The sequence below is a fragment of the Canis lupus genome, chromosome X, assembly GCF_003254725.2.
Source record: "Canis lupus dingo isolate Sandy chromosome X, ASM325472v2, whole genome shotgun sequence".
Classification (NCBI taxonomy): domain Eukaryota; kingdom Metazoa; phylum Chordata; class Mammalia; order Carnivora; family Canidae; genus Canis; species Canis lupus.
The window spans coordinates 110,031,311-110,166,048 of NC_064281.1; the positions used below are offsets into that span (position 1 = coordinate 110,031,311).

The 134,738-nt window shown below is 40.8% G+C and overlaps 1 protein-coding gene and 1 non-coding gene across 7 annotated transcripts; one reads left to right on the forward strand and one right to left on the reverse strand.

Annotated features, from left to right (window-relative positions):
- Window positions 1–16,122: 16,122 nt before the first annotated feature.
- MCF2 (MCF.2 cell line derived transforming sequence) lies at window positions 16,123–99,569 on the reverse strand. 6 transcript variants are annotated; one of them, XM_025460876.3, is made up of 31 exons: window positions 99,502–99,569; window positions 91,856–91,970; window positions 90,427–90,517; window positions 72,748–72,867; window positions 71,491–71,607; window positions 69,805–69,954; window positions 67,700–67,833; window positions 67,254–67,368; window positions 65,925–66,044; window positions 63,063–63,254; window positions 61,902–62,093; window positions 60,407–60,578; window positions 58,939–58,986; window positions 55,138–55,175; window positions 52,220–52,308; window positions 50,335–50,401; window positions 49,500–49,615; window positions 49,321–49,390; window positions 47,367–47,459; window positions 42,404–42,496; window positions 41,562–41,687; window positions 40,681–40,902; window positions 33,735–33,827; window positions 32,313–32,391; window positions 31,687–31,753; window positions 28,950–29,059; window positions 26,063–26,175; window positions 23,070–23,182; window positions 22,065–22,165; window positions 18,426–18,494; window positions 16,123–17,297 (listed from the first exon to the last, which is right to left on the reverse strand). In XM_025460876.3, the coding sequence occupies exons 1-30, from the start codon at window positions 99,524–99,526 to the stop codon at window positions 18,451–18,453; spliced, it is 3,225 nt and encodes a 1,074-aa protein (XP_025316661.1). In that variant the 5' UTR covers window positions 99,527–99,569; the 3' UTR covers window positions 16,123–17,297; window positions 18,426–18,450. The 6 variants fall into 6 exon arrangements, with proteins under 6 accessions (XP_025316661.1, XP_048963485.1, XP_048963486.1 ...); XM_049107528.1 differs by having other exon boundaries at window positions 16,123–18,494; XM_049107529.1 differs by lacking the exon at window positions 58,939–58,986 and having other exon boundaries at window positions 16,123–18,494.
- LOC112668614 (U4 spliceosomal RNA) lies at window positions 46,533–46,671 on the forward strand. Its single transcript, XR_003141744.1, has one exon. It is a non-coding gene; the product is annotated as a U4 spliceosomal RNA (small nuclear RNA).
- Window positions 99,570–134,738: the final 35,169 nt, after the last annotated feature.

The window sequence follows — 134,738 nt, forward strand, 5'->3', positions numbered from 1 at the left end:
GCCATGGATACGGCCTCGGATAAATCACTCCACATTTGGGGCTCTAATTTCTCTGTTTGTACAATGAAGGAGTTTGACAGGATGCTCTCCAAAGGGCCTGGTTGACCTGAACAGTCTGTGATTTCATGATCTTTCATTCCTTCACCCAGCAAATATTCAAGGACTGATAACTGTGTGCCAACTGCCAATGTGCTCGTGAAATTTGAATCCACACTTATGTATTTTGTGAGTTAACTAAGATAATGTATATAAATTGCATTGTCTGTGCGTGCTACATTACTACCCAGAAGAGGCTCAACAGACGTTAGCTGAATCTGAACCTGTGTTTATTCCGGAGTAGGAATTAGTCTTGTATTATCATGAAGAGAGGCCATAATAAATAACAATAATGAGTGGGATTGAGGTTTCCCGAACAAACAAAAGAAATCAGTTCTGCTATTGTGAGCTAAAGGAGAGAAAGAGGAGACAGGACAATTGTCAGCCTTAGGTTTGAGGAGGATACTGATTCATGCATGAAAACCCGTTACTTCAAATATGAATGACTAAAGGTCTCCAGCCCCAGCACTCCCATAGTTGGTAAAAGTGAGCCATTGTGGCCTGGTTGCCATGGAGATCACCCCTTACAAAGGCAACAATGGGGAGTGGCTGTACACCTCCTGTGATTGGTCTTCCCTGTGGCAGAGAAAAAAGATCCTGGCCCCATAGAGATCCGAGCCACACTTCTCCTTTCTCCCATGAGCTCAGAAATAACAATTCACCACGAGCCACCACTACACGTGTGAGACCCTCCAGCCCACCTGAGAGCCAGGGACTTCAGAGCCAGGGCCTTGCTAGACTCTACCTAGGGCATTTGCAGGCGCCATGGAAGAATCATTAGTGCTTTCAAAATCACTGTAGCTACTTAACCTAAATGGGCAGAAACACGCTGCTGCAATATTGGAAGTGACAGTTGAAAATAGAGCTCTTGCTGAGGGAAGAAAAGCGTGTTAATGCAGTGCAGTCATTGTAACTTGCTGCTTAAGTAGCACTGGTTTTGGTTCTTCTGAAGATCAGTTGTTTTGTGATGGTAGGAACAGAGTCCCATCCAATTTGCTCTGTCAAGAGAAAAAGAAAGGGTTTTCTCCCCTACTCTTCTAAACCCTGAAAGACCAGCTCACAAAGTCATTTTATTATCACCTCTAAACTTCTGAAGGCTTGCAGTCCAACTGAAGGACGTCAGAGCTGCAAGGGCCCTCAGTCACCGTCAAAATCACTCTGCCCATTTAACACATGGGGAGATGGAGGCCAAGAGAAGGCCTGGCCCGGAGTGACATAATGGCAGAATCAGGACTAGAACTCGAGTCTCCCACCCTGAACCATGAGGGAATACAGCGCTTCCAGTTGGAGCACTGCCCATTTTCAGGGCAACTGGGGTCTTCCGCACTGGTGGCCATCCTTTCAGCAAACCCGAGACTGCAAATCGCCTAGAATTCCTACTAGTGATGCTCTAACTGACCAGCAGGTGGACCAACTCAAGACCAACAGGTAGTCTGGGAGGCACAGTGGCAGGCAAATAAGACCGTGGAGCGGCAGCCACCGGCGCCTAGCAGGCACATGTGGAACAAACATGCAGAGCCGGGGTCTGGCTTTGAGCCCAGCTGTGAGCACTGGGCCTGCCAGATGTGACACTTGACTTCCAGGGCAAGTCTGTCAGTGTCATGTGGCGCCCAGGCGTGCCGGCAACATTTCAAGGCGGTTCACTGCAGCTGGGCCGGCTAAGACATGTGGCACCCGGGGACAGCAGGCCACTCCAGAAGCTAAGCATGCGGCGCAGCCGTGGCAGGGTCAGGAAGCCGAGCTCAGCTGCTGGCAGGCCTGTCTGGGCAAAGCACTCAGGAACCACGGCTCTTCCTGAATCGGAAGCTAACGCCATCCCGAGATCTCATGGTTAAAAGCCACAAAAATCAATATGTTCTGCAAACTCTGGAGGCTGTGGGAGGAGTCGTGGGAGGCAAAAGACTGTGGAATCCCTGCCCTTTCAACCTGTCCAGGGACACAGACCACTCTACTCATTTTCTCCAACAGTACTTTCAAGGCAGACCTTTTTTTACCCTATGCTGGAAGTTAAGGCTTGTCTGGAGATTCCCAGAGTTATCCTAACCTCTAGCAGAAAGGAAGAACAGCAGATTTTCTTATATATGGATGAAGAAGCAATGGCTCCTGGAACTGGGCCAAAGCATTTTCTCCACAACCTCACAGAATGACACTAGTAAGTTATAACAATTTAAAAACTCTGCCCTACAAAATTTGTTTGGCTTAAACGTCAAAGCCGTGACAATTTGTTCTTTGATGTGATTGTATTTCCAATTTCTTGTTCATGTAAGATTTCAATAAAACTAAAAAATCTATTCAAAAAAAAAAAAAAGAAAGAATGACACTAGTATTTCGAACTCCCGGCCAGATCACTTTGCTCTGGTAGGACTTTCCCTCTTGATCAAGGGAAGGATGGAAATGGGAGCAGAGATATTCCTGAATCCAAAGACGTCTTTTCCAAAGGCTGCTTTAGGGGCGCCTGGGTGGTTCAGTCGTGGGTTAAGCATCTGCCTTAGGCTCAGGTCATTATCCTGGAATCCTGGGATCGACTCCTGGGATGGAGTCCTGGGATCAATCCCTGCATCGAGCTCCCTGCTCAGAGGGGAGTCTGCTTCTCCCTCTGCTCCTCACCCCAACTCATGCTCTCTCTTGAACTCTCTCTCTTAAGTAAGTAAAATCTTTAAAAAAAAAAAGTTGCTTCAGCACAGCATTAAATATGAGATCTTAATCTATAAAAATTTGCTGATACAGTAAATCTCCTGAATGCTGCCATTCGTGAACTTTTAGAAATGCTGTGAAGTGGCTTAAGCACCGACCTCATAAAGATAAAGGGATCCCATGATTTACACGTTACATGCTTTGGTGAACATTTATATGTAAAAATCTATTTTCCTCTTGGGATATATGACAAAAATAAGCGTGCGTTTTCATGATATTAAAATCAGCTCTAAAAGAAGCCAAATTAAGATTGCAACAAGTCTCTGAGAAACAGCACATGCTTGTTAAATGAATGAACCAATATATGAATGAAATGGGAGGAAAAAAAGCTACTACTGACCACATCAATGCAAAACTCAGGCATCCAAGGAAAGAATGAGATCATCATCCTGACCGCATAAGGGATTATGCTGTAGCAAGGAAGCCAGACCCACACAGACCTTCTACAACCATTTCCTTCCAAGGATATAGAATTAACACTAACTTCTAGAAAATGTAAAAAAGATTAACCTAGAAGACTATGCTTATAGCCCTGGCCTGTTCTCCTGTTAACATTTCTTGCTGTTCTCCAGAAGCTGGCCTTACCCTTCATCTGTGCTTTGTATCCTCATTTAGGTAGGTATTTTGTCGTTGTATCTTGTTTCTATAGAGCCAGCTCTGGGCTTTAATTTGGATTTTAAAGTATTATATCCGAATCAAACTTTTGCTCTTGGCCATAAGGGTTTCATTTCTCCCAATTAAAATACGCCTCCTATATTGCTCATTGTCCAAACACGCTTCCATATACTGTTTCTAGTCCTAGATGATCTTGCTTCAGATCAGAATCTCTGTTTCCTTAGTTTAGAAAATGTAAATTTGCGTCGTAGATATCCTAAAAGAACAGCTACACATTACATAAGGAAATCTTATGAAATCTTAGCATGTTCTCGTAAGAAATTTTACTGAGCACTTGCTGTGAGCCTAGCACTGTGTTTCATCAAAATATCAGTGGTATGCTGGAACTTGCATACTCACAAATGCCAATTTTGCATATCTCTTTCCAACTCCCAGTACAGTGACCTCATGTCAGGGGCTTGATATCTGCCAGGGTAGGGATATTCACACCAGAGATATTAACAAATAATACAAATACATTTGTTTTTGTTTTTTTCCGTGAGAGAAAGAGAGCACACACATCAGTAGGGAAGGACAGGAGAGGGAGAGAGAATCCCAAGCAGGCTCCATGCCCAGCACAGAGCCTGATGTGGGGCTGGATCTCCTGACCCTGAGATCATGACCTGAGCTGAGATCAAGAGTCACATGCTCGGACAGCCCGGAGGTCTCAGGGGTTTAGCGCCGCCTTCAGCCCAGGGTGTGATCCTGTAGACCCGGGATCGAGTCCCACGTCAGGCTCCCTGCATGGAGCCTGCTTCTCCCTCTGCCTGTGTCTCTGCATCTCTCTCTCTCTCTCTCTCTCTCTGTCTCATGAATAAATAAATAAAACCTTAAAAAAAAAGTCACATGCTCTTCCAACTGAGCCAGCCAGGCACCCCATTTTGTTTTTTAAAGAGACTCAGTTGTTTAACATTTACTAACATACCAAGGGGCACATTCTAATTATTTGACTAAAAAGTCTTCAGTTTTACAGTCCTGCTACTCATTTATTGCCATGAGTGAGCACTGAATAACACTGTGAATTAAAATATAAAAGTTATTTAAGGAAGGATAGTGTTCACAAGTCAGAAATATTTTTAAAAAATCAGGTGATTAAAGTTGTTCTCAGATAGTAACAGGCAGTTATTTTATGTTGTAGAATAAAACATTTCTGTTTTTAAGATTGTATTTATTCATTTGACATAAAGGAATTCAGAGGGAGAGAGAGCATGAGCGGAGGGAGAGAAAGAGGGAGGGGAAGCAGTGTCCCCACCGAGCCAGGAGCCCGATGTCAGGCTTGATCCCCGGATCCAGAGACCATGACCTGAGCCTAACCATCTGAGCCTTCCATGTGCCCCCAAAATAAAACACTTCTTAAATGCAAATATTTCTCCTATAGAACACATTCACACATTAGGTCGACCAAGTTTTATTCTATGGTAGCTTCCGGCTGGCATGTTAGTTCATAGTAATTTGTTAAGATATTTACAAAGACTGTGGAAAAGGGTTCTTGACTGTTATTTTCAGCCAGTATGTAATATGAAAAAATATTCCCAGAGATGTATGGATTTCTATAACTTTGGTGCAGGGCTTCACTACATTTCAATCACCAGGGGATAAGACATTATATTGTACTTTTTCAGTACTGAATTAAAGTCAGCATAGTTTTCTACAGTATAAAATGTTTAGGAAAAAAAATGTTTAGGACACATAAAAATGTATAGAGATTAATATCATGAACTCCCAAGTATGAACACCCATCCACTCCTCTCTCTCTCTCCCCCTACTTTCAGAGATACTACCATCCTTAATTCGATGTTCATCATAATCTAGCATATACTTTTAAATTATCCATTAAAAGTATGCATTTTGCATATTTTAAAACTTTATATGAATGCTGTATCTATCCCACAGTCAGTTTCCTGTGAGAGTCATTGATGTTGATAGCAGAGCTCTAGATCTTCACCCCCTCCCCAGGTCTTTCATCTTAACTTCTACAGTATTTTGTTGTAGAATATTCCATAATATTCCATTCTTCTGTTCGTGGTCATTCCTGTCGTCTCCAAATTTTTTACAATGCTGCTATGAACATCCCAGCACACGTGTCCTTGAGCATGTATGTGTAGGTTTCTTCAGGGTAGATGTTTAGCAATGGGACTGCTAAGCTATGCAGTATTCATTTCAACTTCACTTAGTATTAGGAAATTGTTCGCCACTGGTGCAGCCACTCTGGAAAACTGTGTGGAGGTTCCTCAAAGAGCTAAAAATAGATCTGCCCTATGACCCAGCAATTGCACTGCTGGGGATTTACCCCCAAGATACAAATGCAGTGAAATGGCAGGACACCTGCACCCCAATGTTTATAGCACCAATGTCCACAAAAGCCAAACTGTGGAAGGAGCCTCGGTGTCCATCGAAAGATGAATGGATAAAGAAGATGTGGTCTATGTATACAATGGAATATTACTCAGCCATTAGAAGCGACAAATACCCACCATTTGCTTCGACGTGGATGGAACTGGAGGGTATTATGCTGAGTGAAATAAGTCAATCGGAGAAGGACAAACATTATATGGTCTCATTCATTTGGGGAATATAAAAAATAGTGAAAGGGAATAAAGGGGAAAGGAGAAAAAAATGAGTGGGAAATATCAGAAAGGGAGACAGAACATGGAAGACTCCTAACTCTGGGAAACGAACTAGGGGTGGTGGAAGGGGAGGTGGGCGGGGGGTGGGGGTGACTGGGTGACGGGCACTGAGGGGGGCACTTGATGGGATGAGCACTGGGTGTTATTCTATATGTTGGCAAGTTGAACACCAATAAAAAATAAATTTATAAAAAAAAGAAACCCAATAAAATGTATTGGATTAAAAAAAAATTGTTCGCCAAAGCACTGCACCAATGTATGCTCCCAGGAACAAGAATTTTTCTTGCTTCATCTCCTCCCCAACACTTGGTATTTTCAGAAATATTGGCAGATTTTTAAGTTACTAATATTTGTATGTAAAATGGCTGCTTTGCACTGAATTCGGGTATTCTGAAACTAATTGTAAATATATAGATAGGTATAGTACTGTATCCTCCCCTGTGGTCAGTAAAGAGATCATTTTAGCTTCTTTTCTTTTTTAAAGATTGTATTTATTTATTCATGAGAGACACATAGAGAGAGGCAGAGACACAAGCAGGCTCCATGCAAGGAGCCCAATATGGGACTTGATCCAGGGACTCCAGGATCACGCCTTGGGCCCAAGGCAGATCTGTTCAACCGCTGAGCCACCCAGGCACCCTCATTTTAGCTTTAATGACAGACTCCAAAATGTCCACTCTGGTCAAAGAGTTGCAGTTTACTTAGTTAAAAAGATTTTTGTGGTTCTCATTTGATTTCTCATAGTCATGTGAAAGAGCGTATTCACTATCAAAGTGAGATTAAAACTTAACTGGAGTAATACTGGGCACATCAAGGTTTTTTTCAAGCTTCAAATCTTTAAAAGATTTTATTTATTTATTCATGAGAGACGCAGAGAGAGAGAGAAGCAGAGAGACGGGCAGAGGGAGAAGCAGGCCCCATGCAGGGAGCCCAATGTGGGACTCGACCCGGGGTCTCCAGGATCAGGCCCTGGGCTGAAGGCAGCACCAAACCGCTGAGCTACCCTTGCTGCCCGCCCCCCCCCCATTTTTTAGAAGAAACAGACATATTTTATTGCATTATTACATTCAAAGCTTCAAATATTTGACTTTCTCTTCAGCTCCACTGTGGTATTTTAAGATTCCATTTATTTTTTTTTTTTTTTTGAGAAAGAGAAATAGAAAGAGAGAGCTAGAGAGAGAGAGCATGAGTGGGATGAGGGGGGAGGGAGAAGCAGGATCCTCGCTGAGCAGGGAGCCTGACATGGGGCTCGATCCTGGAACCCCAGGATCATGACCTGAGCCAAAGCAGACGCTTCACCAACTGGGCCACACAGCTTCCCCCCTCCCTCCATTGTGGTATTTTAATTTGTTCCCCAGCCTATTGTTCTTGTTTGCTTATTTTGGTAGTAATCACATTAGTGAGTCTCACAAATATGTAGATGAAATATATCTTTGAGACGGTGTATATTTGATTTTGTTGGGTTTGAGGAACGTTTCATTTAGCTTAAGGAGTATATCTTCCTGAAGTTCAACTTCCTTGGCTGCTCTCAATATACATAATAGTCGGGACACCCGGGTGGCTCAGTGGTTTGGCATCTGCCTTCAGCCCAGGGCGTGATCCTGGAGTCCTGGGATCGAATCCCATGTCAGGCTCCCTGCATGGAGCCTGCTTGTGTCTCTGCCCCTCTCTGTGTGTCTCTCATGAATAAATAAATTAAAAATCTTGGGATCCTTGGGTGGCGCAGCGGTTTAGCGCCTGCCTTTGGCCCAGGGCGTGATCCTGGAGACCCGGGATTGAATCCCACGTCGGGCTCCCGGTGCATGGAGCCTGCTTCTCCCTCTGCCTATGTCTCTGCCTCTCTCTCTCTCTCTCTCTCTCTGTGTGACTATCATAAATTTAAAAAAATAAATAAATTAAAAATCTTTCAAAAAATTTTTTAAAGTAAAAATAAAAATAAAAAATCTTTTTTAAAAAGTTATGTAATAGTCTTATTTGGTGGACATATGCTGAAACTATCTCCTCAGAATGTAATGTGCTAATTCGTACATATGAAATGAGGTGATCAACAAATATCAGGTAGGCCCTCACTAAATGTCAAGGAGAACTTAAGACTTGAATACGTCATGAGCTTTAATATGTAAGATACATTTTGAACTAAAAAGAAAAGCATGTTTTCTTTTGAACAATATAAAGGATTTAGGTTTTCTCTTTAACGCTGGTTTGTTCCTAAGTATTTTGCTGTCCTTGGGCAAGCTGCATGAAACCAACTGCAAACTGACCATTCCAAATCAATGTACAGAAGTGTACTAAAATGTAATGAAAATAACTTGCTTTCACAATTACTTGCTTGCGACTTGATTCATTAAGTACTCTCGAGTCCACAGCCCCCATGGGAAGCAGGTTCCTGTGTTCTAATACCTATTAATAATAAGCATTTTTATTCAGAGAATGTCTATTGAGTGAAACTGGATTGATTTCTGACTAAGCCCCAAACAAAGTCACTAATTTCTCTTCAAGTGGAGCATTTCTTATACTCCCTTACACTAACAAAAAATATACTCAGAGAAGTTCTTTCTGCTTAAGAGAACACTGTAGCCCAGATGTCAGGGTAGCTTTCCTAACAACTCTCTAGCATGATTTGGACACAGTTTTGGAAATGTCAACATTAACATTTCACTGGAATACATATTTTAATTTTCAAGAAGCTCTTTGGAGATAGATTAACTTATTAACTAGTTCACTGATGACACTTCCTCAAAAGAACTCAGAATAAATGTAAGACAAAAGAAATATTTAATTCTGCTATGGGATGCTCATTGACACATCTGAAACATTCTGTTTTTAAAAAAATGGAAGATTGAGTCAAACCGACTTGATAGATTTTTGTTCCTTTTCTATATTAAGCCCCAAATTCTAGCTCCCTCACAGGCTGTGTAAGAGATGAAGTCTGGCAACCAAACAACGAGTCCTTTGCAAAAGTAAGCAATGGTTCAGAATACAACCGCAGATACAGAGGTGCTTTCCAGGTTTCCTTGGGCTCCATCATATGGAAGCAGACTGTTTTTCAATGTGTAGAAATATCCACTCATAAATATAGCTATCCATTCAACCCCTGAAACCTCATTTACTGTTATCCTACAAATTTGGGTGAAGAAAATTTTGAGCAAAACATTTTACCTTAGTTCTAGTTAGATCTCCGTCTGTCTCTCAAGAGAATCCTGAAGGATGGCTGAAGGTAAATATCTAATTTTTTCCAATTTTGCTAGCATCATTTATTAAACAGTCCCCAGTTCCCCAACACATAATGCTACATTCAATATCGCAGCAGATTCCATATATGTAAGATTCTGTTTCCGGTTTCTCCTCTGTTCCACTGTATTTGACTATCATTGAGCTCATTCTCATTGTTTTATTTATGATGGCATTATGACGAACCTGAAGGTAAACATTTAACTCAAAATACTTATGTGCCTTTAGGGTGTCACTAATGAATGAGAGAAAAGGAGGTTTCAATGTATAATTGATACTAAGCTGAAAAAAAACACGAATAAATTTAAGGTTGAATATTTTTAATGTGGAATTAACACAAGTACATTTACATTGTAAGTACATTTACAACGTAATTAAATTTTGAAGACATAAAAGGAAATTGCTGCTATGTTTTATAGTAACACACATTTATAGCCCAATAAAATTAATACAGTGCGGTTCCATATACAAATACATATACAAATGTAGCATTCATTGTACAGTGATTAAGACATTAAAAGACTATAACTGTATGTTTGAATCCATAGAACTCAGTATTGGCTTAAAGGATTAAAATCTCTAGTTTGATATCATAAAATTGAAACATTTTGTGCAGAGGGGCATCATCAATCAAACATTTTATCTCCTAATTCTGTCTTCTAACCACAGGATCAGCACGCAAAAGAAAATGTTCTTTAATGCCATTTTGTTGTTGTTGTTGTCATAGAAGCATTAAGTGAACTATCAAATATATGGACATTTTCATGAGTGAGTTATAAATCAACCATCATAAATTCAGCAAATTGGACATAAGAAGAGTTATAATTTGCAGGTACCATTGGATAAAATACAATTAGTTTGCCATACAAACTGTTACATCAGAAGGGCTGCAGCGCGCACGGCGGGACCCGGCGGGACCCGGAGCAGCTGAAGGGGCTCGGGCGGCGGCTCCGCGGAGGGGGCTGCGGGGCCCCGGGAGCAGCTCGGAGGGGCTCGGGCAGAAGAAGAGGCTCCGTGCGGAGGGGGCTGCGCGGTTCCAGGAGCAGCTCGGAGGGGCTCGGGCGGCGGCTCCGCGGAGGGGGCTGCGCGGCCCGGGAGCGCGAATCCAACAGCACAGGCTCCGGAGCACAGGGCGCCGGGACACAGCCCAGGATCCGGCCTCCCCCGGGACAGGCAGAGGCCGGGAGGGCCCAGGACAGCAAGGACGCTCCTGCCCCAGCTGAGCACATCAGCGGCCCCGCCCCGGAGCCTCCAGGCCCTGCAGACGGAGTTCCTGCCGGAGCTGAATCCAGGTTTCCAGAGCTGCCCCGCCACTGGGGCTGTTCCTCCTGCGGCCTCACGGGGTAAACAACCCCCACCGAGCCCTGCACCAGGCAGGGGCACAGCAGCTCCCCCAACTGCTAACACCTGAAAATCGGCACAACAGGCCCCTCCCCCAGAACACCAGCTAGACGGACAACTTCCAGGAGAAGCCAAGGGACTTAAAGAACACAGAATCAGAAGATACTCCCCTGTGGTTCTTTTTTTGTTTGTTTTTGTTTTCGTTTTTGTTTTGTTTTGCTTTTTGATTTGTTTCCTTCCCCCATCCCCTTTTTTTTCTCCTTTCTTTTTCTTTCTCTTTTTCTTCTTTTTTTTTGTTTTTGTTTTTTTCTTTTTCTTCCCTTTTTTTTTCTCTTTCTCTTTTCTTTCCTTCTTTCTCTCCTCTATTTGTCTCTTTTTCCCAATACAACTTGCTTTTGGCCACTCTGCACTGAGCAAAATGACTAGAAGGAAAACCTCACCTCAAAAGAAAGAATCAGAAACAGTCCTCTCTCCCACAAAGTTACAAAATCTGGATTACAATTCAATGTCAGAAAGCCAATTCAGAAGCACTATTATACAGCTACTGGTGGCTCTAGAAAAAAGTATAAAGGACTCAAGAGACTTCATGACTGCAGAATTTAGAGCTAATCAGGCAGAAATTAAAAACCAATTGAATGAGATGCAATCCAAACTAGAAGTCCTAACGACGAGGGTTAACGAGGTGGAAGAACGAGTGAGTGACATAGAAGACAAGTTGACAGCAAAGAGGGAAACTGAGGAAAAAAGAGACAAACAATTAAAAGACCATGAAGATAGATTAAGGGAAATAAACGACAGCCTGAGGAAGAAAAACCTACGTTTAATTGGGGTTCCCGAGGGCGCTGAAAGGGACAGAGGGCCAGAATATGTATTTGAACAAATTCTAGCTGAAAACTTTCCTAATCTGGGAAGGGAAACAGGCATTCAGATCCAGGAAATAGAGAGATCCCCCCCTAAAATCAATAAAAACCGTTCAACACCTCGACATTTAATTGTGAAGCTTGCAAATTCCAAAGATAAGGAGAAGATCCTTAAAGCAGCAAGAGACAAGAAATCCCTGACTTTTATGGGGAGGAGTATTAGGGTAACAGCAGACCTCTCCACAGAGACCTGGCAGGCCAGAAAGGGCTGGCAGGATATATTCAGGGTCCTAAATGAAAAGAACATGCAACCAAGAATACTTTATCCAGCAAGGCTCTCATTCAAAATGGAAGGAGAGATAAAGAGCTTCCAAGACAGGCAGCAACTAAAAGAATATGTGACCTCCAAACCAGCTCTGCAAGAAATTTTAAGGGGGCCTCTTAAAATTCCCCTTTAAGAAGAAGTTCAGTGGAACAGTCCACAAAAACAAAGACTGAATAGATATCATGATGACACTAAACTCCTATCTCTCAATAGTAACTCTGAATGTGAACGGGCTTAATGACCCCATCAAAAGGCGCAGGGTTTCAGACTGGATAAAAAAGCAGGACCCATCTATTTGCTGTCTACAAGAGACTCATTTTAGACAGAAGGACACCTACAGCCTGAAAATAAAAGGTTGGAGAACCATTTACCATTCGAATGGTCCTCAAAAGAAAGCAGGGGTAGCCATCCTTATATCAGATAAACTAAAATTTACCCCAAAGACTGTAGTGAGAGATGAAGAGGGACACTATATCATACTTAAAGGATCTATTCAACAAGAGGACTTAACAATCCTCAATATATATGCTCCGAATGTGGGAGCTGCCAAATATATAAATCAATTATTAACCAAAGTGAAGAAATACTTAGATAATAATACACTTATACTTGGTGACTTCAATCTAGCTCTTTCTATACTTGATAGGTCTTCTAAGCAAAACATCTCCAAAGAAACGAGAGCTTTAAATGATACACTGGACCAGATGGATTTCACAGATATCTACAGAACTTTACATCCAAACTCAACTGAATACACATTCTTCTCAAGCGCACATGGAACTTTCTCCAGAATAGACCACATATTGGGTCACAAATCGGGTCTGAACCGATACCAAAAGATTGGGATCGTCCCCTGCATATTCTCGGACCATAATGCCTTGAAATTAGAACTAAATCACAACAAGAAGTTTGGAAGGACCTCAAACACATGGAGGTTAAGGACCATCCTGCTAAAAGATAAAAGGGTCAACCAGGAAATTAAGGAAGAATTAAAAAGATTCATGGAAACTAATGAGAATGAAGATACAACCGTTCAAAATCTTTGGGATGCAGCAAAAGCAGTCCTAAGGGGGAAATACATCGCAATACAAGCATCCATTCAAAAACTGGAAAGAACTCAAATACAAAAGCTAACCTTACACATAAAGGAGCTAGAGAAAAAACAGCAAATAGATCCTACACCCAAGAGAAGAAGGGAGCTAATAAAGATTCGAGCAGAACTCAACGAAATCGAGACCAGAAGAACTGTGGAACAGATCAACAGAACCAGGAGTTGGTTCTTTGAAAGAATTAATAAGATAGATAAACCATTAGCCAGCCTTATTAAAAAGAAGAGAGAGAAGACTCAAATTAATAAAATCATGAATGAGAAAGGAGAGATCACTACCAACACCAAGGAAATACAAACGATTTTAAAAACATATTATGAACAGCTATACGCCAATAAATTAGGCAATCTAGAAGAAATGGACGCATTCCTGGAAAGCCACAAACTACCAAAACTGGAACAGGAAGAAATAGAAAACCTGAACAGGCCAATAACCAGGGAGGAAATTGAAGCAGTCATCAAAAACCTCCCAAGACACAAGAGTCCAGGGCCAGATGGCTTCCCAGGGGAATTTTATCAAACGTTTAAAGAAGAAACCATACCTATTCTCCTAAAGCTGTTTGGAAAGATAGAAAGAGATGGAGTACTTCCAAATTCGTTCTATGAAGCCAGCATCACCTTAATTCCAAAGCCAGACAAAGACCCCGCCAAAAAGGAGAATTACAGACCAATATCCCTGATGAACATGGATGCAAAAATTCTCAACAAGATACTGGCCAATAGGATCCAACAGTACATTAAGAAAATTATTCACCATGACCAAGTAGGATTTATCCCTGGGACACAAGGCTGGTTCAACACCCGTAAAACAATCAATGTGATTCATCATATCAGCAAGAGAAAAACCAAGAACCATATGATCCTCTCATTGGATGCAGAGAAAGCATTTGACAAAATACAGCATCCATTCCTGATCAAAACTCTTCAGAGTGTAGGGATAGAGGGAACATTCCTCGACATCTTAAAAGCCATCTATGAAAAGCCCACAGCAAATATCATTCTCAATGGGGAAGCACTGGGAGCCTTTCCCCTAAGATCAGGAACAAGACAGGGATGTCCACTCTCACCACTGCTATTCAACATAGTACTGGAAGTCCTAGCCTCAGCAATCAGACAACAAAAAGACATTAAAGGCATTCAAATTGGCAAAGAAGAAGTCAAACTCTCCCTCTTCGCCGATGACATGATACTCTACATAGAAAACCCAAAAGTCTCCACCCCAAGATTGCTAGAACTCATACAGCAATTCGGTAGCGTGGCAGGATACAAAATCAATGCCCAGAAGTCAGTGGCATTTCTATACACTAACAATGAGACTGAAGAAAGAGAAATTAAGGAGTCAATCCCATTTACAATTGCACCCAAAAGCATAAGATACCTAGGAATAAACCTCACCAAAGATGTAAAGGATCTATACCCTCAAAACTATAGAACACTTCTGAAAGAAATTGAGGAAGACACAAAGAGATGGAAAAATATTCCATGCTCATGGATTGGCAGAATTAATATTGTGAAAATGTCAATGTTACCCAGGGCAATATACACGTTTAATGCAATCCCTATCAAAATACCATGGACTTTCTTCAGAGAGTTAGAACAAATTATTTTAAGATTTGTGTGGAATCAGAAAAGACCCCGAATAGCCAGGGGAATTTTAAAAAAGAAAACCATATCTGGGGGCATCACAATGCCAGATTTCAGGTTGTACTACAAAGCTGTGGTCATCAAGACAGTGTGGTACTGGCACAAAAACAGACGCATAGATCAGTGGAACAGAATAGAGAATCCAGAAGTGGACCCTGAACTTTATGGGCAACTAATATTCGATAAAGGAGGAAAGACTATCCATTGGAAGAAAGACAGTCTCTTCAATAAATGGTGCTGGGAAAATTGGACATCCACATGCAGAAGAATGAAACTAGACCACTCTCTTTCACCATACACAAAGATAAACTCAAAATGGATGAAAGATCTAAATGTGAGACAAGATTCCATCAAAATCCTAGAGAAGAACACAGGCAACACCCTTTTTGAACTCGGCCATAGTAACTTCTTGCAAGATACATCCACGAAGGCAAAAGAAAAAAAAGCAAAAATGAACTATTGGGACTTCATCAAGATAAGAAGCTTTTGCACAGCAAAGGATACAGTCAACAAAACTCAAAGACAACCTACAGAATGGGAGAAGATATTTGCAAATGACATATCAGATAAAGGGCTAGTTTCCAAGATCTATAAAGAACTTATTAAACTCAACACCAAAGAAACAAACAATCCAATCATGAAATGGGCAAAAGACATGAACAGAAATCTCACAGAAGAAGACATAGACATGGCCAACATGCACATGAGAAAATGCTCTGCATCACTTGCCATCAGGGAAATACAAATCAAAACCACAATGAGATACCACCTCACACCAGTGAGAATGGGAAAAATTAACAAGGCAGGAAACAACAAATGTTGGAGAGGATGTGGAGAAAAGGGAACCCTCTTACACTGTTGGTGGGAATGTGAACTGGTGCAGCCCCTGTGGAAAACTGTGTGGAGGTTCCTCAAACAGTTAAAAATATACCTGCCCTACGACCCAGCAATTGCACTGTTGGGGATTTACCCCAAAGATACAAATGCAATGAAACGCTGGGACACCTGCACCCCGATGTTTCTAGCAGCAATGGCCACGATAGCCAAACTGTGGAAGGAGCCTCGGTGTCCAACGAAAGATGAATGGATAAAGAAGATGTGGTTTATGTATACAATGGAATATTACTCAGCTATCAGAAATGACAAATACCCACCATTTGCTTCAACGTGGATGGAACTGGAGGGTATTATGCTGAGTGAAGTAAGTCAGTCGGAGAAGGACAAACATTATATGTTCTCATTCATTTGGGGAATATAAATAATAGTGAAAGGGAAAATAAGGGAAGGGAGAAGAAATGTGTGGGAAATATCAGAAAGGGAGAACATAAAGACTGCTAACTCTGGGAAACGAACTAGGGGTGGTAGAAGGGGAGGAGGGCGGGGGGTGGGAGTGAATGGGTGACGGGCACTGGGTGTTATTCTGTATGTTAGTAAATTGAACACCAATAAAAAAAAAAAAAAAAAAAAAAAAAAAAAAAAAAGAGATTAATCATAGAGACTACATAAAAAAAAAAAAAAAAAAAAAAAAAAAAAAAAAAACAAACTGTTACATCAAATGATACCACTGGCATAAACTATGATCTTGACATGAGACACAAACCCATTTAAAAGATAAATTTATGTATAATATAGTGTTGTTTATTTTAAAACCAATAATCAAAAGACATGCGCCTAATATGCCAACTTGACAGTAAAACTCACAATCCATGATTCAAAAGGCAGCAATTTCAAACCATTGTCTTCAGTGGTCCATAATATAAAATACTCCAAGCATAAATTCAACGCTGCATGCAACAACTTGTCCTGTGCTTTAAAACAAGTGATCACACTTTTTACATACTTAAAGGAAAGACATCTATACACGTATTATCAAAGAAAAACCCTAGGAAGAGACACAATATAACTTAAAAACACCTCTGCCAGAATAGGTTTTTCTAGAAAAGGCAAAAGCAACTCAAGACACCGGAAAGTAGAGCTTTGTTACAGGAACACCTCTTGTGTAAATATGAATATTTAACTTAAAGCTGTGATAGGTGTATCTAAATTTCGATGCATAAAATGTAAACTTCAACACATCCTAACTACAGGATTTTTGGCTTTGGATCTTTCCAGAACCATAAACAGATCTGAAAACCCTAAATACCAGTCAAAGTGCAAAAGAGGTCCTTCAGAACATATATCCCTTTGGTACATTATAGTCCCGTAGATAACAGAAGTATATAATAGAAGAAACTATCAACCAACAAAGGGTTTAAAAATCTCTGATTATCTCTTTTCTCTCTTTGGATTTTTCTTTTGTTTTGTTAGTGAAAAGTCATGCAAAAATATCACAGGTAAAGCTTTTTACCTGTAAATGTTCAAAATAATTGATTTCTGGTTTTGAGTTGGAATCTGAATGCATGCCATGAAAAACCCTACTGGGAAACGGGAAACAAAGTTAACACTGCACTTTTCACCTGAGGGGAACAGAAGGTGTGAAGGTGGATCTTGAAAGAATGAGACAAACTGTGAATGACGAAGTCCTCCTCAGTCCTGAGGAAATTCTGTGAGTGTCATGGGCAGCATAGATCATCCTGACTCTTGTGCTGTTTATCTGTAACACTTTTAAGAAATATAATCTAGTTCACACCTCCAAAGGAAATTTTATTTTTAAAAGTCTATTCATTCTCCTTTAATTCAAGGGGAACTTAGTTTCCTTGTGTTACTCAGAGCAGCATCTACAAAATAATGAAGAATGATGTTAATACTCAGGTGACTTTTAAGGCCCAAACTGTTGGTGCTAGGATTTCTAACACTAACACTAATGGGGGGATTCAAAAGGTTCATCCTAAATTCAAAGGTGACGTCTTTTGGTTATTTGACTATGAAAGTCATCATTCTGTTACAAAATTATTTCTTAAAGACATCTATTTCATGGAAGCAAAATAAACAATTCACATCTACAATTGGATTTCATAAATGTTATATGACTTATGTTGCGTGTGTATAGAGAACAGGAAACTTGGTAAGCACGTAAGTATCAGAGAGACTTTTACACCGTATTTGCCAGTTTTCAAATAAGATAGTCTGATATCTATTTTTAAACCTAAATGCTACTGACAGTTGCATATGGGGTCAACTGTAATTTCCTAATCCACTAATTGGCACCATTCTAGTTTTGTGGGAACCACAATATCCTATTTTGCTCTATGCAGTGTATGAGAGTAGATCTCAATCAAGACCACTTGATATTATAGCATCCAACAAAAATCTAACAATAAGATTAATTTGTCAAATGACTTGAGTCATAAATGCAATAAAGGGATTGTATACTTTTAAAAGATCTTAAGTCAGAACGTTCTAGAGAACAGGAACCAAGGGGACCTAGCCCTTGATCTAGTAGCATTGCCACGCTGAGAGTAATAAATGCTTTTGATGCTGATGATCTATTAATACATTATATTTCTACCCTCCCAATAGCACTGAAAAAAAAGGATCTTGAAACACAGTACTGGTGGGAGAAAATAAAAATGACTACAGAAGAATAATGTGGGTTTTTTTCCCAACAAAAGTGGATATGTTAACAAATATATAGTAAGTTCTTCTCCGCCTGAAACATAAGCATGGGCCCAAAGCAGAGTTAAGTTGTTGTTTTGACATGCGCTTTTCAAGGGGTAGTGATACACAATCTACTGTGACTGGTTGCAGTAATGGAATCGCTTCCAATTAAAACTAATCAAATATGTAATTCTACATGCCCCACATTACAGTTAGCTAAAATATAATGTAATTAACTTTGTCCTGAATTAAGCAGGAAGACATCTGGCTCTACGTTTACATGACAGTACAAGTTATGGAAAACCTACCGAGTCTTCCTATATTATCTAGAAGTTAGATGAATACACTTGGTGTTTTCAGTTTTGAATCTTGGAGACCTGGGCACAAGAAAGGCCATTATTTTCTAGTACACACATGGCTCTGTTGGTTTTTTTAATTGCTTCATAAAAAACCATTTATATACGTTAATTTAAACAGCTTCTTGAACACATACTTTAAGTGACTCACACATTTCTTCTCTGTCATTAATCATTTAACTAAGCATAAAGCAGTTAGCAGAAAGCTGGCCATGTTTACTTTCAAACTTCACTTTTCAATGTAGAAAATGAAATCTGTGAAATCTGAGGGAAAATGTGATTCGTTACAACTATTTAACTTCTGAAAGCATTCATAGTGTTACTATCTTAGATTTTATCTTATTCTAGCAGATATAATTTTTTTTTAGAGAGGGAAGCGGGGAGGGGAAGAGGGAGAGAGAGAGAGAATCTCAAGCAGGCTCCACGCCCAGTGTGGAGCCTGACATGAGGCTCAATCTCACCACCCTGAGATCATGACCTGAGCCAAAATCAAGAGTCGGACGCTTAACCCACTACACCACCTAGGCGCCCCCAAAAAGTTATAAATTTTTAAAGCTGTAAATTGCTCAATTCAGCATGTGCAAAATTTCTATTTGCCTGACACTCTCCATTTAGAGTTAGTGCTTTTTCAACCTTATATAATACAAGAAAGAAATTGTTAGCTGCTCAAAGTAATGAAGGGATTGTCCTGCGCTTTTAGAAGTTTTGACTCTAGGTTTTATGTTTAGGTCTATGATCCAACTCAAATCACTTTTTGTTTATGGAATGAGATGTAGGGATGAAGGTTCATTTCTTTTTCCATCTGGATACCCAATTGCTGGAGCACCATTTGTTAAAACCACCTTCCTTTCCCCATCCAACCGACTTGGTACCTTGATTGAACATTCATCGATTATGTATATGTGGATCTATTTTAGAAATCCCTAGAGTTTTCCATATTTACTCCCATAGCACATTGCATTCATTGCTGTAGCCTTATAGTAAGTCTTGAAATCCGGTATGTAAGTACTCCAGATTTTTGAGATTCCTCTGTTCTGGATTTTTTGCCTTTCCATATACATTTTAGAATAAACCTGTATTCCTTTTTCCAGAAGGGGCTGCTCAGATTGCATGTACTCTAGAGGTCGATTTGGGGACAATGGATTTCTTAACAACACTGAGATTTCCAATACTTAAACATAGTCTCTCTCTCCCTTTTTTAGGTCCTGTTAAATGTATCTCAGCAGTGATTTGTGATTGTTAGTACAGAAGCCTTAGACATCTACTGTTAGATTTATTCCTATTTATTTTACAGTTTGTAATACTAATGTAAATGGTATTAATTTTTGAAATTACAGGGTTTTTTTCAGTTCTTTGTGGCCAGGATATAGAATTACACTTTATTTTGTATAATTATTTTATATACTATGGCCTTATACAGTTTACTTATTACTTCTAGTAGGGTTTTTTTGTGTACAGATTTCTTATGGTTTTGTACATATATGTGATTTGCTAAGCATGACAGTGTTGCCTCTTCTTTTCATTTTGTTTTCTCTCTTTATCTTGAGCTAATGGCACTGGCTATAATAGAAATGGTGACAGTGAGTATCCCTGGCTTGTTCCCAATTTCAGGGCAAGAGCCTCCAATATTTCACAATTAAGTATCATATTAGTTGTGAGTTTTCATGAGTATACATCATCAGATTGAGGAAATTCCCTTCGTTCCTCATTTGGTGAGAATTTTTATCATGGAGGGGTATGGAGTTTCATCAAGCGTTTTCATGCATCTATTGAAATGATGACATCATTTCCCCCTCTGCTATGTTAATATGGTAAACCACACTGATTTTTAAGCATGTAATACAAGTATTTAAACATCCAAAGTGAAATAATTCAAATTTATCTTGTGCTTTTTTTGTCCCACGTGTTCTTTGGAGGTATGTCATTTAACAGCCTGATATCTACAGATAACAATTTCTTTTTTTTTTAAGTAGGTTCTGCACCCAATGTGAGGCTTGAACTCATGACCCTGAGATCAAGAGTCACATGCTCTACTGAGTGAATCAGATACCCCCAAATATCAATTTCTACTATAATACTTATTTTTAAGACTTTATACAATTGCAATCTTCTGAAATGTATTGAGACTTATTTTAACGACACAGCATATGATCTACCTTGGTGAATGTTCTGGGCTTTTTTTAATTGCTTCATAAAAAACTATTAAAAGTAATAGTTTATTCTGCAGTTGTCGGGTGTAGGTTTTAAGTAAATGTCAAGTAGTTCAGACATGTCAGACTCTTCTGATTACTAATTATCTAAATAATTCAGCAGTTCAATAATTAAGTAATTCAAAACTGGGGCTCCTGGGTGGGCTCAGTCAGTAAAGCATCTGACTTCTGATCGTGGCTCAAGTCTTGATCTCAGGGTTGTGAGTTCAAGCCCCACATTAGGCTCCACACTGAGCAGATGCTTACTTTAAAAAATAATAATTCGGGACACCTGGGTGGCTCAGCGGTTGGGCGTCTGCCTTTGGCTCGGGGCGTGATTCCGGATTCCCGGGTTCGAGTCCTGCATCGGGCTCCTTGCACGAAGCCTGCTTTTCCCTCTGCCCGTGTCTCTGCCTCTCTCTCTCTCTGTGTCTCATGGATGAATAAATAAAATCTTTTAAAAAATAAATAATAATAATAATTCAACAACTAGTGTAGAAAAACTTTGAAAGGTAGTCCAGATTTAGGGTTGACCCTATTTGTGGGGTTCCATGTGTCCGGATATTTATATTGAGCCCTGTCACCTGTGGATTTCATTTCATGTCATAAATGAAATTCAAAACCAAAAAGGTTACTTTTGGTATATTAGATTCATTTCAACACAGTGTACCATTACCCAGACTTTTAATACAAGTAATACAAGTCTAAAACTAGGAATTCAAAGGAAATATGTGCACATGATAATAATCTTGTTCACAAGTCTATTTTGGTTTTGTTTTTTTTTTGTGATACCTTTTTATAGATAGCTCAATATTACTTATGGGGAAAATGTCCAAGAATACTGCTTTATTTCAAAATACAGAAATTTTATGTATTAAGGGCTGGGTTAATAGAAAAGAATATTAGGTTAGCACTCATTGCTTCATACTACCTTCATACATTAAGCCTTGGACATAGACAAGGGTGTGTGTGTGTGTGTGTGTGTGTGTGTGTGGTGTGTGTGTGCACACGCATGCATAGCTGAAAGCTACCCTAAGGAAATAACGTGCTCTTAGAACTGGCTGAAAACACACTGGTAAAGCATTCTGAGACATTAAGGCTGGTACCTTAAAAGCCTATCATCAGTATTCAGTTCTGAAGGATCTCTTACAAGACACCACCATATCTGACACTCTCTTCCATAACTATCAGCCTTGTAGGGAAAAGTTTAACATGTTTTAAAAATCTTTCTTCATTAATTTAAAACTATTAAAGGAAAATATTCAATCCTAGCAAACATAATAGGCTTGCAGTTCTATTTCTAAGCGCTGAGAAGTTCTTACCCCATGCCAATTGCATCCTTGGTGGAGCTTTAAAATTTTTAGCCTTTAAACAAAGAGTATACAGTCTGTTCATATTATACCTGTAACTTTAGCATTCCGAAACCTATAGTCACCAATTAAAATCTGCGAAGTGTTCCCTGGAATCAGACCTTCTTTTCTTCTGTTTAGATTTTTCACCAACCTAAATAATAAATGAATTAGTAGCCAACAATGGTAATATAAGATTATAAAAACAAATACACTGCATTGCAGTTCAAATTTTCACAAAGCTATCGCATGTATTCAATGACCTTCATGACATTGTTCTTGAGTCCTTTGAGTAACCTACAAAGGACTTAGGTTACTAGCAAAAATGGTTATTACTTTAATGATCCGTCATTACTTTTCACCCTATGTGTACTCTTTCACCCTTTGGGTCAAAGTACACGGTCACTGTAGCACTTCACTTAAAGTTATTGACACAATGAAGCCAGAATTATTTCATATAAAAATTCCAAAAGATTTATGGAAGCTTTATTCAGTCCTCTTCCCAACAATATTTCCTTCCTGCTTTGGGTCCTCTATAATTACGTAGTATATTTGGCAGAACCATCTTTGCAATTGGTGCTGCATGAAGTCAAATGCACAAGAATAGAATGGTAAGACTAAAATGTCAATATTTGAATTGATAAAGAGAAGGGTGGCTATGTTATAAAGTAGCAAAGCATGGTTCCTGGCACATAGTAGGCATTCGTTAAAAATGTGATGAATTAATGAATGACTTAAATGATCAAATGTAGTATGATCTGTAGCCATTACAAAGCCAGATCTATTCGCTGAAATGTCTGAGCCAAAGGTAAACCACAAGAGCATGCAGACCCATAGCATTTCATTCTTTCAAAGCATTTTTCACTCACCAAAGGTTAACATCCCTTTCAGTGAGCTATATAGGCATAGCTGAAGCAATGAAAATGAAACATTGATAAGAAATGTGATATTTCTGCTTCTTGAGACTGTATAACAAAGATACAAGTAAAGCAGAACATTTGATTAGATATCCACGTGCCCCCGGCGGAGGTCAGCATAAGCACTGAGAACACACCTACCATTGACCTTCAGCATCTTCATGGAGAAATTGAATGACATCTCCATTTCTAATCAGGAGGTCTTCTGGGCCTCTCTTCCTACAATCTGCTAGGGCTTTGTATTTGCCTGGAGACTGTAAGGTTGTTTTGAAAAATGACATTACAAATTTGATCGTAAAACAACTTGCATAACTGCATGCTCTGTGACATGAAGAATTTACTCTTGACTTCAACGGTAATAGTGGTGGCTATAGCAGCTTAGGGGAGAACAAGCAAACACGGAGCAGTTTGTGACCGGGGAAAAAAACAGAACATGTGTTTATTTAACCTGAAGAATTCATTTTTATTTGTTAAAAGAGAATTACACAAAAAATGACAGAGCACGACTAATCTAACTTATATGAATTATACGCATAAACCCAGAAAAAATCCAGTATGAAAATAATTTTTAAATACTGTTATTTGTAAACTGCTCTCATGGAAAATTTATCTAGGCACATATCAAAGGCAGGGCCCTAAAACAAAGACCGAGTAATGCCCTCAAAAGGATTTCTGGGATTTGTATCAAATTTTGCACAGGTAAAAATAATAAACACAAAAGCTTTGCAATGAAATGCAATCAGAGAAGAAATAATAATGTTCAAATCCAAAAATATATTTTCAAAGATTTTATGTTTTTTTGATCTTTTTAAAAGTAAATTTAAATTAAAAAAATGTTCTTCAAATCCTTGTGTCGAGGGCTGACTTTGAATAGACTGCAGCGAGGGAGATGCTCTGCTAGCTACGAAACCCCTGACCCAGAAGCAGGTCCTCTACCCATGGTTAGCACCAGGTTCCCCACCAACATGTGTTGCCCGACCTGCGAGGGGGCTGCCCCCTTGCCACTTCCCCCTTTACCGGGATGAGGGGCTCTCCACAGGGGACTGGACCGGTCCTCATGCGACTTGGGGCACTTCATGCCATGCAGGTCGCACCTGCAGCCAGACCACCAGCTAGACTGCAAGACCAGTCACGTGAGGCCAGCCCAGGCCAGCCCAGGCACTGCAGCACTTCTGTATCCTTCCTCTTGGGCGGGATTCTTAACATTTTATTTTTAAGTGATCTCTACACCCAACATGGGGCTAGAACTTACAACCCTGAGATCAAGAGCCGCATGCTCCACCAGCTGTGCCAGCCAGGTGCCCCAAGTCCAAAAGTATTCTGAGATGAGTTTTTTTTGTTTGTTTGTTTTTTAGCACAGTATCTTACGCATTAAATACATGAGCTTAAAAAGAGTACCATAGCTGGGCACTGAGGAGAGCACGTGATGGGATGAGCACTGGGTGTTATATTGTATGTTGGCAAATTGAATTTAAATTTAAAAATGTAATAAAAAATAAAGAGTACCATAACTAAAAATATTTTAAAAGAAAGAATTACGTAACGTCGATTCCGTGCACATGCAAAGGAATTAGTCTGAAAACAATATGCACATCACTTGGGCTTAAAGGACTTTTGAGCAGTACTTGTATGAAATGGGCTGAGGAGCAGGCTGGGAAGAGCTACTTGCCATTTAACTTCGCAGCTTCATCAAATTAGGAGAGCCATCTCTGACACAGGACTCTCCAAGGAAGGCAGCACCCACTCTTTCTTAGTTTTTGACTTGATAAAAATGAGGCTAAAAGAGCAGCTCATTCCAACCTGTTTTGCTTTTTTGTTTTGGGGGTACCCTGGGGGGTGGTAGGGGTGGTAGTATATAGAACGCACTGTGTTGCTTTTTTTTAAGACTTTATTTATTTATTCATGAGAGACAGAGAGAGAGAGAGAGAGGCAGAGATACAGGCAGGGGGAGAAGCAGGCTCCATGCAGGGAGCCTGATGTGGGCCTCGATCCCAGGTCTCCAGGATCACACCCTGGGCCAAAGGCAGATGCTCACCCGGGTGTTGCTCCTCTGTATGTTTTCTTTAGCAGCACAAGTCAGGGAATGATTGTGAGAGGAGAGAGTTTATGGGGTTTTCTACATTCCCATCCCCTATGATTAAAGCCATCAGTTCTGCATATTTGCATTATTTTCTGACACCATAGCTGGGAAAATGCTTACTTAAGACCTTGCCGAAAACATTTAAACCCAAACTGGCTTCCTCTGATTTTTTTTGGCTCACATCCGAACAACTACCTCTCCCATCCTCAGATAATATTCATTAAAGACACTGCCAAATACATATCACGGTCACTGTATTATTAAGAGAAAGAATATTCTGTTACTTTTTAAAAAGAAGCATTCCAGAATGGATACTACATGCCATCACTTCCTAACGCCAACATCAGAGCTGCCAAACTGAATTTGTTCCGCTGAAGGGCACCAAAGAGCATTCCCTTGCAAAGCAACATTCCCTTGCAAAGCAGCATTCCCACCCTCCAAGCTGCTGACTTCAAAAAATTGTAGATACTCCCTAAGAACCTACTGGGCTCCTAACCACACTGCGCACGATTTCTTCTGTAAGTTACTTTTACTCTAAAGCAAACCCCTTTAGTCGTATGGGGTGCTCCCTTGCTCTGTTCTGCTGATTTGGTGTCATTAACACATGTTCTGGAAGCCCACGAAAATACATTCTCAAGACGTGATCCAATAGTTTCATACCTGTAAAGTTTATTCCCTAGCTTTTCCCATCTGGAATCTAAACTGATTCTTAAAGTATATCTGACTCTCCTTTGTTCTCTGACTTTAACTCCTATGCTTAGATTGGAAACACAGTGGTGAAGTTGAACTAAAGATCAAACTGGTCGATGTGTGGAGAGACTTGGCGTGATGGACCATTTGTCTCCACTTCGGGAGAAGCACCATGTATAGACAGCTCAAACCAGTTCTACCTACAGAGAGAAGCGGTAAGACTGGTTTCAAATCTTTTGACTATGAAATCTACCTAATGATCTCAAGGGTATGGACAGAAGATTGCCCCCGCGTGCCTCCCTACTGTGTCCATAATATGGCCCCAAGAGTTCTTATTTACTTATTTGAACTCGCCATTACTAACCATTAGGGGCCTTTCTTCTTCTTCATTGTCATCATAAGAAGCATAGAAATAGCTGCTGGGCCATTCCTCGGGGTCTTCAGAGATCTCTGCAGGTGATGACATCTGCGCCCAGACTATAAGAAAAACATGGAGCAGGGCAGTTACTTAATGGTGCTGGTCCATCTCAGGGAGAGAAGTAAAACTAACTGTTAACAATCAAGGCTGAAACCATCAATGGTCCAAGAACAGTATCTTTATACAATAAAACCTCTGACTAGCCTGTACTAGTTTAGAATTTCTGATATTTCAGAAAGGGCCCAGAATGTCATATACCCTTTTTACTTTTTAGGATGGTTTCAGGTTGGAGTTGATGGGACAATTATTAAAAATAATAAGTTAAATAATGTTCCAGGGAATATTTACCCTTTCTTTTTTTAAATGATTTTATTTATTTATTTATTTATTTATTTATTTATTTATTTATTTATGAGAGACAGATTGAGAGAGAGGCAGAGCCACAGGCAGAGGGAGAAGCAGGCTCCTCTCAGGGAGCCCCATGCGGGACTCGATCCTGGGACCCCGGGATCATGCCCCGAGCTGAAGGCGGCGCTAAACCACTGAGCTACCCAGGTGCCCCTATTTACCCTTTCTTAAAGAAAATAATTCCTTCCCCAAAATTTTTTCAAGGGCATTTTTATTACTCAAATAGCACTTAGCACACTCTACCAGATATTATTTTTGACTTGTCTTAACTCTCTTATTAGGCAGAGACCATGTGTTATGCTTTGTATGTCCTCTAAGAGCCTAATGCATAACAGGTGCTTAATTCATAAAATATATTGAATTGATAGAGATTAAGCAGTCTAACCTAAGCAGAAAATTAACAGACTCTCATCTTGGCCACACTAAACTATTCGGGTTATCTTCAAAAGTCATGTCAACTTTCCCTGACTTGGTTTCCTAATCTGTCAAATGAAGACATTGGTACTAGGCTCTCTCCTGACTGCTCAGGAGGCCACAGCATAGGTGACCCGAGGGAAGTGGATTTCAGCTGAACAAGATTGTCATTACTTGTTTCTCTTCCACTAGTAGAGAAGTATGGACCGTCCTATCTAAGTATCGAGTATCAGGCATCTGTTGAGCATTTCTGGTACACATTTCTCTAGGAAAGTCTGTGCTGTTTATCCAGAGCTGTTTAGGTGCTTCTACAGCACCTCGCACTTCTCTGTTATAACACTTACCATATTTAATTTTAATCGCTTGTTGAATTATCCTTCTACCCTCCTGGTTTCATATGGATGGCAGCTGAGTGTATCTTAATTACACTGTATGCCCAAAGCTTTGCACAATTCCAGGCACACAGGCCATGATATATTTGCTGACTTAAAAAACTTGTTTGAAATCAGCTTAAATGAGATAATTTGCAAAAGAAAACTAAATATTCCAGCTGTAAATGACTCTTCTCTATGCATTACAGCTATGGCATATGTGTTTTATTCATCTCTGTACTATGTAGAAGGAGTTCCCACACTTGAGCATGCATCAGAAAGAATCACTTGGAAAACATGTGAAATCACAAATGGCTGGGTCTCACTCCCAGAGGTTTTTGTTTTTGTTTTAAGATTTTTCATTTGTTCGTTTGAGAGAAAGAGCACATGAGCAGGGGGTAGGGGCAGAGGGAGAAGCAGACTCCCCACTGAGTGGTGAGCCCACTGCAGGGCTCCATCCCAGAATCCTGGCATCATGACCTGAGCCAAAGGCAGATGCTTAACTGACTGAGCCACCCAGGTGTCCTCCTCCCCGAGTTTCTGACTCAGAAGGTCTGGGGCAGACACAGAGAATCTGCCTTCCTTAAAAGTTCCCATGTGATGCTGATGCTACTCGCCCAGGTACTGCTTTGACAACCAGCCACCTGCAGTACCCACCAGAATATCTTGCATATGCATCAGGGAAATACAAATCAAAACCACAAGGAGATACCACCTCACACCAGTGAGAATGGGGAAAATTAACAAGGCAGGAAACCACAAATGTTGGAGAGGATGTGGAGAAAGGGGAACCCTCTTGCACTGTTGGTGGGAATGTGAACTGGTGCAGCCACTCTGGAAAACTGTGTGGAGATTCCTCAGAGTTAAAAATAGATCTGCCCTACGACCCAGCAATTGCACTGCTGGGGATTTACCCCAAAGATACAGATGCAGTGAAACGCCGGGACACCTGCACCCCGATGCTATAGCAGCAATGTCCACAATAGCCAAACTGTGGAAGGAGCCTCGGTGTCCATCGAAAGATGAATGGATAAAGAAGCTGTGGTATATGTATACAATGGAATATTCCTCAGCCATTAGAAACGACAAATACCCACCATTTGCTTCGATGTGGATGGAACTGGAGGGTATTATGCTGAGTGAAGTAAGTCAATCGGAGAAGGACAAACATTATATGGTCTCATTCATTTGGGGAATATAAAAAATAGTGAAAGGGAATAAAGGGGAAAGGAGAAAAATGAGTGGGAAATATCAGAAAGGGAGACAGAACATGAGAGACTCCTAACTCTGGGAAACAAACTAGGGGTGGTGGAAGGGGAGGTGGGTGGGGGGATGGGGGGATGGGGTGACTGGGTGTCGGGCACTGAGGGGGGCACTTGACGGGATGAGCACTGGGTGTTATTCTGTATGTTGGCAAATTGAACACCAATAAAAAATAAATTTATTAAAAAAATAAAAATAAAATAAAAAATAAAATTAAAAAAATAATATCTTGCATATGGAAAACAAAAGAGCCTTATAAAAATGGATTAACTCTGTTTTCTTTATACGAAGGTAATAGGTAGATTTTCCAAGTTAACAGTGGGAGAAAACAATGTGCACAGCCACGAGTCTCACGTCCCTAGGACCGTTACACATACCTGTATTGGCTTCAGCCTGAACCGATGCAATTGCCTCCCGGACCTCCACCATAGTGCCACTGTGTTCCGATTCAGTTTCTTCTGCACCCATAAAAGATCCATGCTGCCTCCTGAAACAGTAAATGTGTAAAAATAAGTGAGCTTTTATCCAGTTTAAGAATAACAAAAAATTAAAAATGGCATTTTTCCACTGATTACCGGGGTTAAGAACATGCTCTGAGAATCATTCAAACAGAGCTGATTTCCCCCTTAAGTCTGTAGAATGATAGTTCATGATATAACAAAAGCTTAAATTCTAGGATCCAAGCCAGCAAGGTCTCTTTTTAATATGCAAGGAGAAAATTACTGCCTTCTGGACCCACAGCAGGTATATTGTTTAAAATTCCTATTGTGTGCTGTATTATATACTTGAAATTTGCTAAGAGGTAGATCTTAAGTGTTCTCACCACACACAACACACACAAAAGGATGGTTGGGATTAATAACTCACAATGCATACATGGATCATATCAAGTTTTACTCTTTAAATATCTACAAATTTGGGGATGCGTGGGTAGCTCAGTGGTTGAGCGTCTGCCTTCAGCTCAAGACATGATCCCGGGATCCGGGATCGAGTCCCATATCAGGCTGCTTGCAGAAAGCCTGCTTCTTCCTCTGCCTGTGTCTCTGCCTCTCTCTCTCTGTGTATCTCTCATGAATAAATAAATAAAATCTTTAAAAACAAATATCTATGAATTTTAAGTGTCAACTGTAATTCCATACAGTTGGAAAAATGTAAACAAAAAAATCCCATAAAAAGAGGAATTTATTGGTTCATGCAACAGAGTCTAAGGACTAATGCTGAATACATACAGATCCAGGTGCTTAAGCAACGTCATCAGGAATCTATTTCAGCATTGCTTTTCCACTGTGTTCGTTCCCGTTCCCTGCTGCCCTGTTTCCCCCAGTCACGTGTGTAAGGAGAAGTGGCCCTAGTAAACCTAAGCTCATAGGCTTAATAGAACTTTTCATTTCAAAGGAAAAAAATATTAGGAAAAAAAATATTGGAAAAAAAAACTATTCCTTCCCAATAGCTCCCATAAAAGTTCTGGCGATGGCCATCACGGCCTCTGTTGGTCTCCCATCTCCATCCCTGAACTAGGAGAATATCCATACCTCCTCTCTGATTGTCATATGGGCTGAACAGAACAGAGGAGGTTCTTTAAGGGAAAGTCAGAAAAATATTTAAAAAATCCCTGCTGCTTGCCAGATGATCTTTTAACCTCAGTGTATTAGGTAAGGTATATATAAATGATACTGAAATTTTAATTTGATTAATACTGTTGGGTTGTTTCATCTACTATAAAGTCAATTACTATAGGAAATCTAAAGACTTTCTTTCCATAATCTATCACAAAAGATTGAGTATTGTGACTCTGGAAGATAAAGACTTCCACTGGGACTTTTAAATGATTTTCCTAAAGCCCCAGATGAACCAGCACTTTGATCTTGGTTTTTAGCTACCTTTAAAAGATAATATGCAACAAAGAGAAAAAGAGTATTTTTATTATATTTTAAATTTTATAAAAGATTATATTTATCTATTTCAGAGAGAAAGCGAGCATGAGCTGAGGGGACAAGCAGAGGAAGAGGGAGAGAGAGAGGGAGAAGCAGACTCTCCACTAAGCAGGGGGCCCTACTCAGGGCTCGATCCCAGGACCCTGGGACCATGACCTGAGCCAAAGGCAGACATTTAACTGACTGAACCAGCCAGACATCCCTTTATTTAAAAAAATTTTTTAAAGAATATTTTCGGGTCACCTGGGTGACTCAGTTGGTTAAGTATCCAACTCTTGATTCTGGCTCAGGTCACGACCTTAGTGTCATGAGATTGAGCCCCATGCCGCTCACCACAGAGTTAGCTTAAGACTTTCTCCCTCTTTCACCCTATCCCTCCCCTTTCCCTCTCTCCCTCCATCCCTCTCAGAAAAAAAATATGTAATTATTTTTAATAAACCATTCAATGATCCTTGTATCATGCAGATGACACTGTATGGTGAATTTCTGTGCAAAGGCTTTGGAATCAGTGTGGGGATTCTTTCTGCATATATGCACGTGTTCTATGGGCAGCTCTGCCTTTTAGGATTCCTAGAGGCAAATATGAAGACATCTCCAAACCAGCAGCAGTGCTACCATTTAGGACTGCTACCTTCCTCAAAGACTTCATGGTTGTATGCAGGCACAGTTCCCTCCCCAGACCCATACCTCCTCTCTGATCCATACATAGAAAGAGAAGCCAAGTTGCCAGCCAGCTGTCTCCATCTAGGGACTATGGAGCTGTGGGCCAGCAGTGCCTGCCAGTCCTTCATCATTCTTACAACTCTCTTTCTCCAATCAGATTGAAGGTGACCAAAAATATTTTGAAGAGAAAACCAGGAGTGCAGCCACTTTTCACCTACACATCACTCCCCCTCAGAATATACCGAGAACAAAGCATTTGTAATCATGCTTAAAAATTAGCCCAAACTCTCATATTATTTTTAACATCAAGGAGAACAATGGGATAACTGTTGAGGACTGTCAGGCTCCAAGTGTAAGGATAGAGCTGAGAAGATGATGTGTTTAAGGAATTTGATGAGTAATTGCTAAAAGGGAGGGTAGTTTCTGTCTCTGAAATACTTGATCATGACACTGTCTCCTGTACATACAAAACCCAGAAGATTGCAGGAGTGATATTTCTTCAAGAATAATCACTTACTCATCATTCTGCTGAGAAGAAAGCTGATCCTGTTCCATTAAGGGATTATGCTGCTTTCGTTTTTTAACTGTGGATTAAAACAAAGCTTATGGAAGCATCATTGAGAAGCCACACTTCTTCCTTGGAAACCAATGTCCTTCACACATGCAAGTGCCCCCCCACACACACACACATAAACAACATTCCCATGAGAATTAACCTTCAAACGTGTGAGGTAACCAGAGGAAAGGCTGGTCTGGATTTAAAATATGGAAAAGGACTGAAGTATGTAATATTTTATCCAGAAATTCAAGTTTATAACTATAAACATCATCATTCCAACACCACCAAGCAGTGACGCCTTAAGGTCTTTGGTAGAGTTGACTCCTGAGAAGGGTTCAGAATTAATTTAACGCAGTTCGTTTGCTATAGTACTTTGCAACTGCTTCTCAAGCACCAGAGTTCACTTTCTAGTGTAAAGTTCATTCTCCAAAAGAGTTTAAACAACCCCTTGAATATTGACTTTCTACTAATTAGTTTAACAAACCCTTTCGTTATAGTCTAAAGTAAATATCGGCCCCATTCCCTGTACCAACTATCACAAAACCTAAGTCAATGATCTGTCACTGTACTTATTCTGAAATTACCTGTCATAAGTTCCTGTTGCTTCAACAAAATACTTCTTATTTCTTTTAACCATGTCATCTTCACATCTACGTTCGGAGCCTAAGGATGTTTGAAAGGGGGGAGGGGGAGACATGTTTCCTTTGAAAAAGAACCCTTTCTAATGAAACAAATGCAACTATATATATCAAGCATGATCCACATCCTAAACCAGTATATTCAAACTGTACCATTTTGCTTCTGAAAACTTCTAAGAAGCAAGTTAAGTAGCTATCAGTGAGATGACGTAAGAGTCAAAACCAAAAAAAAAAAAAACAAAAAACAAAAAACAAAAAAAAAGTCAAAACCATTTTGAACCCTTAAAAAACAATGCTCAGAGAAAAACTGGAACATAACCTAACTTCATTTTCCTTTGTAGGAGGGTCCTTTTATTTATTTATGTATTTATTTAATTTGGTGGGTCCTTTTTAAAACTATAAATGCTTTTATGTTTAATTTCAGTAAAATAAAACAAGTTCTGTTTCAGAAAAGACAATCTGCTATAATCTTGATAACTTACAAGTTTGTAGAAGGATAGCAAGAAGTCCTACATCTAAATCAAGCCAAGAAAATATATTTTTATGGATTCTAATCACCTAATGCAGAATTACAACAAAGAAAAAACACAGAGTACTCTGGACGTTCACATTGTCACAAGTCATGATACAAATACAAATTTTCTCATTCCTCTCCTCTTCTCTGAAACAGGTTGGGCCCTTATAGCACATTAAGCCAGAGCTTTAAGCATATTCTTATTTTGATCTTTTTCATAAGATTAAGTGTACTGTTGAGCCTATTTTTCAGAGACAATGATCAAATGTGACCTGTTATATCCCTGTGTCTCACAATCAGAATGCCAAGCGCAAGAGGCACTCAGAACCATTATAAACCTGTAACTCCAGAAACTTGATGGGGACAGAGATGCACCTGGCATGTTCTTGGCTACTAGCTAGAGTTGGTAAGTATCCTGGTGTGGTTGTAAAAATTCAAAGCCCTAGAAAACCTCAGCGGCACATCTCAAGTTAGAGAAACCACGTGCAACTGAAAACTGAATACCTGTGTCACAAAGAATATTAAATAGTATTTAAGTGACCTGCAGGAAAGGAGTGAGAACTTTTATAATAATGTAACCAAAATTATGCATGTTTGCAAAACTTAGACTTTCATGTCTTAATGCACATTACGGTTTCTAAAATAACATTTCAATGGCAGGGACACCTAGGTGGCTCAGTGGTTGAGCGTCTGCCTTTGGCTCAGGGCGTGATCCTGGAGACCCGGGATCGAGTCCTGCATCGGGCTCCCTGCATGGAGCCTGCTTCTCCCTCTGCCTATGTCTCTGCCTCTCTCTGTGTGTTTCTCATGGATAAATAAATAAAATCTTTTAAAAAAATATTTCAATGACCAACCTGGACAATATAAACTTCTTCCTTGCCAGCATACCAGATTTCAAATTTGCGATTATCTCCTTTTACATATTCGGTGATGCCAACTTCATCCATCTGTAATAGGTCAAAATTTTCATGAGCATTTTATTTGGAATATGCAATTACATTAAATCCACCCCTGTCATATTCTAAGTGAGCCAGAATTTCTCACTTGGCAAAATGCACATTTTAGATTCAAAGAATATGAAATTATAAATATAATCACAGACCTATTTAACTGTTTTCACTGAACCATGCACTTACAGTATAAGTTACATGCTCCATTCCAGTGATTGAAACATATGTTACGAATCTGAACATCCAGCTACTCCCCCTAAGATTGAATCCTGTTATAAATTAACTGCACACTATTAAAATAAATTATCATGTCAGACACAGGACTAAAAGTAATTAGACACCAATAAAAAAGCGCATACAAAATTGAGTTAAATCACTGCTTTTAAAAATCATTTGTCAGATAAGTTTATCTTAGAGATCATTACTTATCTCTATAGAAGTTTTATAAGTGAGAAACATCCAATTTATGTGGTGGAGGGGAAACCAGCGGGGTACACAAGGCTCCCCTCTATTTCCACCAACCTCTCAGCTTCCCTAGAAAACAAATGATCTGACATAGGAGAGTGAGATGTTCTTGAAGCCAGTGAAATTTTTATATGCGATATCTCTTCCTTACCACGATTTTTCTTTTCCATATGATTATGCAGAACACAAACTCTTCCATTTGTGCTGTGCTGCTCATAGCTTGGTTAATTCCATTTTGAGCAATTTCCCTCCCTCAAACACACATTCTCTTTCAGTCTTCTCCTGCCTTGTCTTTTTGTTCAATTCCAGTCTAATTATCTAAAGGAATATCTCACTCTCTGTTCCATTTACAAGTCCCCCAAACGGCCCTAACTAGAGCAGATAAGCACTACAAGTACTGCTAGTGAGATCACATATCAAGAGAAAGAAAAGGGATTGTGCTCAGAAATGAAATGAGATCTATACTCACAAGAATCTCTGACACCTACCCTGCATGTAGTCAGCAGTGACTTCCAGAATCTCCAAAAATATCTTCATATTCCTACTCAACCGCTCTAGCTAAACCTACTTTTGCTCAAGCATCAGGATTTAAGATAAATAATAATCTCATGTTCAATCTCTATTTCAACTGCATTTCAACACACACTTTTCCTTCAATATCGTAAGCTGGATGGCGTGTGGAGCTCGAGTCTGAGAGGCCTGGGAACTCCATCTCTGCCTATTAGGAGCTCTGTGTTCTGGTGCAAAGTGTTTAACCTTTTTGAACTGCATTTTTTTTCAACTATAAAATGGGAAGAATACCTACTTCACAGAGTTGATTAAAGGACTAAATAGCTTGCATTAAATGCCTAGATCATATAATGAGTTTTTTCTAAGTATATGACTTTGTTTTCTAAACTTTCCCTTATTTGAACCACAAAACAGTTTTGTGATTTTTTTTCATTGCATACATATAGCACATCATTATGGATTAAATGAACTTTTATGAGTTACCCTGGAAACCTAACCATGATGTCTATCAGACAATATTGTCCTGAGTTCCAAGCAACTCACACTTAGTTCTACTGGAATACAATCCATTTGTGTTTTGTGGATGTATATATTTTCTCAAATAACAAATGATAAGGGTTTTATTGAAAGGCTTTTAAACAAAAAAAAAAAAAGAAAGGCTTTTAAACATTATTAAATGTTACTATTCAATGAAATGTTTACTATATCATGAAATTCAGTTTTTTAAAAATATATATTTTATTTATTTATTCATGAGAGACACAGAGAGAGAGGCAGAGACACAGGCAGAGGGAGAAGCAGGCTCCATGCAGGGACCCCGATGCGGGACTCGATCCCGGGACCCCAGGATCACACCCTGGGCCGAAGGCAGGTGCTAAACTGCTGAGCCACCCAGGGATCCCCCTGAAATTCAGTTTTAGACTCTAGAGGTAGTTGAAGGTCTAACTATATGAGTATAGTTATGTAATATAGTATATAATACATATTATATATAAGAAAATAACAAGGCTGATTCTATAGTCATATCCTAATGGTAGCCTCTGCCACATTTCACATTTTCATTCATATTTGTGGTAGCTATGAGTCTCAATGTGTCAAGGGTTGAGGACTCCAACTTTCAGTCTAATTTTTTGTCATCAAGGCAGTGTAAAGATGTCAAATGCCTTGTTAAAAGTCACCTGGTGACTCAACAACTCTGGGATTGTGACCAACAACTACCAATCTGAAGACTTTTATTTATATCTCTGGAATAGAGTCTACTTCCTTCTTGGGTCAGTATCATTTTAAAAATTGATCTTGAATCACACTAACAAAAAATATAGCTAAAGAAACTAAAGTGCTATGAAGCAGTTAGAAGCAAGATACTGGGTATAAACCAGTAATGTGGCTATATCTTAAAAACAGTTTCAGAGACAAGAATAGAAAGAAAAAAGAGGATTATATCAGCATATGATTTATGAAAATTGAACTAGATGTGCACACAGAACATGAATATACATTTAACAAAAACATACAAACTGAAGGATATACATCAAGTAAATTAGAATGGTTGTTACAGGGGTAGAGAGGAAATTAAGTGTGGAGAATAATGAAGGAAGGAAGGAATAAAAGAAGGAACAAATGAAACACAAGGCCTTCCAGCATGGCACAGTCATTAAGGGCATGGACTCTGGAACCATCTGCCTTGGTTTGAATCTGTGCTGCACAGCATGTCTACATGCTCTTAGACAAATTACGCACTTCTCTGGAACTTGGCTTTCCCATCTTCAAAATGGGGTTAATAATAGTTCCTACTTCATATAAGGTTGCTATGTGGGTTAAATGAGTTGACATTGCTATTTATAAACATAGGACAGTTTCTAGCAAACAGTAAGCACTATATGTATGTTTATTAAGTCAAAAAAAAAGATGATGATAATGCATGAACTGAGGAATGTGAAGAACTCAAATCTCTGCATCTGACTGTGACCTTCGGGCCTTTCCTTTGCATAGAAGTGGCTGACTTAAAATATAGCACACAATCATCAGGCCATGGGGATCTAGCCTCATAGCATGAAGTCAAGACAACAGTCCAGTAAAAGTGACAGGGAAGTGGCTCAGCGGTGGAAAGCATTCTGCATCCATCCTCTCAAGCAAGGAGAAGACTCTGAAACCAGTAACCCCAATGCTCATGTCACACACTGACTAGAATTGCTAGCCATGATTTAATCCTGGAATCTCACAGTAGGAAAGCAAGAGGGTCAGCAGAGTGAGGCTCAAGAAATAGCCAAATTTCCATCTTTCTCTGTCAGCAGGATCACCATTTTCCTGGTACCCCTGGTCTAAATCTTTGCAGGCATCACTGAATAATCTTTTTATTAAAAATGCTAGGCCATTCGAATGGTAAATGGTTCTCCAACCTTTTATTTTCAGGCTGTAGGTGTCCTTCTGTCTAAAATGAGTCTCTTGTAGACAGCAAATAGATGGGTCCTGCTTTTTTATCCAGTCTGAAACCCTGCACCTTTTGATGGGGTTCACATTCAGAGTTACTATTGAGAGATATGAGTTTAGTGTCATCATGATATCTATTCAGTCCTTGTTTTTGTGGAATGTTCCACTGAACTTCTTCTTAAAGGGGAATTTTAAGAGTCCCCCTTAAAATTTCTTGCAGAGCTGGTTTGGAAAACTGTGTGGAGGTTCCTCAAAGAGTTAAAAATAGACCTGCCCTATGACCCAGCAATTGCACTGTTGGGGATTTACCCCAAAGATACAAATGCAATGAAACACCGGGACACCTGCACCCCGATGTTTATAGCAGCAATGGCCACGACAGCCAAACTGTGGAAGGAGCCTCGGTGTCCATCGAAAGATGAATGGATAAAGAAGAGGTGGTCTATGTATACAATGGAATATTCCTCAGCCATTAGAAATGACAAATACCCACCATTTGCCTCGACGTGGATGGGACTGGAGGGTATTATGCTGAGTGAAGTAAGTCAGTCGGAGAAGGACAAACATTATATGGTCTCATCCATGTGGGGAATATAAATAATAGTGAAAGGGAATATAAGGGAAGGGAGAAGAAATGTGTGGGAAATATCAGAAAGGGAGACAGAACGTAAAGACTGCTAACTCTGGGAAACAAACTAGGGGTGGTAGAAGGGGAGGAGGGCGGGGGGTGGGAGTGAATGGGTGACGGGCACTGGGGGTTATTCTGTATGTTAGTAAATTGAACACCAATAAAAAATAAATTTAAAAAAAATGCTAGGCATGGGGCACCTGGGTAGCTCAGTCAGTTAAGCATCAGCCTTTGGCTCAGGTCATAATCTCAGGGTCCCGGGATCAAGTCCTGCGTCAGGCTCCCTGCTCAGTAGAGGGGGGTCTGCTTTGCCCCCCTCCCTCTGCTCTGCCCCTCACTCATGCTCTCTCTCTCAAATAAATAAATCTTTTTTTTTTTTAATGCTAAGGATTATTGGGAAACCAAAGGAAACAAATCAGACTGATTTTTGTTCCTTCAAATGTCAGGTATTGTTTCTTTCCTGTGTCTAATAAGTCACCAAGCCTGTCTGCCTACCTTCCACAGAAATGTTTCTTGCATCTATCCTACCGTTGCCACAGTAACCATTATAGTTTGAATTCTCATGACTTGGTCCCATCATACCAGTCCCTCTTTAATGTACTTTAGAAGCATTCTGTTGCCCATTATTGTGACAAATTAAAGGTAAAAAAAAATCAATACACACCAGAGATACTACATCAGGTATTGACTAGGTCACTCCACAAATAAAAAGTTAACCAAATGCATTTGGGTCCAACATGCCTGTGGAGATCAAGTCTCTTCCCCAGAAATAGATACACGGACAGCAAGCGATCTAAACCCCAGATGAGGTCAGCTATACAATCGTGGTTCTCAGTCAATGCTTACTAGAGATATACAAGACCAATGGAGATTTTGGGGATGTGGAGGTGGGTTGCTAAGAGCAAAGGAGCAACTGGGTATTTGTTGTAAAAACAGCAAGTTTTAAGGAAACGTTGTGACAGCAGGGAAAGTTGGCAGTAGAGAAAGAAGTCCAATACATAACTCTGGGCAGGAACTTTATTATGAACAGCATCGGACTGTTGACCTTCTGGGAGAATTAAAAGCAGGGCCTGCTTATCTGGTAGACTCCTGAGTCAAACACCTCAGAACACATTGCTTGTCCTCTTTATCACTGCTGCTGAAAACATTAGCAATCCTCAAATGGTTTGCTAACCTTTTTTTATGAAATGCTCATAAAAAATGACTCAAATGATAGTAGTTGGGGAATTGACATGCTAGTTTTCTCTACTCTCCAATTTTGCTATAACCAGTATTATACTGCCTTTACACTTTATTTTTTATTAAAGATTTTGTTTTTAAGTAATCTTTACACCCAATGTGAGGCTCAAACTCACAACCCCAAGATTGAGAGTCTTGTGCTCTACCGACCGAGTCAACCAGGTGCCCCCTGCTTTTACAACTTGAAACTTGAAAGGTAAAATTACCTAGGTGTAAAAACTAAAACTACCAAACTCACCAACTACAGGCTTGTATGAACTGGAAGTTCCTCTTGTCAAATGTCAAAACCAGCTGGGAATATCACTGGACTGCCAGTGACTCCCTCAAACAATACTGACCTCATTGTAATACCAAGCTGTATTTAGGACAAAAGGACGGTTTGGTTATAGAAGAAAGTGATTTCAAAGGACAGGATGGATGTGGGCAAGATTCTGCTGTGGGTGGCTTTGGACACTCAGGAGGGCAAGGGGTAAGGAATAAAGGAGGGATAGAAAAAGAAAGGTGGAGAAAGGTGGGAATATGCTAAGCACAAAAGTTACCCACTTAAAAAAAAGTTACCCACTTTAAATTGCATTGGGGAAAAAGACCAAACTCTTTCCTCATCTCTCCTGTACAGTAAAGGCTCCCTGCTACCAAGACCATCAACTCTACCCAGTACCACTGGTAAAAGAGTACTCATGGGGTTATGGGTAACATCCCATAACTTCAGACTGTGCTCTGCAGGACACTAGGAAGCTGCCTTGGGGACTGCTTGGTATTGGAATGAGAGAGGAAAGGAAGGAGGTAAAGCTCTGCCTTCCCTCACTCTTATTTCAAAAGTTATGTGTTGCCTGATTTCAATATAACACCTCTACTTAAGATTTTGGACAGCCCCAGTGGCGCAGCAGTTTAGCGCCGCCTGCGGCCCAGGGCCTGATCCTGAAGACTCAGGATCGAGTCCCGCATCGGGCTCCCTGCATGGAGCCTGCTTCTCCCTCTGCCTCTTTGTCTCTCTCTGGGTCTCTGTGAATAGATAAATAAATTCTTTAAATTAAAAAAAAAAAGATTTTGTGGGCTGGAGGTGGATAAAGCAGGTGAAGGGGATTCCAGGGTACAAATTTCCAGGTATAAAATAAGTCCTGGAGATGTAATGTGCAGCATGGTGACTGTCACTAACAGTACTCTATTGCATATGTGAAAGCTGCTAAAAGAATAGATCTTAAAAGCTCTTATCACAAGGAAAAAAACTGTAACTGGGTGTGGTGATGGATGTTAACTAGATTTACTGCAGTGATATATATTTTGCAATATATACAAATATCACAGCATAATGCTGGACACCTAAAATGAATATGATGTTGTATGTCAATGACACCTCAACAAAAAGATTTCATTTAAAAAAAAGGATGTGAAAAAAATAAAAATTAAATAAATAAAAATAAAAATAAAAAAAGGGATGTGCAATCAAAGTATAAAACCCACTCATCTCACTTGAAAGGGTGTACCAACTTTTACATTATATATATATATATATATATATATGTGTGTGTGTGTGTGTGTGTAAAATAACATTACATTACACAATTTAAATGATCTTACTTTCAAACAGTGCTTAAAACTGTATGACGGGTATCTATCAGAGCCTTCTCCACTTTCAACACGCCTCTTACAGAAAACAATGGCTTTTTCGTACAGGAAGAGATGCCGCTGCATTGGTTTGAATCTAGCAAAATCCTTCATTTTTGTAGCACCTTTCTTGTGTCCAATCCAAACACTGAAAGCACCCTGCATTACCATCTTGCCCAGTTCATTTAAGTTTCCCTACAAAGGAAAATCGACAGTCATCAGTACAAGGCACAGCTACATTCAGACCCCTGACATCAACATTAGACTGGGTGGCTTGAGCTGCTAAAGCCCTGAAATGCAATTTGTACAGTTTCTAGAATTTTATTTATCAGAACTTTTTACATTAGAACAGGCCATGTGTCACACAGGCACAAAATTACGGCGTGAGCAAGAGACAGGAGAGACCTCCTTTTCCCTGGCTCCTGTCTTCCTGCAGAGGTCTTTCAACTAGGGTAGCTCCCCCCATCTTCTCAATCTGCCTGGCGACTGGTGTCTCCCAGTGCAAGCATTACTTTACTCTAAAGACTTGATTTTTTTTCTTCTGAATTTGTCTCAGACTAAGGCAAGCAGCAATTCTAGGACAACACATCTCCTTAGAAGACCCAAACATTTCCTTCAAGCAGGAAATCCCAAGGTTGGAGTTGGGTGTAGGCTCACAAGGACAAGGGGAATATCACAAACTCATTCGGCTGCTGACCTCAAGCCAATTCTCCATTTAGCACTGTCAGTAATAATGCTGACATTTGGATCTCCATTTTCCTCTTTTTATTTCTCAATTGGTTCCAGGAGACAAAGAAAGAAGATCTTGACATGCTTGCCCACAAAAACTGCAACGATCACTAAAATTTACTCACAATATAGCCATTTATTGCAATCTGATGCATAGAGTCATTAACCGACTTCAGTAAATCCAGCATTGTGTCAAGCGCTTCCTTTAATTGTTCAAACCCAGGGCAGCCTTTGCTATATTTCAGTAGCTCCTGTAATTACAAGTCAAGAATTAAAATTAATATCAAGCAGATATTAACAGCTGAAGAAAATGAATACATTTTTGGCTAACATGCTCTCAAGGAGGAATCCAAAGATAATGCCACTTCTCGAGTAGTATCTTTCATTTGCTATTTGTCATAGTAAGAAGACTCTATTTTAAAAACTGTGTCAAAAAATTTGGGAAGATTAAAAAAATTTTTTTTTAAATTGGGAAGAAATGGAATAAGGACTAACACTATCAGGTAAAGGGCACTCAGTGTTCTTGGAACTGCAGAAAAACAGCTATTAGGACACATGAGAGGTTGATTTTTAAGGTAGTCACACATGCAACAATTTGGTTTTCTCATTTTGCAGAGGCCACAAGACATTGTGCTGATACTTAACGTGACATTGTAGTAACCCTTTCACTGGACATGAGAGGTGTGCCACCTTCGGCTTTCATTGAAAGGGCACTTTTGGAAATATAGTCACAAACTCCAAGAAATATTTGTTTGGTTCTTCTTAACGATAGTAAGAGTTCTGCACTCATTACACATGCATCAATGTAACCTGAATCAGCACAGTAAGGCGAAGGAGCATAATAGTGCCAGGTCCAGCCTTCCTGCTCACCTCCTACCTCCTCGCCAGCCGCTTCCTTTTTAATGGCTCTGCTACCTCTGACCCACAGAAGTAAGTAAAGAGAGAAACAAATGCTTCATGTAATTACCTTTAACAGTAACTGATATTTAGTGATTCGCTGCACGGGTTTGAGTAAATACGAATCCAGACCAAGTCTGTGCTTTAATTTTCTTTGACATTCCTGTCATTGAAATACAATTATCAATAAATTTAAATTAAGACATGTACCTGTGAAAATGGCAAGTGTTCACTGATTAGACCCAATGCATGCAGGTTTCTTACAAATCAAGGAAAATCAACCAGGAAAACCGCTACTTCCATACGGCGTGGAAATTGTAAGCGGCCGTGAATATAAAAAAAAAAAATATTGTAAACGTTATTTCAAGGGATTGGAGTGGTAGAAAGGGCAAAAATTTCAAATATGTTAAGTTTTTACATAAAAATGTACACTGATGTGGAAGGGTTAAAAGACAAGAAAACAATGAATGGCCAGAGATGAACATGAGTAACAAAACATGACTGCAAATCTAAGAAAATGAACAAAAGGTTCAGCTCTGCAGGCCGAGGCCCAGAAAAGAAACAGGTTGTACTGAATATAAATCAAACTGGGCATGAGAAGGAGTTTTTTTTTAATATCACAAGAAAAATATAGACCTCATCAACCGATGCTATATTTCATCTGATTATGGGCTCACTGCCACGATAAATAGAAGGGTCATGACTTTGGGTCCTGGGAACGTTCTAGGGTTCATAGCAACAGCAAGATGGGGACGATTAGGATGAAATGTGCGTGTAAGAAATACAGAACACAAAGAGAGTAGGAGAGGATGTACATGTGTAAGATCCAGGACCTGCCTCTGCCTAGGGGAGTAAAAACTGCTATCCAATCTGATTCAAACAGAGGGGGCACCAGGATGGCTCAGTCAGTGGAGAATATGACTCTTGATCTCAGGGATGTGAGTTTGAGCCCCACACTGGGGGTAAAGATTCCTTTTAAAAATCAAATCTTTAAAGAAAATTCAAAAAGCAACGTGTGGTTAACGATTTTGGAGTGATACATGCATTTAGCTCTCCTTATTCATGAAACCCAACTATAAATGAGATTTAAAAGTTATTTTTGCAAGACAAAACTGAAAGTTACCAAGATGGGAGAGGAAAAACCATCAACCAAATATGAAAAGTGAAAACCAAACTGACAAGGGATAAACAACTGCGCACACCAGAGAAAAGTCAGTCTCAAGATGGCAGAGGGAAAAGCCAAGGAACAATTCAGTTTATTTTATAGAATCGTGTCCCCCTCCTCTCCACAAAGACTCCAGAACGACAGACGTCAAGTACCTCTGAAAGTGGGAGATGAAGGTGGGTTTGAAAAAATACGGTTGTTTAAAGTCTGTCCAAGAGGTAGATACTGGGATGGGGGTGGGGGGCGCCCGGGTAGCTCGGTCAGTTAAGCATCTGCCTTCAGCTCAGGTCATGATTCGGGGGTCCTGGGATAGAGCCTCATTTGGGGCTCCCTGCTCCATGAGGAGCCTGCTTCTCCCTCCCACTCTGCCCCTATCTCCCACTCATGCTCTCTCTCTCTCTCTCTCTCTCTCTCAGATAAATAAATAAATCTTTAAAAAAAGAAGTAGATAACAGGGGCAGTGCGGGGAAGAAGTAAGTAGATACTAACAAGTGTTGGTGAGAGTGTAGAGCAATCAAGACACCCTCATTCACTGCCAGCAGGAATGTAAAATGGTGCAGCAACTTTGGAAAACAATCTCACAGTTCTTCAGAAAGTTACAGAGAGTTACCAAATGACCCAGCAATCTCACACCCAGGTATGTGGCCAAGAGAAATGAAAACATATGTCCGAGAAAAACTTGTATACAAGAGGTGGAAAAGAATCAAATTACCATCCATTGATGAATGGGCAAATAGAACATCAAACACCCATACAATGGAATGAAGAATTGATCCATGCTACAACATGGATGAACTGCGAAAACATGATGCTAAGTGAAATCCACAAAACACAAAAGATCACATATTTTATGCATCTATTTATATGAAAGTTCAGAACAGGCAAATCCAGAAAGATAAAAAGCTTACTAATTGCAGAAGGCTGAAGGGGTTGGGGGCATATGGTAGATGATTACTAAAAGGTATGCATGGGGTTTTTTTGGAGTATGAAATCGTTCTTAAATTGGCTGCAGTAATGGTTGCACAACATTGTGGACACAGTAAAACCACTTAACTGCACATTTGAAAAGGGCGAATTATATGGTATTTTAACTACATCTCAATAAAGCTGTTACAAAAAATTAAATGGGCTAAGAGTTTTTTTTTTTAAAGAGAGAGAAAAAAGAAGGGAGAGAAAGAAGGCACCTGGTGGCTCAGTTGGTGAAGCATGCAACTCTTGATTTTGACTCAGGTCATGATCTCAGGATTGTGGGATCAAGCCCCATAACAAGCTCCATGCTCAGTATGGAGTCTGCTAGAGATTGCCTCCCCCTCTGTGCCTCCCACGCCCCACTCACATACTAAATAAATAAATCTTTATAAAATGTTTACAATGGCATATTAAAAAAAAAGTAGAGAAGGCTCTCAAAAATCCACACTACTATGCACAACTATGTGGCTGCCTCTCCCTCTGGATAGCAGAACAGATGTGTATCTAAAAAGAGTAAAACATAAGGCCTTTGAACTAGGGAATACCAGATCCAGTTGAAGACAGAGTACCATACTGAAAGCAAAGAGATTACTTGAATATTTATGTATCAAATTAAAGACTCTCACCCTTTTCCCCCAACTTGGCTACCAGAACATTGACAACCAGATCCTTATTCACCAGGTAGCAGACTGGGGAATCTGACCAGCCTGAGAAAGAATATCTAAAGATATAGATGTGGGGATTCCACCAAGGAAACACCTTGACATAATCACTCAACAGTGAGAACCATGGTCAATTAATCCACAAGTGCACAAGATACTTCCAATGAACTTTTTATTCTAGTGCTTTCTCTTAAGATAAGTGGACAAACAAATATCACTAGACATTTGAGGAAAGTATCTAACATGAGTGACAGGAACAAAACAAAGAAAAAGAAAACACAAAACCAATCTAAAGACAACAGAAATCATGCAAGAAGGAAAAAATTATACTTAAAAGGAAAATCTATTATTATTACTCTCATATAAATAAGTGAAGATACTGAATTCATGAAACAAAAACAGGGATCTACTGAAAGGAACATGGAGAGAACAAAAAAGGGTACAGGCTCTTCAAATTGAAAAACTTAATGGTGGAAACAAAACCCTCATTAAAAGGACTGAAAGATGAATTCCAGAAAACAGAACAGGACAAAAAGCCAGAAAATAGGAAAGATAAGAGAATTAGAGGACTGGTCAAGGACATCAAACATCTCTACAATAGGAATTCCAGAAAGAGAGAATAGAAAAAATACTGGAGAAAACCAAAGAAAAAAATCCAACTAAGTTTGGACAAGAGTTTCCAAATTCAAAGGGATCACCATAAGGCTAACATAATAGATGAAAATAGTGCCAACGTCATGGCACAGCGCTGAAATTTCAGAACCCTAAGGATAAAAATGTTCCCATAAGCTTTCAGAGAGAGGACAAAAATGGGTTACACAAAGGATTAAAAATCAAAATGGCATCAGATTTCTTTTTTTTTTAATTTTTATTTATTTATGATAGTCACAGAGAGAGAGAGAGAGGCAGAGACACAGGCAGAGGGAGAAGCAGGCTCCATGCACCGGGAGCCCGACGTGGGATTCGATCCCGGGTCTCCAGGATCGCGCCCTGGGCCAAAGGCAGGCGCCAAACCGCTGCACCACCCAGGGATCCCTGGCATCAGATTTCTTAACAGCAACACTGGAAGCCAGAAGACAAATTCTAGGAAAATGGTTTCTTATATAGAATTCTATACCCAGCCAAGCTAGCAATCAAGTGTTAGGGTAGACTTTTGTACACATGGAAGCTCTCAAAACTTTTACCTATCAGGCACACTTTCTCAGCAGACCTACTGGAGAATATGTTCCATAAAATAAGTAAGTGAAATAAGGAAAAAAAATATGACACCAAGGAAACAGGAGAGCCTATCCCAAAAGTTATATTCATCAAGATCCCAGGTTGTGGGACCTGTGCAACAGGTCTAGTGAGTCTCAATGAACAGATCAGAAAAATCCAAGAGAGATTAATTCAAAATAAAATTCAGCTTTGCGCAGTGGCAGTATCGTAGCCAATGAGGTTTATCCGAGGCGCGATTATTGCTAATTCAAAATAAAATTCAGAGAAAAGGGAGTATGTTTAATACACTAAGAAGAGATTTATGTAACTCTCATTACTAGGAGAGTTTAGAGTACATTAGGGGAAAGTACCTAAAAAATTAAGTGAAGGGCGCCTGGGTGGCTTAGGTGGTTAAGTACTCAACTCTTGATTTCAGCTCAGGTCATGATCATAAGGTTGTGAGATCCAGCGGTCCATGCTCAGTGCAGAGTCTGCTTCTCTCCCCCTGCCCCTCCCCCCACTCATGCACATGCTGTCTCTCAAAAGTCATTAAAAATAAACAAAATTTTAAAAAATTAAAAATTAAGTGAGTAAAAATGATAATTACAAGAAAAACAAAAAGTATGGAAATGCAACCATCTTATATCACAGGATTCATCTGAGCAGAGGAATTACATAGTCTTAATAATTTAACCTGTATATCTATACAACTAAACTTATAAACATACTGAATGTTTTGGAGGAAAAGGAGTATATGTATGTATCCAGTGGTGAGACGGGGCAGTGAAGAGGGCTAAAGCAGCAATATAAATATGTTATTTGGAAACACGGAGGTAAACAGCAAAGGAAGTCACTAGCATCTGTGAAGCAGCATATATATTTTTGTACATGTGCATATGTGTGCGCACATGTGTGTTTTGTGGCAGGGTCAAATTGTTCTCTGATATGTATTATATATAACTTAGAATAGAAAATGAATTTTTAAGAAATATCCCAGTATATTCTAGAAGGACTATATACAATACCTGAATATACTATACCTGGAAAAAGGCGCATTCTGAATACTTCTTCCAAATTGCCTCTGATCTGGGTTTATTCTGACAGTATTTTGCATACATCTGAAAATTATCTTTCTGTGATAAAAAGCAAATTCAAATGTATTACCAATTTGTGAACATATACTTTTCTTACCAAGAAAGGCTGAGCAAAAAAAAAGAAAGAAAGAAAGAAAGAAAGAAAGAAAGAAAGAAAGAAAGAAAGGCAGGCTGAGCAAGAATGAGTGCAGCCAAGCATTATAGGGAATGTGGCCTAAAGGCACTGGCAGCTGGGCAGGATCCCCCTTTGTACTCCAAGAAAAGCATGCCCACCAGACTGAGTAGAGGGGCATAAATTATCCCAGTAATTTCATAACTTTTACTTACTCAGTCTTAAAGAGAGAGAAAAGCCTTCTCTGACTGAATCATAAAAACAGATGAATTTTTCTCATAAGTATGAGCTAATAGGGTACAAAGAAACATGCTCTTTCCATGTTATTATTCTCTCATTTCCCTAGTGAATGAACTTGGAGCTAACTTCCAAGGTCCTTGGTTCATCACTGGGATATCATCATCATATCATAACCCTGCTAGGCATCTGCCCATGTTATTCTCTCTGCTTGGAATCATCTCTCTTTGACTCTTTAACATGCTTCTCATGAGTCATCTCTTCTAGAAAGCCATCATTTATACCTCCTATCTACATAAGATGCCCCTCTTCTCAGCTCCTACAGGATTCTTTGTATCTCCTTGATATAGTACAACTCACACTCTATACAATGATTTTTCCCTCTTTTTCTATGGTCTTGGTCTTGCTATCCACATTGCCTAGCACAGTGCTTGATGTATAGTAAGGGTTCAGTAGATGGGTACTGAATGAATGAACATATTGACAGGCATTTATTAAACCAATACTGGTTGCCAATAAACTCTGCTCACCTTATAAGAGATACAAAGATATATAGGATATGGACCTTGCCTCAAAGAGTTTTACATCTAGTTGGAGACAGAATTCATAAATATGTGTAAATGTATAGCAAATGTAAAATCCCCAATGAGTAGCAAAGACATGAAGTACTACAAGAGTCCAAAGGAAAGAGACTGATGTTGCTTACGGAAGTCAGGGAAGAATCTGGCTATCATTCAAATGTGTTTAAAATCAGAATATACTGGGAAAGGTAATGACAAACAATTTTTTCTTAACCTTATATTCTGAGTCCATTAACGCTCTGTGGGATAAGACATCTATTCGGAAGCTTTCAATGATCACCATTATCAAATTGATTCTCAAATCAACATGGAACTGATTTTTCAGGAAGAGGAAGTAGATAAGCAAAGAATATTCTAAGAAAAAATTCTAATGGAGGAGAGTATGATTATAAAGCCTGGGAAGTCAATTGTTCTAAGCCTTCTCTTGAGACATGGAGAAACGAGCCTCCCTGAATGATCTCGTAGAATAAAAAGAACAGACAGCCCTCTGTTTCACAAAGTTCCTGTGACAGATACTCTGGTGTCTGAAAGTCAGACCACATTTGATTCTGACTTTACATGCATTAAAGGGGAATTCCATGGCATCTTGGAGGCTAAAAATTAACCAAACCAAGAATGGTTGTGTGAAGATGATTCCGAGTCTCACATCTTCCTAGCCAGAATGGTCCCTGGACTCCTGGGATCATCCAAAGGTCAGTGGTCACAAGCTGAGCCATTGAAGCATTTGATACCACAGAAGACAATGGCCATTTGCATGCTCTAGATACTCCACTGCAACAACTTCTATAACAAAACTTGGTTTAACATTAAAGACTTGCTGGAGTGATGTGTCTCTTCCAAAAACATAAAGACATAAAAAACAATACCTAAAAAAAAAAAATACCTACTTTGTCTTGAAATCTGGTCCTATAAAATAAGCTGCTATTTTAGTGGCCCATATTTATATATTTTAAAATAATAATTAACAAACCCTTTCCAGGAAACAAGGTCCCACTCTTTCTGGAGCGTCAACGCAATCTTCCAGACTGTTCAAGAAAATGCTGTGAAAATTTCAAAGAAAAAAATAATTTTATGTGAAATATAAGCCATTGGTCAATAACCATTTAAATAATATGATGAAAAAGAAAATTCAATTCAGTAATTACATACTTGTTATGGAATTCATATATTTCTGCCATATTTCCAAAGAGAATATCTTTTTTATTTCTCAGAAGAGGTGGCATAAGATCAAACATCTCAGGATTATCCATCTCGGCTCTATAGCCCTACCCAAAAGAAATACATTTATTCATTAAAAAAAATATTCACATTATCATTTGTTTGGGCCACCAAACTACAGATACAGCAGAATGTATAGGGGATGAGTGGGTAAAGCTGTTGGTAACTTTAACAATCAAATCTTCCAGTACCCAAAGTTATCCATTTTTTTATATTTTATGTTTTTATTTTTAGAAAGCAAGACAAGGGAATCATGGTTTCCCACTCAACAGATAGAATAAAAGTGATTCTCTGGCCTTAGGGATAGCTTATAATGTAGGGAAACAAAATAGAAACCAAGCATGAAAAATTATATTACAGGTCATTAACCTCTCCTTAAACTGGCAATAAGTGTTTAGGTTTTTCAGACCAAATTAATATTATGACCTTTGTATCAAATGAATGTTTTTCTCCTACTTTTAGTTCTTTACATCACAATCTCTAAATAGCACCCTGGGAATAATTATAACAATCTGCTGGATCTGGATCTCTAAGAAGATAGCTTATCTCGTCTATAATAAAATCTGAGTTCCACAATTCTCACTACTCCAGGAGAACCTGAATTTGCACATTTCACACGCATGCAGCCTCAAACAATGGGAGAAATATCGCTGCTGGCTTGTGACAATCAGGGAAAAAGGCAGAAAGAGAAGACTCAAGACCTCCTAATGAATGTAACAGGAGAACATTTGGGCCAAGATGGGAAAATATATTTTGAGTCACTTACCAACAAAACAGTAAACAGCTCACGAACATACACCCTCTCTGTCTGTATCAGCTCATTCAGGACATGGCTAAAGTGAAAAGGCAATATTTAAATCAGTTATTTTTTGCTTTAGAATTGTATTGTGACCTTTCAAATCATTCTCATTATAAATAGTCTAAGGCAAAAATTGTTAATGCGTAGGAACTACCAATGGTTTTGGTTTTATCATCAAAATACAAAATTAATTATATGGTTTCTAGAATAAGTACCACCCACAAGACTCTTTAAAATACATTTAGAAGAAAGGAAAAGGGCTCAGGACTTATTTTTAAATAAAAAAGCAACCCACTTTATTTCTATCTGACTAAGCTTAAGAATCAATTTACTGGATGCCTGGGTGGCTCAGTGTGTTAAGCATCTGCCTTTGGCTCAGGTCATGTTCCTGGGGTCCTGGGATCGAGCCCCACATCGGGCTGTCCTGTTCAGTGGGGAGTCTGCTTCTCCCTCCTCCTCTGCCCCCTGCTCCAGCCCCCAGCTCGTGCTTGCACTCTCAAAGAAATTTTTTAAAAATATTTTTTTAAAAAAAGAATCAATTTACTGAAAACTCAAAAGTGTATTCTTAAAAGTTTGGTAAATTTTTTTTGTAGGTCAGTGGGGGAGAGCACAGTTTCTCTAGCTCTCTCTCTCTCAAAAAAATAATGACATTAACATCTTAGGCCCAATTTTCCCTTTTTCCAGTAATGTTCTGAAATTTTCCAAGACATGAAATGGATTTATTATACTGGTTTCCCTAAATATAGCTCATACCTATACTCCTGTAGTAATTACTTTATGGTCTCTTTAAAATAAAATACATTTCCTTCCAACGTGATTTCTAATTGACATCGTATTTAAAATTCATCTCCTCACTCTCCAATATGGGTAACTCATTTAATTTAACGTCTACCTTTATCTTCCTTTTATTTTTACATTTTTAGGCATTAACATTATTTGAATATCTATCTCCATACAACTCTAGGATATAAAATTTTAAAGGTGAATATTCTTGGGACGTCTAAGGGGCTCAGTTGGTGAAGTATCCAATTCTTGGTTTCAGCTCAGGTCATGATCTCAGGGTCCTGGGATCAAGCCCTGCCTCAGGTTTCGTGCTCAACAGGGAGTTTGTTTCTCCCACTTCCTCTACCCCTCCCCTCGCTCATTCTCTCTCTATATCTCAAATAATTTTTTTTTAATTTGTGGGGGGTTTTTTTGTTCTTACCATTGAGTTGTAAGAGTTCTTTTTAAAAATTTATTTATTTACTTACTTACTTCTTTATTTGACAGAGAGAGAGGGAGAAAGCAAGCAAGCAAGCAGGGGAAGGGGCAGAGGGAATCTCAAGTAGAATCTCAAACAGATTCCATGCTGAGCACAGAGCCGGATGCGAGGGTAGATCTCACAACCTTGAGATCATGACCTGAGCCAAAATCGTGAGTCAGTCACTTAACTGACTGAGCCACCCAGGCGCCCCAAATAAAATCTTTAAAAAAAAAAAAGATGAAGATTCTTATGTCTAGAATAGAAACATAATTTTATAAAAGTAAACAAAACAATGATTACTGTTAACATTTATAAAATAACATTGGATATCAACCCTTGTAGTTTTTGAAACACTGTCTCATGCACTTTTACAAAAGAGGAAATGAAGATTCTGGAAAACTCTAGTTAATTTTCAAGTCACACAAACAAAGCATAGGTTAGCCAGGCCTAATTCCAGGACTTCTAACACCTCATCTAGTGTTCTTTTCATCCCACCTAACAGAACCCCATTTTGTGATTTCAAAATACAAGCACATTCGCCTTTAACACTGAATCAGAGATTCCTACTGGTAGACGTGTATATGAGTGTATGTCAATAAAGAAAAATACTTCTGTAAAACATCCAAGCTATTGTCATTGTCCAAACTGGAGGATTGACCAGAACTTCTCTTCTCCCGACAATCATGCACCACTTCAATCTGAAATGATGAAAATAAAAGTTAAATTAGCATCTATGTAGGTATAGTTCTTCTTGAAGGAAATCTAGGTCAAATTAAGTTTTCTCTAGGTCCTGTGTAGATAACTTGAAAAATAACCCTAGGATTATTTTTTTAGAAATACCTTTGATATGTACTCATAAAAAATTATTTGAGTTGCCAAAGAGGACAGACTTAAGGTACTAATTCAAATTTATTTTACGCTTGGGTGACTCAGTCAGTTAAGCATCTGACTCTTGATCTTGGTTCAGATCATGATCTCAGGGTCATGAGATGGAGCCCCAAGTCGTGCTCCACACTAGGCTGGAGTCTGCTTAAGATTCTCTCTCTCCCTCTCCTTCTGCCTCTCCCACCACACCCCACCACCACCCCACCACCCCTGCTTTAGAGCACACTCTAAGAAAAAAAAAGAATTTATTTTACATATTAAGTAATTTCTCATTTATTTGGCATTTGGGGGGAGTGAGGTTAATTTATAAAAAGTTTAATTTCTAGATAACTAAAGCTTATTCATTGAAGAAAAAAAAACAGCTTTTTAACCTTAATGATTTTTAATGGAAATTTTCTAGGAAATATTACATGATTCCTTGAGTTCTCTAACCAAGGCTACACAACATCACTGACCCTCTTTCTAATGATTCAGTGGTATCATCAGGAACATGAATGATGTGATAAAATCTTTTTTTTTGATGTGATAAAATCTAATAACTTGTAGGTAACTGTCTATTCTTTCTTAAAATGGCTGTAACCTGTTGATGTCATCTCTGCTCTCTGCCACATGTTGGCTTTTGCTACAAGTGACTTCCTAGATCCTAACCCACCATCTTATTTTTTTTATTATTTTTTTTTATTTTGAAGACTCTACAGGAATTGGACTGGCCTACTGAGTCAGCTACATGAGATCCGTGATGGTTATTTGTTCTTCAGAAGCCTTAGAAGTATCTTCCAGGGATCCTGGCTGTATTGGACTTTGGAGACTACAAAATGCCTGAACTCCAAGTAAATGTAGCATTACTATGTAGAGCCCAAAATGAAGTACAGGATCTGTCAGCTAAAAAGCATTTCCACAAAACATCACAAACACATCATGTGGAAAGGCACAAACATTAATTGACTACTTCCTATATATTATGCAGGCACAATTATAGGTACTTAACACGGATCATAGTATCCAACCTTCCCAGCAATTTAGCAAGCTATGGCATACTTATCCTCACTTTATATATGGGAAATCAGAGGCTCAGAGAAGTTTAGCAACTGGGCCAAGGTCACATACCTAATAAGTGATGAAACACAGTCAAGCTCATGGTGGCCACCATTATGCTCCCTCCTTAAGAATATGTTTTGATTTGCTCTATCTGAATGTACCAACAGTTATCATTTTAATACTATAACACAGGTTGATAATGCTGCATAGTTTTTCACTCATCAGATAAGTATGCATCATTTACTCCTAGCAAGTTTCTGAAATACAAGTTTGGAAAGTTTCGAAACATAAATATTTATGTTTAAATGCCTAAGGATTGTGCAAATTGACTTGAAGTGGAAGAATGTGTGCATTTTGGAACTGGGTTCACCAGCTAGAAATCTCCCCAAGAAAATGTACAGACCCACAGCCTATTTTTCCCCTGGGATATGTAAATGGAATAAATCCACGTAGAGGAATGTTAAGGTGTCATGAGTGGAAACTGGAACCGAAAGACCTGTTAAGACTAGGGATAGGACACTTGGGTGGCTCAGTGGTTGGGTGCTTGCCTTTGGCTCAGGGCATGGTCCTGTGGGTCCCAGATTGAGTCCTGCATCCGGCTCCCTGTGAGGAGCCTGCTTCTCCCTCTGCCTGTATCTCTGCCTCTCTCTCTGTGTCTCTCATGAATAAATAATAAACTCTTTTAAAAAAAGACTATGGAATTTGGTACTCAGCCTATTTCCTTCTTGAAAACAGAAGTTGTAGCTGGACAACATGATAACCAGGCATGATATATATCAGTATAGGTCACTCACTGGCCTGCCAATCATGACATACAACACTTAGAATGCCACCATATGCCCCGCTTTATTTGAAAATGCTTCCCAAATATAATCTTATTTTTATACTAACTCTATGATGAGGGTGTTCTGTTATTATCCTCATTTTGTAGATAAGGAAATGGAGTTCCAGAGAACTTACCCAAGATTATATGCCCAGTAACTGACGGAGTTGGGATTAAAAGCCAGGTAGTCTCTACAGTTGCTCAACAATCTCTATCACTGCTATACTACCTCTTGGATATCTACCTTCTTGTCCTTAGTTACCATCAAGAAGACACAAGGAAAATGTAGGGCCCTACAGCTGTGATGAGGCTACTCTGCAGATATCAGAATATCATGGAAAACTGAGAAGGAGACTGGTATCTATCAAGAAACTAATAGATGTCTTTTTTGAGCCCAGAGTACGGACCATTAGAACCTGTCCTTCGTCCATGTTTCATACTTGCAGGAATGTAATCAATTATGAAAGAAATCTTTTGTAGAAAGGTGCAATACTTATTTAAGTTTATTGAGGTGGGGTGGAGGAAAGAGAAGCTGGGACGTATAGATGTTTTAGAGAAATTAATTCTGAACTTGAGCCAAGACTTAAGAAACTGCTCATGCACCTGGGGATATGCCAGCACTGCAATTAGACCCTGTGCAGCAGCAGCTTTTTCTTTTAGATTAAATAGGCTTTCAAACACACAATGTTGGTTTAGTGGATTAAAAATATGGTTGAGGCCTCCATACCAATTCTGCAACTACAGCAATAAACTCAATTTTGAATTAATTAATGGTATTTACTTTTAAGTTGCTCTGATTTTGTCTCCAAGTCTTCTTTCCTAGTAGAAAAATATGAAAGAGGAATTTCAAACCAGAATTAAAATCAACACTTTTAATTAAAATGCATGCATGTTTATTAAATAGAGAGCTATGAATATTCTAACATATTTATATTAGTATTTTTAAATCACACCATACAAAACAGTTGAGTGGTTAGTTTCATCTATATGATTTCAACTTCTTATTGAGCACCATTTTGCCATGTATTCACCCATTCTCTGACTCATCAAACATTCACCTGATTGCCAAGCAAGCACGAAGGTTAAGTGTTAGTATTCATAATTATTTGTAGATTTAGTATTCATTTTGACATATAAGCATTTAATTAGATTGTAGCTCACAGACTAACTATATCAAAAAGAGTTCTAAAAAATCTGAATGTAACTAATAATTAGAGCATCTAACATTTATTTGGCACCTACTACATGCCAGACAGCTCTAAGCCCTACACATCCATTTTGGTTTTTCATCCTCAAATCAACATTAACACATAAGTACTATTTCCATTCCCATTTTATAGATAAGTAAGTGAGGTTAGTATCTTGTCCAAGAAGCAGAGGCAGTGTTCAAATCTGCGTAGTCTACTGTCAGAATATGCGCTTCTAACAACTATATAAAACAATTCCGAGGCATATTAAAATGCTAAAAACAAAACAACTTCATCAGAATTCCAAGCTTTAATCTTTCTGTTCTTCCTGTTTAATCTCTCCTTTTCTTTTTTTTAACATGTTGAAAGTGAAGTTACCTGTCTTTTTTGTAAGTTTGTTTGTTTTTAGTAATCTCTACATCCAATGGGGGGGCTCAAGCTTACGACCTGATATCAAGAATTGTAGGCTCTTCTGACTGACCCAGCCAGACACCCCTCCTTTTCTTTGTTTAATCTTTTCTGTTCTGTTTACAATGGGTGAGCCCCTATATTATTAAGGAAGGAGTTGAATGTCCCTACAAACCCCAGGGCATGGTCCAGTGTAAGACTAGGTCATTCACATTCCTTATTTTCAGAGTTGCTAAAAAGGCTGCCACTCACACAGGCTGCACGGGTCTCATCTCTCTATGCAAGAAATACACTTTTTGCCCTTTCCTCCTTGGTAGGAACTGCTGCAAGGCACAGTCAGGGAAAGGCTATGCTGTTATGTGCTCTAAATTTTATACTTCACTTTAATTATTTAAAAATATATTTTAGGGTTGCCCAGATGGTTCAGTCAGTTAAGCATCTGCCTTCAGCTCAGATCATAATCCTGGGGTTCTGGGATCAAGCCTGGTGTCAGGTTCCCTGCTCGGTGGGAAGGCTGTTTCTCCCTCTCCCTCTGCCCTCTCCCCTGCTTGTGCACACTCTCTCTCTCTCTCTGTCAAATCAATCAATAAAATCTTTTAATATGTATATTTTAGGGGCCCTTGGCTCGCTCATCAGAAGAGCATGCAACTCTTGATCTTGTCAGGCCCCACGTTGGGTGTAGAGATTACTTAAATAAATAAACTTTAAAAAACTTTTTTAAAAGAGTGAAAATAAAAATATATTTCACAGGGGCTCACACTGGCCCAGTTAGTAGCATATGCAACTCTTGATCTAAGAGTCATGAGTTCAAGCCCCATGCTGGGTGTGGAGCCTACTTAAAATACATACATACATACATACATATATATGTATGTATTTTAAGTACCGAATATAGCATAATGTATAGAGATATTGAATCACTACGTTGTACATCTGAAACTAAAGTAACCTTGGTGTCAACTACACTCAAATTTTAAAATTTTTTAAAATATTTTATATCCAAGTTTTATGTTATAAATCATATGTGTAAATATATAAGTTAGACTTAGTGGCATTTGCCACATAAAATCAATTTCTCACTAAAAACTGATGTTCACCACTTTAAAGACACCTGATACACAGAGCTCCAAACTTATTTATAAAGGTAACTGAGGGAGCCTTACTAATTAGCTTTACTCATTAATTATTTGCAACTCTATTAAGAGCTGAAAAAGGAACATATGCACAACTCATGAGGAACGCAGCTTTTTCTGAAAAGCAAGGTAGAGAAATTCATTCTTTGAATGACATAGAGATATCTACAATTATGGAGCACCTGTACTATATGCGAAGCTCTGTGTTTGGTGCTGGGACAAAAACATGAACTGCACACAGTCCCTGTCCTAGTGGAGTTTACAGTCTACCAAAAGAGATGGCTTGTTACCACACAGCATGATCACTCAACCAAAAGGGGCGCCCAGGAGGGGCCAAGGTGGGCGAGCTTACCTGAAGCAGGTGGACTAGGGACAAGAAATGTGATGGAGGAAAAGAAGCCAGCAGAGGGGAGAGGGAGAGGGAAGGGAATAGTGTCCCAGAGAGAGATCGGTATGGTAAAGTCCAACAGGCAAGATGAGGCATTTGAAACAGAAAAGTAGGGAACCGGGGAGACAGCTGCAGTTGTCAAGGCAACAGGTGACATTAGCCTGGATGAAGGTAGTGGCAGCGAGCAGCAGCGGTGAGGATGGAAAGAGGTGGATTCTGTGACTGATTAAGGGGGGGGGCATTTGTGCAAAGGGGAAGCCAGTGTCCCAGGCGGAGACGAGCGGGGGCATGACAGTACTATTCACTGGGATAAGGAACCCAGGAGGAGTTTGCAGGAGAGGCTATCAGGTGGGGGTACGTGTGCAGTCTGCGCTGCGGTAAGAAATTCAAGGCCGCAGATGGTAAACGCAGGTCTGAAGCTTATGAGAAAGATGCAGACTAGAGCTAGTTTTGGGAGTTCAAACTACACTTTACCCCCCACAATGTTCTTCACTAACTTCCCTCTGTAGTAAATATTACTTCGGGTGTTAAGTGGCCAACTCTTGATGTTGGCTCAGGTGCTGATCTCAGGATGGTGAGATGGAGCCCCGAGGGAGGTTAGGGTTCTGTGCTCAGCGTGGTGTCTGTTTGAGATTCTTTCCCTCGGCCCCTCCCTCTGCTCCTCCCTCTGGTCGCACCCCACCTCTCAAAAACAAAATAAAATCTTTTTAAAATATAATTCAACAAATATTTACTGTTTCCTGCTAGTTGCCAGGCACTGTGGTAGGTACAGGATTCTGTTTGATGTAAATTAATAAAAATAAACAAACAAAAACAAACAAAACAAGTTTGACTTATTGTAATGAAGATTAACACAATTTGATTTGACCAAATCTTATATATTTGGCTTAGCAATTAGAAGTCTTAAAGAACTATTTAGAGCTGATTGTTATAATCCCCATTACTCACAGAGCAATAGGGTAACATAAACAATGCAGCATAAATGATGCTTTGATTTAATTTAAAAATGATGCTTTTAAGTTATATAAATGATGAAAAATCATTTATCCATCCACATCATTTATTCAGTCAGCTGCCTTCTTCCACATAAATACATTAGGCCATCTTAAATTGAAGAAAATTCAAGCTACTCCCAACAAGTAGTTGTGTGTGGATGACACAAGAGTCCCTAAAATGAAAGAAAGCTTCATTTTTAACATTGCGAATTGTTTTTCTTGGTTTCTTTTTATGAGTGATCATTTGATGAGATTGAGTTTAGAAGCATAAGCTACTTTTCACTAGCTTGTCATTTTCCAAGGTAAGTTTAACGATGAGAGAATATGGATGATTGTTATGAAAAAAGGGAGAAAGTTAATTATAGGCAAAATTCAAGAATGAATTGCTGCTGCTTTTTGGATGTCAAACTGGTTTTTCGCATGTACACGAACTCAGAAAATGTACCGAAGAAAAGTAATAAAGATGGGTACCTCTGGAAAAAAGTTTACATGCTTGAAAGAAAGAGTATCCAACTCCCACTGCAGAAAAAAAGTGTAATGCCATTAAATAAGAATATCAGAAAGGAAAAAAATAAAACAAAATGTACTTCTCGTGATTAATGCCTTCAGAGGAGCTGAGCTTTTTAGAGGACTACAGACCAAGAAACCTTTGTCAGATGGGTGGTCTAGTTTATGCAATACTTCTTATACTTAATAAGTTTTTTTTCTTTTGGTCTTCACAGCAACACTTTCAAGTCAGTAGGAATAGTTATTCTTATTTGACAAACAAGGAAACTAGGCTAAAAGAGGCTAAGTGAACCGTCCCAGCTCACACAGCCAATAAACAGAGCCAAACATCTAACTGAGGTCTGTCTGCTGCTAAGGAATAGAAACCTATCCTATTTTTATTCTCAGAGCTGTTGGTTTGTATTCCCTTATTGGTTTGGGGGGGTTTGTTTTATTCTTTTGCCCAGTATCTTCTTGGTCAATATTCTCCACTTAGGGCACTGTTCATAGTTTTACTTGTGAGTCTATTTTTATTTAAATAACTGTTAACTACCTAATGTTTAGTGTCCCAGCTTAGTGACATGCTTTCGTCACCTCGTTTTCGTGACCCAGGCTGGGCCTGACTGAGGTTTTTATGCTCCTTATGCTTGGTTCAAGCTTTCTCTGAATTTCAAAGCACTTCCCACACATTAATGAAGTCTCTGATCCTCTCAGATCAGATAGACCAAATGCGTCCCAGGTCCACTCACTCAACTAACTTAGTGCCCCAGAGGCCAAATTAATCTTCCCTAAGAGGCCCTGGCCCCAGACACAGCTCAAGGGCAACTTTGGGCAATAGAATCATCTTACTTCCAGATTAGTTCACCACCACATGCAGGAGAGTTATTTTATCCTACAGAATGTAGAATGGAAATGGATATCACATGGTTAAGGCAGGTCTACAGAGATTAAAACAAAATAAGTGGACTCTAACAGTTAATTACTAGCAAAATTATTCTGTTGACCCACACTTACTTAGAAAAGGCAATCCATTCTATTATCTAAGCCACTCACTTACTAGAAGCGAATAAGAACCAAATAATAATTTATCCACGTAAGTTATAAATATGTGTGTGCATATGCATGCATGTGCCCATGTGTACCAAATTCATACACTTTTCTCCACCTTCTGAAGAAAGGGGTGGGTTTGATGCTTGTAAAATGTTCACACTCATTGCATGGTTCACAGTCTTCAGTCCAGATTTTCTTCATTCTCTACTACACTATATTACTACTATGTTTTACTATTGTATGATAATCTGGACCATGACTCATGCCTCGTTTAACAGTTTAAATGGGACCAAAGATGCTTAAAGATGCTAAAGACTGAAGAATGCATTAGGTATTTACATCAAGAGGAATGATCAACAGCAGAAAAAGAAGACTTTTAAAAAGTGAATGTAAGATACTTTACCATGTTTAGGTGAAAACAGTGATGTTCTAGATCTGATCAAATTGTCGGAAGCAGGCACTACAAACTGGACTGGCTTCACGTGCTTATCTGTCAGGTTCCTGAAACCAGCTTGTTGGTTCTCAAATACACTTCGGATGTGCTCCAGCTTGAGTTGTACGGTCTGCATTTGAACCTGCGGATTGCATGAGACTCCTGAGAAATATTTTCTGAATTGGGGTCATGACAAATCTTATTACATTTCTCAGACTCAGACGGTCAAAAAAGTAATTTAGAGCTTAACGTATAACTAGAAAACATTAGGAAAGCAACAGAAAACAGATTAATGTGCTATCTTCCCACAGTCATAAACCCAGAAGATCTCAACCTAAACAGCTTGAAGAAATTTCTCAAGTAGTCATGAAATAGGTCACTGTGTAAAGTGCTTTATTTACCCTGCATGGCTGGAAGGCATAACGGCTGGAAAAGAAGGCATGTTTAGCACAAGAAAGCCACCAGTTAAGCCCCATTACAGATGTTTGTTACATGTTAGCCTGCAGGACACTCTATCTTTCCGTGTCGTAAAAAGCTCCTCCTAGACCCTCCTAGATGATTTGAGGCAGTTAGAGATTAGCTTGGTTGCTTCCAGAGAAATCACTTAGTTATTGCTCTGGCCACGTTTCTGATTTTCTGGGGCATCCCCTAAGATCTGCAGCTAAGCATGGTTTTAGATGCTGTTCCAAACTTAAGAGTCAACTACACATTTTGGCAATAAATAGCATCACAAAAGCTCTTAACTACAATGTGGGGAGAGTGCTTCATGACACCTCCAACACGGTGGATCTGAACTGACCCACAGATCTCTCTACCTTGTTAATACCAATGTCTGCTTGCACCCCTCCCCCAAGAAGCCTGAAATCATTTCTTTATCCCTTCATTCTCAAACTGAGTAGGAAAGCCAGATCTGTGTCCACACAGCATCTGTTGGTTGTAACTGCAGCAGGAAGACAAGACATTTGGAGTAGAACGCTCTTGACACAGGCCCAGTATTCTCCTAGAATAGCTTTAGCCCTTTCTCTAAGGATGCGCAAAACAATGTATGTGAGATCTCCTAGTATGTTGAAAAGAGTTGAAAAATAATGGAGTCACAGCTCAAAAAGAACTTATTCTTCATTATGTAGCAAGCATAAAGCCTTGGGGGGGAAAAAAGCCTTGGGATGCTTTTTTTTAAAAGTCTATCCATTTAGTCATTTTTAAGTAATCTACACCCAATGTGGGGCTTAAACCAGTAACCTTGACATCAAGAGGCACATGCTCTACCAACCGAAGCAGCCAGGCGCTCCAAGCCTTTGGATTCTTGGATGCTTCACAGGGGTACTAATATCACCCCTCATCCTTAAGAGAAGCATGTAACTGCAATTTGACATAAAGTTAGCTGTGAAGTAGTAATACTCTTGCCAACACTACTGGAATTACAGTTTTAAAAATATATTCATTTGAAAAAAAAACAGCCTCTTACCTTGAGTTCAGGAGATAAAATTACATCAAATTCATACTGTAGGGTATCAGGATCATAATTTATAAATGGCAAAGCCATTTCAAGAAAATTTTCAATGTCTCGGAGGGCTTTCTGAGCATCTTCTTTAGACTGAAACTTATCTATTTCCTGATTAGCTAGAAGGCATTCTCCTTCATCACAGCACTGACGAGCCTGATGAGCAAATCACACACACACATACACAAAACCATGAATGAATAAATAGAAATATGTTTGTCCTTTTAGGAGTGTTTACCAGCCCTGGCTTCTGTGAATCAGAGTTGTTTTCAGAGTTGTTAAAAATAAAGATATCTGGGTTCTGCCCCCAGAAATTCTGATTCAGTAGCTCTGGGCCTTAAGCCAGGCATTTAGATTTCTGCAGAGCTCCACAGGTATTTCTGATGCACAGCCAAGGTTGGGAAGCACTGTATTTATTTCATAACAAGGAATTCATTCTGCAGTAAAGAGTCTGACCGTACTCGCAACACTAACACTTCAGCTGCATGCTATTTTCCAAAAATCAATAAGTGAAATATGAAAACGCCTCGCAAAACACAAAGTGTAATATAAATGCATAGTGATTGCCAAGGACAAGGATAAAAGTTTCCTTGCCAAAGAAGGAGATGAACTGATTAAAATGTTCATGTTCAGATACAATGTCTATAAATGATATCCTCATTTTACATTCCACTTCCAAGGCCAGATCTCCCCTTCGCTGCCTAATTCTGAAAGGGGCCAGATCTACAAGCCATGGAGGAGTATCTTCCAGTCACTGTTTAATTTCTTATTGCGGTAACTATGAAATGTGGAAGGAGTTCTGGCTTTAGCAAAATGCCTCTAGGGCTTTGAAAGGTGCTCTGACTGCAAACTATCACCAGAGGAGAGGATTCAGGGATGTGCCCAAAATAGAAAGGAAGCCATCACAACTGTGATCTCAATATTCAGAAAAGAAGCCAGAATGCTTATAATACTAGACTTGCCATGGATACTGCAAAGGTACCCGGACTAAATAAACATCATCAAAGTCAATGCTTCAACGTCTTACAAATTTAATTCCAAAGCTATCCCAGGCAGACCTTTATCCTATAACCTTAAAAAAAATTATCTTCCTATTCAGAAATGTACCAGGTCTCATGACACTACCTGCTGCAGCAGCTTATGCATTTTGAAGATCCTGCTGAGCTGTATCCTTTTGGCTTTGATCTCATTAACCAAAATATCAGAAAGGTAACGTAGCTCATTGCACCTCTGGCAGATCAAATCAAGTGCGTAATGGTGATTTGCAGCAAGTCTGTGTCCGTGTAATATCACAAACCGGGCCTTTGCTAACAGATCCTAATTGTGAGAAAGAAGTAAAATAAGAACCGTATGATATCTGTTCAGAGAGAGGAGGGGAAACAAGAAAGCGATTGAGAAGCAAATTGGTTTAGCGAGGCAGAGAGAATGCCAAAAATATGATTTGATGTCATACTTGTGCAGGCTGTAAGAAAGCTTACAGTTACAGTCATTAGCTAGAGCAGTGACGCCACGTATTCCTGGTAACAGAAAAAGAAAATTAACTGGCCTGCTCAGAGTGTGGATGAGGTTGGCTTCTCCTGGTAGGTACAGATTGAGAACAGAACTGCATATATCCAAAGAGGAACACGGGAGACAAATGAAAACTCATGGGTTTCCTACCATCTCAGCTTTGGAAACGTCATGAGTCATCGTCTACCTGGCTGCTTTACATACACGAAGGGGTCTCCGAGTCAAAGGTGATCTCAGCAGCCTTGCCTCCATTCTATCAACTACTGGCATCCCCCCCTCCACCCTGGTCCCCCACTTGCTTCCCGACGCAGTGCCTGAAGCAGTAGGTGGTCAGAAAATATCTGTGGAAGTAAAATAAGAAAATCTAAAGCCCATAATGATGAAGTGCCCAGCCTGCCTGGCTGGAGGGAAACCCAGAGTTAAAGTAGGGAATTTTCATTGTTTGGTTTTTGTTTTTTTACATTTACCCTGCCATGAATTCTTAAGGACTGGGTTCCAGGAGCTCAGGCTCCTTTCCTTTGGTTCTCACAAAGTGTGCTCCTCTGGGTGGGCAGGCTGGCACTTCAGTTGAACCCAAGTCCCTTTCTCTTTAGCTTCCTTCTTTAAAAAAAAAAAAGATTTTATTTATTTATTCATGAGACACAGAGAGAGAGAGAGGTAGAGACACAGGCCAAGGGAGAAACAGGCTCTCTGCAAGGAGCCCAATGTGGGACTTGATCTCAGGACCCCTGGATCACGACCTGAGCCAAAGGCAGACACTCAACCACTGAGCCACCCAGGAGTCCCAGGGAGTTACATTTTTAAAATAGGTATAGTTTCAGATTTGCAAAATGAAAAAGTTCTGGCAATCTATTGCACAACAATATGACTATAGTTGACACTACTGAAATGTACACTTTAAAATGGTTAAGATGGGGGATGCCTGAGTGGCTCAGTCCATTACACGTCCAACTCTTGGTTTTAACTCAGGTCATGATCTCAGGGTTGTGAGATCAGTGTTGGAGCCTGCTTGAGATATTCTCTCTCTCCCTCTGCCCCTTGCTCCAGCTCCCTTTCACTTTCATTCTCTCTCAAAAAAAAATTTCTTTTGAATGGTTAAGATGATAAATTTCATGTTATGTGGGGTTTTTTTGCCACAATTAAACCTAAAAAAAATTTAAAAACAAAACAAAAATAGCAAACAAAAACCTCCAAGCTTCCTTGTTTCCAAGCCAGTTTGCCTTCTCTTTCTACTATGCCACAGAGGTTTATAAACTGCCCCCAAATCACAACGACCTACAAGCATAATTCTAGAGCTGTTCACCACAACTGCTGCCTCTCACATATTGTTTTTATTTTTTAAAAAGATTTTATTTTTATTTATTTGAGAGAGAGAGCATGAGCAGAGTGGAGAGGCAGAGGGAGAGGAAGAAGCAGACTCTCCGCTGAGCAGGGAGCCAGACATGAGGCTCGATCCCAGAACCCTGAGATCCTGACTGGAGCCAAAGGCAGAAGCTTAACCAACTAAGTCACCCAGGCTAGGTTCCTTTCCCTCAAATTTTAGATGGTTACAGTATTCTCATAAATCTGTTTGCAGGGAATGCACCTTAAAAAACGATGGCCTTGTTCTCACATACAAGACAGAAGAGCAAAGGTGGTTTGTTAACTATTAAAGCCATGAGTCCAAGCCTTTAAGACCAGTAAAATGAAAATTGTTGGCTGTTTTGATTACTTATATAATCAGATATCCCAGGTACTGTGCTAAGTGTTTAACCTACAACATCTAAAAGAATCCTCATAATCATTCTGCAAAGTAAGTCACTTCATCCCCAACTTAGAGATAAAGACATTGAGGCTTAGAAAATTTAACCAATATACCCCAAGATCACACAGCTAAGTAAGACTAAGCAGATTTATCTATCTGAATCTATGTTTGGTTCAACTGTACAGCCACATGATAGATATTTAAGGAATTATGCTCTTGTATATTTCCATAATTTCCAAGTACCAAATAGCATTTTTTAAAGATTGTATTTATTTATTTGAGAGAGAGAGAGAGCACGAGCAGGGGGGACAAAAGGAGAGAGAGACAAGCAGATTCCTCGCTGAGTGGGGAGCCTGATGTAGGGCTCAATCCCAGGACTCTAAGATCATGACTTGAGCCAAAGTCAGATGCTTAACCAACTGAGGCATAGAGTGACCCCCAAATGGCATTTTTGATAGACATTTTTCTAGCTTCTTCAAAAGGATTTATGCCATTGTTCCTAATGGTGGACCTGAAACCATTCACATCATGATCTCTGAGGCTACCTATTATAACCACTTGCCACATCTGCAGTGTCACTTCTGGCTCACACTGATCAGAAAAGAATACAGACCAGTATTAATACACCAATTATACAGACTATTGCTATGAAAGGTGGATCATAAGGGTTGATACTACTGAAAAACCTTAAGATGTAACTACTAGAATAAAGAACATCTGATATGTAATCTTACCTGAGAATTTTCATCTAAGTTTTCCAACTTTTTTATTTTTTGTTTTACTTGACCTATGTTCCCGGTTATATCTGCCAATTCTGCTTGTTGGTTTAACATAAGTTCGACTTCACTCACAAGCTATGAATAGGAAAAAAAAAAAACAACACACAAGTCTTAAAAGCATATATATGTCACCATGAGATACAGATCACATCAGTGAAATTCCAATCCAAGACAAACAACAATACTGATTAGAGGCTACAATGATTTGAAGAAACAATATAACTACAGGACAAGAATTTAGTATGGGTGCAAATTAACATATAAGTGCAGGCACAATGTTCAGGAAGAGTGTTATTTTTGCATGTATGCATTGGGGAGGAGGGAAAGACAAATATCTGGAAGGGCCAAGAGCAACTCGGCCTACTCTTTCTTTAAGGAAGATCTCACGGAGAGCATCACATTTCAAAATCTGTTTGAATCACAGGACAGAAAGGGTTGGTGGTCCCTGAGCCCCGTGTCCAGAGCAAATGAAACACCAAGCAAGTAAGGAAGTCATGGGTGGAAAACAAGCTGGCCACATGCAAGAGAAAAAAGTAGTGAGTTTCCCTTGGACCTGGTAAAGTACTATGAAAGAGACTGCAGGGAGCTTGACCATGTGTGAGTTATTTCCCAGAAGCATCCAACTAGAAGGTACTTTTTTAAATCTTGAAAATAATGTATAATTAAACATGATTTCACTTCATGTATCAGGCTTTTCATAGAAATAAATTACTAGATCGGAAAAGAAAGGTTTTTGTTAGATCGTATTAACTATGGTCAGTATAGGTATATGGTATTTAAAAAAAAATCAAGAAGGAAGAGGGTATTATTTCCTTGGAAAGCTAACCCATAGTCTGAAAGCATTTTATATGTAAAATAAATTACAATAATAAACATCAGGGTGAATGGCAACTTAGTCCTAACTTCTATGTTAGCACTTAAGTGCTTTCTCATAGGAAATTAGTAAGCAAGAAAGACATCTTGGGGAGGTGAGTGGGGGGATGGGGTAACTGGGTGATGGGCATTAAGGAGGGCACATGATGAGTACTGGGTGCTATATGCAACTGATGAATCACTAAATTCTACCCTTGAAACTAACCATATACGGTATGTTAACGAAATTGAATCTAAATAAAAAATTTTTAAAAAGAAAGACATTTTGGCAGGGTTCACTCACATTGGCCCCCTTTTCATCTCTCTCTGGGTATAAATGGGCACCTCGTGAGACTCTATTTCTGGTGATCAAGGAGTAAGAACCTCTGGCATAAAGAAAAAAAATATATAGAAAGGAATGTTTTAACTGACCTCTTGAAAATCCTGCTCAAACTTCCATAGTTGCAAATACTGCTCCATTTTTAGTTGGTGTTTTTCCCAAAATCCATCAAAAGCTATCTCCATATCATGTACTTGAGTCAGCAATCTTAACAAAGAAAAGTCGTTAGAATTCCTTCACAACAACGATTTGTTTTGTAAGTTTGTACATAAACCTGGTCTGGACATTAAGACTTATAGGAAAAAAAAAAGACTTATAGGCAAAGTCAGAGGCCATGACACGTGGTCCATGAAGAGACCATAGATATCCACAGAAGCTCTTTTACAAACAAGCTAATCTGTGACACAAGTAGGGAAGGTGGTCTCAGATTCCCAGAAGTCCCGGAATATTTTCCACGCTTAACTGACTGCAGCAAAATGCATAATTCCCTTTCAAAAGTATAAAATAAATAACTCTAAACCAAAAGGAGAATACTCACTTATTAACAGTTTGCCAGTCACCATTTATTTGGTGGTGGTGTTCAAGCCTTGAACTGGCAGCGTCTTCAATGCCAGGCACTTCCAGACTTGTGAGGAGGATTTTTCCTTCTTTGGTTACAGCTGTAATATCATTCTATAAAAAGGCACAATGGGATGAATTAGCCTGCTACTACCCTAATCTGAGTGACCTAAAGAGAAGGAAGCATACACCCACAGCATGCAGAAGAGAAACAGCAGTTCTAGAACGTCCTTGACTAAGTACATCAGTACCACAGAACCCAAAACCCATGAGGATCTCCAAGAAGCCTCTGCCTGTTGAGGTAGATGTTGCAACCACTATTTTTATAAGGTCTTTATAGGCAGAAGTACCTCATGCTCTATCTGTAGTCTCCTTCTCTTACTGATAGAAAGTTCTAATTTATTCTATTCTACTAATATTTTTTAATGTGCTCCAATCAAGCAGTAGTAGCATAATGAGAAAGCATACAGTTAAAATAATATTTAGTGCCTTTTCAGATATAGTCAGATGTCTTTCCTACTAATTCTTAATTAATTGTTACCAATCACTGCCTGCCATGAGGATTATGTTACTTCATGTTTGGATTAATTAATTTGTCATGAAGCATATGTTTCTTTCTATTCAGAAGGTCTTAACCTTGGTGGGTAGATTCTTCAGGCATCTAAGAGTGATCTATGACTTCCTTCAGGAGATCCAAGGATCCTCTGAAATGTTAAGCAAAAAATTCAGGTGTACGTGTATTTGTCTGGGAATGGGTTCCAAGACACCACCACCGATATGAATGAGAACACAGGCGTTAAGAGCGAATGTTTATGAAGTACCAACTACATGCCAAACACTGTTGTACAGACATCACATACTCCATTTCATCCTCACAGCGACCCTGCAAGGTATGAATGTATCAACATCAACCTCACTGTGCATGTAAGGTAACTCCAACTCAGAGAGAGAGTAAGCTAGTTCTCCAATCACACAGCTCAGGAGGGACAGAGCTTTCTTTCCTGGAACAGTTTTACTTTTGGATTATGATTCCAAATATCAGTTTCTGTCCTCTTCTTTCTTTGAAAATGTCACCTCAAAAAAAAAACTAAAATAAAAAGTCACCTCTACATAGAGCTTGTGTCTGTGAGTGCCCCCCACAAGCCTATCATCATGTGAAGGACATGGATTATTATTTTTTAAGATTTTATTTATTTATTTGAGAGAGAGAGCATGAGAGAGAGCGAGCATGAGCAGGGGGGGTGGCAGAGGGAGAGGGAGAAGGAGACTCCCCACTGAGCAGGGAGCCCAATGTGGGGCTTAAACTCAGGACCCCAGGATCATGACCTAAACTGAAGGCAGAGGCTTAAGAGACTAAGCCACCCAGGTGCCCCTGAAGGACAGGAATTATTATATAGGGTTGCCTGGTACTTCTTTAGATCCTTCTTTCTTCTTTCTTCCTTCTTCCTTCTTCCTTCTTCCTTCTTCCTTCTTCCTTCTTCCTTCTTCCTTCTTCCTTCTTCCTTCTTTCTTCTTCTTCTTCTTCTTCTTCTTCTTCTTCTTCTTCTTCTTCTTCTTCTTGTCATTCTTAAGCTTTCTGGGGAAGGTGAATCCCAAAGTACTTGGTGATTGTCTGAAGTGTGACTCAGAATCCTTCACAAGCCAACACTCCAGACCTAGGGGCAGGAGGGCAAAACCAACTTGCCACCTAAGGTCTACTGTACAAAACATCAAAAACTAGTACTCTGGCTGGTGCCTGGCTGGCTCAGTTGGCAAAGTGTGCAACTCTTGGTCTTGGAGTCATTGAGTTCTCTCTAGCTTTCCAAATGAGAGGGTCTTCTGAGAAGATGAAGAATATGCGTTGACAACGAGGACTATGGATTTCTTCTTCTTAGGCACTCACAAACTATTCTATCAGCAAGGAAAGAACTTTTCAAGATAACGTACCGTTTGCAAAGAGGGCATTTACTTCCAACATGTCCAGGATATCCTCCCCTTTTGTCTCCCTACCCACCAAGCAGTGTGAAATGGACAAGCACTGAACTAACCTCTCTAGAAAAACAAAGGCCATGGATGACTTTTCTGTGTTGACTCTATCAGACGTACCTTTAACATGTGATACCTTTCAGCACGAATGGCAAGAATTTCTTCTATTGAGGGAATATCATCTGGTAGTTCTGTCTCAGCCAGTTCAGTTCCAAAGGACTGTAACATCTGAGCCATTTCTTTCACTGTGAGAGCAAAATTTTCTATAGCCTGCAAAGAGCCAGTGATCCTTTTAGTTCCATGGAAACTGCCAGTACACCAATACCTGGATCAGTAATTGGATTTACTTTTACTTAGCTTTGACAACACACATATACTATGACCTTTCTTCTGCTAAGGAAAGTTGGCATTGCTCTTGGCCATCAACTCTAATTTTGCACCTAAGCCTCTATGAAACGAATGTGAGGTGAAGAGTCTTCTTGAATGTCTTTTATCCAAACTTCTGTACTTATTTCTTGAACAACCTTGAAAATGATTTTTTTTAAGTTTATTTATTTTTTCTAGTAATCTCTACAGCCAAGGTGGGGCTTGAACTCATGACCTTGAGATCAAGAGTTGCAGGCTCCTCCAACTAAGCCAGCCAGGCCCCTGAAAACAATTTCTTAAAGATGTCATGTACTGAGAAATTTGTTTTCTGCCTCTGTTTACACCTATCCCATTAAACTCTGCAACTGTTAAACTTTATACTAACTTTATACTAACTTTACTTCTAAAGAGGTGACAACATGGAACCCACTCAACATTCCTTTATTATAGCTTATGAGCAAGCATTAGCACTCCAAACACAGCAATGGACAAAGGTGATGGAGCAACATAACTAGTCACAACAATTCATTCAGGCAGAAGATTAAGACTCTGTTGCCCTCAAGTGTCAAGTAAGGTTGTGCTGTTGATTGTTTCCAAAATAAATTACTCAAAAAAATGGGGGGGGGGGGCAACATGTAGAGACCATATAACCCCTATGTGTACCATGTAGCTCAAGGTTATCTGCTCTTTTATTTACAGTTTCATAAGTTACTGAAGGCTAGACACCACTAATTTTGACAATACACTTTCATGTGAGTGAACAGAACTGCTGAATGACAAATAAAAATGAGGAAAATAGAATCCTGATTTAATTAAATGTCATTTCATTCAGAAGGGTTCCCTAATCTCCGGGATTTGGAATGAAGATTCTTATACCATAAATTCACACCTTGAGGCACAGGACCCTTGCCTGTTTGTAAATTTCTAGAACAGAAGAAATCTCTGCTACAAATCTAACTGCCTCAGAAGCATCACTAGAATGAGATTCATAATAGCACTTGCATTTTTTGAGGGCTTCTGATCTCATTTAATCTTCCAAATATCCCTGTGAGCTCAAGTACTATTGTTTCCACTTTACAGTTGGGAAAACTGAGTCAGGAAGGTTAGGTAACTTTTTAAGGTTAGACAGCAAAAAATCAGCAGTGCTAAGATCTAAACACAAACTCTTTGTTTCTTGGAGTTACTAGATGGCCACGGGAGGGGGTGGGCAGAGCATGGTCTCCTTACTCCCTAGGCCTCTCCTTCAATTGTCATCCTCTGTGATTCATCATCAGTTCTAGATATTTCCTATGAAAGAAAGTCAAGATGTTGAATTATATGTGCTTGAAACCTAGGAGCCCCAGAAATCTGTTTTTCCCAAAGAGGAAAAAAATTCTAGAACTAGATTTAAAGGCTAATATGAACTATATAGGCTCTACAGTAAGGGCAAAAGCAACATACATTTCTGAAGATGATCCATTCACTGTGGCAGTACTGCAAGGTGCCGCCTAACTCAGGGGTTAATTGCTTGTCATCAATGTATGTCAGCAAATCACTAACTGAGCTCAGCATAACCACCTATATAAATAAGCAAGAAAGATACTGTTAACTGCCCTTCATGGCACCCCTCCATTCAACTGTACAGTGAACTTTAGCATTCATTAGCACAAAGTAGCTCTTATAAATGGTTCTAACAATTCTCTCCTGTACATCCCCCCACACACACGTATGCACTACCTCCTTTAAGTAATAACAGTTTTCATTTACAAAACATTTCTCTCCAAAGCAAAATTAATCTACATAGAAACCCAAATACCTAAATCTCCTTGATCTAACATTTTGCACTATTAATGGTCAACCTTCTGAAAGAAGAATGTTATGCCTACAACAAAGCAAGAGCGCTTTATGTAGTAAGCTATAACTTTGGGGGAGGGAATGATCTTTGCAAAAGCATCAGAATTTCTGAGGACTCTCTTCTTAACCCTAAAAATGCATAAAAATAGCTTTTTAAAAGAAGGTCATGGTACTATGAACTAGTTCAGGATGTAAGTTCATGGGAGTCAAACACATAAAACACACACTCCATTTTTTTTTCTAAAAATAAAATGTCTGGAGGGTATTATGCTGAGTGAAGTAAGTCAGTCGGAGAAGGACAAACATTATATGTTCTCATTCATGTGGGGAATATAAATAATAGTGAAAGGGAATATAAGGGAAGGGGGAAGAAATGTGTGGGAAATATCAGAAAGGGAGACAGAACGTAAAGACTGCTAACTCTGGGAAACGAACTAAGGGTGGTAGAAGGGGAGGAGGGCGGGGGGTGGGAGTGAATGGGTGACGGGCACTGGGGGTTATTCTGTATGTTAGTAAATTGAACACCAATAAAAAATAAATTAAAAAAAATAAATATAAGAACAGAAAAAAATAAAATAAAATAAAAATAAAATGTCCAGATTTTGTACACACACACACACACACACACATATAACATATGCCATGTCTCTTTTTCAAAATGAATTGCTTGTTACAAACTGATGAGACTATTCCTTTCTTTTAACAACAGAAGCAGAAGACTTTCAGGCATTTCAAGTTTATAGTCTGGGAAGACAAATTCTTTTTCTTTTAAATGCTTTGTGAGCACAGGTAAAACATCAACAGTGTGGTACAAAGCCTTCATGAAAATTAAAGAGATAAAACGTTTAAATAATATACTCTTACTGGTAATTTGAGCATGAAGTCTTCCTGGCTAAATCGAAATCCAATGTCTGTGAAAGTTCGTTGAAGAAAACTGGTAGGACGCAGAACCAAAACTAGGTGCAAATTCCCAGGAAAGGAAACCTACAGAAAGAAGCAACACGGGAAAGAAAGGAAAAATTGTCAAAACGTGGACTCAACTGAGCATGTAGGCAAAAATATGTAAAGGAAACTCTGAAAGTAATAAAGGCCACCAAAGGGACAAAACTTTAAAAATGGGTATTGATACAATCTAAAAACATGGAAACAGAAATAAAAACTAATGTAAGGTCATCAGATCAGACCCTTGCGATGTCCATGGCATGGCATTTTCTCACACGAAAGTAATTCCTGAGTTACAAAGAATTCTAATTCTTAAGCTTCATTTTAAAGTTAGTCATTTGCACTGGAATTGCACTTATTCCCTGGGAAACAGAATTAGGAGGCAGGCTCCTAGGATAACTCTAAAAGCCAAATGAAGCTTCAACACTGCATGCTTGCACTAAACAAAGGAAGAAACCTGTGCTGTGGAATCATATTTTTATTTTCATCCTAGCAACGTTCACGGAGTTACCGTCTACTTGTTCACTCCATGTGTTTAAGTGCATGATTATCATGCACTGTTAGCATTCGGTGTACCCAGATTAATAAGATGTAGTCCCTACCCAGCTTGCAAGAAAGTGACAGCGTAATAGTGCAATCCATTAGTATCATTAACTCTATAGCCCAGGTTGATCAGTGAAGCAAAGGAATTAGAATAATATGCAACAGTAAGTGGGAGTACAGAGCATCCTACACCTAGGAAGGTTGAAATGGTCTCTTTGAAGCATAAAAAGGAATTAATAGCATTAGAATGTCATTCTGATGCACCAATGTTTCCCCAGTTTCTAGAATACTGACATGCAGTAGGTGGTCAAGAAATAATTGCTAAACGGTGAGGAGAGTGCTATGCAAAATTAGTGAGACCTAGAACAGTATGGCCCAATATTAATAATAAACCACCACATATCAAATGTGTACTGTGTCCAGTATTTTGCCAACATAATCATAGTTCCTCTTCATAATAATCCTATGAAGCAATTAGGCTACCCTCTTTTACAAAATAAAGAAAAAAAGAAAAAAAGAAAAAAAAAGGCTCAGAGAGTTTAAGTATGATTTGCCCCAGCTGGTGAAGTCTTAATCTGCACCTGGGGTCTGTGTTCTTACTCAATGTACACTACCCCCATCTCTTCCAGGCATCACAGTCAGGAAAGGTAGAGGAAAATGAAGCTGGGGAGTGTAAAAATGAGACTTGGTGCTAGAAAGATGGGCAGGAACCAGATCAGGAAAGTCCTTGGGTTTTTCCCTGGAGGCAAGGGGGAGACTCTAAGAGGCTTTAGGCAGCAGAGCAATATAATCAGATATATGCGTTTTAGAAGGATCACTTTGGTTCTAGGAAAGGACTGGATTTGGACAAGAGTGGAGACAGATGAGTTAGGAAGCTGGTACAGTAATCCCGACCAGGGATGAAGAGTTTCTGAACTGCAGGAAAAGCTGCAGCTATGAGGGTAGGATTTAGGAGGTGCAATGTGCAAGATATGATGATATAATATGTCTGGTAAGAAAGGAGAGGCTGGACCAGTCGCTCGAGTAGCTGGGTGCATGGCACGACCCTTGCTGACAAGGGGAACATGGGAGAGGCAGGGTTTTTTTTTTTAATTTATTAAATTTTTTTTAGTAATCTCTACACCCAACATGGGGCTCAAACTCATGACCCTGAGATAAAGAGTCGCATGCTCTTCAAACTGAGCCAGCCAGGCGCCCCAAGAGAAGCAGGTGTTATGGAGGGGGGTAAGATTCCCCATTCCTGGACCCATTGGGCTGGAAGGGTCAGCAGGAGATCCAGATGATGTCCATCAGACAGACGTGTGTACGAGTCCAGAGGGAAACAAGTCTGGCCTGGAAATGTTGGGTTGGAAGTCATCAGCCCCCCAACAGCCGACTAAAACATAACAAAGACAAACATGACAAGAATGCTTAAAATAAAGCCACTGTTCAGGCATGCTAGACTACTAATAATGGAACAAAACTATAAAAGAAAAATTAATAAGATACGGTGGAGATGGGATATGAGGGAACTCTGCACTTTCTGTGCTCAATTTAGCAAAGAAAATCTACTCTAAAAAAAAAATCTATTGAGGTCCCTGGGTGGCTCAGTCAGTTAAGCGTCTGCCTTTGGGTCAGGTCATGATCCTAGGGTCCTGGGGTTGAGCCCCACATTGAGCCCCACATCGGGCCCCCTGCTCAGCGGGGAGTCTGCCTCTCCCTGTGCCTCTGCCCCTCCCCCTGCTTGTGCTCTCTCTCTCTCAAATAAATAAAATCTTAAAAAAAAAAAAGTCCATTGACAAAAAGTAACTTTCATTCAGGTATAAAACCTAGATTCTCAGGAAAAACACATTTAAAGCTAGGGGTGGGGGTCGCCTGGGTGGCTCAGTCAGTTAAGCCTCCAACTCTTGATTTCAGCTCAGGTCATGATCTCAGGGTCTTGGGATGGAGCCTCGTGTTGGGCTCTGTACTCAGTGGGGAGTCGCTTCTCTCCTTCTTCCTCTCTCTCTGCTCTTCCTGCTCTCTCTCTAAAATAAATCTTTTTTTTAAAATGGGGATTTTTTTTCTCTCTAAAAAAAAGTCAGGAGGGGGAGTGCTTGGGTGACTCAGTTGAATCAAGCCTCTGACTCTTAATTTCAAATCATGATCATGGTCATGATCTGAGGGTCGTGAGATCAAGCCTCGAGTAGGGCTCTGCACTGGGCGTGAAGCCTGCTTAAGATCCTCTCTCCCCCTCTGCTCCCACTCTCCACTTGCTCACGCTCTCTCTCAGAAGTAAATAAATCAATTAAAACAAAACCGGAGATTTTTTTTAAGATTTTATTTATTTATTCATGAGAGACACAGAGAGAGAGAGAGAGTGAGGCAGAGACACAGGCAGAGGGAGAAGCAGGCTCCATGCAGAGATCTCAATGTGGGACTCGATCCTGGGACTCCAGGATCACGCCCTGGGCCAAAGGCAGCCGCTCAACTGCTGAGCCACCCAGGGATCCCCCAAAACTGGAGATTTTTAAAATTCAATTTGAAGGGGGCACTTGGGTGGCACAGTCAGTTAGTTAAGGGACCAATTCTCAATTTCAGCTCAGGTCATGATCTCAAGGTCATGGAATCAAGCCCTTCACCGGGCTACACACACACACAGTCTGCTTGGGATTCTCTCTCCTTCTCCCTCTGCCCCTCCTGTTTGTTCTCTCTCTCTAAATAAATAATTTAAAAAATCAATCTGGGGTGGCTCAGTTGGTTAAGTATCTGTCTTCAGCTCAGGTCATGATCCCACGGTCCTGAGATAGAGCCCCACATTGGGCTCCCTGCTCAGCAGGGAGTCTGCTTCTCCCGTGCCCTCTGTCCCTTCCCTCGTTCATGTTCTCACTCTCTTTCTCATTCTCTCTCTCTCTCAAATTAACAAGTAAAACCCTTCTAATATTTTTCAATTAAAAAAAGATTCAATTTGATGGGTGCCTGGCTGGCTCAGGCTCTTTAAAATCAGTTTGAGTTGGTAATAAAACATCAACAGCTAAGTGGCAATGAGAACCAGAGCAGGAAAAAGGACTGAGTGGGAGACTCACAAATAGGTGAAAGAAAAGAGGTTAAATTTAAATCACTAAATTAATCAATGATTGTAAATAGACACAATTGAGGATGGGATGCCCTCATAAAAGAGACCCTAGAGAGATCCCTCACCCCTCTGCCATGTGAAGACACAGAGAAAAGACAGCCGTATATGAACCGGGAAGCAGGCTCTCACCAGACACCAAATCTGCCAGCACCCTGATCTTGGACTCCCAGCCTCTAGAACTGTGAGAAATAAGTATCTGTTGTTTAGAAGCTAGGCTGTGGTACTGTTATCGCGGCCCAAACAGAGATAGACTCTTATTAGTGTTAAGATTGGCTCCAAATGCGTGATCCTGGAGACCCGGGATAGAGTCCCACGTCGGGCTCCCTGCATGGGGCCTGCTTCTCCCTCTACCTGTGTCTCTGCCTCTCTCTCTCTCTCTCTGTGTCTCTCATGAATAAATGAATAAAATCTTAAAAAAAAAAAGATTGGTTCCAAATGAGAACTGTTATCTTTCTACATGACCTTGCCCTCCCAACACACAGTGATGAGTAGTGGGATGAAAAACTGATGCAAGTAGGACCAAAGTCCTGCCCTGGGATTTTTCAGACTAGTGCTGATGGATAGAAACTTTGAGGGTGCACTTCCAGAGCTACTGGCAGCTGTGACCCCTGCTGCTGGAGGAAGCTCATCTCAAAGAACAAACCCAACATGGATAGAGACTTGGAAGTAGAGACAGAGAGTGCCTCTGCTATGTAACTAACGTGGATCTTATTGTATGTTGAACGTGAGATATACCTACTATAGTTACTGTATGAATGAAAATAATGAATATAAAGACATTCCGTAAACTCTAAAAAAAATAAGACAGTTTTTAAATTTTACCTTGGATTCTTGGATCTAAAGGCAAGTGGGTTTAGGTAGAAAACCTTTGGGATGTCGATAAAGGCTTGCTTGGGGGAGACTCTGACTGAGACTTGTAAGAACCCTGGACGTATTTTTAGATTGAGAGCATAGATTCTACTTCTACCCCATTCACTTGAGGAGTTAACCTTTCCTTCTTCTTCTTCCAACAGGTAAATTCCCAGAATCATTATTATACTTACCTGTCTTGACCCAGCTTGCCTTTTCACTTTTTTATCCTCTTCAATGAAAGTACCCTACCTTCGCCGACACTTCGAGCAAAATTTGTTTTATTCTTTCATAGACTCTAGGTTGACCTGGTCTCATCATCTCTTTCTCTGTGATTTTCCTTAACGTCCTATTCTCTGGTATCGTATAGGAAATCTCTAGATCCAAGGCCTAGGGCTGATCAACTTAAAGCCTGGAATACTCACCCACCTCCCAAATTGTCAGGGGGTACAGAGCAAAAAGCAGGGGGAGGATACTATTAAAACAGAGAAGGCCATGTGGCAACTCTCTGCCTGAGGTAGGGTCCTGGTCTCTAGCCTGCCATTCCTAGAAGAGCTAGGTTGTCCCAGCAGCGAGGTCCAAGGACAACTGGTTACATAGCAGGGAACAAAGTAGAGAGGAAAGAAAAGTAGAACCACTGTCCACAGAATCCACAGGAAAGCAAGTACAGGCAGGGTTTGGGGGTATTCAGCTGCTTATAAGTCAGAGATTTTTATGTTAACTATTTTTTTTAACATTTTAACCATTTTATTTACTTTTTAAAGGTTTTATTTATTCATTTATTTTGAAGTAATCTCTTACATCCAACGTAGTGCTCGAACTCACGACCATGATATCAAGAGCCACACACTCTTCTGACTGAGCCAGCCGGGCACCCCTGTTAGCTGTTTATTAAATCAACTATTGCCTATGCGATCGATGCCTGGGTGGCTGAGTCAGTTAAGCGCCTGCCTTCTGTTCAGGTCATGATCCCAGAGTCTTGGGATCGAGCCCAGCATCAGGCTCCACACTCAGTGGTAAGTCGGCCTGTCCCTATCCCTCGCCCTTCCTGCTCTCGCTCGCGTGCTCTCTCTCTCTCTCAAATAAATAAAATCAGTTATTGCCTATATTTGATAAAGTGGTTTATCCCAAACATTAACACCTGTAAAAAATTCTTCTAAAGATAATTCTAAATTCTAATCAGATCATTCTTAAGGAAAATTTCCTGATTATTTTATCATACATTCTCCCTCCTTAATTCCTTCAAAATGTTTAGTGATTCGCTTGTCACAAAAAGCCCAGAAAAATTAGCATTTTTAAAGAAAATGCATTATCAAGGATGAAAACTTCAGTTATTGCCTGTATAATTACATTTACAATGTTTTTCATTACACGATAATTTTAGAATCTTTATTTTGCTACCATGCAGATCTTCCTAGAACACATGAGCTCTGTTAAACTAATAGCTACTCTCAAATTTAATAGCCATTTGGAGCGATAAATACCTTGTAGGCAATAGCTATGCAACCACCAAACAGCTGGGTAGCACTCAAACAACTTCACCTGATTGGTCAGTTATTTTTTTTTAGAAAATGAAGTCATACAGTTCAGACCAGGTATATGGTTTCTATCCCTCACACCCATTAAACACCATGTGCGAATATAGTGGATTTTTCACCCTCAGCCCCATTTACTTATCCCAAACCTAAACAAGTGCTTGCCATATTGTATAGTTCCAGCAAATCTACAACCTCGCATGAATGACTATATTCATAGCTTTCTCTAGCAAAAAAAAAAAACAAAACTACACAGATGCAGCACAGGGAATACAGAAAATGATATTATATAGTTATATGGTGACAGACAGTAGCTACACTTGTGGTAAGCACAGCATAACCCAAAAAGTATCAAATCACTATGTTGTACACCCGAAACGAACGTAACAATGTGTGCCAACTATACTCAAAAACAATATTTTTGGGACACCTGGGTGGCTCAGCAGTTGAGCGCCTGCCTTTGGCCCAGGGCGTGATCCTGGAGTCCCAGGATCGAGTCCCACATTGGGCTTCCTGCATGGAGCCTGCTTCTCCCTCTGCCTGTGTCTCTGCCTCTCTCCCTCTCTGTGTCTCTCATGAATAAATAAATAAAATCTTAAAAAAAAAAGAGAGTGAAAAGAGAGTAGAATTTCTGGTTTTGAAAGCTGCAACACTGCAAAGCAAATATCCACAGGCTTGGAAATAGAAATCATATATATAGATCATATTTCACAGAAAAGAATAGTATTTCCATATGAAGACTTGGATCTTGATGTTTCTGTTTCTCTGGTTGAACAGTGAAGAATACAATGATCTCTGGGGAAAAGCCAAAAAGTCTAAGTATTTCCAGAAAGAAGATACTAAGATAATGAAAGGTCTAGACTGGTGCTGAACAATAGTATTTTTGGCAAAGATAACGATGATGGAAACGTTCTCTTAATCAGTGCTTTCTAGTACAGTAGCTACTAGCCATGTGTGGCTATTGAGCTCTTGAAATGTGGCTAATACGACTGAAAAGTAAATATTTTAAATTTTAATTTAAATAGCTACATATGGCGAGTGGCTAATGTAATGGACAACAAAGATCTAGACACCATGACATATAGAAATTTCCTGAAAAAGAAGAAATGCTTACTTTGGATAAGAGAGACTTGAGGAGGGATCCCTGGGTGGCTCAGCGGTTTAGTGTCTGCCTTTGTCCCAGGGCGTGATCCTGGAGTCCCCTGCATGGAGCCTGCTTCTCCTTCTGCCTCTCTCTCTCTCTCTCTCTCTCTCTCTCTCTCATGAATAAATAAATAAATTATTTTTTAAAAAAACAATACTTTTAAAGTTGTTTTTTAAAGATTTTCTTTATCAGTAATCTCTGTTCTACCGTGGGGCCTGAACTCACAACCCAAGATCAAGAGTCATATGCTCAAAAAAAAAAAAAAAAAAAAAAAAAAAAAAAAAGAGTCCTATGCTCTTCCAACTGAGCCAGCCAGGTACCCCAAATACAGAATTTTTAAAACACACACACACACACACACACACATTTATATATACTCAGGATCTCTCCAAGACTTATGGTAGGGGAAAGGAGACTGGCTAGACAGCCAAGGGTGAGAATGTTGCTTTTTATTGAAAGCCCTATTATGAGAATTATGAACATGAGCATTATTATGACATTGTGCTAAGTACTTTACATACATTAGGCTCCATTTTTATCCTCATTTCACAACTAGGGAAATTGAGTGTGGTAGGCAAAATAATGATGTCCACGTCTGAATCCCTGGAGCTTATAAATATGTTACTTTATAAGGCAAAGGGGACTTTGTAAATATGATTAAGGATCTTGAGATGGGGAGATAGTCTCGGCTTATTGGGGTGGGAATAATGTAATCACAAAGATCCTTATTAAGCAAAGAGGGAGGCAGGAGAGTCAGATAAGATGTGACAACAGAAGCAGAGGTCAGTGATGCAGGGCCATGAGCCAAGGAATCCGGGCAGCCACTAAAAGCTGGAAAAGTAAAAAAAAAAAAAAAAAAAAGGATTATCCTTTAGAGCTTCCAAAAGGAACACTAACTGCCCTGCTAACACATTTCTTTTAGCCCAGTGAGACTAATTTTGGACTTCTGATCCCAGAACTGTTAATAGGATACATCTGTGCTGTTTTGAGCTGCTAAGTAAGCTTGTAGTTAAGTTGTTATAGCAGCAATAGGAAACCAATACACTGAGAACTTCTAGCTTGTGAGAGCCAGACTCTTTCATGGGCTAGGATTGAAAAATAAAAATATGAATTTTTTCATTTCAGCTTCCCTTCCCCTGGAGAAACTCCTAATAGATAGAAAAAGGTGCAACAGGAAGAATTTGGAGAAGCATGAGCAAAGATGGTACAAGGATCAGGTTCAAGGTCAAGAGTCTAAACCTGAAACCTACAGCAAAGGTAACAAACATGAATGCCTACCGTGTGTTAGGGGGATGGCATAAACACGTACAGTAGGCAGGGTGTAATCACAAGACAGCCTGAATGAGGTAGAAAATGACAACTCACACTCTTCCCAGGTGATGAGGAATAATAGGAAATGGGGGGGATGCTGGCGAACTGGAAAGCATCGGGGGTTGGGAGAGGGAGGGCCCTCACTAGCCAGTTTTGGCTAAATGTGAGATGGAAAGGTGGGCTTTGTCAAATCACTGATTTCTCAAAAGAAGCCAGAAATCCAAACTTATGTGAAACCTCAGGATTTTTAAAGAAGGTAAACAAGTTCAAAGTTCCTTAAAAACAAACAAAACACATGTTTGTGTTTAAACACATTTGTCTAGGGGATGCCTGAGTGGCTCAGTGGTTGAGTGTCTGCCTTCGGCCCAGGGCCTGATCCTGGAGTCCCAGGATCAAGTCCCACATCGGGCTCCCTGCATGGAGCCTGCTTCTCCCTCTGCCTGTGTCTCTGCCTCTCTCTCTCTCTCTCTCTCTCTTTCTCTCTGTCATGAATAAATAAAATATTTTTAAAAAGAACAGATTGCATGTACTTGAGTGCGCATACACATAGGTATACAGAGGGCCTTTTTTCTATATGCAGATATTTGTCTACAAGTTTCAAGACAACCCATTTTAAAACTGGTGTTTAAATGAACAAACAGCCTATCGCCTATCATAAGGAGTATCAGATGCACATATCTCATAGCAAAGATAACTCAAGACCACTGAGCTTTTCCATTTCAGTTTGGGGATACAGTGTTTCTAAATTCTTTGGTATGCTGCTTTAAGAATCTCTAATCTGTATGGTTATATAAACATGAAAAGGCACAATTTCTATTTTCTCCAAAATCAAACCCTGCATATTTAAGACCATAAATCGCTTTTGAGAACCTGTCAAAAGAGCAAAAGGATGTGGGCAAAGGTCAGCCTTATTTTATTTTTATTTTTATATTTAAAAAAAGCATGAGAGAGGAAACAGCATTGCTTTTAGCTTCTTGCAGGCATTTTTTTGGGGGAGTTTCAACATGTGACTGCTTAAAGGCATCTCAGTAAAATGAGTATGCTTCCCATCTTCACGGGGCTCAGAGCTATTTCTGCAGTCACGGTGCATGGCCCCATCCCAGCCCTCCCCACCACTCCGCAGCGGCTCTTATCGGGTCTTCAAGTGAATGGACACAGAATTAGCTATCTGTCCCCTTTTCCGCCTGGAGAAGATTTATTCCCTTCCCAAGCCTACCCTCACATTCTCCAGTTACATGGCCCTTATAGCAGAAGGACAGCAATCACAACAAAAGGCATAAACCCAATGCATTATTTCACTACAAAAGTCTGGAAATTAACCTCATTTAACTCCTTTGTGTCATATCTAAGGGAAGCAACTCATATGCCCTACACACACTTGTCCGTTATTCTAGTTATTTCTTTCAAAATGTTTTATACGTCATAATAAAAGTTCAGTTCCTTTACTATAAAACAACTTATATGACCACAGACTTTTTCTTTCTTTCTTTCTTTTTTCTTTCTTTTTTCTTTCTTTCTTTTCTTCTTTCTTTCTTTCTTTCTTTCTTTCTTTTCTTTCTTTCTTTCTTTATCTTTAGGGCAAGAAAATGCAGTAACAGTCAGAGGGAACCATTGACGGAAAGCCTAGGGCATACGTGCCAGGCTTGGGATGTATATTATCCTACGTAGCCTTGGTAACATTGCAGTGAGGTAGGTATTTGTGGTCTTTTTACACATGAGCAAAGTGAAGTATGGAGTGGGGCAGGAACCAATATTTGAGCTAGTGAGTTGTGGCCCTCAGGCCTACGTGAATCCTAAGGGAAAGCCCTTTCCAAGACATGTCACACTTTCCGGGACAGGTACTTAACGTAGATTGAATGCACACTCAGACTTGCTGCCTCACATTTAGGAATGACCGGACCTTAACATCTACAAAATGGGACAAATGTTAATGGTCAAAACCAATGGCTGGAAACAATTTAGCATCGTCGAGCCCACTGAACAGAGAGCCCACTGAACATAATCCAATATGGCAAGAGAAAGAATGTTGAGTTGTAGGCATGGGATTGATCTTGATAAGGTCCAAGCTCCTCAGAATACACTGGGGAAAATCCCATGACCTCAAACCAATGTCATGAACTACTTCCACACTCCTCCCATACCCCACCCTTAAAGAGTACAGGAGGTAGGAGTTACCCCACAGACCACCCAACAACTTGCCCCGTGACCTCAGGGGCAGAACAGGCCTGGGCAATACTCCTTCCTTGAGGTTTGCCCTTCTTGTCACGTATCTGTTCTCATCCCCTCCCTCCCAATGGCCACAGTCATTGCAATTTCCACCAAGTAACGGGTTTAGTTCTCTCTTGGGACTTTAAATCCACTGTCTCATCCTCTCAGGTGCTACCTATCATAGTCCCCAAATCAGTCCAACTCCAGAGACCCCCGCAAGGTCAAACCACTGCATCACCAGTGAGTTTCATATTTTTCACTCTGGTCAAGCCTACCCATGTAAACAGAACAAATGTATCTTCCACTATAGTTCTGGGCTGTGGACTTAATCCAATAAATTCCATTTTAAGGTATGTATTCTTAGGGGCCACTTAAAGTAATTCACTTAAGAGAAAAATGGAGGACAGAAACAAAGAAATGTAACACAAACATATGATCTTGCTTCGGGTCCAAACCAATGTGGTCTTCGTGAAGACTTCTTCACCACCTAGAACTTCTTTCATAAGAGTTATTTACGAACATGTCCTACCTTCTCAAACTAGATTGAGAGCCCTTTCAGCTCAGGAGCCATGCCATGGTGACCTTTGTAATCTATACTGTGTGCAGCACACACAGTAGTAGACTAGATGGGTATATTCAGTGAGTACTTGTGTGCTGTATTTATTTGTGTGTATATTAACATATGTGCATATAGATGAAACTGAGTTTGGCCCTGAGAGACCTATGTGTATAAAAGAATTAGGAACTTTCAGAAAGCATATATCAGTTACTTTTGACAACAAAAGTACCAATGCCAGCTGCACCTAATACCGCAACACACAGACACAGGCATTTCTTGTGCACTATAAATTGCCTGCTAAAAGTCTGAAACTATTTGTTCCTATAGTACAAAATCATGCATAGAGCTGCAGGTACAATTCTGTCAAAATAAAAAGATCCATACCCTAAACTGTAATCTCAAAAATATGATTCTGTCCTAAAAGCTTTATTAGAAAATAAATTGTTTACTCACCCATTGATGCCAACCCTCATTCAACAACAAGAAACTCTTAACTGGTTTAGCTCCCTTATCATTTTTCATTCCAAATGTCATTTTTTTCCTAAGGCTGATTTTTACTTTCTTATGTTTGTGTCTGTTGTCTCGATTTTTTTTTAATGAGCAAGTATTATGTTTTAAATCATAACATCAATAACGGTAACTTAAGTTCTCAAAGAAAAAGAGTGGCATTTAAATCCTTGTTGATGACCAGTCGTTAAATTAGCTAGTGTTCTTTCACATGTCCCCCAAATATATCTAAATATCACTTTAGAAATTTGCTGAGAATTGAGTATACATGTGAGCCAATGAAGAGAAAATTTAGCTAGAAAAGTGTTTGAGGGGCACCTGGGTGGCTCAGATGGTTAAGTGTCTTCCCTTCTGGCAGCCCGGGAGGCTCAGTGGTTTAACACCGCCTTCAGCCCAGGGCCTGATCCTGGAGACCCAGGATCAAGTCCCATGTCAGGCTCCCTGCATGGAGCCTGCTTCTTCCTCTGCCTGTCTCTGCCTCTCTCTCTCTCTCTCTCTCATGAATAAATAAAATTTTTTTTAAAAAGTGTCTTCCCTTTGGCTCAGGTCATGATCCCAGGGTCCTGGAATCAAGCACCGCATGGGGGGGGGGGGGTCCCTGCTCAGCGGGGAGTCTGCTTCTCCCTCTCCCTCTGCCCCTCCTCCCACTCATGCTCTCTCCCTGTCTCTGTCTAATGAAAACAAAAATCTTTCTTTAAAAAAAGTATCTGAGGGGATCCCTGGGTGGCTCAGCGGTTTGGCGCCTGCCTTTGGCCCAGGGCGTGATCCTGGAGTCAGGAAGTCCCGGGATCGAGTCCCACGTCGGGCTCCCTGCATGGAGCCTGCTTCTCCCTCTGCCTGTGTCTCTGCCTCTGTCTCTGTGTGTGTGTGTGCGTTTTTCATGAATAAATAAATAAATTGTTTTAAAAAGTGTCTGAAATCTATCTGAAAGAAGAGATCTCTAAATTCTAGTCTATAATGAAAAAGCGGGTCACTTCCCCCCCTCCTTAAAAAAAAGTTGTCAACAGGCTAGAATTCTGCATCTTTAAAGTTTGAATCTGGAGAACAAATGAAATCCGGAAGATTTCAAATCATCCCACTTAAAATGTTTCACTTGAACACCCAGGAACACCCAGGAAGGGCTGCCTTTTCAGATTCTGATGAAGTCGCCTCCAGACCTGTCCATGATCTCATACCCTACTTGACCATGGTGAAAGAAAGCAGGCGTCTCTTTGTTAGAGATTATTTTCGCTGGTGGCTTAAAGCTGCTCTGCCAAACGATTCAAGACTGTTCATATGGTCTTAAACAAATAACAGGGCTAAAGAGGCTTCCTCATCCACCCGACCACATTTAGATTCCGAGATCACATTCAACCTCCTTGACTCCTTTACGTTTCCCGGTCAATACCACAGTCATCGCATCAATGCAATTCATGCAAATACCAGTCTCCATTCCCTCCATCTGTCCTTAAAAGCCCCGTGCAGCATCGGTGTGCGCTATAGCACCATATGCTGCAGCATCCCTGCACTTGAACTTGGGGATGTCGGCTTTCCAGGACTGCAGGCAGAGCCCTTACCGCATTCCTCCTGAACCTCATCTTGCCTCTCGGGGGAGTTGCCTCTGCCATCTCGCCTATACACAAGAACACTCTTCTTTTCCAATTGTCAACGCGACATTGATGAAATACGAGCTGCTTCTTGGGTCGTATCTAAAAGCGGCAGCCAAAAATCTCTATCAAACAAAGCTCCCGGAGCTGCTTCCATTACCACCGTGGCAGCGCTGCAAAAACCCCACTCTCCCTGATTAGTCAGCTGACCGAGCCTTCCCGGCTGCTCATTGTCATTCAGACTTGACACGGTCCCCCGACTGCTTAGCCAGATTGCACCTTGGAGACTAGCTCGTGCTGGGCTGCTGGAGAGAAGATCCAGAAGATCGGGCCCGTCCTAAGAGTGAAGGAAGGAAAAGGAAAACACACACACACACACACACACACACACACACACACAAAGACTCTCCTCCTAGGGGCTTGATGGGACTGGCTTTCTCCTCTGTGCAGTTTGATTTTTAAGGTGGAATGCTGAGAATCTTTGTGAAGGTAGTATTAACCCATATCTTTATTCTGGTCCCACCCCGATCGGGAACTTAAAATTCACTTCAGGATTTGGTTTGGGTTTTTTTTTGTGTGTGTGGTTGTTAATTGTTAATTCAGAGTTTAAGCCTTGTGGAAGGTTGATATTGTGAGATTTTGATAATGATCGAGAAAGAACACACAAACTTTCTAATATGGATAGGATTCTCTCCCAAATGGGACATTTCCCCAAATTGTAGAACTGAAAAAAAAAAAAAAAGAATCTTGTCTCCCGGGGCTCCTGGGTGGCTCAGTTCATTGAACAGCAGTCTCTTGGCTTCAGCAGCTCAAGTCATGATCTCAGGATCCTGGGATTGAGCCCCACTTGGAGCGTGGGCTCAGCCCAGTTTGCTTGGGATTCTTTTGCTCTTCTTCTCCCTCCCCCTCTGCCCCTGCCCCTGCTTGCGCTTGTTCTGGCTCTAAAATAAATTGAAACTTGATGGTATGAGCACTGGGTGTTATTCTATATGTTGGCAAATTGAACACCAATAAAAAATAAATTTATAAAAATAAAAATAATAAAATAAAATAAATTGAAACTTTGTAAAACAAAATCTTGTTTCCCATCATTTATTAAAAAGTGTAACCCAGGGATCCCTGGGTGGCGCAGTGGTTTGGCGCCTGCCTTTGGCCCAGGGCACGATCCTGGAGACCCGGGATTGAATCCCACGTCGGGCTCCCGGTGCATGGAGCCTGCTTCTCCCTCTGCCTGTGTCTCTGCCTCTCTCTCTCTCTCTGTGTGACTATCATAAATAAATGAAAAAAAATTAAAAAAAAAAAGTGTAACCCAACTGCATAGTTTGTTTTGGAATTTACGAATTAAGGTCTTCAAATTGAGTTGTATGATTAATTTAAAGATAATTGTTTAAGGTAATATACCAAAGATAGTTACATCTATCTACACAACGGCAATTTATACCAGAAATCCTTTCTGAATACGACTTTTGCCCTTGAAATTTGCTTGCATTCAATATTTATCTTTAATACTGGGACACCTGAGTGGCTCAGTGGTTAAGGTCCCAGGGTCCTGGGATCGAGTCCCACAGGCAGCCTGCTTCTCCCTCTACCTATGTCTCCGCCTCTCTCTCTCTCTCTCTCTCTCTCTCTCTCTCTCTCTCTCTCTCGGTGTCTCTCATAAATAAATAAAACCTTTAAAAAATTTTTAAGAATTTATCTTTAACGCAAACACTGCCCAATGGCTAGCATTGGTTGAGGTGTAATCGATGTGCTGGAGTACGAGTATTGAAGCTATACCACAAGTAGAAACATTTTACATGCCAAAAAGAAACAACACTTGTTACATGTCATCATCAATGGTGACCCCAATCTTGCTTAGCACCATCGATTTGGCAGTTAAGACAATGAAAGGACCCCGAGTGTCAAGCTCTATGATGAACATGGTTCATACTTTCCCACTGAAAGACCATCCCTGGGGAGGGATGCCTGGGTGGATCAGCAGTGGAGCATCTGCCTTCAGCTCAGGGCGTGATCCTGGGGTCCAGGACTGAGTCCTGCATCGGGCTCCTTGCATGGAGCCTGCTTCTCTCTCTGCCTGTGTCTCTGCCTCTCTCTGTGTGTCTCTCATGAATAAATAAAATCTTAAAAAAAAAAAAAAGACCATCCCTAGGGAAACAGAAAGGGGAGCTTTGCCTCCCAAGAAACAAATCATCATTGCTCTGTTGACCCCCCCATCAGTAGGATCAAGACCAAATCTTCTATTTTGATTTTAGAAAAAATAAGACCTGGGCAGCCCGGGTGGCTCAGCGGTTTAGTTCTGCCTTTGGCCCAGGGCATGATCCTGGAGACCCGAGATCGAGTCCCACGTCGGGCTCCCTGCATGGAGCCTGCTTCTCCCTCTGCGTGTGTCTCTGCCTCTCTCTCTCCCCCTCTCTGTGTTTCTCATGAATAAATAAATAAAACCTTAAAAAAAAAGAAAAAAGAAGACCTGCTCCAAGCGGCCTATTTGATTAATAAAAATAAGACCTTAACAAAAACTAATGCCATGTGCCAAATGGTCACTCAATGAAAATTAATTTAATCAAGCAGATAGTTTTGGCCAAAAGAAAAAAGCTGGGCTGTGTAATAAGGAAGGTTTTATTCTCACAAGTGTTATATATTTAGTATAGAAGAATCATAAACTGAAATCTCAATAAGCCCAAGGATGGATCTTAAAAGTCCAGAGCAAGGTAAATAGCTTTTACTTAACTTTGCCCCATTGGCAGGGCTCAATGGTACATCCTGGGCAGATTTGCTCTCTCCAAAAGGATTTTACTTTTTTTCTGAAAAACACTGTATGTATTTGTCTATCCACAAGTCATTTGGAAAAGGATAGAAAGCAGCAGGTGGGAAGTGCACCAACTGAAGTTCATGAAAATTCAATTCTTGCTCCGCCTCTTTTTGTTACTGAGCTATTTGACCTTGGATCCATCACAAAACCTTCCCCCAAGTGTGTAATTCCCTCATTTATAAGACAATTATAATAATACCCACCTGCAGGACTTAATCAGGAAATAGAATCAACATTAATAAAAGTGAACACTTTTGAAAAAGCAAAAACATATTAGATGAAGTCAAGGTTTTGCTATTTTATTTTAGTAACTTGTGTAAATTTGGTGTTCGCTCTTCTCTCCATTGCTTATCATTACACACTTCTGTTAAGGACATAAACAAAAAAACCACTTTGCTGATTTGCTCAAGATGAAGAACAATTCAAGCTGGGTATGAAAATAATGATCTCATACATTTTATCACGTGAGTGCCAGTCTATTTCTTATGCCCGTTAGCTAGGTTAGTATAGCAAAAAGAACACTGGCTCAGAAGTCCAACAACCTAGATTTCTGTCTTGCCTTCACAGCTAAATCAACTTCCTCTGGTGAGAGTGGCCTCCCGTGTCAGTCAGGAGACAAAGAATTTCTGATGATTGATGATGTTGGACTTGCAAAGAAAGAAATACATTGATTCCGGGCTACTCTGCTCTGACAGAGGAAGTTAGCCCCATGGTACCTCTATAGACAGCCCCAATCTTGCCAGCTCAGTAATATATGGGTTCCTCACCTCCCTCCTCTTCTATGAAGAAGTGTCAGATAATGCCACTGTAATCCAGATGAGCCTAATAATCTGAAAGATCACCTTGGCTATGTGCAGGGTGGCAGCTCTCATATTTTTCTCTTAGGGAAACGGTTTTCTTTATCTAGGTCTTGGGAAGCCGGGGGCTAGATTCTGAAAGGGGAGATAAGTCATATTGCAGTTGAGTCACTTCCCTACTCTATCTTAGGGGGAGAAATGTCTAGAAAGACATATATCGAAATGTTTAAAAGTGTTTTATTTATGGATGGCTGAATTACCAATTATTGCTTTAAACTTTCTTTTTTATACTTTTCCATATAGAGTAAGTATACAATAGAGCTATTTCCATTTTAAAAAAAAGCTCCCATAAAAACTTGCCTTGCTCTGAAAGGCATAGGGAACCATGAGTCTCTTCTCACTCATCCCTTGAATCACTAACTACTCATTCTTTCCCATTATGTTTTATTTTGGATGAGTTGTTTAGCTCAATCTCCTCTATCAACACTTCTTCCCACTTTCTCATCTCACCATCTCATCTTTTTTTATTGTTTCCATTGTTGTTTCCATCACTTTTATTGTCTTCATTGTCTAGTATCAAAATACTCTGCACTCCCACAAACAGAAAGTATCATGTAAAATAAAAATAAAAAGTTACAGTAGAATGCATTGGTGCTTACTGAGATTTTCTGGAGAGAAATTTTGAGAGAAGACCACGTAGCCAATCTTCGATCAAGAATAATGGTAAACCGGGAATCAGATCCATTTTGCCTGCAAGATAAGAGGATATCATGTTTTTCTTAGTAACTACCCAAATTTGCTAGGTTGTGTCCTTAATTCTGACTCTTTTTTGTTTACACTTGATGTCTTAACTGAAGATAAATTTGGATTGGGAAAGCTATCACAAAGTGCTACACTGGAAAACCAATTTAATTCCATGTTCTACTACTCAATATTTAAAATTTCTTTTTTGGCACTAACATCATTCTTTTAAATAGTCGAATGATAGCATAATGCAGATAGTTCACTAAAATGAATTTGGCATACTGCAATTTCAGGTATGAGAAAACCTTATAGACAGCTACCCTCCATGATATCAGATTTAACCTTTCATGGTAATGGATCAAGAGCCAATGATCCATCCATTCATTTATTCACTCAGAAAAACACTATTAAATATAGGTTTCTATGTCGTCTCCTCCTTGAGAAGCAGTTTAACGAATAATAAAACTTTTATTTGCCCTAAAAAGACCTAAAAGACTTTCAAGCTTTAAGGGATACACTACAAATTCAGTTTTCTGTGACTTGATTTTTTTTTGTTCATAAAACTCTTCATATTTTTATCATTGTAGATTTGTGGCCTCTTAGTCTTCAGGGTTAATAAATGGAAAATGTCTCCTTTAAAAATTTTGTTTTCAACCTAAATATAATCTTCAGGGATCCCTGGGTGGCGCAGCGGTTTGGCGCCTGCCTTTGGCCCAGGGCGCGATCCTGGAGACCCGGGATCGAATCCCACATCGGGCTCCCGGTGCATGGAGCCTGCTTCTCCCTCTGCCTGTGTCTCTGCCTCTCTCTCTCTCTCTGTGTGACTATCATAAATAATTTTTAAAAAATAAATAAATAAATAAATATAATCTTCAAGGAAGCTTTTGAAACTTACCTTTTAAAGCATTCTAGCCTCAAATGATTTCTAATATCAAGAAGTTCCTCCTAACCAATTCCAATATCACTTTTGAGTCTATTTAACATTTGGTCTTCATATTTTACCCTTGGAAGAATAGCTACCTTCACTCTGGGCTAGAGGATTTCCTTTTAGGCAAATCAAAGGCTTAAAGTATGATCATTTTCAACCTACATTTTTCTTCAGGAAGGCAAATATTTCTAGACTCCCGATTTTGTTTCCATAGATCCTCAGTATAATTTTTATAGCAATTTAGGTAGCTGTCGGCTTTCCCTTGTAAGTTTTATTTCTTATCTACTCTGAAGAGGAGTCTTATAATCACTTACAATAATAACAGTCACACTAAAAAGAAGCCATTTTTCTGTTATTACATTAAATTGGGTATCCAACACATAACAAATCGAAAAACATGTAATGAAATGCTATACCTTGCAATAGATGTCAAATAAGTCAGCACCTTTGCTATCACTTCTTCTGGTACACATCTGAAATTACAATTTTCTGGAAAAGTAATGATCCAAGCATTATCCTTTCCCCGGCCACCTAAAACAACACAAAAATAAGTCAACCAATTTAACAATTCACATGACTACAATGCAAGAACTGAGGATTTGAGAGGGGCAGCTTGGGGCCAATGTAACTTTTATAAGGATGATGGTCTCCACAAAAATCAAAATGGCACCATGCTCCTGACTAAGTCAAAAGAGTAGCTAAGGGACACCTGGGTGGTTCAGTTGGTAGAGTATTTGACTCTTGATCTCAGAGCCTTTTTTTGTTAAAGATTTTATTATTTATTTATTCATAAGAGACAGAGAGAGAGAGCAAGAGGCAGAGACACAGGCAGAGGGAGAAGCAGGCTCCATGCAGGGAGCCCGATGTGGGACTCTATCCCGGGTCTCCAGGATCACACCCTGGGCCGAAGGCGGTGCTAAACCGCTGAGCCACTCGGGCTGCCCTTGATCTCAGAGTCTTGAATTCAAACCTCACACTGGGTGTGGAGTCTACTTTAAAAAAAAGAAAGAAAAAAGTAGCCGAGTAGTTTCTAAATGAAAACAGAATGTAAGAAAAAAAAAAGAAAGAGAGAGAGAAAGCAAAATAAGTGATTATAGTCAGAAATTTTGATGAAATGAATATAATAAATATAATTAAAAACACAGCTGACCCCTCATATTGGACAACTGAGGATACTGGGAAATAACTGTTTCTATACCAATGCTATGGGCCTAAATTCAAACCAGGTGATTTGATATAATCAACCATTTACAGCTATGGTGAGTCTGAAAGAATACAGGATATAAGCTACAGGAAATAAGTGATGTTCTAATGGATTTGTGAAAAAAATAATATAAGCAGTAATAGCAACAACAATCGTATAGGACTTTTACTAATGCAAAGAAACAAAGACCATAAATTCTCTTTGGGTTAAAATTCAGCATGCACCCTATGCTACAGCCCTCGACACAGCCCAGAGGATAAGGAAAATTGAGAATTAAAGCCACCTAAGTAAAGGGATGAGCCATATAAATGTTTACGGTCCCACTGTATAGACGACCCAACAACTGAGCACAGAGGATGTGCTCAGTAAATATTTAGTGCTAAATGGAAGTTTAAGGATTATTTTAGGAAAGTTATTAGGGAGGTCTTTGAATTAAGCTTGCTAATAGAAATTTTTTGATAAGTTTAGTTGTAATTCTCATTTGGCTGAATTTAAGTGAAAAAAGATGTAAGGATATGAAAAAAATTCAATGTTCAATAAAAATATGACAATGGCAGGGCACCTGGCTGGCTCAGTTGGAAGAGCATGTGACTCTCGACCTTGGGGTTGTAAATTCAAACCCCACGTTGGGTGTAGATTACTAAAATAAATAAATAAATAAATAACTTTAAAAAAATAAGACAATGGCAAAGGAGATAAAGTGAACTGAAAAATAACCCAAAAGAAAGCAAAACTGGAGGGGAAAAAAAAGAACTAATGGGACACATAGAGAACAAATAGTAAGATATATCACATTAAATATAAGTAATCTTGACATCCCAATTAAAAGTTAGAGATGATCAAATTGGATAAAAATGTCCAAGGCCCAACTATATACTATCTACAAGAAACACACTTTATTTTTTAAATATAATTTTATTTTAATTTTTATTTTTTTTTAAGATTTTATTTATTTATTCATGAGAGACACAGAGAGGCAGAGACATAGGCAGAGGGAGAAGCAGGCTGCCTGCAGAGAACCTGATGTGGAACTTGATCCCAAGACCCCGGGATCATGACCCAAGCCAAAAGCAGATGCTCAACCACTGAGCCACCCAGATGCCCTATTTTTATTTTTTTAAGTAAGCTCTACACTCTATGTGGGACTTGAACTCAGAAACCCAAAATCAAGAGTTGCATGCTCTACCAACTGAGCCAGCCAGACACCCTAGAAACACATTTTAAATATAAAGCACAGGGACGCCTGGGTGGCTCAGCGGTTGAGCATCTGCCTTCGGCTGAGGGCGTGATCCTGGAGTCCCAGGATCGAGTCCCACACCAGGCTCCCTGGATGGAGCCTGCTTCTCCTCCTGCTTATGTCTCTCTCTCTTTCTCTCTCTGTCTCTCATGAATAAATATATAAAATCTAAAAAAATAAATAAATATAAAACACAAATGCATTAAAAGCAAAAGGATGGGAAAAGATATACCATACTACTATTAGTCAAAAAGAAGTTGTCTAATTTTAGACAAAATTGATTTCAGAGTCAGGAATATAACTAGATATTAAGAAAATCATTTGATAATCAAACCAGGGCAAATTCATCAAGAGTATATAACAATCCTAAATGCTTATGTACCTAATAACGGAGCTTCAAAATACATGAAACAAAAACTGATAGAAGTGCAAGGAGAAACAGACAAATCCACAACTTTAGTCAAAACATTTCACTACCGGGGTACCCGGGAGGCTCAGTCAGTTAAGCATCCAACTCTTGGTTTCAGCTCAGGTCATGATCTCAGGGTCCGGGGAGGGGGCCCTGTGTTGGGCCCTGCGTTCAGTGGAAAGTCTGCTTAAGATTCTCTCTGTCGACTCCTAACTCTGGGAAACAAACTAGGGGTGGTAGAAAGGGAGGTGGGCGGTGGGTGGGGGTGACTGGGTGATGGGCACTGAGGGGGGCACCTGATGGGATGAGCACTGGGTGTTATTCTGTATGTTGGCAAATTGAACACCAATAAAAAATAAATTTATAAAAAATTTAAAAAAGATTCTCTCTCTCTCTCTCTCTGCCCCTCTCCTACTCACATGTGTGCTCACTCTCTCTCCCTCTAAAATAAATAAATACAATGGAATATTACTCAGCTATTAGAAATGACAAATACCCACCATTTGCTTCAACGTGGATGGAACTGGAGGGTATTATGCTGAGTGAAGTAAGTCAGTCGGAGAAGGACAAACATTATATGTTCTCATTCATTTGGGGAATATAAATAATAGTGAAAGGGAAAATAAGGGAAGGGAGAAGAAATGTGTGGGAAATATCAGAAAGGGAGACAGAACATAAAGACTGCTAACTCTGGGAAACGAACTAGGGGTGGTGGAAGGGGAGGAGGGCGGGGGGTGGGAGTGAATGGGTGACGGGCACTGGGTGTTATTCTGTATGTTGGTAAATTGAACACCAATAAAAAAAAAAAAAAAAAAAAAAAAATAAATAAATAAATAAATAAATAAATAAATCTCAAAAATGTTTTTGATGAAAATAAAAAATAAATTTCACCACCTCTCAATGACTGATAGAATAAGTAGACAATTTGCAAGTAGACAGTACACCTGAGCAACAATCTTAACCAATATGACCTAACTGACGTTTCTAGAACATTCCATTCAATAAAAGCCGAATATACATCCTTTCCTAATGCACTTTGAACAAAATCAAATTCATTCATTGCCTTAGTCTTTACCAAGGGAAACATGAAGGAGAGTTCCCATTCCCAAGTTAATTTTTTTTGTATCAAACTAGTTCAAAGTATTACATCAAATCATAAATCTTTTAGGCTATGAGAGTAGGATGAAGATTATCACGGACAATGGCAGAATCCACCCAAGAGTTTCAAAGGAATTCAAGGGAGAAACTGTATAACTCTAAACCAAGAGATATAGCAAATCATTAAACAAAGGGCTTCTACAGGTAGAGTATATTAAAGAACTAGTAATATATAATGGGGGTGCCTAGCTAACTCAGTTGGTAGAGCATATGACTCAACCTCAGGGTTGTGAGCTTGTTGGGCATAGAGTTTACTTAAAATAAATATATAAAGGGCACTTAGGTGGCTCAATGGTTGAGCATCTGCCTTTGGTTCAAGTCATGATCTCGGGGTCCTGAGATCGAATCCCGCATCAGGCTCCCCACAGGGAGCCTGCTTCTCCCTCTGCCTATATGTCTATGCCTCTCTCTGTGTGTCTCATGAATAAATAAATAAACTCTTAAAAAATTAATAAATACATATACATAAAACAAAAAATTATATATAACACATAATTCAACATATATATATAATATTTAATATAACAGACTTGCCAAGCAAGCTGGTAAGCACTCTAGTTAAAGACAGAACCAGCCAGCACTTAGGAAAGCTATACCTATCAAAGGAAAGAATGCAGGTTCTTATAAGGGTAAATGATCATTGCTTAATCTCTAAACTGTTACTACCACTGAATACCTACAAGTGCTGTACTAGATAGTAAATTTGTGAGAAAAGAACGAGAGGTGTTTATATTCTAAATTTGGAGGGTTTAATTATTTTCCCATTGGAAACGCTTCCTTCAAAAGTAACAACTACAGGGACGCCTGGGTGGCTCAGTGGTTGAGCATCCACTTTGGCTTAGGGCCTGATTCCAGGGCCTGGGATCGAGTCCCACATCAGGGTCCCCACAGGAAGCCTGCTTCTCCCTCTGCTTATGTCTCTGCCTCTCTCACTCTGTCTCTCATGAATAAATAAATAAAATATTAAAAAAAAACAAAAGAAGCCACCACAAAGAGCAGGTAAAGAAATTGTAGCAGAGGTCTGGGTGGGGGAACTAGCCTTGAGGGTCATTCTATATATATGGAACACAGTTTGAAAAACACTGATGAGCTTCAGTAAAATAACCCAAATCTCAAGAGTGACGATATGTCACACATTTATAGCACTTATAAAGTAAAACATAAAGCCACATTAATTAAGTCACCACTAATTCATAATTACTGTTAATTATAATCATTAAAGCAGAGGTCAGACGAAAGTGTCCAATTAGGATCATCTATAAAGTAAATGCTTGTTTAGTAAACTGAGCATGCTGGTTGCACTTCAGGAGCAATAATTAAACTACTTAAAAGGAGTAAGATCATTTCTTGTACTCTCAACATCTAAGAAGCACTCATTTTCAAGCAAACGACACAGACTCATAAATTGCCCCTACCTGTGTACTCTAATAATGTTTACCGGTATAGTTCCAATTAATACTTGAAAGTCATTTGCTGGTCTTTAAGCAGAACTTTCCCTAGATTTCTGAATGAGTCAAAAAGAGAGGTATGATGGGGGATCCCTGGGTGGCTCAGCGGTTTAGCGCCGCCTTTGGCCCAGGGTGTGATCCTGGAGTCCAGGGATCGAGTCCCACGTCGGGCTCCCTGCATGGAGCCTGCTTCTCCCTCTGCCTGTGTCTCTGCCTCTGTCTCTCATGAATAAATAAATAAAATATTTTAAAAAAAAGAGAGAGGGATGGTTCACCAATTACATCTCTAAAAAGAAGTAATGCTATTGAGCTGCATTACTCACAATAGCCAAAAGGTGGAGGCAACCCAGGTATCCATCAATGGATGGACAAACAAAATTTAGTATATATATGTAATGGAATATTGTTCAGTCTTAAAAAGGGAGGAACTTCTGACATATATTGATATATACAACTTGGATGGACCTTAAGGTATTATGCTAAGTGAATTAATAAGCCAATCACAAAAAGACAAATCCTGTATGATTCCACTCTTATGAGGTACCTACAGTAGTGAAACCCCCAGAGACAGAAAGTAGAATGGTTGGTTGCCAGGAGCTAAGGCAAGAAGGGAATGGGGAATTATTTTTTAGTGGGTAGACAGTTTCAGTTTTGCAAGATCAAGACTTCTGGAGATGACCAAGATGACCAAAAAAAGAAGGAATAACAGTCACATCACAAAGGGCCACAGTCACATGCAGCCTACTTGTAGCACCAACTGTGCCCATTACACGCCCAAGGATAAAGCCATCAAGAAATTTTTTATTCAGGGACACTTGGGTGGCTCAATCTCTCAGTTTCAGTTCAAATCATGATCTCAGGGTCCTGGGATTGAGCCCCACATCAGGCTCCCAGATCCGAGGGCAGTCTGCTTGAGGATTCTCTCCCTCGGCCCCTCCACCCAGTCATACACACACTCGTGTACAGGCTCTCTCACTCTCTCTCAAATAAATAAAATCTTAGGGACACCTGAGTGGCTCAGCAGCTGAGCTGCCACCTTCGGCCCAGGGCGTGATCCTGGAGACCTGGGATCCAGTCCCACATTGGGCTCCCTGCATGGAGCCTGCTTCTCTCTCTGCCTATGTCTCTGCCTCTCTCTCTCTCTCTCTCTCTCTCTCTCTCTCTGTATGTGTGTGTGTCTCTCATTGGTAAATGAATAAATAAATAATCTTTTTTAAAAAAGTTCATTACTGGGACCATAGGAAAAACTGTTGCCGACTGGGGCATTTCCAAAGTGAAGATCTTCTAGGCCTATGTGCATTCCAAGCTGTCTGTGGGCTACATGACCATGCAGACTGAACCATTCACGCCAACGTAATCCAGAATCACTCTCCTGAAGCACAGAAGGACCCAACACTACCACCCTCACCCCGATTTAGACTTGCAGGTGCCATCCCACCACCTCCACCAAAGGCCCTGTAAGGAGCTAAGTCCTTAAAGACTGAAGAAAAACTGTTCTCTGAAAAAAAATAAAATGGAGATTATACTTTTAAAAACCAGTTAAGATGGTCACTTTTGGGACGCCTGGGTGGCTCAGTGGTTGAGCGGCTGCCATCGGCCCAGGGCGTGATCCCGGAATCCTGGGATGGAGTCCCACATCAGGCTCCCTGCATGGAGCCTGCTTCTCCCTCTGCCTGTGTCTCTGCCTCTCTCTCTCTTTCTCTGTGTCTCTCATGAATAAATAAATACAATCTTTTAAAAAAATAAAATAAAAATAAAATAAAATGTTATACAAATGCACATACACATACCAATGCATATATACAGATATTAGTAAACTTACTTTATCAAGTGTAAATGAAACTCTAAAAAAAATAACTCAGTATGTGCTCTTAATTAGAATGACTTGACGGCATTTATAAGATACATTTAAATAGGGATCCCTGGGTGGCCCAGCAGTTTAGTGTTACCTTCAGCCCAGGGCATGATCTTGGAGTCCCGGGATTGAGTCCCACGTCGGACTCCCTGCATGGAGCCTGCTTCTCCCTCTGCCCGTGACTCTGCCCCTCTCTCTGTGTGTCTCTCATGAATAAATAAATAAAATCTTTTTTTTTTAAAAAAAGAAACATTTAAATAATCAGAGCTATGGTGGTGGAGAAAATCGCCAAGAAGTCCCCTCAGTTGTTACCCTCTCTCTCAGCCTGCACCCACCTAGATGAATTCTACTTGCACCTATCATGGATTCCCAAAGGCATGCCTGAAAGTCAAATGTACAAAGGTGGTAAGATTGTTTTCATCATGTATCTAAACACATTCAAAAGCTCTATTCTCCAAATGTCTATTTGTTTGGCCACTATGTGCACAATGCATAAATGTTTATTAAAATAGTGCTTCTCAGCATGTGACTCGATCTCGGGGTCTTTGGTTCGAGCCCCATGCTGTGTGTAGAGATTACTTAAATAAATAAAAACTGAAAAAAAAAAGAAAATAGTGCTTCTCAAACTGTGTGTGTGTGTGTGTGTGTGTGTGTGTGTGTGTGTGTGACTACTTCTATAATAAGGACCGCACTCATTTTGCTAAGAGACTCATACATTTATCTGGTCTAAATATATGAAAAGTCTGCTTACCAGACAAGAAGGCGATATCTTGCATTAAGAAATGACTGATGTCCTTTGCACGGAGAAGCAGCTCAGTCTCTATGACAGGCGAGAAGGGAGAGAGATGACATGCATGTTAGAACACAGCTGGGAGCATCCACCTCATTCCTCATTATGCTGCAAAGAACCCTGGGGGCCCTGCAGACGCACTGCTCACCTCCTCTCTGCTCCTCTCAGCTACACGGCAAGGAAATCGCACTCTTGAAAAGATCACTGGGTAAGTAAGACCAGTGTCCTAGCTCTCGGAATCTATCCCTAGGACATAAACTACTCTCGCTCACCGGAAAGCCAGGGGCAAAGGTCCTAACCCCAGGACATCTAGATCTATGTAAAGGGTAGATGGTCACATGGAGGCACCAGAGCAGCCTGCCTTCTACTTCTGACAATGCCTTTCATTCTGCAAAGTTTACTAGTGGTTACAAAGCACTTCTCAGATCGTTTATCTTATTGGATTCTTAAAATAACCCTGAAGAAGGTATGTCTTATCTCATCTCCTAAGTCAGGAAAAGTCAGAGAGAGTAGAGTGGAGTGGTGAAGCACGTTGCTTGGGAGCCAGACAGAGGGACTGAAATCTCTGCCTGTTGCATTTCCTGGCCATACAAACATGTCCTTCCCCAATCAACCGGGCACAATAATATCTACGTCATTGGGTGCTGCGCCAATGAACTGCAAACCAACTGGCATGATAGTTGGTGTTCAATAAGCAACATACGAGCTTGTCTTTGATCACAATGGGTAGAACAACATCCGTGCATTGCTCCATGTGTTTTAGATGCTCCAGCTCGCGTGTTAATTTGTAATGTTCCATTCCAGTGAACGCTACAAGAGCCAAAAATCAAAGCCTACTACCTGCCTCTGGTCCATGAGCAAGGGTAACTTTTTAAAGAAAACAGGGCATCAAACAAGGCTATTTTGGATTGCTGGTTTTAATGCCTGTGGTTCCACGTCTCTTATAGAAGCCATATTTCCCACTGCTCTCTGATACAAAGGGCCTTCAAAGGCCTAGTAGCTGGTGGTGTCAGGCTGATGACACATTACCCTCCTTAGTGCTCCTCAAATCATACCATATGGATGCTGTTTACCAGAAGTAATCCTGCTCAAGGGCATTAGAAAAACAAGTTCTCAGCAGGTCCACAGTACACAGAGTAATGGATATCTGCTACACAGTGACCCACCCCTCACCTAAATACTCCCTATTTCAAAGACAAAAGAAATTGAGTGACAATTTTCATAAGACACAAGCCACTGGGTTGCCTGGGTGGCTCAGTGGTTGAGCATCTGTCTTTGTCTTGGGTCATGATCCTGGGGTCCTGGGATCAAGTCCCGCATTGGGCTCCCCACAGGGAGCCTGCTTCTCCCTCTGCCTGTGTCTCTGCCTCTCTCTCTGTGTCTCCCATGAATAAATAAATATTTTTTTAAAAAAGACACAGGCCATTAAAAATCTGCAATTTATTGGGATGTAAAACTCAATTCCTAAAAATGTCTTGGAATTAAGGAAAAGAGTCAACTCCTGAAGTGCCCCACGCCAAGCATGTGCATGTACATTTCCAAGCCTTCCCATCCAGACAGCTGAATAGTTATTTTTTTTAATGCTACATGTTTCCTCAGATAAAAGAATGTGGTTGTGGCAGCCACAAACATGGGTTACACACTGACATTTTTAGGGATGGAGACATGGAACAAGGTGGAAAATGGGGGTGATGCAGAGAAGTAGAAGTCTCTCTGCCCTTAGAGGCCTGCAAAAGTGGCAATGCCCCACGTGTCCCATATGATTTAAATGAGATGGCATTAGACATTAAAACATTCCTACATAATAGGACCAAAATTTCCCCCCTGTGCTGAGAAATAGGAAGATCTCCCAAGATCAATCAGTGAATATTATGTCAGATGGCACTTCTGGAAGTACTAATAGCTACAATTTGATTCCTCCCATTACCACTCAGGCACTTGCATAACTATGGAAACCGTGCGCATCTACTCTACAATTCTTCAATCCTGTCACATAAGGACCTGGACCCCAGTGCTGGCTTAGCCACCGAGCAGCTCTGTGATCTTGAGCAAGTCACGCCCCAACACTTGCCCCACTGTCCCCCATTGCAGAAGTGAGGGTCATTCAGCAAATGCTTTCTCGGGCCCCTTACATTCGAGGAGCTACAAGGACAGGTAAAATCCAGAATTACAAGGAAAACATACTGATGTTTCTATTGTAAAATGTCTCCCACAACTGTGCTCAGAAAGTCACATCACCATACTAACAAAAAAGGAGGAGATAATGGTTGAAAGAGAAGATGTCGTTACTTTAAGAGAGAGGGGAGAGAAGACACAGGGGTTACCTGTGCGTAGCCGCACAACACAAGGTGAGATGATTGCTGAGAAAAAGGAGAGTGAGAGAAGTGGCTTTGGGCAAGGTGGACACTGGGTGACACCCTGCTTCGTATCTGACCCTCTTGAATTTCCACACATCTTGCCTCCTGAAATATAAAGGTGAGGACAGATCCAATTTATCATGTTCCTCTTGCTGACCCTTTAACCTCTTTTAATCTGGGCACGAGAAATAAAAAGCCAAGATCACCAAAGCTGGATCAAGTTTACACACAGCATGTTGCTCGTCGAGCAGATTCATATTTGACAGCAGGCTTGTCAAGCCGACCCTCGTGAAAGCTCAATGACTCGCAAACCAGGGGCATGTGCTCTTCTTACTTTGGACTAGTCGCTCAACCGAAGAAATGTTGGTTGGGAAGCCCAAAGAAGGGCACTAACTCAGTAGGCAATCTGACAGACACCCTAAAAACATCCCGATGGAGCAGCTCTTTGACTCCGCTGATGAACCACATAGGTGTAGAGTATAATGCAATCACCTTCAAACTGCAAGCAAAAGACCAGAAAAGTGCTTGCCAATTCATTCATTCCATACATGATTAGGAAGCAAAAGAGACCAGCTTTTACTGCCTCGACCATAAATCACAAACTCATTAGTAGTATTTCTTTTTTAAAAGATTTATTTATTTATTTTAGAGAGCGAACAGGTGAGAGAGAGCACAAGTGGGGGGAGGGGCAGAGGGAGAGGGAGAACTGACTCCCTGCAGACTCCCCACTGAGCACAGATGTAGGGCACCATCTCATGACCCTAAGATCATGACTGGAGAGGAAACAAAGAGTCACACACTGAACCGACTGAGCCACCCAGGTGCTCCTAATATTTCTCTTTTAAAATCAATTAGTTCTTTTATAGAAGATAGTTGTACAGGGGTACCTGGCTGGCTCAGTCAGTGGAGCATGCAACTCTTGGTCTCGAGTCGTGTGTTCAGGGCCAATTTGGGTGGAGAGATCACTTTAAAAAAAAAAAGACTGGGGCACCTGGGTGGCACAGTCAGCTAGGTGTTCAACTCTTGGTTTCAGCTTGGGTCCTGATCTCGGTGTTTTAAGATCAGGCCCTGTGTAGGGCTCACACTCAGCCTGGAATCTGCTTGAGATTGTCTCCCCCTCTGCCCTTCCTGCTTGTGCTTCCTGCTTCTCTCTCTCTCTCAAATAAATTAATAAATCTTTTTTGAAATTTTGTGTAAATGCAGAGACAAGCTCAGAATTCAAATATGAAGAATTTAAAAGTCCTAAAAGGTATAGAAATAAATAATATATTCTGAATGGATGGTTCACAGACATTTAATTAGTTGATTCATTTTGGTTGTGTCACTTGCAGAGATGGAGAACACTTGTCACCTTGATACAAGGTGTCCTTCATAGTTTGTAAAGATTGAAACACTGAATATTAAGCATACTGCCACATTTCCCAGCACACACACACACACACACACACACACACACACACACAGTGCAATTTCTTGGGCTAGGTATGGAGTATGAATACCTATTTGGTCATGTACTCTTTTGGTTTGTTGGTTGGTTGGTTGGTTGGTTGGTTGGTTGGTTAATTGGGCAGTTGGTTCACTGGTTGGTTGTTTTTTTTCCCCTCAGAGAGAGAAGACAAAGCAACAGAGATAGCTATACAGACTCCATGTGAAGAAGCATTTTGTTCTAAATGTCAGAACTCTTTGTAGATGAAATAACTGCCATGGTAGGTACAGAAAGGAGCCCTGCTCTATCACAGATAGTGTTTGAACAAAGCTCAAGCTGCTCTGTGGTAAGGAGGCTAGTGAGGACAATCAAGTGAATAGTAGGGTTGGAATAAATAATCTATCACGTCCTACTTCAAGAGTCTATGCCTCTATGATGTGACTATTATTACCATTCCAAGGAATTTAAATTCTGTTTATCAACTCCTATAGAGAAAACAATAGTTTAGAAAGTAACTTGAGGAGTGCTTATGTGGCTCAGTCGGTTAAGTGTCCAACTCATGATCTCAGCTCAGATTTTGACCTCAGGGTCATGAGTTCAAGCCCCAGGATGGGTTCTACAATGGACTCCATGCTGGGTGTGGAGCCTATTAAAAAAAAAAAGTTAAGTAAGTTGGTATCTATAAGCATTCTCATTTTTTAAAGATTTTTATATTTTTTAAAGTAATCTCTATACACCCAGGGCCTCTGGTTGGCTCAGTCAGTAAAGCATTCGATGACTCTTGGTCTCGGGGTTGTGAGTTCCAGCTTCACATTGGGCATGATGACTACTTTTTAAAAAAGAAAAAGGAAATCTCTATACCCAACATGGAGCTTGAACCCACAATCTTGAGGTCAAGAGTCACACGCTCCACTGACCAAGCCAGACAGGTGTCCCTGTAAGCATTCTCATTTTATAGAAAGCATTTTTACTCTAGATTCTGGTGTATAACAGCAATAATTCCAATCCTTGAGCGTTATTTCACTGTGATACTCTCATGTACATTTATCCTTTCTCTGGGGTTTCTGTTCATATCAATAGAATAAAACAAGTTTGAACCATGCTGCACGCACTTCCCATTCTGTCTATGGCTTAAAGAGCTATGGCAAACAAAATGCTGCAAAGGGGAAATAACTCTATATTCTCAAGTTTTCCTAAAAATAAGAAGCAAAAATGGAGCTCAGATTAAAATAGAATAGAGGAAAGTGGGGGCACCTGGGTGGCTCCGTTGGTTAAGCGTCTGCTTTCAGCTCAGGTCATGATCCCAGGGTCCTGGGATCAAGCCCGATGTTGGGCTCCCTGCTCAGCAGGAAGTCTGCTTCTCCCTCTGCCTCTGTCCCTCTCCTTGCTTGTGGGTTCCCTCTCTCACTCTCTCAAATAAATAAAATCATTTTAAAAATAAAATACTATACAAGGGAAAGTAATGGAAACATCAACCAGAGGGATAACAGTCTCTTCTATGGCCATCAACCTACTGCCACCACCAGCATGAAAACAGAGGGGAAACGTGTCAGATATGATTCATGATACTTATCATTTGCTGATCACCTACTACTTGTCAGGCTCAACATAGAGCACTTTCTATGCATTTGCTCTGATCTCAACAACAATCCTCCAAGATGGATATTAAAACCCTCACCTTACAAATGAGGAAACAGGCTTGGAGAAGCATCCATTCACATTTATTCATTCAAGAAATTCACACTAAGCAACTGTCAGGCACCAAGCACTGTTCATACCCACGGGAGAATCTAGTAGCTTTAGAAGAAGCTTTTACGGTATCATTTATTTGGTCCCCTAACCTTCTTCAGACAATCTAAAATCTGCCCTCAGAAGTATACTCAATTAGCTCTAATGCAAATTACTAACTAGATATGCCTCCATAACCTCCCATTTTCTTCCAGGAAGAGTTTTATTCCAAACTGTATCAAGAATGTTTATAAACAATCTTTTGCAAGAAACTCCATCATTTTTACAGTTTGAAATCCTTAACAATGATGGTTACTTTTAGCAATCAACTCTTTGAAAGTTCCCTATTGCTGATGTGCAGAACTCAGATAAAATTAGGTTTTGAGTCCTAAATCCTGTTGCAAGCAGATGGGATTCTACGAGTGTAATTTTTCCCTTTCAGTGTGAAAGGCAAATACACTATCCATCTGTAAGCAGTAATGACTTAGCACGTGCAACAAACTGAAGTGCTGTCTTGACTTGTGTTATGCTTTAAAAAGTGGAATAAACAAAAGGGTGATTCTGAAACAATCACAAAATGAATTCCCATTACACCACAGAACAAACCATATCGTACTTTGTTCTGCAATAAAGGTACAGTATGAAAGACTCACATAATTCTGTACTAACAAAAGAAAACAAAGATTCATGCTAAATCCTTCTGCTAACAATGTGCTGGAGCCTCCTTCCAATCCACTATAATTCAATTCACCAAGCATCTACTGGTTTTTTATGTGTTCCTCCCTGCTGGGTGCTACAGCCTATTGGAACATAAACAGTGTCACACCTTAAAAAGCTTAAAAATTAAGAGAAGATATGACAACCGGCCATAAAATACAGTACACAGTATCTACTATAAGAGAAATATACAGTACAGGGCATGGGGGATGAGATTATTGCATCTAAATTGAGCAAGTGAAAAAAAGGAAAGTTTCATAGATGATGTGACATCTGAGCTGGGCCTTGAAAACTGATTAGGATTCAAATACATGGACAGGAGAATAGAGGACATTCCAAGTGCCAATGCAGGAGTTGGTGAAGGCACTGGGGACTATATGTAGCCTGATGTGATTTGAGCTGAGGGCATGGGATAGTCCAGCCATAGCTAGAAAGCAAGACTAGAAGCAAAAAGTGGAGAACTCTGCATGCTTCCAGAAGAGGTGAGCAGTCTTCTGAAATGCTTCTGATCCAGGATCATTGACTTAGCACAAAGATATTTTCCAAGCAGGCAATTCTTGTAATACCACAGCAGGGATATAGAAACTGGTAGATTCCATAATCAATTAGCTACTAACCTATGGTAGAACCTCAGACAATTCACTGAAGATCCACATGATGCAGGTTGTTTATAAGTACCTACACAACAAAATGAGTGGGAAGAGAAAGGTAAGTTTCTTTTGTAATGAAAGTCCCTCTTTTGTGTGTTATAAACTCCAGATAAAACTTGATTTGTGTACTATTCTAAAATGCTTATTTTTTTTCACTATTAACATTTTTAAAATCTAGAGATATCTTAGCTTCGCCATCACATTTTCATTTTTCCATCCCAAACAAACCGTGAGAGACTCTTAACTCTTGGAAACAAACGAAGGGTTATTGGAGGGGAGTTTGGTGGGAAGGTGGCATAACTGGGTGATGGCATTCAGGAGAGCACATGATGGGATATGGAACTGATGAATTATTAAACTCTACATCTGAAACTAATGAGGTACTAAATGTTGGCTAATTGAATTTGAATTATTTTTAAAAACCCTATATTAAGTATCTTAACATATCAATTACAATCATGAAAAAAAATAAGAAATTACAAAATAAATTCCCAACCTCTTTGTGCTTGAGATAAATAAACACACACACACACACACACACATCTTTATTTTTTTTTAATTTATTTTTTATTGGTGTTCAATTTACTAACATACAGAATAACCCCCAGTGCCCGTCACCCATTCACTCCCACCCCCCGCCCTCCTCCCCTTCTACCACCCCTAGTTCGTTTCCCAGAGTTAGCAGTCTTTACGTTCTGTCTCCCTTTCTGATATTTCCCACACATTTCTTCCCCCTTCCCTTATATTCCCTTTCACTATTATTTATATTCCCCAAATGAATGAGAACATATAATGTTTGTCCTTCTCCGACTGGCTTACTTCACTCAGCATAATACCCTCCAGTTCCATCCACGTTGAAGCAAATGGTGGGTATTTGTCATTTCTAATAGCTGAGTAATATTCCATTGTATACATAAACCACATCTTCTTTATCCATTCATCTTTCGTTGGACACCGAGGCTCCTTCCACAGTTTGGCTATCGTGGCCATTGCTGCTATAAACATCGGGGTGCAGGCACACACATCTTTAGATTTCATGACTATCATTTAATTTTTTTTTAAGTAGGCGCCATGCACAATGTAAGACTTAAACTCGCAACCCTGATAGATCGAGTCAGATGCTCTACTGACTGAGCCACCCAGGTGTCCCAACAACTGTCATTTTAGATGTCATATAGTACAAGGTAATGTGGCATGGTAAAAGAAATAAAAACTGTCCATTCAATATGATGTCAACTATATACTTCAATGTTAATAGGGTTTTTCTTCTGGACCATAAAATTCACTTTGGGGGCATATTTTCAACATTTCTTTTGTAATGACCAAGTTCACTTTTTTTTAAGACTATTTTTAAGACTATTTTTTAAGAGCAGTTTTACGTTTACAGCAAAACTGAGGGGAAAATAGAATATAGAATATATATATATATATATATATATAAATATATATAGAATATACCCCTTATTCCTACGTATGCAGTCTTTCCCATTGTCAACATCCTGGACTAGAGTGGTACATGTCACAGATGAGAGGACTAAACTGACACATCATTATCAATTGATTTTTAACAAAGACAAGAAAATTCAATGAGGAAAGAATACTCTTCAACAAATGATGATGGGACAGCAGGATATCCACATTCAAAAGAATGAAGTTGGGGGGAAAAAAGAATGAAGTTAGATTCCTACCTTATACCATATACATAAATTAACTCAGATCAAATTTTGAAACATAAGATCTAAAACAATACAATTCTTAAAGTATAGGAATAAGTCTTTGGGGGGGGCAAGCTGGCGGAGTAGGGTCCCCAAGTCACCTGTCCCCACCAACTTACCTAGATAACTTCCAAACCATCCTGAACACCTAGAAGCTGACCTGAGATTTAAAGAGAGAACAGCTGGAACACTACAGAGAGAAGAGTTTGCGCTTCTTCTAACAAGGTAAGAAGACGGAAAAAAAAAAAGAATCCAGTGGGGGAGAGGTGCCTGCAAGGAGCCTCAGGACAGGGGATCCGCGCCCCGAGAAGCAGGAACTTTGACTCCCCCCATCCCCTGACTATTACAGGGAAATCAGGCAGGATCCCAGGAGGGGACTAAACCACAAGAAGAAATTTGAAAGGATTTCAAACACGTGGAGGATAAGGACCATCCTGCTAAAAGATGAAAGGGTCAACCAGGAAATTAAGGAAGAATTAAAAAGGTTCATGGAAACTAATGAGAATGAAGATACAACCGTTCAAAATCTTTGGGATACAGCAAAAGCAGTCCTGAGGGGGAAATACATCGCATTACAAGCATCCATCCAAAAACCGGAAAGAACTCAAATATAAAAACTAACCTTGCACCTAAAGGAGCTGGAGAAAAAACAGCAAATAGATCCTACATCCCCCCCCCCAAAAAAAAAGATCCTACACCCAGCAGAAGAAGAGAGTTAATAAAGATTTGAGCAGAACTCAACGAAATCGAGACCAGAAGAACTGTGGAAGAGATCAACAAAAGCAGGAGTTGGTTCTTTGAAAGAATTAATAAGATAGATAAACCATTAGCCAGCCTTATTAAAAAGAAGAGAGAAAAGACTCAAATTAATAAAATCATGAATGAGAAAGGAGAGATCACTACCAACACCAAGGAAATACAAACGATTTTAAAAACGTTATGAGCAGCTATATGCCAATAAATTAGGTAATCCAAAAGAAATGGACACATTTCTGGAAAACCACAAACTACCAAAACTGGAACAGGAAGAAAGGGAAAACCTGAACAGGCCAATAACCAGGGAGGAAATTGAAGCAGTCATCAAAAACCTCCCAAGACACAAAAGTCCAGGGCCAGATGGCTTCCCAGGGGAATTCTAGCAAACGTTTAAACGTTTAAAGAAGAAACAATACCTATTCTACTAAAGCTGTTCTGAAGATAGGAAGGGATGGAATACTTCCAAACTCATTCTATGAGGCCAGCATCACCTTAACTCCAAAACCAGACAAAGACCCCACCAAAAAGGAGAATGATAGACCAATATCCCTGATGAACATGGATGCAAAAATTCTCAACAAGGTACTAGCCAATAGGATCCAACAGTGCATAAAGATTATTCACCATGACCAAGCGGGATTTATCCTGGGGATGCAAGGCTGGTTCAACACTCGTAAAGCAATCAGCGTGATAGGTCATATCAACAAGAGAAAAACAAGAACCATATGATCCTCTTCATAGATGCAGAGAAAGCATTTGACAAAATACAGCATCCATTCCTGATCAAAACTCTTCAGAGTGTAGGGATAGAGGGAACATTCCTCAGCACTTAAAAGCCATCTACAAAAAGCCCACAGCAAATATCATTCTCAATGGGGAAACACTGGGAGCCTTTCCTCTAAGATCCCAAGACAGGGATGTCCACTCTCACCACTGCTATTCAACATAGTACTAGAAGTCTTAACCTCAGCAATCAGGCAACAAAAAGAAATAAAAGGCATTCAAATTGGCAAAGAAGAAGTCAAACTCTCCTTCTTCGCAGATGACATGATACTGTACACAGAAACCCCAAAAGACTCCACCACAAGATCACTAGAACTCATGCAGCAATTTGGCAGTGTGGCAGGATACAAAATCAATGCCCAGAAGTCAGTGGCATTTCTATACACTAACAATGAAACTGAAGAAAGAGAAATTAAGGAGTCAATCCCATCTACAATTGCACCCAAAAGCATAAGATACCTAGGAATAAACCTAACCAAAGAGGTAAAGGATCTATACCCTAGAAACGACAGAACACTTCTGAAAGACATTGAGGAAGACACAAAGAGATGGAAAAATATTCCATGCTCATGGATTAGAAGAATTAATATTGTGAAAATGTCAACGTTACCCAGGGCAATTTACACGTTTAATGTAATCTCTATCAAAATACCATGGACTTTCTTCAGAAAAGAGTTGGAACAAATCATCTTAAGATTTGTGTGGAATCAGAAAAGACCCTGAATAGCCAGGGAATATTGAAAAAGAAACCCAGAGCCGGGGGCATCACAATGCCAGAGTTTAGGTTGTACTACAAAGCTGTGATCATCAAGACAGTGTGGTACTGGCACAAAAACAGACACATAGATCAATGGAACAGAATAGAGAACCCAGAAATGGGCCCTCAACTCTATGGTCAACTAATATTCGACAAAGCAGGAAAGACTATCCACTGGAAAAAGGACAGTCTCTTCAATAAATGGTGCTGGGAAAATTGGACAGCCACGTGCAGAAGAATGAAACTAGACCACTCTCTTACACCAGACATGAAGATAAACTCAAAATGGATGAAAGATCTAAATGTGAGACAAGACTCCATTAAAATCCTAGAGGAGAACACAGGCAACACCCTTTTTGAACTTGGCCACAGCAATTTCTTGCAAGATACATCTATGAAGGCAAGAGAGACAAAAGGAAAAATGAACTATTGGGACTTGATCAAGATAAGAAACTTCTGTACAGCAAAAGAAATAGTCAACAAAACTCAAAGACAACCTACAGAATGGGAGAGGATATTTGCAAATGACCTATCAGATAAAGGGCTAGTATCCAAGATCTATAAAGAACTTATTAAACTCAACAGCAAAGAAACAAACAATCCAATCATGAAATGGGCAAAAGACATGAACAGAAATCTCACAGAGGAAGACATAGACATGGCCAACACGCACATGAGAAAATGCTCCACATCACTTGCCATCAGGGAAATACAAATCAAAACCACAAGGAGATACCACCTCACCCCAGTGAGAATGGGGAAAATTAACAAGGCAGGAAACAACAAATGTTGGAGAGGATGTGGAGAAGGGGGAACCCTCTTGCGCTGTTGGTGGGAATGTGAACTGGTGCAGCCACTCTGGAAAACTGTGTGGAGGTTCCTCAAAGAGTTAAAAATAGAACTACCCTATGACCCAGCAATTGCACTGCCTGGGATTTAGCCCAAAGATACAGATGCAGTGAAACGCCGGGACACCTGCACCCCGATGTTTCTAGCACAATGTCCACAATAGCCAAACTGTGGAAGGAGCCTCAGTGTCCATCGAAACATGAATGGATAAAGAAGCTGTGGTCTATGTATACAATGGAATATTCCTCAGCCATTAGAAACGACAAATACCCACCATTTGCTTTGACATGGATGGAACTGGAGGGTATTATGCTGAGTGAAATAAGTCAATCGGAGAAGGACAAATATTATATGGTCTCATTCATTTGGGGAATATAAAAAATAGTGAAAGGGAATAAAGGGGAAAGGAGAGAAAATGAGTGGGAAATATCAGTGAGGGTGACATACCATGAGAGACTCCTAACTCTGGGAAACAAACAAGGGGTAGTGGAAGGGGAGGTGGGCAGGGGGTGGGGGTGACTGTGACAGGCACTGACGGGGGCACTTGACGGGATGAGCACTGGGTTTATGGTATATGTTGGCAAATTTAACTCCAATTAAAAAATATACAAAAAATTAAAAATTTAAAAATAAATCTTTGGGACTTTGCATTAAGCAAAACCTTCGTGTATATATATGGCATCAAAATCACAAGCAATTGTGATTTGCTTTTGTCAAAATTTAAACTTTTGTACTTCAAAGGACACTAACAAGAAAGTGAAGACAATCCACAGAATGGGAGAATGTATTTGCAAATCATTTATCTGTTAAGGAATATGTATCTAGAATACATAAGGAGCACTCACTAAACAATAATAATACAAATAACACAACTAAAAATGGGCAAAGGATTTGAATACATATCTCCAAAGAAGATATAAAAATGGTCAATAAGATCATGCAAAGATGCTTGACATCATTTAGTCATTATGGACATGCCTATCAAGACCACAATGAAATACCACTTTACACTCATAATCAAAAACAGACAATTACTAGTGTTAGCAAGTATGTGGACAAATTAGATGCCTCATACACTGTTCATGGGAATATAAAATGTTTTAGCCCCTGTGAAAAACAGTTGTGCAATTCCTCAAAAATCTAAATGGAGAGTTAGCATATGACCTTGCACTTTTATTTCTAGGTGTATACCCCACCACATGAAAACTGGGGTGCCTGCCTGGCTCAGTCGATGGCATGTGCAACTCTTGATCTTGGGGTGTGTGTTCGAACCCCAAGTTAGGTGTAAAGATTATGTAAAAATAAAATCTTTTAAAACATGAAAGAACACAAATATCCATCAACTGAAGAATGGATAAACAAAATGCGGTATATCCATACAATGGAAGATTATTTGGCAATAACGTAATGAAGGGCTGACACATGCTACAGTATGGATAGATCTTCAAAATATTTTACTAAATGAAAGAAGTCACAAATTTTATTATTTCATCTATATGAAATATTCAGAATAGGCAGAGAGAGAGAGAAAGAGAAAATAGATTCACGATAGCTTATGGCTGGGGAAATGGGGCATTTGGAGGCATGATGGCAGAAGGGTACAGAGCTTCTTTTAGGAATGATGAAATGTCCTAAAACTGATTGCAGTGATGGCTACACAAGTCTGTGAATGTGCTAAAAACACTGAATTTTACAATTCAAATGGGAAAATTGTGGGGCAAGTGAATTGTATCTCAATAAAACTTACAAAAAAGAAACGAACGGAATAATTAGTATTTGTAAGAAAATGTCCATTGGAGCAAAGGATGCACCTTTGCTCCTTCTCCTTCCTAAGGACTATTTAACCATGAAAAACAAATAGAAGAAAGCTCATCTTTTGGAAATACATGTTAGGGGATCCCTTGGTGGCCCAGCGGTTTGGGGCCCGCCTTTGGCCCAGGGCATGGTCCTGGAGTCCCAGGATCGAGTCCCACATCAGGCTCCCTGCATGGAGCCTGCTTCTCCCTCTGCCTGTGTCTCTGCCTCTCTCTCTCTCTCTGTGTCTCTCATGAATAATAAATAAATCTTTTAAAAAATGGAAATACATGTTAGGGAAAAAAAAAGATGAAGGTTATGCATAAAGATAAACCATAATGACACGGTGGCTATACTTGGGTTTTATCTTGGGTGATGTATCCATATAAAATTCTGATTTTTTTCACAAAAATATTTCTTATAGAGGTAATATAGCACATTACTTCTGAGTATGTGCTCCAGGGACAAAGTGCCTGGATTCCAATTTCAGCTCTAGCACTTGCAAGTTGTATGACCTTAGACAATCTGCTTCAACAGGTGCCTCAGTTTCCTTTATTGGTAAAAGGGGGAAAATGATAGTACCTGTTTCACAGGGTTATTGTAATGAGTAAATTTTTTAATACAAAGACTTGGAACAGGGTCTAGGATATGGTAAGTGCTCAATAAATGTTAAATTGTTAAAGAATTAAGAAAAAAGAACATTGTAATGTTAAAGATTTAGTGCACAAGTGAGCATTTAGGAAGTGGCAGACAATGATGAGAATTAGCAGCATGGTTCTGCAAAGACTTAAATTCTCACCTTCCCCAGTCACAAGTGCGCTAGAGCCAGAATACCACTTCCATTTTTTTTAAAGATTTTATTTATTCATGAGAGACACAGAGAGAGAGGCAGAGACCCAGGCAGAGGAAGAAGCAGGCTCCCTGCAGGGAACCCAATGTGGGATTCGATCCCAGGACCCTGGGATCATGACCTGAGCTGAAGGTAGATGCTCAATGACTGAGCCACCCAGGGGCCCTACCACTTCTATCTTTTGGATCATCTGCAGATAGGGGAATAATAGGTCATGGTTCCCTGTCTTCATCTCAGGTCTTGAATACAAGGAAATCCCTAAAATCTCATCTTTGAACATAAAAACTTCTTTCAGGACACCTGGGTGGCTCAGTCAGTTAAGCATCTGCCCGGGGTTCAGGTCATGATCCCAGGGTCATAGGATCGAGCCCTGAGTCAAGCACCCTGAGCCATGAAGTCAAGCCCTGTGTTGGGTTCCACGCTCAGTGTGGAGTCTGCTTAGGACCCTTTCTCCCTCTCCCTCTGCCCCTCCCCCCACTCATGCTCTCGTCCTCGCCCTCTCCCTCTCTCTCCTCTCACAAATAAACAAAATCTTAAAAAAAATAAGACTTGAACTTTCAAGTTTAAAAAACACAGAGGAGGGCAGCCCTGGTGGCTCAGCGGTTTAGTGCCACCTTCAGCCCAGGGCGTGATCCTGGAGATCCGGGATCGAGTCCCACATCGGGCTCCCTGCATGGAGCCTGCTTCTCCCTCTGCCTGCATCTCTGCCTATCTGTGTGTGTGTGTGTGTCTCTTGTGAATAAATAAAGAAAATCTTAAAACACACACACACACACACACAGAGGATCTTCCCTTATTGGTAACATAGGGAACTAAAAATCCTGAAAAACCTTCCCGTTACAAAACACAAAAGCATGGTGGGAAAAATGAAATTAAATTTCGTTTCAAATGTATGGCTAAACTGGCAGGAAGACAAGGAAATCCTCAGAGGCTAAAACCATAGCAAGGGTGCATATCCCGAGAGAGGAGCCAACTGGCATCTGGCATCTGGCAGTTCCCGGGTGACTTAGAACTTGGTTTGAATGGTCATGCGCTGGTGAAGATTCAAAGCCTACAGCATTGGGAATCAGATCAGAGAAAACACAGAATTTCTGTACCACCTGTGGATAGCATAGAACTTCTTATATAAACAGAATACAAGTGGTACAAAGCCTAAAAGACCAATAATTTAGGCTACATTAAAATCAAAATTTTCAAAAAAAAAACAAACAAAAATCAAAATTTTCTTTCATCAAAAGGCATCGTAAAGAAAATGATGAGCTAAGCCATAAATCATGTGCAGATATTTGCAAAGCATACAGAGAAAAGCAAATAGCATCAAGGATATGTGAAAGATTAGAAGTCAGTAAAAAAAAAAAAAAGACAAATCACCCCATAGAAAAGTGAAAAGAATTAACACAAACGGGCATTTCACAAAGAAGAAACATTTAAAAAGATCCTTGATTGCATTTGTAATGTGTGAAATGCAAATCTCAAGGACAATAAGATAATCTTTTATCCCAACCACTTAAGTAACAATTTTTAAAAATCAACATTGGCAAGCACCTAAATTGTGCAACAACAGGAGCACAGATAGGTTTGGGTTTTGGCCTTGCCGCAGATTTTTCTCATGAAGCATGCATTTTTGAAAGACCACCTTAATTAACAATTGCTTTAGTGCTTAACGGTAAGAGAACAAATCAGGCGGAGTTTTTACCCTGATAGAACTGAAGGGTAAATACAATGACTTGATACAGTCTAAAATGGAAGAAAAAAAAATCAGTGAGACGGGGCAACAGAGACCAAAGGAACTCTGAGGTTGCTTTAAAGACATGTATAGGGTCGGCTGGGTGGCTCAGCGGTTGAGCGCCTGCCTTCAGCCCAGGGCCTGATCCTGGGGTCCCGGGATCGAGTCCCACGTTGGGCTCCCTGCATGGAGCCTGCTTCTCCCTCTGCCTGGGTCTGTGTCTCTCATGAGTAAATAAATAAAATCTTTTTAAAAAATAAAGACACGTATAATGTCATATCAAATATTTGAAAGCGTGGCCTGAGTACCTACTACGCATTCAACGTCGTCTGACCACTGGGTTTACACAGCACATAATAATCAATAGGTTCCAATTCGGGGAAGACCGTCCACAGATCTCGCTTGTCCTCAGATACTCAACCTTTTAATCGTGCTTGGAAGGAAGGAAGCGTGGGACAATTTTACCCCCAGTAGCACGAAGTGGAACTCTAGGGGAAGATGGGAAATGAAAAGAAGAAATGAGAGGAGGAAGGAAAGAAGAGAAATACAAAACAGGTATCCACATTTCAACACGTTAGGCCTCGTTCGTGTATCTATCGGCCACTCTCATCACTCTGTATTTCTTCTTTCAACAAATTTTTGTTAGATTCCTACCTTGTGCCAGGCTCCACGCAGTGCTGGGGACGCAGAAATCAGTTAAGACACTGGCCTGGATCCCACAGGGCTCTTCTGGGAGCAGGAAGCAGTTAGAGCCCAGAGTGGGGAGTTAAACAGAATTGAGCCCAGGGTGCTGGGAGCACACTGAGAAAGGACATCCAGCACTAGACTGATAAAACAGATCACATGTAAGAAGATAATAAGAAAATAAAACCACAAACAATTGGTTTGATGCCCTAACCTATGCTGAATGGTATTTCTTGGGACTTGGGCAGCCCGGGTGGCTCAGCGGTTTAGCGCTGCCTTCAGCCCAGGGCCTGATCCTGGAGACCCGGGATCGAGTCCTGCATTGGGCTCCCTGCATGGAGCCTGCTTCTCCCTCTCCCTCTGCCTGTGTCTGTGCCTCTCTCTCTGTGTGTGTCTCTCATGAATAAATGCATAAAATCTTTAAAAGAAAATATCTCTTGGGATCCCTGGGTGGCGCAGCAGTTTGGCGCCTGCCTTTGGCCCAGGACGCGATCCTGGAGACCCCGGATCGAATCCCACATCGGGCTCCCGGTGCATGGAGCCTGCTTCTCCCTCTGTCTGTGTCTCTGCCTCTCTCTCTCTCTCTCTCTCTCTCTCTGTGACTATCATAAATAAAAAAATTTTTAAAAAAAAGAAAATATCTCTTGGGACTCAATATCAGCATATCAGTTTCAGGTTATGATTCTAGGTTATCCAAGATCGATGGCCTCTGACCTGCTTCCAAGGAGAACCACCCGGCAGCAGGCTGCCTCACCTTGTCACGGGTCAGACAGACCTGTGGGTGCTGCAAATGAAGGGAAACTTCATTTCTGTGATTTTTGCAAACACCGATGTTCATGTGTTTATTATGTGCCCACATATAGTACACAAATGTGAAATTTTTAAGTATTGCAGTTAAATTGGCTCGTTTTGAAAGCTTCCTCTTCCATTTTTAAGATCACTTATAAAGTCAACATGCAGTATAAAGAAGCCCACAGTGACAGGAAAAAGGTAAAAACTGCAGTATGGAGCCTCTTCTTACTCTTCCAGCACTAAAGCTCTTTGGTGTACCTTAAATTTGATCATGTATCCTAACATTTGCAGCCCCTTCCTTAGTCAACTGCACTCAAAAAAGTAATGAAAGAGAACAAATTTACAGTCCCCAGAAATTGACATCAATCTTTGCTGATGCCAGGACTACGGTAAAAGTGCTTTTTTTTTTTTTTTTTGAAAGTGCTTTTAAAAATGTATTGGCATCATCAAAACTATACAATTGTTATAAAAAATAAATGTCTTTGAGGGGCACCTGGCTGGCTCCATCAGCAGAGCATGTTGCTCTTGACCTCAGGGTTGTGAGTTTGAGCCCCACGTTGGGTGTAGAGATTACTTACAAATAAAATCTTTGAAAAGAAATGTCTTTGAGAATTAGTTTCCTTGGATACTTCTGAAAGCACAGTTACACAAAACCTCATTATACAACTGTAAATGTTCCAATGTATTCCTTAACAAAAGAAATTTGGGGAAAAGGCATGTAAATCAAAGGAGCATCATCACTCTGTTCATCCAAATTCGATTCAGTACCCACAGTGCAAGTGATCAAGGAGATGTGTGGACGTGAGCTGAAAGACAAAATTTGACGACCCAACCACTACAGCCACTGCCACCGCTAGATAATTCTGAATACGCTAGCTTAGCGATAGGTAAACGTTAGCACTAGACTCCTTTAAAATTTTTCTTTTAACTTCAGGCCTTTCGAAAGCAGCTATTTAAAGCACAAACTATAAAAGTAGACAAGATGACCCACTAATGTCAGAACTCTCAATATCCATGTAAACATACAACTAAATGCCAGATCTCCTATTCCATGGCTATTCATCTCTTCTTGGGTTCAGAAAATCTGATTTTCAAACACACAGCATCCGCAATGGTAAATCCAATTAAAATTACTTACTTTAGCTTATAAGGCACACAGAAGAACACACAACATCTGTTAATGGTCCTTGGACTGTGTTAACTAAGGAAGCGAACCTGACCCTCTTTTGTAAACTGTCAAGTGCAAAATGGCAAATAAAACTGGGCTGGCTGCTGCTTTTTGCTGTGATTAATCACATGATCCAGCTTGCAAATGTGAACTCAAAGATGTCGCTCAAATGCACATATTACTTTTAAGTGTCATCAAAGAGCCAAAGAATATCTAATCACACCATTTCATTTTAAATAGAGGAATTATTATTTAAAATCATTCCCTATGGTTTTTCTTATCAGACTGTATATTGAACAGCTGAACAGCTAATGCTTCAACTCAATAGTGGCACAATGGTGCAAATGAAGGCTTGAGGAAGAGAAGACCCAGTGTCCCCGATTGTGCAGTGAACTGTCCAGCTGACAGCAGCAGCAGATGCTGACCTAGCCAAAGTATATTTGAAAAGGCAAAAAGAAAGAAAGAAAGAAAGAAAGAAAGAAAGAAAGAAAGAAAGAAAGAAAGAAAGAAAGAAAGAAGAAAGAAAGAAAAGGCAACTAACCACTACCAGACCACACTTTATGGCCACAAAGTTATTTAAATTTAATATTCCAGTAGCATCTAAAAGCATTCTATTTTGCCTATAGATGCTTTACAAAGAGAGTCATTAGCAACTTACTAAAAATGAAGTCAGTATATTATATTATAATGCATATGAAATACTTATATAACATATATACACATATACATATCCAAAAAATATATATGTAACTTAATTTTAAAACTTGATTTCTGTGGCACCTGGGTGGCTCAGTCGGTTAAGTGTCTGCTTTGGGCTCAGGTCATGATCCCTGGGGCCTGGGATAGAGACCCCGTTGAGTTCCCTGCTCTGTGGGGGATCTGCTTCTCCCTGTCCCTCTGCCTCTCCCCTTGCTCGTTCTCTCGTTCTCTCTCTCTCCCTCTCTGAAATAAAATATTTCAAAATAAATAAAATAAAATAAAATAAAATAAAATAAAATAAAATAAAACTTGATTTCCAGTGAAGAAAATGTCACATTGGGGATCCTGGGTGGCTCAGCGGTTTTGCGCCTGCCTTGGGCCCAGGGCATGATCCTGGGGACCCAGGATCGAGTCCCACGTCGGGCTCCCTGCATGGAGCCTGCTTCTCCCTCTGCCTGTGTCTCTGCCTCTCTCTCTCTCTCTCTCTCTCTCTCTCTCTCTCTCTCTCTCTGTCTCTCATGAATAAATAAGTAAAATGTTGTGTTAAAAAAAAATAAAAGAAAGAATGCATCATTCTCAGGCACCTGGGTGGCTCAGTGGTTGAGCGTCTGCCTTTGGCTCAGGACATGATCCCAGGGTCCTGGAATTGAGTCTGGCATTGGGGTCCCTGCAGGGAGCCTGGTTCATCCCTCTGCCTGTGTCTCTGTCTCTGTGTATGTGTCTCTCATGAATAAATAAAATCTTTTTTTTTAATTTTTATTTATTTATGATAGTCACAGAGAGAGAGAGAGAGAGAGAGAGAGAGAGAGGCAGAGACATAGGCAGAGGGAGAAGCAGGCTCCATGCACCGCGAGCCCGATGTGGGATTCGATCCCGGGTCTCCAGGATCGCGCCCTGGGCCAAAGGCAGGCGCCAAACCACTGCGCCACCCAGGGATCCCATAAATAAAATCTTTATTAAAAAAAAAGCACATCATTCTCAAAAACAACAGCTTCTCCATGGGTTTACTTAAACTATGAGCCCACTGAGACAAAACTGGACAAATGCTTTCTTTGTGCCGAAAAGATGCAGCAGCTTCTTTGTGCTCTATGAAAGGAAAAGGTTTAAATAACACAACAGAATGGTTTCATGTATTCTGTTGCCTGTACTCTTTGCATCAAAAATTTCATGAGGGCCACCTGGGTAGCTCAGTGGTTGAGTGTCTCTGCCTCTCTCTGTATCTCTCATGAATAAATAAATAAAATCTTTTAAAAAAATTTTTTTCATAATGAAATCATTTAAAAATAAACACATTCACATGTAAGCCACCGATCAACATACAGGGTATAATCCTGGTTTGGTGATATACCTAGATATACGTGGATTCTTTAATTGTTCTCACCAGTTAGAAATAAGCTCCCTGAAGGCAGGGATTTTTGTCTGTTTTGTTTACTGAAATGTCCGAACAGTGTCTAGCCCATAGAAGGTGATAAATAAATGTTTATTGAATTGAATAGATATATCTATGTCCATAAAAATTTTCCTATGGCCACAACCCAGAACTGTTAGTAGTGCTTTCCTCCAGAGAGTAGGACTGGGCTAGGCACGAGGGTGACTTTCACTTATTAGTTTATGGGCATATGTTCTTTAGACGTTTTACAAAGATCGTGTATAAATAATTTAATTTAAACCCGGGTGCCTGGTGGGCTCAGTCAGTGGAACAAGCGACTCTTGATCTCAGGGTTGTGAGCTCAAACCCCACACTGGGTGTAGAAATTACTTAAAAAAGGAAAAGCTTGGGACGTCTGGGTGGCTCAGTGGTTCAGCTATTTGCCTTTGGCTCAGGTTGTAATCCCTGAGTCATCCAGGATCTAGTCCGGCATCAGGCTCCCTGCAGGGAGCCTGCTTCTCACTCTGCCTAGTCTCTGCCTCTCTGTGTCTCTCATGAATAAGTAAATAAAATCTTTTTTTAATTTTTTTTACTTATTTATTCATGAGAGAGAGAAAGAGAGAGAGAGAGAGAGAGAGGCAGAGACCCAGGCAGAGGGAGAAGCACGCTCCATGCAGAAGCCAGATGTGGGACTCGATGCCAAGACCCCAGGATCAGGCCCTGGGCTGAAGGCTGCACTAAACCGCTGAGCCACCCGGGCTGCCCCAAAATCTTTTTAAAAAATTTTCCCTCCATGTATTGGGTTTCTGAATAATGAATTCCTGAGACTGTGATTGTCAGGCAGGCTGCCCAGCCAGTGGCAGCTCCTGCTGCTGTATTAGGAAAATTCCCCATCTCCATTGGGTGGTTTTTAATCAGAAGGGGATGTGGGGAGGATGGAATAGCTTTCCATGGCCTTGCTCTGCATTGAACACCTACTGGACACCGGGGAGACCCGAGCCAAAGGCAGATGCTCAACCACCAAGCCACCCAGGCGTCCCACAAGGAGGGAAATTTTGAGAGGCACTGAATCATTCCAGAAAGAGAACTACACATAGGTGGTGATTTGCTAGAAGTAAAAATGGGGATAAATCAATGTTTTTTTTCCCCATCTTCAAGCAACAGCACAGCTGGCCTAAGCTTACCTGTCCAGGCCCTAAGGGTCTATTTCCTAAAAGGCATCTCCTGCTACAGGGACGTGGATCACACGCTGGACTGACAGAAGATCTCATTCAGCCTGGAAAGGTCTTTGTAGATTCCTAGTCAATGTGGTACCCAAAAGGGAGCAACTCACTTCCCAATGCTGCCCCATCCCGGTCCCACAGATCTGCATACCCAGTGCTGATTCACAAACACTAAGGCAATTGAGTTAGTGACTCTATTTCCCTGTTTTTGTCTTCACCTGTGCTTTTGTTTTTCCTTGGAAAAATTCTTGTGCATATTTACATTTGTGCCTCTTAAGCTTTTAGCAGTGTCTCCAGATTAAGGGTCCTAATAGGAAGGAGTTAATATATTGTAATCTTTCTAAACGCATGAAAAACTACAGATGAATAACCATCCAAAATGAGAGTTGAGAGGCCAGAATGCATCATAGTAAATAATTCCCGAATACCTTAAATGTGAATACCCCATATTTAGGGAAACCTCAATTTGTACAACTATAAAAGTGAAGTTCAGACAGTCCCTTAATTGATCTACAAATTCAATGTAATTCCTGGCAAAATCCCAGCTACTTTTTCATGCAGAAAAGGACAAGCTAATCCTAAAATTAATATGGAAATGCAAGGGATCCAGAAGAGCGAAAACAATCTTGAAAAGGACAAACGAAGTTGAAAAATTCACACTTTCTGATTTCAAATTTTAGTACACAGCTACAGTAACCAAGACAGTGATACAAGTATAATGATAGACTTAGGGACAAATCAGTGCAATTAAATTGAGAGTCCAGGGACATCTGGGCGGCTCAGTTGGTTTAGCATCTGCCATCAGCTCAGCTCAGGATCCCAGGGTCCTGGATCCCAGGGTCCTGCTCAGTGGGGAATCTGCTTCTCCCTCTCCTGCTCCCCCTACTTGCACTCTCTCACTCCTTCTCTCTCCCCTTCTCTCTCTCTCTCTGTCAAATAAATGGATAGACTCTTTTAAAAAAATATATTGAGGGCAGCCCTGGTGGCGCAGCGGTTTAGCGCCGCCTGCAGCCTGGGGTATGATCCTGGAGATCCAGGATCGAGTCCCACATCGGGCTCCTTGCATGGAGCCTGCTTCTCCCTCTGCCTGTGTCTCTGTCTCTGTCTCTCTCTCTCTCTGTGTCTCTCATGAGTAAATAAATAAAATCTTAAAAAAAAAATAAAAAAATATATTGAGAGTCCAGAATATACCCTTACATGGTGGTCAACTGACTTTAAAAGCCAGGGTGCTAGGACATTTCGGTGGGAAAGAATATTCTTTCAACAAACGGTGCCGGAAACACCTGGATATATGCACATGCAAAAGAATAAACCCCTAACTCACATAACACACAACAGTCAACTCAAAATGGGTCAGACCTAAATGTAAGAACTAAAACTATAAAACTCCAATGAAAACATAGGTGTGATTTTGTGACCTTGGATTAGGCCAGTTTTTCTTATATAGGACACCAATAGCTCAGGAGACAAGATTAAAAAATAAGCCAACAAGTACATAAAAAAGTGCTCAACAGTAACTAATCATCTGGAAATTGCAAACCAAAACCACAGCGAGCTCTCTATCACCTCACACCAGGCAGGATGGCTATTACCAAGAAATAACAAGTGTTGGGGAAGATGCAGAGAAAGGGGAGCCCTTGTGCGCTGCTTGGCGGGAATGGAAATTGCTGAGGCCACTGTGGAAAACAGAATGGGGATTCATCAAAAAACTAAAAATAGAACTAGCATAAGATGCAGCAATTCCACTTCTGGGTATCTATCGGAAGAAAACAAAATACTAACTCAAAAAGATATCTGGCACCCCCGTGTTGATTACAATAGCCAAGATATGGAAGCAACTGGAGTGTCCATCCACAAATGAACGGATAATGATATAGATACAGATACAGATACAGATACACACACACAATGGAATAAATTCAGCCATAAAAAGGAAATATTGCCATTTGTAACAACATCGATGGACCTTGAGGGCATTCTGGATGATCTCACTTATATGCAGCATCTTAAAAAAAAAAAAAAAGCCAGCTCATAGATACAAAGAACAATTGATGGTTGCCAGAGGGTGGGGGTACGGTGTAACAGGGGTCAAAGCGGCTTCCAATTACAAAATAAATAAGTCCTGGAGATCTAATGTACGCCATGGTGACTATAATTAATAATACTGTATTACATATTTGAAGATTGCTAAGAGAGTAGATTTCAAAAGATGTCGTCATTAGAATAAGATTTTGTGAACTATGTGTGGTGACTGATGTTGACAAGAGTGACCGTGATCACTGTGCAATATATACAAACATCGAATGCTACAGACCTGAAACGAGTAATGTCATATGTCGTTTATACCTCAGTTAAAGAACTGAAAACAGAGACCAAACAAAGAAAAAGAGGGAAAAACTAGGTAAATTTGACCTCAAAGTTAAAAATGTTTTGTGAAAAAAAAAATAATAAAAAAAATAATAATAAATAAATAAATAAATAAATAAATAAAAATGTTTTGTGCCTCAAAGGAAACCATCAAGAAAACGAAGATAGCCCACAAAATAGGAGAAAATATTTACAAGTCAAATATTTGGTAAGGATTGTGAATAAGGACTATATAAAGAACCGTTACAACTAAACAGTAAAAAAAAAAAAAAAAGGAACAGCCCAATTTGAAAATGGGCAAAGAATCTGCATAGATATTTCTCCAAAGAAGATATACAAATGGCTAATAAGCACATGAAAAGGTGCTCAACATCACTAGTCATCGGGGAAATGCAAATCAAAACCACAATGAGAAACCACTTCACACCCACAGGGATGGCTAGAATCAGAAAGATTCACAAGCCCTGGGAAGAAGAAATTGGAGCCCGCACAGTGAAGGCGGGAATGTCAAATGTTACAGCCGCTTCGGAAAAGTCTAAGAACTCCTCCAGAGATCAAACACACACCCACTGTACGACCTAGCAACTCCACTCCTAGATATATGCTGTAGAGAAAAGAGAACAGATGTCCACACAAACACTTGTATGAGAAGGTTCACAGCAGGGGCGCCTGGTGGCTCGCTGGTTGAGCGGCTGCCTTTGGCTCAGGTTGTGATCCCGGGGTCCTGGGATCGAGTCCCACTTCGGGCTCCCTGCTCAGTGGGGAGCCTGCTTCTCCCTCTGCCTGCGTCTCTGTCTCTCTCTGTGTGTCTCTCATGAATAAATTAGTGAAATCTTTTTTTTAAAAAAAAGAATGTTCACAGCAATATTATTCACGACAGCCAAAAAGATGGAAACTCAAATGTCCATCAGTAGAAGAACAGATCCTTAGACTATGGTACATGTCCATACAACGCAGGAATATTCAGCCACATAAAAGAGTGAAATGCCACATGTCATCCATGCTCCGTCACGGATGACCCTTTAAAGGTTATGCTAAGAGAGAAAAAAAGCCAGCAACAAGAGACCACCTGTTACACGTTTCTAGTTCTCTGAAACATCCAGGATGGACACATCTGGAGAGGTAGGAAGTGCTGTATGATATTGGCTGCCAGGGGCTACTGGTGTGAGCTGTGGGGCAGAAATGGGGAGTGCCAGGTTTCTTCTCAGGGTGCTAGGAATGTTCTTCTGGCAAGGATTGCACAACTCCTCAGTTATACTAAAAAACCACTGAAATGTATACATCAAATGGGTTAATTGCATGGTATGTGACTCACATCTCAATAAAGCTGTTTTTTTTTAAAAAATACTTGAAATAATACTTGAATTGAAAAAATACTTGAATTGGGGGATCCCTGGGTGGCTCAGTGGTTTGGTGCCTGCCTTTGGCCCAGGGCCTGATCCTGGAGTCCTGGGATCGAGTCCTGCTTTGGGCTCCCTGCATGGAGCCTGCTTCTCCCTCTGCCTGTGTCTCTGCCACTCTTTCTCTCTCTCTCTCTCTCTCTCTCTCTCTCTATATATATATATATATATATATATACATATATATATATACATATATATATATAATAAATAAAATCTTAAAAAAGAAATACTTTAACTGGGAGCATCTGGCTGGCTCAGGCTGGCTCAGTTGGAAGAGCACACGGACTCTTGATGTCAGGGTCATGAGTTCCAGCCCCATGTCGGGTATAGAGATTCCTTAAATAAACAAAACAAAACAAAAAACTTGAATAGGATCCTGGTTCTCTCACTGGTTCTCTCATTAACAAAACTCTTTCCTGCTCTTCCTTGCTAGGAATCAACCTTGTTCCCTTTGCAAAATAATGCCCCAAAAACCAAAATCATGCAAAAATTTATCTGAAAACAGAGTAGACACACACCTCCATAAAGTTTCTGGCACGTAATTTTCCAGAGACAGAACACACATACGTAAATTTAAGTGCTGCTAAAAAGTCTGCTTTCCCAGCACCGGCAATGTTAACAACTAAGCCAACTTCTTTCTTCATGGCCGAGATCACAATATCATTACTAAATATTTGAAGGAAAGTCGGAGAGAAGATACTCGATCTTTAAGAATAAATTTCAGGGGCAGCCCAGGTGGCTCAGCAGTTTGGGGTCGCCTTCAGCCCAGGGCCTGATCCTGGAGACCCAGGATCGAGTCCCGCTTTGGGCTCCCTGCATGGAGCCTGCTTCTCCCTCTGCCTGTGTCTCTGCCTCTCTCTCTCTCTCTCTCTCTCTCTCTCTCTCTCTGGGTCTCTCGTGAATAAGTAAAATAAAAATCTTTAAAAAAACAAATAAAAATCTTAAAAAAAAACAAATTTCAGTATATTAAAAGTTCACTATGCTTGCTATCTGGGGTATCTTGGAAAAACCACGACTCAACTATTAGATAAGCCCCAAACTTCACTGTGAGTGTAAAATTGTCCTTCCTTCCAATATGCCAGCCGCCCTTGGTCTTTTCCATTAAATATAACTTTCTAAGGAAAATTAGACCATATATTGGAAATGACAGGAGATAAATGAATAAAGGTTTTCTCAACTGGAAAGCAACAGCGGCCACTTCATATTTCCATTGAAGGACGAATAAGATGGGAAGGGATTCATCTACAGCACAAATGTAAACTGCAAAACCCTAAACTCCGGATTTCGTGAACCCAGAAAGAAGGATCAGTTACCACTGAAGCTGTGGCTTCTCTCATTGGAGAGCTTTGAACACAGATCTCGTCTTCACCCCCAGGCCTGGGGGGGCTCACTGCTTCCAGGCTGTGAGCAAAGGAACATGATGAGTCAAAATGACCTGTGAGCCAATCCGACAGCACAAACATTTGACCAAAAAACCACAGGACGGTTTTGTGTGTCGAAGCACTGCTTCTACTCTGTGCTTTTCCTCCTCCCCACACAGATGTTGCTTTGGAGAGAGGTCACCCATAAGCCTTCGTGGTGGGACACAAACAAACGTCTCTTTTGACTGATCTTTCCTCTGCCTGTACTCACTCATCCAGGCTTCAAATACCACCTAGAAGCCTGATGGCTCCCAAATCTGTCTGCATCCCAGGTCCCTTCCTTAAATGCCAGATTCCTGTAGCCAATTGCCTACTTGACATCGCCACAGGGAGATCTGATGGGCACCTCAAAGTTACCAGGTCCCAAACCCAACTCCGGCTCCTCATGATTTTTCCCACAAACCTGCTCCTGCCACGTCTCTGTCTCCATTGGTGACAATTCCTGCCATCCTGTTGCTCAAGCCAAAGTGCTTAGAGCCATCCCTGACTGTTCAGCTTTCTCTCATACCTTATAACCAAACCATGAGCAAATCCTTTTGGCTCTACCTTCAAAATACATCCAGAATCTGAGCTCACCACCTCCAGTACTACCTCCCTGGCTCAGGCCTACATCATCAGTCCTAACTGGCCTCCCTGCTTCGGCCTTCATCTGACTTTTGGCCTATTCCCCACACAGCATCCAGAGGGATGGGAGTCACTCCTTTGCTCTGAACCTTCCTTTAGCTCCTCATCGGACTCAGGGTAAAAGGCAAAGTCCTTGTCAAGTCCTATATGATCCAGACTTGTTACCTTTCTAGATTCATCTCTGTCTGTCTCTCTCACACCACACACACACACACCCACACACAGAGGAATGCAAACCCACTGCTTCAGCCTCGCTGGTACCTCTCCTGTCACTTGGCCTTGTCAGTATTCTCTCATCTTGGGGTCCTCACACCCAAAGTCCCCTCTGCCCGGAACACCTCTGATGTCTCACTTGCTCACCTCTGTTAGGTCACCTTCCTAGTGCTCGAAGTAGTCAGCCGGTCAGATCCTTAAATTTGTCATATACATACAATGAGGGGATGATTTGGATGAAAAACAAATAGGAGAAAGTGCTGGGACGCTGGCCTCCTCCCCTCCGTGGCAATAGAGAGGAGAAACTCACCATGGCAACCATCAGACAGGAAGCATCTCCCTTCAGGGGCTGACCTGTGCTTCTGCCCCAGGGTGGGTGAGGCAGGTGAGGCAGGTGAGGCGCAGTCTTTGCTATAATAGGGACATTTGGGACACCTGGGTGGCTCAGCGGTTGAGCGCCTCCCTTTGGCCCAGGGCATGATCCTGGGGTCCCAGAATCGAGTCCCACATCAGGCTTCCTTGCATGGAGCCTGCTTCTCTCTCTGCCTGTGTCTGCCTCTCTCTGTGTGTCTCTCATGAATAAATAAATAAAATGTTTTTAAAAATAGGGACATTTGCTTTCCTTGGGGGCAACCTCTAAGACTGAAATGCCTCCTCATGCCAAGCACTTGCAGGTACACCCTAGAAATGCAATGGATAAGATGCATCTTGGTTTCCTGATAGATTTTTGTTAAAAGATTTGTTTATTTGAGAGAGAAAGGGATAGAGAGAGAGAGAGAGAGAGCGCGCGCAAGGGAGGAGCAGTGGGAAAGGGAGAGAATCGCATCAGACTCCCCACTGAGCACAGAGCCAGACTGGGGGGCTCGATCTCACGCCCCATGAGCTCATGACCTGAGCAGAAACCAACAGTCGGTCCCTTAACCGACTGAGCCCCCCAGGTGCCCCTGCTGATAGATATTGAACAAACTTCTGCGTTTATTTTACAACTTCACATACTGTAAATATCTTGATTTACAAGAGAACATAGGTTTTACTGATAACTTCTTCAACATCCTCAACTGTCCAAAACAAAATGAAAAACTAGAAAGACAAATTAAAAGGTTGTCATGCCATCAGAATAGATGGCACAGAGTCCATGTACCAAAGCTCACATACATTAGTAGGCGTAGACCCCTCACGGCCCTACTCAGGCTCTACTTACTCACATTTTGCAGACAGTTGTAACAGGCTGGGTTACCTCAATATCTCGATGCCTTGCTCAGAGCAACACCTTGGACGGGGCAAGGGCGGAGGGCCCAGAGGCTGAGGCACCAACCGCTGGTGGGAAGAAACAGGTTAAAACAGCAGCAGCAAGAAATGAGAGCTCAACTGGGTGTTATGCTATATGTTGGCAAATTGAACTCCAATTTAAAAAATTAAAAAAAAAAGAAATGACAGCTCACAGAGAGGGGATACATGAAAAGATTAGGAAAACAGGCATCACAAATTAAGAGGCAGGACAGTCTGTGCCCAGCTTACCATAGGGACAAACAGCCCTCCGGACTTTAGGAGCCCTGGAGGCAGCACTATAGACAGCACCCTGAAATAACTAATGCTATTGCGGGCACAATCTTGAGTCATCAAGCAAAGATGCAATTATTACCAGGTTTGGGAGTCAGGAGAGTAAATAATCTCTCTGAAAAGCTTTCCACCCAAAATGGTTACAGGTTTGGGGACTGGATGGGGGGGGGGGTAGCGGTTATCAAGCTCCAGAAGTGCTAAACCTCAGTTGCCCTGAAAAACCAGATAAGCCCACCGACTCAGAGCACCTGGTTGCCTGCTTGGTAAAGGACGCGCTGTCGGTGGCATACATGCGCACACCACACTGCAAAGTCCGCCGAGGAACTCGTGTCGTGCTTTTTTTTTAAGGTTTTATTCATTTATTCATGAGAGAGAGAGAGAGAGAGAGAGAGAGAGAGAGAGGCAGAGACACAGGCAGAGGGAGCAGCAGGCTCCATGCAGGGAGCCTGATGCGGGACTCGATCCTGGGACCCCAGGATCATACCCTGGGCCAAAGGGAGGTGCCAAACTGCTGAGCCACCCAGGGGTCCCCGTGTTGTGCTTTACACATCTTCTAGAGCTAAACTCTTACAAGATAAACCTTGCAGCAAACACATTTTCATAACTACTTATCTGCGTTATCTGAGGTTACCTTAGATCAGCAGAGCTTGCATTCTTTTGTCCCATCCGGAATGTAAAACATTTTTCTTTTTTCCTCTTTTTTTTTTTTTTTCCCATCATCAGGTAAGAAAAGTGTGCGTGTGTGTGTGTGTGTGTGTGTGTGTGTGTAGGGGGGACCTTTATTTGAAGGCAAGTTCAAAAGGTAATTTTATAATAAATGGGGGCTACTGCTACGCTAGACTTTCTCAGTTATCAAGATGACCCATATGATAGGTGCCTTCAAGGAAAGAACTTCGACGAGCTTCGGTGCCAGGGTGGATGCCACAGATGAGAGCAAGAAAGAAGGGACGCCAGGGTGGAAATGTGTCCACCCTGAAGACTCAAACAGAGGCAACCATTCCCTCTCTGGCTGCCCCCCAGCAGATACTGCACAAGCACGTGTAATTCGGCTTATTACACGGTACCATGTTCCCAGCAGCGAGCAATTTATAAATGATCATTATTGTGGGCAGCCCGGGTGGCTCAGTGGTTTGGCGCCGCCTTTGGCCCAGGGCGTAATCCTGAAGACCCGGGATCGAGTCCCACGTCAGGCTCCCTGCATGGAGCCTGCTTCTCCCTCTGCCTGTCTCTCTCTCTCTCTCTGTCTCTGTCTTTCTCTCTGTCTCTCTCTCTGCCTCTCATGAATAAATTAATAAAATGTTTGAAAAAAATAAAAATGCTGAAAGGCAGAAAAGTACTGCAAGCCCGTGTAAAAACAGCACAGCAACCGGTAGTATTTAGGTGCCTTGGATTCCCCACGATGGCCAGGCCACAGGCACCTGCCAACACGCAAGAGCCTTCAAGAATACGGAAAGATGAAACTCCACGCAACTACAGAAAAAAAGAGAAGTCACTGGCTGTAGAAGTGTCAACTTGAGGGATGCCTGGGTGGCTCAGTGGTTGAGCATCTGCCTTCGGCTCAGGGCCTGGTCCCAGGATCGAGTCCCACGTTGGGCTCCTCAAGGGGAGCCTGCTTCTCCCTCTGCCTGTGTCTCTGTCTCTCTCTGTGTGTCTCTCATGAATATAATATTTTTAAAAAATGACAGCTTGTCTTTGAGAGCACAGCTAACTTAATGTCTGTGATACACGATACATTTCTCCTATGGAGATTTCTTTTCTGATCCCTCAGGAAGCTGCAGAGGGTAAATGGGAACAAGACACAAAGTACCTTGCACTTTCACCGAGCTGCACAGGGTTCGGGTGAGATCTTTTTGTGGCATCCAAAACCCATTTCAGTTGCTTCAGACCTGAAAGAGTTAGGGTCCCATCACCACACTCCCACGTAACGATTTATCACGTGTACAAAAGACTACTGACCACCTCAAAGGCCAAACAGGCAAGCCCCCCAAGTTCTGTGTTATCAAGATGAGGACGAAGATGCGGAGATAGCAGCCTTGACCGGCTTAGTCTGGTCAAGTTAAAAGGGTGTGCATGGGGCAGCCTGGGTGGCTCAGCGGTTTGGTGCCTGCCTTGGGCCCAGGGCGTGATCCTGGGGTCCTAGGATCGATGGAGCCTGCTTCTCCCTCTGCCTGTGTCTCTGCCTCTCTCTGTGTCTCTCATAAATAAATAATTTTTTTTAAAAGGGTGTGCGTGGCCTCCTTGGATTCGTGGATGATTCCGAATAAGGAGGAATATTTGGAACGTGCGCTGTGGCTCCCCGATTTGCAGAAAATTGCCAAGTCTGTGCTTTGGGTGCGCAACTCCCGCTGCAAGGCTTAGCACCTGCTCAACCAGAACCGGGACGGACGGGAGCGGAGGCAGGGCCGTGGGGCACCCGCAGTCCGGCCGAGCCTTGGGCCCCGGAGCTGCGCCGTGTCCCGGGGCGCCCCGCGCCCGCGCCCGCACGGTCCCACGGCCACGAATCTCCCGGGAGCGGCCCCTCGGACCAGGCGAACGGCCAAGTCCACGTCCGGCCGCGCGCCCCCCTTTCCCCAACCGCCGCGGCGGCACTGGAAGTTTGGGGGAGTCCGTTGCCTGTTTTCGTCCGTCCCGTGAGACCAACTAAAAACTTCTGCCTTCGTAGCGAGGACCGGGCGGCAGGAAGCTCCCGGACGCAGCTGCAAGGACGCGGCTCGGGGCCCGGCGGCCGCGCCGTTGGTGTCCCCCCCGCCAACGCGGGGTCTGGGCCCCCCGCGTGACTCACCGCCGCCCCGCTTTCCCGGCCCGCAGGGACGCCTAGGAGGGAGCGCAGCCGGGACAGGCTGGCTCTGGGCCGCGGAGGCGCCCCGGGAAGCAGCCGCCGGCCCCACCTGGCAGGTGCCGCACGGCAGCTGGGGGGGCGGGACCCCGGCCGGGCAGCGGCGGAGACCTCCGCACAGGCCCCCCGCAGCGCCGCCGCCGGCCGGGGGCGCCCCGGCGCTGGGGAAGGATGTGGGGGGGCGGGCGCGAACCCCGGGGCGGGGGCTCACCTGCGACGGACCCCGCTTGCCGGCGGCCCGGCCGGCCCTCGCCGTCCTCCTCGGGGCGCCTCCCGCGCCGCACGGCCACCGGCGGGGAGCTGGCGGCCCGCGCCCCCCCGCAGCCGTCCCGGACGGGACCCCCGGACCCCGGCCCGCGCCCCCCCGCCGCATCCCGCGGCCCCCGGGTGGGGGAGCCTGCCGCCCGCCGCGCTTGTTCCGCCCCAGCCCGCTCGCGGAGCCCCCGGCGCTGGAGGCCGGGAACGTGCTCGGAGTTTGGGGCGCCGCCGGGGCAGCCCCTCGGGGTGCGCGCACGCCCCCGCCTCGGCTCGGCCGCGCGGAGGGGACGCGGGGGCGGCGGAGCAGGGACGCGGTGGCCCTAAGGGAGAAGCCCCGCAGCGACGCCCATCGTCAGCCGAGCCGAGGCCGGGCGGGGGGCGGCCTGCATTCCCAGGGTACGCCCCCCGGGGGTTGGCCGCGGGGGCGGCGCCGGGGCGCCCCGGGGTCCGAGGGGGTCCGTGCTGCGGCTGGAACGCGCCCCGCACCCCCAACGCGCGCGCACACGCACACCCCGATGTCTCGGGGAGGCGGAGTCCCTTGCCTTCCGGATCCCGGATTCTCAAAACGCTGGGCTCCTAGGAAGCACCCGGTGTAGACGCCCGGCGCTCCATCCCTCGGGCACCTGGGAATCCTGACGCGCCTTAGCGAGAGCACAAGACCGGGCCCCCAGGTGGCTCAGCGCTTGGGCGCCTGCCGCAGGCTCAGGGCGTGATCCTGGGGTCGCGGGATCGAGTCCCGCATCGGGCTCCCTGCGTGCAGCCTGCTTCTCCCTCTGCCTGTGGCTCTGCCTCTCCCTCTCTCTCTCTCTCTGGGTCTCTCACGAATAAATACATAAAATCTTTAAAAAAAAAAAAAAAAAAGGAAGAGCACAAGAAAACAGGCGACAGGAGGCGGCCCCTTAAAGAAGCCAGGTGGGAAATCTGCAGAAGCCAGAGCTCTTGCGTTTCCCCAAAGCGCCCCCAAAATGCGGGGCAGAGGAGAGATGGGGTTCCACAGGGAGCAGGGCCTCGGGCGCCCTCCCCAGGAGCCTGCAGCGACCGAGGAGGGGCCAGGGAGGGGGGACACAGGGGGGGCACAAACACTGTCCCAGGCTGACATCCAGTCACTGCCACGGGGATTCGCCCCCTTTTTGCCTCAGTGCCAGAAGTCTTGCTGGGAATTGTGAGCGCCACTTCTTTCTTTAATCCTGATCCTCTTCAAAACTTTCTGTCGGAGGGGCTCCTGGGGGGCTCAGGGACTGAGAGTCCGCCTTGGGGTCAGGTCGTGACACCAGGGTCCGGGATCGAGTCCCCCACTGAGCTCCCTGCATGAAACCTGCTTCTCCCTCTGCCTGTGTCTCTGCCTCTCTCTCTGTGTCTCTCATGAATAAATAAATAAAATTTAAAAAATTCCACCCGGGCTACACTTGTTGATCTTTTACAACTTTATTTTAAGTTAAAAAGAAATAAGAACAGCAGTCTATAAAAGTACTGCCTGACTATAAAGGAGGATATTTTTAGAACCATCGGGTAGAGAAGGCTTTACTTAGCATAGCAAAAAAAAAAAAAAAAAAAAAAAGCATGTAAGCCACATATGGAAAGATGCCTGCTATATTGTCAAGTGAAAAAAGATGCAAAACAATATTTATAGTGTGATCTCACATTTTTAAACACTACACATGTGACACATGTGACACCTGGGCGGCTAAGCAGTTGAGCATCTGCCTTTGGCTCAGGGCGTCATCCCCGGGTCCCGGGATCGATTCCCGCATCGGGCTCCCCGCATGGAGCCTGCTTCTCCCTCTGTCTGTGTGTCTCTGCCCCACCCCCTGTGTGTCTCTCATTAATAAATAGATAAAATCTTTATAAAATAATAAAATAAAGACTACACTGTATAAGCATAGAAGATGGTTAGGAAGGATATAAACAGCTAACAGTGGTGAGCTCTGGAGGATGAAATTGGGAATCACTTGGTTGCAGGGAAGCTCTTGCTTTTTGCTTTATAAGTAAGTATGTTAAATTTTTTACAAGGGCCAAATGTTTTTTATTTTTATTTTTGTGACTCATTTTAAAAGATTTTTTTAAAGATTTTATTTATTCATGAGAGACACAGAGAGAGGCAGAGACATAGGCAGAGGGAGAAGCAGGCTCCCTACAAGGAGCACAATGCAGGACTCAGTTCCAGACCCCAGGATCATACCCTGAGCTGAAGGCAGATGCTCAACTGCTGAGCCACCCAGATGTCCCTGAAATTCATTTTGAAAGAAAGAAAGAAAGAAAGAAAGAAAGAAAGAAAGAAAGAAAGAAAGAAAGAACTAAGTTTAGGTTCAGAAATCTATTAAAATTAATAATGAAAGTGAATCTTCTAAATATAAAAGCGATAGAAAAATCAATAAAGGAAAAAGTCAATGAATTGACAAAAATTTCCAACTTCTATGATAAAGCTCATAAAGTCAAACCACAAATGGAAAGTTATTTACAAAGAAATATAGCA

Excerpts from the sequence above, each read along its gene's own strand:
- MCF2 (XM_025460876.3), bottom strand. The coding sequence starts at position 99,526 with ATGCAAGATATCGCCTTCTTGTCTG. Across the intron at positions 66,045-67,253 it reads TTGAGCAGGATTTTCAAGAG|CTTGTGAGTGAAGTCGAACT; the intron begins GTCAGTTAAAAC and ends TCCTATTCATAG. Across the intron at positions 63,255-65,924 it reads ACTTAGATGAAAATTCTCAG|GATCTGTTAGCAAAGGCCCG; the intron begins GTAAGATTACAT and ends TCTCACAATTAG.